We start from the raw sequence: 144179 nt of genomic DNA on the forward strand, positions 1-144179 counted from the left end.
GTGAAAGATAAAATCAATAGCAAAGATTGGGGATCCATTGTTCAGTCGGGTAATAATCTCCCCGGCGACACTTTGACCACCCTCGTAAAGTAGTTGGGTTAGTGGATCAGGAGTTCTTTCTTTCTCCTTTCTTTCTAGGGAATCACAAACTCCTCCTTCTCCAAACTTTGCTGTGGGAACTCCCTGCGTGTCGTGGTGATTAGGTGAGCAGAGTGGGCGTGCGTCTGGAGAGAATCGGAGTGGGTGAAGGCGAGAGGACGCAGCGGAGGAGCTGACGGAGCATTAATGAGATCCTGCCCGATCAGCGTCAAAGGGATGCGATTTTAAGTTACAGTTGTTCGGGATTCATCTTCGGATTAGTTAAACCGAAAGCTTGGACTGTGTTGCAACCAAACTTTAGTGGATTATTGCTGTGGTAACAATGGGCTCGAAGAGATCACGCGTAAAGACGCCGGGGACCGCAGCCTTTGTCGTCCGCTCGTCCCTCTGTATCATCGGGCTTTTGGCCACTTTCTCTCGGCCTGCGTGCGAGGCGTTCAACCTGGACGTGGAGAACCCGGCTGTTTATAGCGGACCTGACGGGAGCTACTTCGGATATGCCGTTGACTTTTATTTGTCTGAATCTGCCAGGTGAGTTTCTTACAAATAATAATAATAAACATGTGCAATAAAGTTAAAATATAGAGTTTTTTCTTCAACTGAACTCTGTGTTGCGCACAGTCAGTGACAAAACTTTCCATTCAGCTCTGTTGAAGCCTTTGCCTCTAATTTCCTGTCAAAGTAGCACAGCCAGGTTTATGAAACATAATTCAGATTTAGTTTAGGCTCCAAGTTTACAACTGCGCGCATATGGGCACATGTCCTGCGCGTACCCACACCCTCGCAGTGAATACAACTGACTGTAATTTAATATCTCCCGAGAAGCAGACTGGTGCCCTGATTGAATGACTCTGGGAATAAAACTAAAATAATTACAGTAAGGAGAGGAGAGGTCATGAGAAAAAAGATACGAACCTGGATGAGGAACAATTTATCTTAAAGTCTGTCAGAGACTATAATCTTATTATCCAACAGAGTGAAATTAGTTTTTGACCTTTTAATCTTAATTACATTCAGTAATCCGGTTCTCTGTGATGCTTCTTGCCTCAGAGGAGATGTGATCCCTGTGGCACTCGGCATGCAGTGACTGTCTCAGCATTCTTCCCGAAAGGGTTTTGGCATCAGTAATTTTTGGAATTTCAACTCTTGCATAAATGCCTGTGGTCATATCTAATACCCCAGTGGTCTGTGGATAGCATAAAATGGATGGGTTTGGGGGGACAAATTGTAATTTCAGTGGGTGTCTATGCATTTGAATCACTATCTTATATAGAGAAACCTTGAATGTTGTTTTGAGTTATTATTAACAAAAGTTTCACTCAGACATGCAGACTTGCTGAGTGCTGCTTAACCAGCCGGCATGCTGGGATTGGAGAAAGGACTTTGTGGCGTGTCTGCCGCCAGCATCAGCTTCGGTTTCTCTGTTTCTCCTCCCCAATTCTCAGGACGGTAGACCCTCAGACATGTGGGGAGACTCCACCTCCGCATCTCCCCTACTTATCTCTTTAAAATCCTCTTCCTATTGGTGCTAATTTTTCTTCCTGGGAAACAAGGGCTTTAGGAGGACGGTATGATTTAAGAGGTGACGGTTGTTTGCATAAAGCTTTCCCCTCTCCCTCATTCCACTCCTTACTCCCTCTTATGCTGATGTCATTCTGCAGGGCTTTTTAATTCATCCATCGCCCAGACATCCCCCCACTGTCTAGGCCCTCTCCTCATCACTTCCAACCCCAGATGCACCAGACATCCTTTTACCGATGACTTAATCTTAACTTTCTTGCAGTTGAATCATCACGGTTAAATGGAATGTATCATTGCTTTTACAACTTTTTGCATGTCAGCGGGTGTTTAGGCCTATAGCTCGCAGTAGTTTTATTCGTTTCCAGTGCTACGTTCAGAGAATGCAGCTGAAAGTAGAACAGAGGGATGACGTTCACTAATTTTCTTTACTAAAAGAAGTGAAGAAAGTCTCCAGTTTTTGAGTTCATGAAGAAAATATTTTATTGGCTATTTCTTCAACAAAAAGGAGAAAATCAAGAGAAATGTCGGAGAGCGGTATTTTGAAGACGTGGCAAACTGGCGACCTGGCAAGCATTTAAAAGTCCCTGTCTGCCTGTAAATGCTGATGACAAAATTACAATTCAAAGAATAAAAATTCTTGTTTGGTCTGGTTCAGTTCTGATCGAAATGGTTACTGACGTGCATCAGCAGGTTCCTCCAAACATTTCAACAGAATAAACCAACTTTATATTGCAGTGGATGCTCTTGTCTGACCTTTCTCCATAATTCAATTCAATTCCAAAATACTTTTTGGATTCCAAAGGGAAATTAAGTTAATTTTCTACCATTTTACACTCTAAATGTTATTGCAAGGACACTGTCTGTTATTCTACTCAAATTATGTCAATCTATCTTGGCTCAAAAACAATTACTTCAAGCCAAAGGTTGGGAAAAACATTAGAACTTCATTTGGTCTAGACACAAACAAAAAAGTCTTAATTGAAGCTAATTGTCATAGCTTCACATGGAAAATTTTATTTAGGAAAAAGTAACTTATTTATTCTAATGCTGTTGTGTGATGTTGGGTCCTGGCAGGCTACACATAAAAACTGCTTCAAAAGAAATCATTTTCTAAACTTTATGCTCACAAACAACACTTGCAGTCACTTCAGTGACCTGAACTGTTCTTGCCTCATTTTTTGTTGTTCCTTTACAATGTTTTAATTGTTTCATAATCCTGGAGCAAACAGTGTTTCTAATGATAAAATTGATTTTGTGGGTGAAGAGAAATATGTACTCTTGACCTGTTTACATTCATGGGATTCACCCCCATTTCCTGTATTTATGATCTTTGCAGCAACCATATTTCTGAGGGTTTTTTTTCTGTGTTACCAATAGACGGCCACACATCTGCTCATCATGTTCTTTCTAAAACTATCCTTTTTTTGGTCAAGAAAATAGTCTTTTCTATCATTATTGTGAGAGATTTCCAAATAGTGTTTATACAAACACATCATCCATATAATTTCAGTTAAATGTCTATTATAGAATTTTGTTGTAATAAATAACCATGATTTTACCTAAACTTTTACAAAACGAAGAGGGATACATTTTCTTCAATGAGATGTTATTTGTGGAAAACAATATAAAAACTATTTTCAAAATAGAAAAATGACAAAAGTATAAATAAAGTAATTCTGTTGTGTAAATTAAATGTAATTATTCTATAAATAGATTAAAAAAACAGCCAAAACCAGCTTTTGTTTTTATATCTATTAGTGACAAGCATTTATTGTGAAAAATTTCTTGAAAGAATTTAGATTTATTATTTCAACTATAAATTAAAATTGATGATGTTCGAAAACCCTATAAACGGACTGTACTGTCAGAGTTATTTATACTATTTCCTCTACTGTTGGAAATAGTATAAATATTTATACTACCTTAGAGCATCAATAAGTATGAAAATATGAGGACTACATGTAGAGCTTTGACTGCAGAAACACGCACTTGCCTAAAAAAGTCTGAAAAGAAGTTGTAAATACTTTTTTTGGTATTACAATAAATACTAAAACATATTATCATCAGAATTTAACAGCCCCTAATATCTATATTATAGTGTTTTAGTTGGTTCTTTACCATTTTAGCCAAAGTTATTAGGAGCCATTACTGTCTGAAGAGCCACATGTGGCCCCGGAGCCTCAGGTTGAAGACCCCGGGTATAAACAAAACATGAGTAATGTTCTAACACAGAAATTTCCAACAGCTCATTGCCCTGTAATTTTCCTGTCTGTGATATGTATTCACAAGTCAAACAAAAAAGTCTTAGAAGGCAGATTTAAGTCAGTGACTCATTCCTTTATCTGCAAACCACAGATATCTGCCACTTTTCATCCACAGTTTTTCCAAGGTTTACACATCAAACGTATCAGACGTGAAGTGAGTTGCTTTTATCTCATCTCTCACCAACACATCATCAACACCCACGCTTTGGAGAAGTGTGTAGTGGGGCAGTAGCTGTGAAGCCACAGTGGTCAGTTCAGGGTCGTATAAAAAGATTGTGTGTCAGGGCAGGTTTCTATAAACCCAGTTATGTTGATGAAATTATTGTGCCTTTTTAAAAACATTTTTAATTCAAGATGGTCTAGCAAAGTGGTTTTCAAAGTTTTTATAACCGCTCCCACCACTATAAATGCTAATCAACTCTGAGTACTCTGTCTTTTGAGTTATTTCTAATTGAAGCGGCAGTTAATGTGCTTGAAACAACTCTTCTAATGTTAATTAACTTTGTATTTTATCTAAGAAGGATTGTAAGTCTGGACAATATGGTTGAAAAGATGAGTTTTGATAATTCTTTGTTTTTGTTTTAAATATCTGACATACCTTTCCTCTTTTATCCAGTTTTCACTCTACGCCGTTGTTTTATTTTTAAGCAGTTAGGAGTCAAAGTGTCGGAATCTTAAACTGTTGCTGCGTCACCAAGTTGTTGCTAGGTAACCAAAGAGTGAGTGAGTTGCTAGGTAACCAAAGAATGAGTGAGTTAGTTGATTCCAGAAACCTTACTTGGCTGGCTGTGAGAGGCTGAGCAGCTAAAGACTTTCCTCTGCCTACATCTCCCAGAATGCCGTGCAGCTCTAGATCAGTGTTCATTGGATATTTTATATTGAACACTGAATATTCTATCAAACGTATTATGAATTGATATTGATTGTGTCTCTATTGCAATATACATTGATATTGATTCTTTATCTACCTTTAAAGGATTGATAACCAACTTTATTTGGTTATCAATCAAATACAATACCAAAGACAATAAGTAGCAATAATCGTACTTGTGCTGCAGTCTGAGATCTTTGCAATCAGCAAAATCTGTTTAAGAAACAAGAAGGATAGCAGATGTAGATGCGAAAAGAAGAATAAAACACTTCTCCCTCCATAAATACTCAATGACAAAGGGTTGCTTTCTCCAACTTTGATGCTAATTTTTGACAACAAGTTTATATATGTGGGTCTGCCATGCCCTTCAGCCTTAGTCATAAAATTGAATTTGGACACTGATAGTTGGCCCACCCTGGTGGAACGCCTGAGGATAGCCGCGGTGAACTGTGTGTTACAGCCCTGGTCAAATACACAAAGGGGTAAAGAGCAGCAAGATACTTTCTGTTGACTTCAAACATTTTTTATCTAAGAAAAACCAAAAGTCTTACCATAAGCATTCTCTCTATAATTGCTATTAAGGAATTGATAGTGAGTGACTGACCTGGTTTTGTACACATTCTTGATCCTCTGAACATCGGTCTGTTTTTTTATTATATCTAATTGTAATTTATTTAGTTCTATATTATTTTCAGAAAAGATTAGTGATATTGTGGATTTTTTTTCTGACCTATTTGGACCATGACTTATGAGAATATATAATCCCAACGTAGAACACCTATCAAACTCATGATGAGGTCTTGCAGATGACTCTGAGCAAAATACATTACAGTATTACAGTAATTTATTGTTTGTTAAAGTGTGTTTGAAACATCCTGTTGACAAATATGAAACAATAGATAATCAGTGCAAAATGATGTAGATCAGATCCATTTTCTGATTTAAAAAGTTGGATACAAACAACCAAAACCAGCTACCGTGGACTTTTTTTTGTCCTTTTGTACTTTTCCTATTGCTAATCTCTTTGTTTTGGTCATTTTATTCAAAGGTTTTTGGAGTGTAAAATGGAACGGTTTATTACTGGGTGTTTGCAAAATTTGTACCTGCCATTGAGAAATGTAGAGCGATCACTTAAAAAAAAAATCTTTTGTCAGATTTTTGGTACGGTAAGGAAATGTGGCTTCAAGAATACATTGTGTGACATCCACTAACAAGAGGTCACAGAGTTACTGCACAACATCATGGCTACAAATTCATTTGTTTACATTTATGGAAATGGAAGTGGGAAGGGAAAAATGGCAAAGTGTGGGTATTAAATGGTAGGAATTAGCCAAGGGGCAATTTGAAACTGAAGCAGATACCATGACTATTGTAAACAGAGCTCTGACTGACCACATTTGGAACTTCGAGAGGTTACCCTCTCAAATAGGATTAGAATTGAGCTAATATTGACTTTGGATCAAGGACTCCCTTGGCTGCTAAATCTGCTGCCATTTTTCTTTTCCTTGTCATTTTTAAAGCCTTTCCTTTTGCAAAATCAACTCCAACTTTGTTATTGCTTTTTCTGGTGTCTCTTTCTTTGGGTCTTTTTCTAAATCAAACCAGTGAATGTTTGAGCTGCAGGAGCACAGCTTGTATATTTGGATTGCCAAGCTTTCCTTCATCCAGGTCTTTGTTGCGTGTAGACAACAAGAGAGCCTTTGTCTGATGGCTGAAATTGTTTACTGTATTCTTTTGGAGGAGGTCTTGCAATGACTTTTTGTTCTTAATACATACTAGCCTTCTAATAAGCAGCCGAAATGCTCTTTATTGAACGTTATGTGCATCCATTGGTAATAGGCTGGTGGTTGGGAACATTTTGTGCGTTTTAATAATGCCTTAAGAGTTTCTATATTACAGTATGTGGGTTTTTTTTCCTCTTAAAAAGATGCCAGTTCAGTTGATGATGATGATGATGTGCTTAAAGGGCATCTGAACCTTCTGCTGCATTGCTTGGGGAATGCCCAGAGGACATCATGTCTACTGGGGAATGGATTTTGCCGTTGTTTGGGGTCGTCCTGACTCATGCTTTGCTGGATTAAATCTGTGTCTGCCTGTAGGGCTGGTTTGTTTTAACTCCGGCCTCCTGCGCTCACACAAATGACTCACATCACTGGTAATCTGATGAAGGGCTATCCTTTATATGGCAACCAGTATAGTGCATGACATCAGCGCATGTGTAGTCAGCAAAAGTTAAGAAAGAAGGCTTTTAAAAACGGCATGTGGTTTTTAGTTTCTCTGTGCAGTGCTTTGTAAAAGAGTTCAAACCCACTGAACTTTTCACATTTTGACTCTTTAGAGCAACAAACTTTAAGGAATTCTGGTGAGAAGTAAGAGAAAATGGTGGTTATTTAATGGCCTTTTGCAGCAATTGCGGCTTCAGTCATAACTTTTTCTCATTAGCTCAATTTCAGTCAGTTTATATGGAGTCCATCTGAAAACAGGAATTTTCAAGTGTTTCTGATTTCCAGTTGATTTTTAGTTGCTTTCATGGCTGGAAGATGAACCTTCAGTCCAGCCTCATTTCTGCTTTCAACTCCATTCGTCATTGCTACCTTCCACATTGCTTATGGAAAACCTCAAGAAAGACTTATAGTAGTGTTTTTAGCAGTTTTTGCCATGCACAACATATTCTACTTGATACTATGTGACTCTATTCAGCTGCTTTAGAATTACCTCCGTTGACCTCTTGGCTGTTGACCATGTCTTAGTAGGTTTGCATTTGGGACATACTCTTAAAGCTACCCATTAATAAATAGCTGCCTCTCCATTCAATGAGTACATCTTCTCATATTGATGCATTTTGGTAATATGTAAAAACTGCTTTGATTTTATTGATAAAATCAATAAAATATTTGTGTATTTAAGCACACAAATATCGTTCTAAAGGTTTTATTTATGTAGCTCTGTAGAGTCGGTTGTGGTCCTGTTTTGGCCCCCAGGCCTTGAGTTTGAAACATGTTCTCTACATTTACTTCAGAGGTATCAGAGTAAGAAAGGTGCTGAATACAACACTTTCCCAACTTCTATTTGTAATTCTTTTCAGAGCTACATATAATTTTTCTTCTACGTCACTACTCTGTGTTTTATGTTAAAATCCTAATGCAATGGATCAGGATCAAAGTTTGCAGTCATGTTGTGGCAAATTGCTCAAAAGTTCAAGAGGTGTGAATACTTCTGCAGGGAGCTGTGAGCGTGGGAAGGGCCTGAAGTTCTGGATTGGGTTGGACATTAGCTCTCAGACAGCTGCAACCCCCTTCATCACCATTTCTCCCTTTAGACAACAGCTTCTCTATCCTGAGGTGAGAGCATTGGACCTCCTGATGTGGCCATTGTGGAGAGGTGTGAACCACCAGGCAGTTAAACCGCCTGCAGGCAGGAGAACCTCGAGGAGGGGAGGATTGGGTGGTAATTGTTGCTGAGGGGGGTTGGAAACTTTGTCTTCCCTACAACTATAAGACATTCTGATGTTTTACAAAAGTAACAAGATGGCGTACATTTCTAACGTGCCACTTTGGAAATATGTTCGCAGCTGTGACTTGGCAGGAAGTGAGCTAATTGCTCCTCGATGAAAGATTCTGAGTGGGAAAAAAAATAAAGATGGCTAAATCTTTTTGGTGTAAACTTGCTAATTCATTTACCAGATTGGAGACTCCCCAACCTGCTGAGTTGTGTGAAAGTTTGAACAGTTATTTCAAATTTTGTGTGGAAGTCGTCAGATTGTTCCTGCGCGACAATAAACAGCAGGGTGTGCATGCCTTAGATAGCACTGCTAGTAATTTCCAGGCCACCTGTTGCTTAACTGCATTATCCTTCAGAGAATACTGAGGAAACTAGATTTCTTTTTTACTCTGATCTGGGTTCAGATCCTCCACACAGTGGACTGTTTATCTTATCAGCGTTGAATCAGCTTCTTTATATCCAAGTCCGTCCTTGGATATAGGAAGGTCTATACATTTTTGGACACATCTTGCCCCAGGCTTTCAAGGAGACATACAGATCTCTTTTATGTTGCTGTTGTGGCTCAAAATTCCAGCTCCATGTGACGGTGAATAAAAAATGTGGCTGCAGTTCAGCACAGTAGATGGTCTGTAGTCAGCACACGCCATCCCAGCAGACGCTGCTTCTCTCATCATCTCCGTGCTCCTGTACTTTAGCGTAGGAGTGTGTGTATGTGAGGGGATGACCGTCCATATGGCAGACTAAAGACTCGCACGGCTTCTGTCTGGCCTTGGCTCTGAGAGGAGGACACCGGACCACTCATATGGCTCCATGCTGTCTAGAATAAGTCATCCCGCACTTCTTGTGTTTCTTTTGTCAGTCATTCAGCTGATGTCAGTCTGAATTAGTCATGCTCTAAATAGTCAATAGCAGATATACTGTAGATGAGCTGATTATAGATTTGTGATCTAAGGTTTTTGTAACGCTTTGGTCTGATGTTACTTGATTTTAACATTAGATTAAAACTGGAAAAAAATTTGCAAAATTCTCATTTTGCACATTTTAAACTTCCATCTGGTGTCTCTACTGTTCCTAAAACAGTTGAAGTGATTAAGAAAACACCTAAACAGTTTTTTGTCAATAAGATAATGTCTTTTGGTGTCTGGAAAACGAGCCATTTAAAAATTTAAGTCATATTCCACTGCTTTGTGGAATGTGACCGCCTAGCAACCTCCACTATTTTCTCAGATTAGCTTAGTCGACATCACCAGCAGCAAAAAGCTGACTTCATGTGTATTTCCTGACTAACTGACACCTTTTGCAGTAACCATCTGATTCCAAAAAGTTGCCAATATTTCAAAAATAAATCCAATTTAAGAACAGATACGCAGAATTTGAAGTTAAATAAGATTCAAACTCACATGGGAATGGCACATTCACTGACCGGAAAAGATTTTTGAGTTATTATTGGTTAAATTGTTTGCTTATTTTTCTTTCAGCTGTTTCCTTTTTCAGAGGTCGCCGCAGAGAGTCATCCTCCTCCAGCTGACTGTCTTCTACTTCTTCCAACTGCCTCCATGTCCTCTCTAGCTGTGTCCATATATCTATTCTTTGTCTTTTTCCTGGCAGCTGCCTCTCGAACATCTCAGTCTGGCCTCTCTAACTTTGTCTCCCCGTCGCTCAACCTGTTCTGACCTCATTTTTAATCCTGTCCAACCTCAGCATCTTCAGACACTCCTGTCTTTATTTTCAGTGCCTCTGTCTCCAGTCCATACAAACTGGTCTTACTACTGTCTTGTACATCTTTCCTTAAACATTTTCTGCTAATCTTTTATCACAAATTGCTCCTGAAACTTTTATCCATCCTGTCTGGACTCTCTTCTTCACCTCTTCATTACACCGTCCTGTTCTCCTGGACAGTCGACCCTGTAAATACTTGAAGTCCTGCATCACACTGTTCCAGCTGGCTTTGTCTCATTCAGACATGCACTCTGTCTTTCTACAGCTGACTTTCATTCCTCCAACTCTCCAAGTTGTCTTCCACCTATTACTCATTTTTTTCTTAATATATTTCATAAATTGTGAAAAACCCAAAAGTTTGATCAATTTATTTTGATTTTGGGTTTATTTTTTTAATCTGGGTTTTTTTCTTCACCTATGCACTCCTTGGGTTTCCATTGGCCTCTCAGCTTCTGTTTATTTGGATTTTTATTTTAGGTCAACTATACAATTTAGTATTTTGACATTTTTATGAGAAAAATTAAAATGAGAAATTTTGAGCATCTTGCTTTGGTTTGCATTTTACAGATAATATTTAATAGAAATATTTAATCTTTCAAACATCAGCATCAAATTATTAATTGTGTAAATTGCTGTGTCTATTTTGAAGAAACAAAACCGCTGTCAACTAAACGTTTTTCTCATTAAGGCAACTTTTTTATTGTAACATAAACACAATTTTTTGGTAAAATTGCATTGTTTTTCTGCTCTAATATTCCTTCATGCAACTCACAGAAGAGATGATTGAAATAAAAGCCACTTTTTCAATATTTTCTGTCATTTGTCATCTTGTTTTTAGAAAAAAAGTGAAAAAAATAGATTGTTATATCTAGTATAACAATTGGTATATTGGGAACATATGAATATTATACTATCTAATATGTACTGTAGATATATTAGATACAAAATACTTTATTTAAAAAATTAAAGGAAAAAACTAACTTTAAATAACAGGACAACAGAAAATACTTTCTCCTGTGGAACAGAATCAGTCTTTTATCTACAGTAAAAAAAAATAAGCATCTAAAAATAAGCCAGAAACTGCTGGTTGCAGAACTGATGTCTGCTCAAAGAAAGAAGTAGGAATTTCGATTCACTGCATTTCTCCACTTGATGACTCAAGAGCAAGAACCTGGCCCGGATCAGGTCTCTGCACTTCCCTTGTTTTTACTGATATGGCGCCACTCCATTTGTTAAGTAAGTGTTGATAGCTTAGTGTAAGTCCCATGAGTTGCAGTCCACATTTTATTAAGGTGATGGTGAGTTTTGAAGGCCACAAGTGCTTTCACCACCCACCCGCTTCCTTCACATATGTGCCACAGCATTTGTTAAACCTTGTTTATGGCTGCAGATGGTGACTCCAGCCGACACTGGAAGGCCTAACAAATGTGATTTAGATTCTTTCCCCCCTTATTTCTCCCTTAAAGCTGTTATAATAGTGTTGAAGTGACATCAGCCTTTGCAGCTGGGTGGAAGACAATTAAATGTGGAATGGAAAGGGGGTGCTGGTCTCGAATAGGAGGGTGTATGGAATTTGCCTGTTGACAACCTCAGCCTGTAACCTCATCATAAACCGTATTAGCCATGGCTGCACACAATAATGTCACATCAGCGAGTTCCAGCACTTTGCATCAGCCTTAATTTTGCAACCCCACATAAAATAGTGGTTACAGTCTGGCAATTACAGTGTGGGAAGACTTTTATTTTTTGTAGAATATCACCAGATTGCTTGACCCTTTAATGAGACAGCTGCAGTCAAGTTGTTTACACATTCCTGAGTTGCATTCAGAATTATTTACAGTAGCTTAATGAATGCTTAATTGTTAGTTGGGTGGTGGAGATCATTAGCGGCCTCTGGGTGACAGCTGATAAAATGGATAAAGCTGCAAATTCTTTTCATCTTTAGCTGCTTTGCTACCAGAACATTGCTCGGATATCTAGACTCTCTAAAAGGGTAATTAGTTGGAGTTGGAGACTAAATTGAAATTAAAATCCTTGCATGAGAGTAAACAGAGTAGCTTATCTCCATAGTTTGCAATGCATTCCTCTAAACAAATGCATGCTGAGCTACGTCTGCCTGAATGGGCTTCTTTTGTCCAACCTTCCCATCAGCACTGCAGGATCAACTCGAGTGAGTAGAGCTTGTCCCCACAGCTAATTGAATAATTTTACATGCCAATCTCAAGACCCTTTCTCCCACAAAGGAAATTATAATGCAGAATGCCAGGGGTTTATGAAATGCTAGTAAAACAAAAGCCAAAGTTTAAGCTCACAGCAATCAGAAAAGGTATGCTGGGTGGGAGTACGTTTGAAAAAGCTAGATCCTCTCCAGATAAGGGCCCATTAAGTGCTAATTCAACCTCATTTGCAGAACTTTCAGATTGATATCAGTCTGTGTTTGTTTGTGTGTGAGAACGAGGTGGTATTTCTATTTTTTACATCTGCATGTATGCAGCAAAGGAAGTAAAATAAGCCTTCATTAACTCCAAACTTTCTGGTTGATGCATGATACACTTTTTGGTATTTTGATGTTTTTCCATGTTTTCCTTATCTAATTTAACACAAAATGTTTTGACTTGTAATATCCATAGTTGTGCTGTTTGCTCTGGCAAGCCCTCTAAAATTAGCCTGAAATAGAGTTAGTGTGATTGTATGTTTTCCGTAAATAGATTTGGCTGGTTTGTAGATGACAGGTGTAAATACTTGTTCTGAAATTTCAGTAAGAAAATTTAAAGATGGTTTAAAATATATTCCACTACTGTATGGTTTACAATCTTTTAAGAAATAAAAATAATGTGCTGTACATTTGTGTTCAAATGATAGATATGATGTAGAACGCGTGTCAAACTCAAGGGCCTGGGGCCAAATCTGGCTCGCCGCTGCTTTTTATGTGGCCCTCTAGGCTACAAATTATGTCAAAAAGTCCTTTCAATTTTTCACAAATCTGCAAAACTCACTCAAAATCAACAAATCTCCAAAATTTTTCTGATTTTATTGCAAATGTTCTCAAATTGGTCAGATATTGAGTTTAAGTGGATGCTGCATCAGTCTTACTTGATGTCAAGTTATAGTCCGTGATTGATATGAGTAATAAAAAGTCACATTTAACATCATATATTAGCGTGAATATCATAAATATTCCTTATAGACAATCCTAAATTGTTTGCAAGGTCAGTGTAAAATTACAGATTTTTTGATTGCAAACAATCACAAAACCTTGGAGGAACAGCTATTTGTTGATATTTTAACAGTTTAATTGGTTTTGTCAATATATTCTGGCACAACCAGCCCTTTAAATACATTCAGATTTTTGATACAGCCCAAACTGAAAATGAGTTTGACACCCCTGTTGTAGAAATACCAACTGCAACAATTACAGCTGCTAGCTTGTTGGGGTGTGTCGTCACCAGCTTTGCACATCTAGTATTACATTTTCCCCATTTTCATTGAACAGATTGCATTATTAGACAATATCCCAGTCTCATGTATTTCAGAGATTATGAAAGGTTTTCTTCCTGGATTGTTCTGTATTTATCGATCTTTTGTGTCTGGTTTGTGTTTTGCTAGGGTTGCAATCACGATACTCTTGGCTTGGATTGAACATAATATTAATTATGCTGTTTTCTAGCAGCACATTGAGCAGCTGTATTTAGACTTGAATCTAAGTAATGAATCATGTTAATATTTGCTAATTAAGTGACTTTTAAAGATGGATTGCTCTGGATTTTATTTAATGACATTAGAGAAAGTTTAAGGATGTTCCATTCTCCTTTAGCATCATATTTATGCACTACTCTTTGTTGGTTTGTCACATAAAGTAAATCCAAAAATACACTGAAGTGTGTAGCTTTAATAAAATGTGAAAAGAGCTTGCTGTAATTCAGAGCTGTGCAACTCTACTGGGATACATATGCTTGGATTAGTGATTATAAATAAAGTAATTTGTTTCTTTTTTCTCGCTCAGTACAAAAATAGGATTTCCTGCTTCACATGTTCCTCTGTCATTGTTCTGTAGTTTCTGTTTTTCCCCCAAGGATTGTCTCTTCAAAACTATTAAGTTAGAAATGCTTTGAGAGTTTGGCCCTCTGGCTTCCTTGTTGGAGTATTCTTATAATCTTATACAATTGTTTTGTAATGGTTTAAGTGGGATTAATATTGGTGAATTTATAAGGGTATGGGAATTGAGCAGAGTTTTCATGCTGTTTCAATCATTGTGCCTTACAGATGAGTGTTGCCCTTGGGGAGAGAATGCTAAGTTTAGCCAAAAAGTAAACATTTGTATACTATTGGAGGATCCAGAGCAGGAATGGGTGGGCTCTTCCTGTTTTTAAGCACCCTAGACATTGTCTGGTCCCAATGGTCCTTTCGCTCTGCTACCCACATGGAAACAACTGTAACTGTGTCTGGTACTTGTTGGGTCAAGTGTATTTGTGATGAGGTCAGGGCTGAAGTATCCACTTAAGACATATTATCTGTACTTCTTTGTTCACTTTTATCCTTGCACAAATCTTGACTGAATCCATTAACATGTCATCACTAACTTTTCTTAATCTCTCTTACCTCTGAAGTCCGTCCAGGATAGTTGTTACTCCTGGGCTCACCTCTAAGTCCCACTATTCCTTCAGTATGTTGTAGTGGTTGGTTCCCCTATTCTTTCGGTAGAACTGACAGGATACAGTCGTTTAGCATCCCAGCTGTAGAAACAAGAGTGTGACTCCACTTAGCGTGTCTGCTCTCTTGTTTTCCTATTGAATCATGCCCCCCAGGAGAATGTGTGACCATGCAAGTGTTTCTCCTTGTGCATTTGACAACGTATGAGGGACGTTAATGTGAGCGTCACATGTGCACATGTGATAGCAACAGTTTCCATCGCATTGACCGGGTGGGATATGCAAAAACAGAGCTGCAAACTGTTAAAATGTTCTGCATGTGGGGGCAAAAAACGCCAGGAAAAAACGCCAATCTGTGAGTAGTAAAATGTGCAAGCTGTTTTCAGTGGATATGCCTAACGGGGTGACTGGAAATAGACACCAGACTGAGAGCAGCAGAGCTGAATAATGGCTTAATGTCACATTTGTAATGGTTGGGATTTGTTAGTTTTAACGTTTAAACCAAGAAAAAGAGAAAAACTTCCAATGTGCTTCTCTCCCTCACAGTGCAAGTGTGGTTATTGGAGCCCCGAAGGCCAACACAAGCCAGACTAACGTTACTGAGGGAGGCTCTGTGTTCTACTGTCCGTGGAGCGTTGGCCAATCAAACTGTCACACCATTGAGTTCGATCCAGAAGGTAAGATTTATGACTGCTACACATGTAACAACCACTTTTAATGTACAGTCGTTCAGCAGGAGAGTTTTATACATGAGGATGTAATGAAACTCATCTGGTTCTTCTTAGGCTATAAAATGATTCAAGTCTGACCTCAAGTTTACAAAAGGACACAATAGTTTCCCCTTTGTCAATGTGTAACAAACAAAGATGAAGTTGAAATAGAAAAGCTGTGTGTGTGTGATAAAGTAAGCACACCCTTCAGCGACGCAGCTTTTAAGACGGCAATAACTATTTCTCTACAACTTTGGCTCAATTTGACATGTTTGTTGGGAAATCTTGTCCCACTCTTTAGTTCAAAGTTTTTCAGATAATCATTCTTGCACAACTCTCTAAAGATCCCAACAAAACACTTAAATCTGGGTGTCATCTGAGCTTTGACTGGACCACTGCAACATCTTGATTCTTATCCTTTTCCGCCATTCTGCGGTGGTTTTTCTGCTGCAGTTTGCCACATATGGTCGACTCAGGAGTTCTTGGTCTCTCAGTGGTAGATTGACACCTAGCCAAACACCTCCACTTGTAGTCCAAAGGGACATTTTTCCAGGAGTGTTGTGGTTTATTCATTTGTGAGTTTGCAAACCGTTAAAATGCCAAATTGTTTTTTTGTCCTAGGGCAAGCTATTCCATGTGGAGTACCGATGTACTAATTAGAGCCCTGACCAGCTAATACCAATCTTTGTATGTTCCAACTTTTCTTTCAAAAGCTACAAATAAAAGCAAGATACTTTTTTCTCTGTGCATTTTTGCTTCATTTTGTAGTTTCAATGTCCCATTTTTAGTGTAGTTACTGTAGACTTAATAGACTTAGCTTAAATGTGAAATTTCTGAAAAGCTGCCCAAATTTCCTAATCAAACATAATTTTTCTCAGACAGAATTTGACTTGTTAAAAGGATAAAGTGAAAAATATTTGCTACAATACATTCAGATCTATGCTATCTGTAAAGGTGTTCGTGTTCAAAGCTAGCACTGTCCAGGGATGCTGCCATCCCAGCAAAACAGCTGCTGTAAAGTTGATTTTTTATTCAAGAATTTTAATTTTTGACCTTACTTTTGTTTAATGAATAAGGAAGGAAATATTTTTAATCTGTGGTGTGCTTTTGTTTACTTGAGTTTAGATATAAATAATCTCCAGATCACTGTTCTTGTTTCCTGGTATACAAAACCCTTGGTTGTAGTATTTGAGAAGATTCATTGTTAAGAAATATATTTTAAAATTGCATAGAAATTTCACTTCTTTGGAAAATGAACACTGGAGATTATCTGATCCTTTCTGACATTTCTCTTCACTCTTTTGGTCATCAGATCATTTCCTCTGTATGTCAGTCTTTCACTCCACTAAGCTTTGTTGTCTTTATTTGTTCCTAATGTCTGATTGTCTTGTGTTTATGGTGTTTGTAGCATCTGCAAACACTACAATCGGGTGTTGACAAGTGTTTTCTGTGCAATACTTCCTCCTTCCTTCAGGTCATGTTTGTGTCGTCTTGCGCGATGATCTAAACTGAGATAAGCAACCAGTAAACAAACAGAACAAAGAAAGAAATATCCTGTTTGTAAGACAGGTGAAGCTGGCAGACATCACAAAGGAGGTTCCCGTTCAGTCAAAATTAGGTTAAGTGGTTAGGCACAACTTGAGGAAGTCCAGGAGGTTGTCGAATGACTGGATTCATGTTTCACTTTGTTGACAGAGTCTCCATCAGCCTCTTTTTGCACAACTTGGCAAAACAAAGAAAGCATGAAACCCCTAAAATGGCAGCTGCTGCATCAAACTCGGGCTGTTTTCTTAGAAATATTATTCACTTAGCATAAAGTATTATAGGGAGTAAAATTCCTCTATTTCATAGGCTGAAAAAAATATTTAACTGAATGCTCCAGGACTTTTCCAGTTTTCCTTGCATGTGCATTCATGGGTCCTGGCCAAAGACTACAGGGAGTGATGTCATGCTCAAGCAGGGGAGCCTCAGAGTCAAGGTCGGCCCCCTGGGCTGTCGGAGTGTCCTTCATATTTTCAAAAGACTTTGAAGGAGCAGATTACACTCCCAGAGCCAGCTCTAACATCTGGATCATTGCATGAACTGTCGTACAGCGTTCAGTACATGGATATCTGCATGGAAATGTGTCTATGACAAACAGCTGTTACACTTATGACATCCTCTGCTGCTACTCATTCATTGCAGCTGTCACTGCACTGTCTTTGGTAGCAATGGCTTTGAACATTGAGCAATTTTGTGGCCAGTTTCTTTATTTTTAATTTCCAATTTTTGTAAAGCTTTGACTTGCCAATTCCACATTTTGCCAGTTCTGGGTTCTATTTAAAGTAAAAAGAAACAGGAACGTTTTCAAAACATATTTTAGGATTTCTGCCATGAAGCGGCATGAGTTTGAAAATGGCCAAAAATACAAAATAATTGTGAGTTTCATCTTATTAGCAATTAACCTGGTTAGCGAGGTTAGCATGACTAAAACAGGAATCTTACAGAGTTTGAACTCTTGCGTTCACCCTGGGATTCCCAAGAGGCTGCAGATATTTCCAAATCTAGCATGTTTAATGATGCTCCAAAGAATAAATAAGAAAAACTTTGTCTTCCTGTTATTTGGTTAAAGTCTTGCTCTCTCTCACAACTTGAAATAACCACATGTGTTGGCATGTACTGACATATCATATATAACTTATGTGCTTCCTCTGACTTACAATTTGACCTCACTGACATTAAAAATAGCCGACTTTGAATTTTTCTCCCACAAGTATCAACTTCTTTATTGAAGTGTGATGTTTTCACTTACATGTGTTGAGTTCACTCATGCATAAACACAAGAGCTTACCACATATTTTTTTAATCCACTTTCGAGGTCAAATATCTTAGTTCACTTGAAAATGAGGCAAAACTAACTTTCAAATAACTTTTTAGCAAGATATAGGGGCTTATTTAAGGTAAATAATTCTTTAATATTGATTTTAAAAGTACAAGTTTCACTGGCAGATTATGTTACTTATAAGATGAAACAATCTGCCAGTGGAGCGAGTACTTTTTAAAATCAATATTAAGAAATTACTGATTTAAAACAAGCTCCTACATCTTGCTAAAAAGTTACTTGAAAGTTAGTTTTGCTTTATTTAATGTGAGCTAATAAATTTGAACTAGAAAGTAGACAAAAATACTTGGTGAGATTTTGTGTTTTTGCAATACAAGAAAGAAATTTGACTCAGTAAGCTGATAATCGGCCAATTTCTCAATGCATTTCTGCAATTAGTTTTAAAATGTGTCTCCCTTGTCTGTCTTGTGTCTTTAAAAAATATATTGCTGGAGGTTCCCGTCTACCTTAGTGTGTTTGAGCTCTGACCTACAGGCAATAGAGTCTCTTAATTAGCCCAACTAATTGGGTCAAAGTGGTCCGAAGCTCCCACCCATTCACTTCCTCTTCCGTGGAGATAAGAGCCTGTCCGTGAATCTGTGAGAAGAGGGGACTGAGGGCAGAAGAGAGGTGGTTGGAGGGTAAATGCAGGATTGGAGGGTGGGGATGGAGGGAGAAACCAGAGCCCGCTTGCTCTGCTCCATCCACCTCCCCTTCTGTTGGTACTCCCACAGGGCCAGCTGATGTGTTGAGTGAATTTGACCATTTTTCTTCCACCTCACTGACAAACACAGAAATACACACCCTTACCATGAGAGGCTCTAACTCCCCTAATGGCTCTATTCACTCACAAACAGCTCAAAGTGGAGTATGAATGTATAGACGCGCTCCAGACCCCCCTGAGTCCTGCGCCGGTCCTGGGAGAGACTGGGCCTGGCACCATGTCACATCAGCACACTACATTAACCAGCCTCACATAAACAATGAAGGAGATGTTCTGATTAGATGACAATGGTTTGTGTCCAGGCGTAGGTCGATCTGAGGATATTATACTAAGATAAGTTTGCGTAAAACCAACAGAGATCCAACAATTATTACTTAAAAAAATGATAAAAGTTAAACATTGCTACAGCCTTTAGTTTACAGATAATCACATTCAAGGTTTCTTGAAGTTGGAAATATTTCCAAAGAGCCGAATTTGATTTACTTGTAAGTGAAGGAAAAGTGGAGTGGCCTTATCAGCCAGCTGCCTGGCAGTGCAAAGCAACAGGTGAGGGAGGGGGAAAAGCTGCATAACACCTGATAGACTCGGTTTGATTGGGGAAAATGGCAACATTTGTAATATTTTCAGCTGGTGTGTGGTTCGCTTTCACGCTGCACCGTCAAATGATTCAAACTTTTGAAAAACCTGTTCCCCTCCTCACCTGTGGTGGCGCTGCGCCAAGAACCACTGAAGGAAATGATGCAAAAATCTCAGAAGAAGACACTGAACGCGACTTCCTTCTTCGCAAAATGTAAACAAAAATGGAGCAGCGTTGGATTGTGGCGGTTGTAGGATTTCTCTTTTGTCTTTGGTAAAAGACCACAACTTATTTCTCTTGCTGGTTCTAGACACACGCATTTGTTTTGCTTGTAGTTACCCAGAGCGTCTGCTTTCTCCGGTCCGCTTGGCGTTCACTTGCCAGAGTTCACTTCAACCGAACCGAAATCTAGGTTTCTAGGAGGGCCAGAGTTCGCTTTTTTGGTTCCTGTCAGAGTTCGGACTTTCCAGGCAAACGAACTAGAGTTTGATTGAAGCGGACTGAACAGGCCTGGTGTAAATGAACCCGTAGTCTTTCCTTTGTTCAATGGTTGCGTTTCAAACTGTAGGAATGGTACAGTAGAAAATGTTTGCAGTTTTGAAACCATAAATATTTAAAAGCTTGGTCCTCATTCAGTCAGCCGATTGGCAGTGCTCAGCAATAAACTCTCCTCTGAATCTCCTTCATTATTCTCTCGGAGGGATTCATATGATTCTTGTCAGCTGTCTTCAGTTTGACCACTGAACAAGCACATTGATTTGTTAGTCGTTAAAATGACACTGACTGAGGTTGCCATGCGAGAGCTTCACTGACCTTCAGAGTTTATGTCGTTTTCCCCCGTTGTGGGTAAAGCAGCTCTGAACTCTGAGGCTTGGGCTGGCTGCCATCAGTCCACGGAGGAGGAGGAAAACCCGGAGACAGGGAGGGATTATACAGAAAAATGTATCCTGGTTATTAAAAAGCATTTTTAATAATTTGATCAAGGCAACGGGAGCACACCCTGTAAGCAGTGGAGAAAATTTTGATGTGTAGACATTGAGACTTGGGTGAGAAGGTGTAAGAAAAATGAAAAGGGAAACGGAGACATCGCTGAAAATGAAAACAGATAGTAGCAGAGTGAAGTGTGTCTGAACAGAGATGAATGGTAAGTTGCTTCAAGGAAGCCAGGCCAGAGTGTGTATGTTTTCTTTGGACCTCTGACTCAAGGCTGTTTCCACCAAGAGATGGAGCAGACCTTCATCTTCAGCTCTGGGCTGCCTCTTTGGCTGAAAGGAAAGATTAAACGCAGACATGCGTAGACCTTTCTCTCATCACATCCACATTCCCACTAGATTCTGCTGTGCTCTTCTGCAGATGTGTGATTGATTGTACAGTGGTATGATCCATGTGGAGGGTTTTAGTCCTCCTTTCCTAATCAGTTTGTTTGCATTTTCAGCTTTATTGCTGCACAGATGTAGCATCTGTGTTCAAATGAAGCCATGTTTAAACCCGACTCCTGAGACCATCTGTCATATCACCTGCTGCTGTCAAAGTGGGAGACGGGATCAGTCTTGCTGGCCAGGTGGCCAAACAGAGCAGAGGGTCAGCAGGGTCATGACAGGCCGGTCCAATCTGGACCTGGTCTCGCTCCTCAGCCGTGACGTTTTGGCAGACGTCACCTTCTCTAATTCTCATACAGTTGTGCTAATCTTTGCATGGAAAAGAAAATGTAACTGGAATCAAACTTCCAGCTGTCTGCCAATTGCGCAGATGTTTTCAGGAGTCTCTGTGAGGAAGGGGAAGGGATAATTAGGAAAGCTGGGGTCCAGTTGAATGAATGCATGTTTTATCAACCGGCTGTAACTCAGAGTCTTTTTCTTTACATCCGTTTCCCCAGGAGATCGCAGTACCCGGATCAATGACACACTTCAGCAGGTTGATTTCAAATCCCACCAGTGGTTTGGCGCCACAGTGCGTTCTCATGGTGACACAATTTTGGTAAGGTGATCCCCCCTTTTTGTGAAGTATTAATGGTTTTGATTTTGCTACACACTGGTTATTATTAAAATTAAGATCGACTTCCCTGTTTTCCCTAATTTATTCTTCCCCATTCAGTTTGAAGGAACTTTTAAAAATGCATGAAATATAATTAAATTCAATAGCAAATCAAACAAATAAGAGTACAATTATTTTTGGGGGGTGATTTATGATAATAACCTTGATGAGTTTTTAATATTTTTTTCACTTATTATGACCTGTAATGCCGCTTATCGTCGCGTCTAACGCCTGCCATGTCTGTCTGTATCTTTCCTAACTGTAATCCAGGCTTGCGCCCCTCTTTACTACTGGCGGACTGAAAAGGATGAACCCCATTCTGATGCCACAGGAACCTGCTACCTCTCAGTTCAGAACTTCACCAAATTTGTGGAGTATGCTCCCTGTCGGACAGGTAACCGTCACTTCACTTTTAATCCATCATTGGAATTTGTTTATTTTAGATTTGGGTGAATGTATTTATAATTTTTGTGGAATGTTACCTGGAACCAGACCTTTGGGCAAAATAAAAATAAACATTTTCCCTTCCTTGTTGTAGAACTTAGCGATCGGGGAGGACAAGGTTACTGTCAGGGAGGATTCAGTGCTGACTTTACAAAGGTAATAGCTATATTAGTTTTTAACATCTCTTCTCGTTTCTGCTTTGCTCACTCATGTAACACATACTGTCTTTTCAGGATGGCAGAGTGGTTCTGGGAGGACCTGGCAGCTACTACTGGCAGGGTATGCAGAGATAACATCAGTTATGTTGTACAGTTATCAAAAATCAAAGTAGAGAAGATTAGTTTTTTCATAGTTTTCCTCGTTTCTCCACCTTAGGCCAGGTGATCTCTGCAGCTAAGAAAGACATCATCAAAGCCTACTATCCAGGCTATTTTATGCAGGCAGTAGAGGGTCAAGTTCAGACCAAACAGATTCAGGCTTCACATGATGACAGCTACCAAGGTAGGTGGTGTTCAATAAGTTTTGGTTTAATATTAATTTCTGCTGTGAAAGTTCACCCTGTCTTGTATGTTTTCCAGGTTACTCTGTTGCTGTTGGGGAATTTAGTGGTGATCAGGTGGAAGGTAAATCAAGCTAACACACATACCCAGGGTTTTGTGGAGTGTCATATTAAATTAACACTACAAATATGGTACAATAATATTTTATGTGATTGCTGAGTGAGTATTATAAATCTGCAGTTACTTTCTCTGCTGATTGTTACTTTGCTTTTTTCCTAATAATCTTGGGTTTTTTCTCCTGTAGATTTTGTTACTGGTATTCCAAAGGGGCATCTCCTTTATGGTTTGGTAAGAAAACAAAAGCATACTTTATTGAAATTTTTGAAGTGATAGCACATCAGGGGTGAAGAATTGGGGAAAACTAAAAGACTTAAACACACATTGCAAATTCCATAAAGCAAATTCCAGGAACTGTATTTGACCCAGTAAAAATGTTCGCCATGTGTGTTTTCTGTGTTGCAGGTGTCCATTTTGAACGGTTCAGATCTGACCACCTTGGGAAACTTCACTGGTGAGCAGGTAAGATGAAAAAGTTTAATTAATTCAGAAAAAAATAATTTCTTTAACAAAATCTGATTTACAATACTTTGTAGAAGTAATGTAGTGATTGTAATGCTATGAAATGTTAAGGTTTAGACTATTTTTTTCAATAACCAACTAAGTTTGGGAATAAAATGGCATTGACCTTCTTAAACAGACATAATTAAGCTGAGTAAGTAGGTCCGATGTGAACTTTCATTCACTGTAAAGACCCAGTCTGACTTTATGTTGTTTTTGGGCTCAGAATTACAGCATACAGTAGTAAAACTGAGCAGGAAAGACTCCCATAAACTCTCAACCTGTAAAATCCATCAGGCTTTTGCATTTTCTTTAGGTGTTCTTTTGTTAAACTAGTGGAAAAAACAGGTCTGGAGCTTATAGTGTGCGTTTTGGATACATTTTGTTACATTAGGTTTTGAGATTTACTCTGGTTCAACCCTTTTTTTCGCCCATAGATGGGCTCATATTTTGGCTATGCACTGGCAACGACTGACATCAACAGTGATGGGTGAGTAAACCAGTCTAGACTGGAAACTTCCTAACTGCTGAAGTGATTTTTTTAGTGCTTTGAGTTTTTATAGTCTGTCTTGTTTTCACGTTTGCAGGATGGTTGATCTGTTGGTGGGAGCGCCTATGTTCATGGTCCGAACCTCTGGTGGTCGTCTGGAAGAGATGGGTCGGGTCTACATTTACCTGCAACGCAGCCCGTTACACCTGGAGATCACCAAACCGAGCCTGACAGGCAAAGAGGTGTTTGGGAGATTTGGCAGCACCATCGCCCCACTGGGAGACTTGAACCAGGATGGTTTCAACGGTAAGAGCGGAACTATAAATGACAGCTCAGGCGAAGATACCGCACAGTACCACGAAAAAATATCAACAGATTTTTCCTGTTTTTGTTTTGCATTGTCACACAAACCTTATTTGCATTATTAAAGATATTTTATAGCCAAAATAAATTCAAAAAGCAGTTTTCAAATTGTGTTTATTAGGAAAATAAGCAAGTGTGAAATGTGAAAAAACAATCACTCTACTATAGCGCTTTCAAACAATGAGGTGGGTGACCTTAAACTCAACTTCCTGTGGGTTATGCAGTCAGCATTCACCAATACAATAGCTTAAATATTGAAGGATGTTACAGATTTGAAGATTTTTTGCTACGAGATGCCATTACAATAAATGTAGTTGTGGAAAAACACGTATAACAAGTCAGTGAGACCATGTTTGGATTTGTCTTTGCAAAGTGTGTGCAGATGTGACAAGTAGCAAACAGGCAAACAATAGAAAAAATATGTTGTTTAATGTAATTATTGAGCAACAATGACTCATGACTACTTAAACACCTGGACTTCTAATAAAAAACAAATCTGGAGACATTAGTTTCTTTAATTGGCATTTTCCAAGTTTATTGTGCTTTGAATGACAATCAGCATTCTTTGGTTTTGGATTTCTCTACATAATATAATTTCAAGGTTTCCCCCAGAAAACTTGCTAAGCCCGGTGATCATTCATCCAGCGACTCGTCGTAATTTTGAGTTAAAAAATGTTTAAAGGTGACAGAAAATTTGAAAATATCACTTGATAATTATGTGTTATTGGAAGATTGGAAGATTAATACCTGAACACCAACTATAAATTCTTAAAATATGAAACATTTTAAAAAGATTTTAGAAATAAGAAATGCTTAGCCTGGTGGGGGCACAAGTAAAGCCTGGTGGCCCGCCAGGCTTATAATGCACAGGGGGAAACCCTGAATTTGATCAGAACATCTCTGACAAACAATAAGGTCTGACCAAAGTTTTCTCTGAAAGTGTTTTTTTTAATATTCTCCCAAAGTGTGAGTGAACGTAGCATCTGAAGTTGCAAAATATAAACCCAACGTAACATGAAGTCATTAAATCCATTCATTTGCTATTCCATTGTAACTAATTATATGCAATGTAATAAAAAACACTTTCTTTGGAATCTTCCATAGATTGTTATGAAAAAATAAATAAAGTTGGAAAGAAATTGGATGAAGTTGGCTCAATAATATTAGGTATATGACATCAACTGGAGTATTTTAACAGCTTTAAGCAGAAATCTGTTACCGTCTGGTTGTTTTTACGATATAGTTTATTCAACGACAGCAGAGTCCCCAATGAGCCTTTCAGCTTTCCTCACAATCTTCTGCAGGGTTTGTCTTTTCTACCTCCCTGCAAGTGGAGTTCCTTGTTGACATGCTGCATGTTGACTCATGCCACATTCAGGAAAAAACAGCGACTGTGTAGATCATCATGTGGACGGGAACACTGAATGCTCCTACAATGATCTTTTATTTCCTCACATGAGCTGAGTCGGATATTACGCCCACTGCATATTATGGGAAATGGAGGGTCAAGACCATGAAATGTCACGGCTGATTCATTCATGCTCTGTCATTGTTCACTTGTTTTTTCTAAAAAGTTAGAATTACATGGCAAAGTTAGTGTTTTTATCGTTCGAACTCTTGGTTCAAAATTGCAATTCGTATTGGCAGTTAAGGAGAGTTAAGATTTGTCCTGTGCTTTGACCTTTGTGACAGATGTGGCTGTAAGTTGTCCATTCGGAGGTGATGATCGCCGGGGACTGGTCTACATCTATAACGGATACTCTGAAGGGCTCAGGGAAAAGCCTTCGCAGGTGATTGCAGGCCAGTGGGCTGCTGGTGCTTTTCCTGCTAGCTTTGGGTTTTCCCTCAGAGGAGCTCATGACCTGGACATGAATGGATACCCTGGTAAGGTGTTTATTTATTTGGAAGGACTTAAATAACCTTTTAATCGAGGGTTTGATTTTTATGCCTACTCTTCTGTTTTTCCAGATCTCATTGTTGGAGCTTTTGGTGTAAATAAGGCAGTTCTCTATAGGTATGCCTTCTAACTTTTATCCTTTATCTTACTTGCATAATTGCTTAAATGGTAAACATTACCTGAGAGATTCATTAACTTTCATTGTGTCTACTCAACATGTAAAGACTGCAAGTAGGGAATGTGCTAATCTACCTGTTTACTGCTGCAACGTAGAGCTGAATATTTTCTGACTAGATTGAAAGCGATAAAAGTTCTTTGTTTTCAGTTGTACTAAAAGTTACGTTAAAAGTCCATTAAATTTGCCAACTTCGGATTAAAAGTGTAATTATTTACCGAATGACACTTCATGACAACAGTCATAACCATTCATGAGGACTCCTTCATGTTTATAACTGGTATTATATCATGTTTATGACAGTATTATGTTAGAAAAACGTGTTACCGAAAATGAGTAAGAGAAAATACTTGTATTTATTTTCTTTTGCATTCTCTAAACTGTCCCTCCTTTTTTTCTTATCTTTCAGCTGAAACCTGATAATTATCGATATTTACTTTGAGTTTTTTAACCTGTACATTTTAAAACAGGCAAAAAATGCCAGAGTCTGAAAAAGTGTTGAGTTTTGACCTGAAAAGTCTTTAGAAACACTGAATATCCTCTTCTGTTTTTATTGCTTTTCGAAGGTCGCGGCCAATTGTCAGCACCGTCGCCTCCCTTATAGTTTCCCCAACGATGATCAACCCTGAGGAGAAGAGCTGTGTGATCACCAATGGAAACTCCAGCATCCTTGTTTCCTGGTGAGTGTTAAACTTGTCCTGAGCTGAGATTTTTTTTTTATCCTTTGACTTTGTCAGATTTTGTTTGACCTGAATGTTCTGGGGAGAAAGAAAGAAAAGAAAAATAAGATGATGGTTGCCATTTCCCCATACACAAACACTGCTATCCTGCCAGGCTGTTCTGATAAGCAATATCCTTCATGTCAGCTGACACGGTGCTGGTGTGCGCTGAAGGCGGACTTTATTTGACCTATTTTCAGAATGTCTTCGTATCTCAGCCCTTTGCTGTTGGGAAGTGGAGAAATAACATGCTGAATGGGAGCTTTGTAAGCCGTTTTTGGCCTCCTCCTAATGTGAGCAGTTCAGCTCCAGCAACGGGGAGAGGAAACAGATGACGGGTCCTCGCTGCTCAGCATGGTTGACGCCGCATTCGTGTGTCTGCCTTTTCACCCTCCCCAATTCCCCTTTCTCCACATCCTGATTCATAAAGGAAACTCTTGTATACACATATGTCTTGATTATGCTATGTTGCCTGGTGATGAGGAGTTTTGGTGGGGGTGAAAGGAGAGCAAAGGGGATAATGGGAAGGGGAGGGGCTAGGAGGTTTCTGCAGTTGGTTTGAATGAGATATTGTTTGGTGGTGGAACACAGCTGGGAAACATCAGGACACGTAGACTCCTGTGAGCTTGCATTCAGTTGTGCAGACACAGGAGCACATAAGTGAAGTTATTGCTACTCCCTAAAAGAAGGCTTTGTATTTCCTTCGTCTTATCCTCTCGTTTTTCATCTTCATTTCAACAAGATTCCCTTTTTTTTCTTGACCTGCAGAACCTCCTTAAAATGTTTCCACATTTTGTCGTGTGATGGCCAAACTTTTCATTGGGTTTTGCTGGGGATTTTATGGTATAGATGAGGAGCGTCAAGCTCTTTTTCATTTTGGGCCATATCAAAAATCTGAATGTTCTTAAAGGGCCGGTTGTGCCAAAATGTATTGATAAAACCCATCGAACTGTTAAAATATTAATAAAGAGCTGTTTGTTTCTGCATTCAAAAAGTGTTTCTTTAGATTTAATAATATTCAACTTCGTTCCACACTGATCAGTCTCTCCAGCATTATGTGATTGTTTTTGTTTTTTCATTCAAAATCACAGATTTTGTGGTGCTAATTTAGAAATGTGTGCAAGGAATTTTTATGATATTTGCGCTAATGTGTGATGTTAAATGCGACTTTTTATTAATCGCTGTATCGATCACAGACTATATGTAACTTGACATCAAGTAAAGCTGAGGCAGCACTCACTTAAACCCAATGTTTTTGATTAATTTTGAGAAAAAATTGCAGTAAAATCAGAAAATATGTGGGGATCTGTTAATTTTGTGTGAATTTTGCAGATTGATGAAAAATTGGAGTAAATTATGGGTGTAACTTGGAGTCCAGAGGGCCACATAAAAAGCTACGGTGGACCGGATTTCGCCTTGAGTTTGACTCTTGTGTGTTAGAATGACCCGATCAAAGACCAAATCTTGACTCATTTGAGAGTCTGTGGCAAAACTTGGAGGATGATGTTCACAGACTGAGCTTTTAAAGATGTTCACAGTTGGTATAGATGTACACCAAAATGCATGTTCACTCAGGAAAGATGGGTTACAAATGCATGCCACACTTTTCTGATCTTGGTTTGTTTGTAAAACACTCCCACTTTGTGTTGGTCTATCACATAAAATCCCAATAAAACAAGCTGAAGTTTGTGTATGCGACGTGACAAAATGTGGAAAAGTTGAAGGCGTACATTTTTCAGTGCACTGCTTTCCAGGTCAAACTGCTGCTCTTTCTTTCACTTGTGTGTGGTTATCTGTTGAAGGCGGGGGGTCGGGTGCAGACTTGGACAGCAGCAGAAGCATGTTGCGAAGCTGATGTCATGGGAGAGGGCTGCAGGCTTATACAGACGGCCACTGACTGGTCAGCACTGAAACCCGAGTCTTTTCACAATTTCACCCTTCTTAACTCTGCTATTGCTTTCTGTGTCGGCTGTCGGGTTGGTGGAAACGGAGACCCGATGCTTTATCAGCCCAGCTGGCGAGTGTGGTCACATGCCAGCTCTGTCTCCAAACATTTAAATCTTTCTCACGTTAGTCGTTGCATTCCCAGTATTCCACACGCCTTGTGATTTGAACCTGGAAAGAAGTTGACACAAGAGAGATGGAAACCGTGAGGAAAATTAGATAGCAACTTAGGGAAAGTTATTTGTCTTGTGCAAACTGTGTATTTAACCCTAATCGTTTTCATTAGTACATTTGCCTTTGTTATTAAATTTTTGACTTTTTTTTTGTGTCTAAAACAGCGTCAATCTGAGTTACTGCATATCTGCTGAAGGGAAACACCTACCGGCCAATCTAGGTGAGCCAATTTTCCACATCTGTACTTAATTATGAGCACGTATTCTGTCAACTAGTCACCAATATTAGCGTCTGAGATACATAGCAGTGACACGAAGTTTTGACAGGATCTATAGATCTCTGGATTGCTTTTCTGGCAGTGTTTAATAACCAACTCTTTTCTGCATTCAAACTCTTTCCTTATCATTAGTTATTATCTCTAATTAAGTTGTTCTCTAAGCACAGATGCTCTCCCTGCCTCTCTGTTTAGGTTACATCAGCTACATTGCATTCGCCTCAGAGAATTTACGGCGGGCTTTTTCAGACCTGTCATTAGGTGACTCAGGAGCATTCATCATTCAATGAATGCTCATTAGTGTGCTCTCTGGGTTTCAGACTTTCAGGTGGAGGTGCAGCTCGACAGCCAGAAGCACAAGCAGAAAGGTGCTGTGAAGAGGGCTCTGTTCGTGGATTCCCAGCAGCCTTTGCTCCAGAAACGTGTCAGGGTTCGCCATGGGGATCGTGTGTGTGACCAAACAAGAATCTACCTAAGAGTATGTCCTTGTAGTTTTGTAAAGAGTTTTGTGGGAACTCTTTATTCAAGTTTACAAAATTCAAAACAGAAACACATTTTTTTTCTTTTGTTGGAGTTTCTATAACTTTCAGTAACCAATATACTTTAAAGACAGAGGTATACTTTAACCATGTTCCATCTCTGGTTGAAAAACATCCATTTTCAGTCATTTTATTTGTCACATACACATTTTTTAGTCTGTTTCCACTCAGTTACACTGGGTGACGTCACATTTTCAAAGTAATGGTGCGTTCGCACCAAACGCGTTTCACATGTCAAACGTGTCCAACACTTCAAGTTCGACGTTGGTGCATTTTGAAGTCAGACGCTTGACATTTCGCTCTAGATGCGCGTCAGAATCGCTCTAGGCCGGTGTTGGCATACATGTCCCTCAAACTCTTCCACCGTCTCCTGCATATTTCATCTAAATAAATATGTTTATTTAACGTGACTCAATGTTTTTGCTGGATGGATTTGGATAGCTCAAATGCCACAAAATGTTTTCAAATAGTAAAAGTTATAACTTACCCGACATTCCAACTTCCTCGCTGATCCTCTCCCAAGCAGGGTCCTTTCTGTTCCTGTCTCTGTAGTCATAACTTGATTGATTGTCGATTATAGGACGAGAGCAAACAGCGACAATTAGTTTATCCTCCATAGTTTTTCTTTTTCTAAGATCACGTCGGAAAATGCTCCACTATGCCACAAAGCGGAGTCTCTCTGATTGGTTAACGCTCTGCATGAAGCAGCAAAAACTCGCATCAAATGCTGGAAATGCTTCAAATCGTGCAGTGCTAGACGCGCAAAGAGCACCACGACTTGCCTCCACGTAGACTTTGAATGGAAACCAGACGCGCCTCGCCCTCAAAACGCGTTTGGTGTTAACGCTCCATTATAGTTCTAATTTTCTTGGCCATCGGCAACAGAAGTATAATATATTTTTGGTCAACATTGGAAACATCAGCTGGCTTAATAGAGCAAATAGAACAGAGCATTTGAAGGGATTTCCCTTTTAACAATTTTCTCAATATCTTTCTTAACATCTTTCCAGTGCTCAAAAATGATTGAAAAATCCCAGAAAATATGTGTACGATTACTTATTTTGTCATATTTTCTCCAGCATAAAGTTAGAGAGGAAATAAAAAGTATTGTATGTTGACTTTCCAGTGCTGGCTATTGATTCCTTCGTGGCTACTTTTGCAGAGTTTAACCCACAATTAGTTTTCTATCATTGTATTAGATTCTAATTCCCCGTTTTTTTTACATTGTTGGTCAGTGTCAAGGATCAAGAGAAAGTCTAGTTTTATTCGTAGTCCATAAAATAATCTCATTAAAGGAGACATTGTAATAAAATATTATATGCCATTTGGAATTTTGCTAATTCTTTTTGCAAAATTAATTTGTAAAAATCTTTTGAAGGGAGTTCAGTTTTTACTCTTGAAGTTTTGTGGAGGATTTTTTTTGAGTTAAACTTTAGCACTGATTCGGATGGTCAGTGGAAACTGCTAAATTAGCAAACCTAGTCTTGAACAGATTTTCTTCATTCCTACAGTGCGGGTGTTTATGTAAACTCTGTGTTCCATGTGTTTTCTTTACTTGTAGGATGAGAAGGAATTCAGGGATAAACTCTCCTCCATTTTTGTGGCCTTGAACTTCAGCTTGGACCCAGAAGCTGCCTCTGACTCCCATGGCCTGCGGCCCATCCTCAACTACCAGACCACCAGCGTTATAGAGCAGAAGGTACGTAGGCGTCATTTCACATAGTTTTATCTTCTAGCAATATGGTTAAAAAACAACATTGTTGGTCTATAAATCTTTTAAAATTAGTTCATCTGAGAAGTGCTCTCTAATAATTTGGGTTTGTTTCAGAGAATGCTTAGGAAGGTGAGAAGATTTACCACACAGATTAATCATTCTTTTTATCAGTGACCAACTATTTACCAACTCTAAAGGCCTGGATAAAAGAGATCATTTGTTCAAAGGGTTGAAGATTTTGCTGATTTTTGTCTTAACTTTTTTTCCGATTCTGACAAGTTTAAGGACGCCCTGATTATCAGGATTGGCTTTAAAGATATTCTAGCTGTGTGTGGTGAGTTAAGAGTAATCTGGTCTGCTTGGAAGGAGGTTTCAGATCTAAAACTGGGGAAACTCAACATGTCTGATTGTCTTGGCCCAGTATTCCAGCGTGTGTGGTGTTTCCTGAAGAAAAATGAGAACGCAGCCTGTTGAATTTGATGTTTAGCTAATCAGAAAGCGAGGTAATGAAAATATGGAGAGAAATCCGTATTACACAGAAGACAAAACAACTCGTCAAGGAAAGTCCAGTGGGGGTTGTAGAAGTCTTTATATTATTTTTTTCTGTTAAATATACTCCACAAATCATTGCAATTGCTTCTTCCCAGTCAGGCATGTTCGTTTACTCTGAACTCGTTTTCACATCGTTTACTCTGATGTGAAAACTGAACTAGATTTCACATCTAAAATCTGAATTTTTGTTTAATCGTCTCGTGTGAGGTCTCAGGTTTTGAAAATCGACCGATAATTTTGAAATCTGTGTAAACCAACTTTGTTCCAGGACTGTGTCATAATTGGTTATTTAGTTTCTGGTTCTAAAAGCGAACCAGTTTGGGTTTTTAACAATTTAGGTGAAAGTTTTTAACAATTTGACTGTGGATCCTTCCAGCCATTTTGGAATATGCACCATATGTGATTTCAGTTTTGACGGTAGGAGGATGTAGGAAAAATCAATCATCATACTTTGAACTCTTTTGTTTATGTCTTTTTTTCTGGATTGCAGCATTTGTCTGACTTTTTCCTGTTGGTCTCTTTCACTTATGTCTCTTCCAGATATCAAAGCAATTTGTCCTCTAACAGATGTGGTCTGTTGTTGAACTAAAACCTCAAGACAAGCTTGAGCTGTAACACCAATTTTGAACCTCTGGAGAAAAAAAACAACAAATTTTTAAAGCGTAAACCTGATCCGAGAATGGATGTGTGTAAAAGGGAGTAGTGTAAGACTGCCAACATATTTCATTAATCTTGTCTTGTATTGTGTCAGTTGAGGTCTGCGTAAACAGCGAAGAGTGACCGTTGCACCGCAGCCTTGGATTAGATCAGACGCCCGATGCGCTATTGATTTCTGCATATGCTCTGAGAATGTGTGGCGGGCCTTGTAACATTTCGCTTCGCTGTGCCAAGTTCTTTTCAAGCTGGAGGGGGAATGAGAGATGGCTGATCTTCTTGGAGGAGTTTCTCTTGCATCCTAACATACTCCACATGTCTCTCTGAAGAGTTATGGCTTTAGGGGAGATTATTAATTTACATCTTTTGTTAAAATAGTTTTGTTTTTTTTTCTTTGGTTGTGGCGGTTGGGGGCGGGAGGTAATCTGGAAGTGATTTAAATTGTGTATCAATGCCTTTGCTGTTCTTGAAATAACATCATCTGATTGAGTGAATATGAATGATTCATGCTGCCAAGTTGGTGGTCTGATTTTTCTCTGTGATGATATTCCTGCTGATGTTGCTGCTGAAGTTAATTGATGGGACGGTAAGAAGTGCATCTGTGCATCCTTAAATTCACGTAAAAATATGCTCATCATAGGTCTTAAATTTGTTGTGGCAGGGCTATTTAATTTCGCAAATACAGGTCACTAGTAATATACACTTGCTAGCTAGCAAGGTTATATTAAATATTAGCTGCTAATTACATACATATTTATGTAAATTTATGTATAGAAAATACATTAATTATAGGTCTTCAATTTGTTGTGGCAGGGCCATTTATTCTATGTATACAGGCTTCTAGCAACATACCCTCGCTAGCTAGCAAGCATATATTAGCGGCTAGTTATATATGCTACATAGTTAGATTATATATCTTGTACGTTTGTTGCAATATAAGTCTTAAATTTCCTTCTAATGGTCCTAAAAAGTTCATAAGATGTCTTAAATCTGAGTTGGTGAACCCGTGATAAGCCTGCCTTCCTCTGACAGGAACAGACTAGTCAAGGGTGAACATGTGGCCAAGTTAGCATAGTGGTTACCATGGTGACCATAATTAGAACCCCCGCCGGATTGCATAATAACAAGAAGGGCACTTTGCTGTCTGTAATTTCTTGTTCATTTCTATTTATTATCCTCATCGTCACAAACATCATCACACTGTCAGTCGCAGCGGGATGCATTTTTAGCTTCACCCTGCCGCGGCCTCGCCACACGTTCAGCGGTCGCTCAATCACTCTGCGGCGTTTCTGCTCCTTTCTTGTCTTCCCCTCGGCTGTAATCTCTGAAGCCTCACCGCTGTTTTCATGTCAACAAAGATATCTTGTGTCTCAGAGTCCTCTGAGCCGGAGGATCCCCACCTCCTCTCTATATGATCATATGCGGCGGTTGGCAGGGTGGTGTAGCGTGTGGCGAAAGCGCGGTTCTCCACATGGAGCTGTGATGTGGGAGAGCTGGCAGCTGTGCGCTTAGGATCGTCTCCTGTCTGTGCTCCAAGTTGCTACCTGCTCGTTGTTTCCACGTGTGTTTAACGCATTGTGGCAGGTGATTCACGGGACGGTCTTAGGTGGAGTCCAGGTGTTCTTTGGTTGGTGGATGGCAGATCGGTGGAATGTGTTAGTCATGCTGCGTGTTGTGGCACAGATCCTGTTTACTGATGAGTAGGGAACTTACTGACGTTATATTATTATATTATATTAAAGCATTTTTTGTCACTTTGTTTATCTTTCAGGCTCAGATTCTGTTGGACTGCGGAGAGGACAACATTTGCGTTCCTGATTTGAAGCTGGCAGTCCACAGGTAAGTCCACTCACATCCTCAAATGAAAGTTTCATACCATATGTATTTCAGAAAATCAATTATAACAGAGCAATTTGCAAACATATTCAAACTGAGTTAGTGATATCGACATAAAGGCATATATTTTTAAATCATATTTTTTTAATTACTGATATTTATTGCCACACAGAAATAAAGTAAACCTAACAATCCTGACAATATGGATAGTCTTAATTTAAAAAAAATGTATTAATTGGAATTTATTGTGACAAAGATAAATCAAAATCATATCTTAAGAAAATTTATCACAATAAGTAATAAACAATACAGAAAATTCCCATTCCCAATTAAAACCCATTGTAAGAATTTGTTACTTTACAACCACAAGCATCAGTGTGTTTCAGTGTATAATTGTGTCACGGCTTGCGTTAACATTCAGTCCTTTGACTAGGCCATTCTAACAGATGAATATGCTTGGATGTTAACAGTTCTTATCGTAACTCTATAGCAGACAAATTTTTGTGGTTGTTGTCCTGCTTGAACGTTAATCTCCATCCCATTCTCAACTCTTAGCAACCTTTAACAGTTTTCTTCCAGTATCTAACTCCATTAATTATTTCATCAACTCTGACATCTTCCCTTTGCCTTCTCAAGAAAAGCGTTTTGGTTGCGAGATGCTTCCACTTTTGTATTATGCTAATCGGATGATGTAGTAGATTTTGCTCTCATCTGACCAGAACATCTTCCACATGTTTGCTGTCTCCTATGGCCTTTGGCAAACCGCAGAGCAGAACTCTTATTGCTTCTTCTTTTTTTTTAACCACAAAAGCAATTTTTGTGGAGGAAAAATTGTCCTGTCAACAGATTGTCTCTCCTAACCTCAGCTTTTTTGATTCATGGTCTTCCTGCCTTACTTGTCAGTTTAGGAAGATTTCCGTGTCTTGATAGGATTGCCTATTGTTACGTTTCTGATTTTTTGATGATGGATTGAACAGTCCTCTGATATGTTTAAAGCTTGGTAAATTGTTTAATAATTTAACCATATGTTGAACTTATCCACAACCACATCCCTGACCTCCATACTAAAAGTGAAAGGTTCCACAGGATTACATTTGTATAAGATTTTGAAAATCGTTTTTCTTTCCCCCTCTGAGATTTTTGTTGTAACGTGACAGAAGGTGAAAAAGTTCAACGGCTGAGAATACCGTTTTACAGTAACTATACTCTATAAACTGTGAACAAGTTTCTCATTCTTTGAACTCTTCACGTATGCAAATCAGACCTTGATCATAAATACAGCTGGTTTTTGTTTCGTTTAACAAGCCAGAAAGTGAGTTTTAATGGCCGTAACATTGTACAGTGGTGTCACGACATTCCATAAAAACAAAAAGCACTGCTTTTCTCCTTATAGCAAAGGTAAAGAAGTGTGTTTGGATAGCTGTTTACAAGAGAGCAACCAAAAAATCTGTTTGCATTTTTCTCAAAAATAACTGCCTCCTCGATGATCCCTTCCCTGCTCTGTCATTTTGATCTCACATTCCTATATTTATCTCCCATCTGCATTCATTTTTCCCCCTTAGACGTATGGCTGGATGTAATAATCCATTGGCGAGTGTGATTAGTGCTATCAAAATAGTCTCTTGTTGTTTCTGTCCTCTCTGTAGTGAATGATAGAAACCTAATGGTAGTCAGAGCAGCTGACAGAGTGACATTGGAAAGCATTTACCATTCCCTGGGATGTTGTTTTTATTTGCTCTGTAGGAAAATTACCTAACCTGTTAGGGGGAATCTGTCGCTGAAGCTTTTGGGGTTTTTGGGGTTTTTATTCGTTTGGTTTTTAAAGTGTGATGCCAGTTGGTTGGACTCAGACTACGGTTGACGCTCAGGCTATTATGAGATCAGATGTTTTATTTACGAGAGCAGGCTGTAATTAGAAAGGTTTGTGCTCCCCGCTCAAACTCGCACTGCTATAAACAATGGTGAATGCTAGAGGGTGCAGGCGAAAGGCAGGAATGGCAGCTGATTTCTGTTGTGCTGCATGAATGACTTTATTACTACAACATTAAAAAATAATTGACTGTAGAGGGGTTCATGGGAGGAATTTATTTGACGCTCACAAAGCTTCGAATCTCATCTACAACCAACAAACTTTAAAAACATGTGACTTTTTGAAACTCTTATTATTTACGCTAACCTATTTCTTCAGCAAGTTGTGTAATTGAACACGTCAATCATTTCTTTTCTTCTCTTGGGCCCTCAGCGACAGGAAGGAAGTCTACCTTGGTGATGACAACTCGCTGACCTTAACTTTCAACGCCAGGAACGAAGGAGAGGGAGGGGCGTACGAGGCAGAGCTGTATGTGGCATTGCCCCCGGAGGCAGATTACAGCGGCATTGCCCGTAATAATGAGGTGAGGAAAACGCCTAAAAAAACCCCTGTAGATCCTCAAACCTTTTTGTGCTAATGGTTTGAAAGTGTCCTCTTTGTTTCTTCAGAGCCTCACCCAACTCACCTGCAGCTACGACACCGAGAACCAGACCCGATACCTCAGCTGTGATCTGGGAAACCCAATGAAGGCCGGTACCAATGTAAGAACTCTGCTTTTTCTTTTACCACATGGTAAAACATAGTGCACCCTCTTTCAATTCTAGGATTAGGTATAGTATGTTTTACGGACAGAGGTGGGTAGAGTACCCAAAAATTTTACTCAAAGTACGAGCAGCACAACTTTAATATATTTTTACTCAAGTAAAAGTAAAAAAGTAACCGTCCAAGAAATTACTCAAGTAAGAATACAAAAGTATTTGGTAAAACGTCTACTCAAGTACTGAGTAACTGATCAAATTAGCGACCATTTAATATTAAAAAATTACATAATTAGATGGGCCAAAATGTAAAATTTAGTGGACCAAAATGACAATAATTCATATAAGTAACAAAAAATAATAAAGTTAGGCAAAATAAATTGTTTCCAAATCAATTTCTCTCAATAAAATACTTGTGAATCTTTAGTCTGTGTTTTTCATTCTGTGTGTAGAGAATCCAGAAATTTTACTCAAGTACGAGTAGCGTAAAATTTATGAAAAAATTTTATTTTTTCATAATAAAATTACTCAAGTAAAAGTAGAAAGTACAGCACAGCAAAAATACTTCTAGAAGTATTTTTTTTTAAAGTTACTCAGGTAGATGTAATTGAGTAAATGTAACTATTTACTACCCAACTCTGATTACAGATGCACCAATCAACTTTTTTCACTTCTTCCGAAATCTAAGGCTTAGTATCGGCCAGAACCAATCCGATACAGAAAAAGTTCTGAATTGACTTAAAATGTTTCTTTTTCTATGCACAGACATAACAAATTTACTTCATAACTCTGCATGAATACAGCACACTTAAAAACACCGATATCTTCACAAGCCTGGTCAGTCGTGCAAAAACAACTTTTAATTTGTTCAGTCAGTGTAAGTTGGAGTAGAACAGCCAATGCAGAATAAATAATAAAGAAACCGACAAAAACAAAAGGTTGACTACCTTCGTCAAACATAAACAAAGAAATAAACTGCAACAAACCTTCTTTCAAGTGATTCATAATGTACAATTAGAAATGCTAAAGATAATGTGAAATAAATAAAGCATGACATTGCTTCCTGTCTTTGCATCATGTTAACATATTTATGTATACTCAGTACCAACAAACTGACTAAACTCCTGCTTTTATCAGTTATTGATCAGGTAATCACCTGCATTTGTTTTACAGCATTTGGCCGAATCTATGTTGCGGTTTTTATTGTGACTGGAACAAAATGTTGCACTTTTTTAAAGGTGTGTTTCATATGGTAGTACATCACAAATGACTGATTCTTGCATAATGCACTGTTTTGGATGGGCGGCGAATGGAACGGAAAAAGTTTTCCTGTGTCCGGAAATGTTGTGACAGGAAGTGGAGAATACATCTGTAACCCAAACTGCCTGCTGGGAAAAGGTGTTGTTAACAGCCCGTCACGTATTTAACGGGACAGCACAGCAATTACCAGGGTAGTGACAATATGACCAAGTTTGGGAAGGATCTTCAGGTTTATTACTAATTTATTCAGTGGAGACATTTTGTTCTTTTTAATCTTTTAGATTTTGGTTGAAAGATGGTTGATTAAGATATCTTTATAATTCCTAACCAGGGACTTGAGAAGCGATGGGCCACTTCCTTCTGAAAGTAAAGGTTTTCTGAGAATTATTTGTGCAGAGCTTAATCTGAAACATATTTAGCGTTTTTTGCTGAGGAAGTAAGTCTTTACTATGTTTTGATTCTGCTTGTGAATTCTGATCCTTATATTTAAAATTTTACGTTCGCAGCTTTGGGCGGGTCTGCGATTTACGGTGCCTCGTCTGAAGGACACACACAAAACTGTCCAGTTTTACCTCCAGATACGCAGGTACACTATGAGCATACTGTGTTTCTATAATACTTTCAGATTCAGAGTTAACAGTACAATCCTAATAGCTAACCTAAATGTTCTTTTTTTATTTTATTTTCACAGTAAAAATGAAAATAACTCCCAAAGTGAGGTTGTTTACTACAACCCCGAGGTGGTGGTCCAGGCTGATGTCATTCTGCAGGGGTGAGTTCAACTTTAGAGATCCTCTCATTTGAAGTTCATTCAGTCTCCAGTTCCTCCCTGCACATGCTCTCATCACCCTCCTTCTCTTTTCAAGTGTGTCTCGGCCAGATAAGGTCTTCTTTCCCCCGGCCAACTGGAAAGTGCCCAAAAGCTACGGGGTGGAACAGGACGTTGGGCCGGCTGTGGAACACATTTATGAGGTAATCAGCCAAGCTCTTATCTGTGCACACTCAGCGGGAACAGGATAGATTGGGTTTGAAACTAGATTTTATTGTTCATTCCGGAAAAGAAAAGGAACCATGATTGTGCTGCACCATCAAATTAATGGAGATCCATATCAGATATGAATTCTTTAGCAATCAATTGTGATCTTTTTAGGAGTCGTCATAGTACACATTCACTCGTAGTTGTCACAACATTTATCAGCTTCACTGAACTCTATTGCCTCACTTCATACACTATCCAGCCAGTGTAAGTGCAGAACACCTCCAACAGATTTTAAATTTTACAATAGGAGACCCTGTTTAGTTAAAATAAAATATATATTGGTAGCTACTTAATGGAGGGCTTTTATGTATTTTCCAGCAACATAGTGACGTTTTATAGCACAATCAGGCAATTATGTTACCTTCAGTTGTTATGGAAATGCTCTATATATATATCAAAAACAACATTGCAATATAGCTGTATTTGACACCTGGAAATTGGCCTCTGTCTCTTTAAGAATCTCCTACCTTTTTGCATTGCAATGCTTCATCTTTACTGCAAAAACAAAAAATTTGCAAATTTTGTTCTAGTTTCTAGTGTAAATATCTTAGTACACTTGAAATAAGATAAAAGTAACCGACAAGTAACTTTTCAGCAAGAAATGGGAACTTATTTTAATAATTCTGTAATTTTGATGAAAAAGTACTAGTTACACTAGTTATATTATTTGACTTCTAACTACTACTTTTCATCAATATTAAGGAATTACTTACTTAAAACTCGCTGAAAAGTTACTTGTAAGTTAGTTTTGCCTTATTTCAGGTGTACTAAACTATTTGCTCTAGGAACTAAACTAAAATAAAGCGAGAGAAGGACATGGATAAAATAGTTGTAGTGACAGAAATCTAAGGAAACTGAAGATGCTAATGAAGCTTAGTCTAGTACCTGACACGGTTCAGGAAGGAAAGAAGCAATATTAGATCTGGAAACTCAAAAAAGAGATTATTTATTATCAATACCAAGAGATTACAGTAAGGGTTGTACATGATGTGTGTATTGATTACCCTTATTATTGTTGTATAATGCTATTAACTAATTTTTGGTGAAAATGAAAACTTGTGTCTCTGGCTGAGACATAAGTCCTTTAATCCTTGAAGCTGAATGCTTCAATAAGAAATCTTAATGAATGCTATACATGTATGATATATGTATAATTCATCTTAAAACTCTTTTCAAAGTGTATGTTTAAAATAAAATGCAGGGTTTACCCCAGTATATTATAAGCCTGGTGGGCCACCAGGCTTTACTTGTGCCCCCACCAGGCTAAGCATTGCTTATTTTTTCAAGTTTTTTTTAATGTTCGCATTTTTTAAGACTTTATAGTTGGTGTTCAGGTATTAATCTTCCAATCTTTTAATAACACATAATCATCAAGTGATATTTTCAAATTCCTGTGAACTTCAAGCATTTTTAACGCAAAAAGACGACAGGTCGCTGGATGAATGACTGCCCTAGCACCCACCCACTGGGCTTAGCAAGTTTTCTGGGGAAAACTTGAAATGAAATAGTTTTTTACTCTCAAAGCTCATATTTCCTTGATTTTTTAAAATAATTTTTTTCCAGCTCGTCAACAACGGCCCCAGTCGGATCAGCGGCACCCTGCTGGAGCTGCGCTGCCCTCTCCGCATCCAGGGTCACGATCTCCTTTACCCTCTCGAGTTCTACACAGAAGGTCCCATCAACTGCACCGCGGACAAAAACTTGAACCACCGTAATCTCAAAGTGAGCATCTCGCATGCGTGCACACACCTCTCTGGGCCCAATGGGGCTAAATTAGAGATCCTTCTGCACCCAGATTCCCAATGTTTTGCCCACATCCACCTCTTCCTCCCAGCTTCCCAGCTCCACCCATGACACTTACCCCACCGCTGCTTTGAAGTTGGAGCCCTTCCCTTCGCTCACAGAGATCCACCTCACTCATCTTCAGCATGCACCAACACCCCCTTTCCAAATAGTAGCCTTTGGGATTCTGTGGGAAAAACATTTCCATGCAGTTGTTTTTGTTTACATTTGAAGTATGACAGATGTTGAGCAGGCCTGGGAGGGTGTCATTCATCTTAGCTGTGACCTCATGTTTTTTTTTTTCCTTGTTGAATTGGTATGGCGAATTTCCATGGAAATCCTTGAGAGGGGAGTCCTCACATGCTTCTGATTAATGGTGAAAAAACCTCAGGGTTGTGCTAACATTAGACAATATATTGACAGAGAAAGTAGCATACTCCTTTATTGGTGCCTGTAGATTTACTGTGATAATCAGAGCTGCGTGTTTGCGTCTTTCTTCAGCTCCAGCGCTCATCGACAGAGTCTCCTGTTCTGGCACTGAAGGCTGATGAGCATCATGTTGAGAGGAGGGACGTCCACAAGAACTCGCTTGCTCATCTGACCAACCTGGTGAGACACTCGTTGTTTTTATAGATGAAAATCCCAAAGAAATTTCAAATGAGTTTGAGGATTTTCTGCAATTTGTGTTCAAATTCGAAATAAATCCGTATTTTAAATCACTCTCCAGTTGTTACACACAATTGTGTTAACGTTATTAGGCCTGAGATCATTAATCGGCTTAATCTTGATGAAGATTGTCAGCTAATTTAGTAAGTATACAAACAATAATCAAACAGTAATCAAAAAAAATACTATTTTGCTGAAAGAGCAACACCCTCAGTGCACAAATTATACCAAACTATACAAAAATATGTGAATTTTGCATTTAAGATTAAAAAAAAAAAAACAACTTCTTTGGTTGTAAACATATTCTATCCAGAACTCCTCAAGAGCAGTTTTAACTTCAACTGGGTTGAATCCTGTAAACAAAATAATCTTCTACGTACCTTTTGCTATCCAATTATTAATAGGTTAATGTAAAAAATAATCAACAAATCAGACATACGCTGTATTGATATGAAGTCGAGCAGAAATGTTAGAAGTATTTTAGTAGCTCCAAATGAATCATTTGCTGCAATGGTCAAGCTTTAAGGAAGGCTATGTTGCTACAGTTTAGTTAAAAAAAAATTCTTATTCTGAAAAGGAATTCAATTATTATCTGATGTTTGTATATGGCATGTTTGGTGTGTATAATGTTGACACTGTTTTTAAGGGCTTTAAAAGTGATTATTGTTATTTGCTTTATAATCCTTTACATCAAAAATAAACAAACAATTCAATGCATCATTAAAAGCCCAAAACTAATATAACATTCATGTTGATAAGTGGATGCAAACCCCTGACTGGCTTTGTCTCTCTCTGGGGACTGGATAATCAAATTATGATGCCATTAAAAAGGAGGGGTCAGAGGGCACATATTGGTCCCGTTGTGGCAATTAAGATTAAAGACCCGTTAGTAGTTAGCTGGGCAGTGAAACGCTGTGCAGACATGGACATGGGGTGGGATTTTTGCCTCAGATGCACCACTTCCCTCAGCCTCCTCTCCCTTTATTGGCTCTGGGTTTTCTGATCCCGCTAGACACTGGTCCTATTGATCCATCGAGCTGCTGGCCACTGCCTTATCTGTGGACAGGGACCGCTCTTTGTCTTCCCACCAGGCTCTTCTGACTGTGTTTGTTTATAAAGCATGTTCAGTGACACTTGAATATGAAGCGGCCCTCTCTTCAGTTTTCTCTGAGCAGTCGTGTCTGTGGAGGTTATGAAACACAAAGGACTGATTATAACTGACCTCATAATAAACGGCTTTTAAAAATCAGTTTGACACGGTTTAAAATCTGTTGTTTTGATGGTCTTGGACAACACTGGTTCTGAATGTTTGGTGATGATTGGCTCATTAGTTAATACTAATATCCAGTTTTTTAAGTCTTAAAAACAAATGCAATCTGTAGAAATGCAGTCAGTCTGACTTGTTATTGGGTTGATATCTGTGCTGCAGTTGCGTGAACCAGTTTCCATTTAAATTCAGCAACATATTCAAAGTTAATGAAATATTTGGTGATTAAGATGCAGAAGGGGAACATAGTGAAAATTACAACTTGACATCGACATTACAAGTTCTCTTAATACAGTGAAGAAGACCTATGCAATACCTGGTATTAGAGAGATGAATTTTGGTGTATGTTTTGGATTATTGTCCTGCTGGGACGTCCAGTTGTGTCCAATTTCCATCCAATCCAAACATGTGGATATTGTTATACTTATCAATTTGTACATCCAGTACCTGTGACATGATGCTGTCGGCACCATGCCTGATAATTGATACAGTCTTCTTAGATTTGAAAGCCTCGCCTTGCCTCCTCTAAAATTATTGTCAATTCTGAAAGTTTCAAAAGTGTGTGATAGACTTCTGTATTAAAACAGAGTCTATTTTAAAGATTACGGTTGAAGACCGACTACTTGTTAAAGACCAACTTCTGTTTTGTCTTTCGTTAATTGGTTGTACTTAGGGGTTCACCGATTGCAGTTTTTGGGTCGATCGCCGATTACCAACCTGCAGATTCCGATTTTAGCCAATACCAATTTTTTTCAATGTTTTTGTCTGAAATTTTGCTCAATATAGCAAGAGCTGAATTGGCAACAGTAGGGTCACTATTGTTAACTGTAAATGTGCAGACATGACCTAGTGGGCCAGTCTGTCAAACATCTTTAATAGCAGAAAAGAAAAGGACAGTGGTTGATTTTTAGACCTTTGCCGATGTAGATAAGATCAGTGGATAAGATCTGTTTCACATGTAAAAATTAGTCAATCACTGATCTCGCAAATTAAGGAAATTGGCACAGCTAAATCGGTGTTAGCCTTGTAAAACAATTTCCAAACAGAACTTTAAATCAGCTTTCTAAATTCCTCTCCAATCAGTCACTAGAGCCATTAATGGGCTATTTTAATACACCCAGAGTGCAGGTTATCTCTGTCTGCTAGCTGTCAAGATAATGAGTAAAATAACAAAGGGATATTTCCTGAAACTTGGTGAACAGAAGAGGCAAAGGAAGTGTCTCAACAAACTGATTTGGATCCAGAGATAGGGCGGTGGAGGGCCGTGTTTTCAGGGTGTCACTTTGTTTCTGCATACAGCAGGACTGATGTCAGTTCAAAATCTTTTTCTGTTACATTACAGTGACACCAGAAACCTCTCGTGGATTATCCCATCGTGAGGAATTTGTGAAATGTAGCTTCAAGACGACCTTAATTGTTCCTGTATTTTCTCAGACCTGTGTGGCCCCCGTGTGGCCCCAGGCATGCAGCAGTTCCACCAGGAGGAAGTGAACTGATCTGTTCCCTGTCTGTTTCAATACTCATTAAGTCTGTCTAAGACTCAGACTAAAGGAACTGGGCGGTTGCACTCTTCTTCTCTTGGGTTTTCCCTCCTTGGTGTAATAAGTAAACTAATGCTTTCCTGCAGGAAACCCAATGAAACCCACAAGAGCGGGGGTGGTCTTGCTTTAGCACTGGCACTAAAGGACAGTGTGTGCATGTTGTAAAATGTTAAAGCTGCATTATTGCGAGCTAATAAAGATGTGTATTCTACAGTCTTGAGAAAAATGGGCCGGGTTTAGTGGTTGGGCAATAATGTGGCAAGTTGTGCATGCTGCATTTTTACAGTCTCATGACATTCCTTCAGTCTAATTCGAAGCAGGCGTGGAATTGGGATAATAACATTGGGCTCTTTGTTACGTTTATGTGTCCTGAAGCATTATGACCGTGATTGTTTTAGTTTTGCCATATAAAATCTCACCTGCATTTACTTTAGCTTGTTATGTTGTGGGATACTTTTGTGGAGATTATGTTTTTACTACAACATTCTCTTCTTTTTTTTTTTTTTTTCATAGTCTTGCTCTAATGCGGATTGCTGGACGCTCCAGTGCAACGTTGGTCTGCTGGAGAAGGGAACCACTGCGATCCTGAAAATGCGCTCGCGCGTCTGGGCCGAGACCTTCACTGAGGTTAGTGGGAGAACAACCTTGCCATTCAAGCTGCCTTCTTCATACATGAACATGTGTTTCCACCAGAGGAAAGAGCTACAAAATACTTCCCCCTAGTGCTTGTGTATTTTCTCATGTCAGGCTTTGGCAGGGTCTAAGAAGCAAAAAAAGTGAAAACCTCAAAGCAGAACTCAATAACACATTTTGTTTGTGCACACTTGGCCTTTGTAATGGTTCTGGATCAGCTGCCACTCTGAGTGGAATCACATATTTGCCTCAGGAAACAAAACTGTTGCTTTGTGGAACTCCAGATTGCTGTAAAAACAGTTTCCTTTTGTTATTCTTGGTTATTGTGACTGTTCTACAGTCATGTATTCATCACCCACTTCACACATTAACATGGAAGATGTGTGATGTATTGGAAAATCAGTGTCTCTTAGATAGATGGAGTACTGAAGAGGTTTTATTTCCCCATGGTCTGTGTCACCACCTTGTGTAGATTTTATGTACTTCATGTATTTTCAATATTTTTAAAATATTTTTTATACTTTTCAGAAAGCTTACAAGCAATACGTAATGGAGTGTCTGGGCAGATTCAACGTAAAGAAGATGCCATATGCAATCCTCCCCAAGCACTATCCAAGTGGTCAGAAAAAGGTACTTGTTGTCTTTTAACGGGTTGTTGTTTGTAGCTGGATTATTTTAAGCTGAGAAACGGTCTCATCATCCACAGGTGGTGACCCCAGTGGTTTGGAACAAGCCAGATATTGAGAACTCGGTCCCTCTGTGGATCATCGTCTTGGCCATCCTGGCCGGTTTACTGCTGCTGGCTCTTCTTATCTACGTCCTTTACAGGGTGAGTGGATTAGTTAAGTTAAAAGAGTTTAAAAGGTCACTGCTGCTATTAAGAGAGAGTTTATTTCATCATGTATGCAGTCTCCCTTTGATTTGTGTTTGGGCTTGTAATACATAGTTATATTAAAATAACCATGAGGTTTTTAACTTGGTTCAGTTCAGCGGGCTCTTAATTATTTTTTAATTATTCGTTAAAACGAGAACGTTTTCATATTTTAACGAGTTTTGCATCTTGCTATAGGTTTTTTCAATTATACTAGATACTGGCCCTGAATTTATTTCCAAGCTCTAACATTTAAACGCTTCTGTAAACATTTGATAAATCTGAGTGGGTGTAATAACAAAGTCAAAGTGAATGGAAGCAGCTGAAAATCCCACTTTTCCATGTATATCCAGATTCTATGACGTGTCAGAAAATTTCTTTGAATGTTCCCACTTTATCTACGTCTTTCGTGTCTAAAATAAGGTCACATTTAAAGAACCCGTGTATAAGCTGATCAGGCTTGTGCTTATATTTAATTCCTGCATATTTTTTGTTCTCTCTGCAGCTTGGCTTCTTCAAGCGTTCTTTACCTTACGGCACAGCCATGGAAAAAGCTCAACTCAAACCACAGGCTGCCTCTGAGGCCTAACTGATCGACTGAGTTACCAGAACCATCATATCTGGCCAAATGATTGCAAAGGAGAGAATCACAACGGAACATGTGGCGTGGATCAGAGAGACTACTGGAACTCCGCTGTGCTGCACTAGAGGAAGACAAAAACCCGAGGATCTACAAGCCAAATGAATGTTTTTTTTTTAATTTATGTCTTTGTTTTTAACCCTGTTGGGATTGTCGTCAAATAGAACTGATCTCTGTGCCTAAAAACAAATTTTAGATCATTCAGCAAAAAGAAGCACACAGGTTACCATATCCTGTTCATGCAGGAACAAGTTGGGTTTACTTTTATAGACGCCTGTGATGAAGACGTCTGTTTATCTGCTTCATATTGGTGCTAATGATTGAACACGTTTGCCATCTCTAACAGGAAACAACCGAAGATTGTTTTTTCAGCTTTCAGGTTAAAAACTGATTTGCAACATATATGGTATCCTGTTTAAGAGCTAAAATGAATTGTTTGACCCTGTTTTATGCCTGTGTGAGCTGTTGCCATTTTCCAGCCCGCCGCCACTATGCAACCCCTGAACAGGAAAAGCGGGTATTAAAAATGCTTTAGATGGATCATTTCTGGAAATGATCACTTTCTGTCTCAGATTGGTGGAAAGTGTTTTTTTATTTTTATTTTTTGCACTCACAGGAAATCTACTGATGTTTTTTTTTTTTCAAATACACCAAAGACTGACTGAGCTTCCTTTGAGATTTGACTTTGACTCCTACTGATCACTTCGTCCAAATCCTGTGCGTGTTGTTCTCAGTGTTACCGCAGCGCCGTTAGCAAGCTGGGATGGGACTGGGACCACCACAGACCTGTTGAACCTCATGTTGAAGCAGCGTGGCGCTTCCTGTCAGAAAGTGGTGCTCTCCTGTCTTTTCTGGTGCTTAAAGGGGGGGGGGGGGAAGCACACAGAGTTGTCGGCAGTGGTAGCATGATGAAAACGGACAGAGACAGGACAGACAGCAATGATGTAGCCTTGACAGGAGGCTGAAGAACGATGGATCCTTTTTCAGCTTACAGTGTGATGCTGAATGAGATACTGTATTTTATTTAGTTTTATTTTTTTGGTGAGTAAAATGAATGAGACGCAGCTGACATCATCCCACTACCAAAAAGGCTGCAGGGACTGAACAATAAGTCATTGTATTTGTTTCTTTTTATGCAGGTGCATCGGAATAAATGAAAATATCAGCAAAAAAAAGCATTTATTTCAGTAATTTGGCTCAAAAGGTGATAGAGAATTTTAAGAGTTCTTGTTCTGTTTTTCCTTCCACTTAACTTTCCATTAATACGTGTACATGCAACACTGAACACTGGAGAGTGTTTGTGTATGATGTGGCCACAACATAACATATTCCTCCAATAATAATCTATTTTATTTATTAGTCTCGTGATTTTCAGATTTTAATGAGTTAGAAGCCACAATCATCAAAATGAACAGAATAAAGTGCTATAAAATGCATTTGTCTATCAATATTTGTAACAAGTAAATTAATTGAGTGATATTCAAATTTATTAAGATGCACCTCTACTCAAGTTTATGTGCCTTAATGTAAATACTTCATGTCTGTGGGTTAGCGTTAGGGTTACTTGCGTGTGACTCCGTGTGTTCATGGATTTGTGTGAATGATATATTTAAATTCTTTTGTTTTGAGTGTGTCTGGTTTTTACCTTTCCTACCGCCTAGTCCTTTGTAGCCTGAGATAATTGAGGTCAGAGTTTTTCGTTAATATTAAACCCAACAGCAAAAATACCTCAAACAAAGGGATAACAACTAGGCACTGGGAACTACACAATGGTTGGAAGTGCAATATTTATATTCACTCTTTTTAAAGTGTCACTGCTTGTATTTGATGTCCGTTTTAAACCAGAAATTGAAGGTGTAGACTAAATCTCCTGTTGGTTTCTGTTTTTTTTTTTTTTTTTACTTGCTTTCTCACTGCGAGCAGAGTGGAATCTAAAAAATACTTTCCCCAACTTCAGATATGCTCATCCTCACTTCACTGGACTGCTCTGAACTGCCTTCACCTTCTCACAGGTTTTTATTACACAGATTGATGCTGAAACAAAGCCACAAAGCATGTTCAATAGTTACAGGCTCTGCTTTTGCGGCTGTTCAAACAACCATTTTAGTTAACATGTGTTGTGCACATTTTTCTCCACTGGCTTCCTAAAACATCCTATCAGAGGATGATTTATGTCCACCTGGACGAGAAACTCCCCATTTAGTTATGGATTTAAATCCTTCATCTGATATTTATGATATTATAAATATTATGAAATTTCTTCCCTTAAATTTGCCAATGACCGGAACATTCTACTTTTTCTTCCATTGTTACATCAGGAGAAGGCACTGGTAATTATTTTCTCTTTTTTTAATGTCTTCATCCACTTTTTCTCTCCAGAACTTTCTAAAAGAAGTTGTACATATTTGTGACAAGAAGAGTTTTGACTGATTGAGAAATTTCTCTCCCCATATTGGGGAGATTTTTTTGTGCCAGGTGGAAGGTCTGTTTTCACCTGCTTTGGTTTGTACTTTAAATAATAAAAAAAATCTCCCTTTTTACCAATTTTTTTGTGTCGTCATTGACTATGCATAACTTGGAAAATAATTTATTTAGAAAACGACATCATATGAAAGCATGTTAATGTCAGTTTGTGGCGTTGTTGCCAAAAATGTATAATAGAATATATTACTTTAAAAATGAAAACAGAAGTGCTCAGAAAAGTCAAAGGTAGTATTTGTGGCACAAATGTTTAACGTGTGTTGTATAACTGCAGCTTACAATGTGTCATATAAAAAAATTTAAAATTTACAGCAGATATAGAGCAGCATTTTTACATTTTTGTACAAAGCCTTTTGGGCGGATGTAAGGCTTGCTTGGTAAAAACATTCCCAGCTGTCCTGTTGTTCAGCACTGAGGTCATTCCTCTGCATGCTGCACATTTTCACTTCCTGCTACGAACTGCAGAAAGATCCATCCTGCTCAGGCGACTGTAAAAGTTCAGAAAATCCTTGCAATTCAGTTTCTGATTTTGATATAAAGTTCCAGTATTTCTCCATCCAAAGGCAGACGTCCTAGCATTCGATTGTTCTCGATAGCTGGGTGAGCTTCCGCTGGTTGTCGATCACCTTCAGGTTTTGAATGTAGTGTCGGATGTTGCTGGGAGAGCGGAGAGGGAAGGCATGGTCGGAATCTGGGCGAGAGAGAGGAAATCTCGAATAGTCACAGCAGCATGTTAAAAATGTAAACCCAGAAAAAATAGGCTTTAAAACTAAACGTAACTTTTTTTTATAAAAAAATGTTTTTTATTTATTTGAGACACGATCTGTGAATTTTTTTTTAGCTCCTCTGCCTTTTCACTGCTGTCTCCAGAAATACAAAGCTCCTGGTCAGAAACAACCAATCAGACCTAGGAGGAGGGTCTTAGCGCTGTCAATCAGCCTCATCCACACCTTGCCAACCATGAATGCTCATGCTAGATAGCATGGCCACCAATGACAGCAAATATTGGTGGCCACAAAGCATAGATAAACAGTTTTTCTGCCTTCATCCACTTTAAGCTGTTCTTCCATCCTTAGCAAATTGAGTAGCAAGTACAGGAGCATTATTAACATTCAAAGACAGAGGAACTTGATTTTTTTTAACCGTTTATCTGTCTCTTACTATGCTGTCATGACATGGTGACCGTTTTAACAAATATGTATAAAAAAATCCATATTGTTTATAAAAGTTACATACTGTGACTTCAAGTCATGACTACAAAAACAACATAGCTTACACGTAGATAATCGAGTAGCAGGCCCATCCAGAAACATGCGATCAGCCAGGCCCCTCTGTGGCGATGAAGGCACTGCAGAACAGCAAGAGAATAAAACAAAGAGAATAAAACAAAGTGAATCCCTCCAGTGCAGCTGAAACATGCATATGTCCTGCCTCAGAATGGTGTATTGTTGTTTACACGACGGCGTCCATGGTTCACTTACCATAAGGTTGGCTTCTGCAACCTCGTACAATTTTAACTGTCTTGGCAAGCATTCGCTAGGACAAGAAAGAGATTAAACATTTCAGTCCCCACAGTTTTACAAATATGTTCCATTGAATACAATTAAGCCAAAAAGTGAGCAAAAAAAAATTTCTGTACCATTTTCTCAAAATTCACCAGTTTGTCAACATAGTTTGGGTTGCCCTCATGGATGAATGTCATGTCTGTGCAAAAACAAAAAACCCAGAGGAGATTTGGTATTTTAAAAATTCAGAGAAAGATGTCTTCTGATTTATGAAGCTGACTATTGGTGCTTCTTTACCTTTCAGCAGCAGAGGCATGAAGGGAATGTACGGAGCACTGAGTTTGGCCACAGCCAGGCGATAGGCCCTGTGGTTGCGTGAAGGATCCTAACAAAACCAGACAAAGGATAAACACCAGAATGTCCTGCACACTCACTCACTAATCTAAACAATGCAACAAAATAAGTGATATGAGAGTTTGTGGTGAGAATTACCATCAGTCGCTCATAAGCACAGTAGATTCTTTTAGTTTTGCTCGGTATTCTCTGCAAGGTAAAGTAAAAAGTTACGTAAAGTATTAGAAAAATATGATATTATATTATGTCTGCTCACCTCCCAGGTCTTGTAAAGCCTCTGGACAGCACTGTTGCTCAGACCAAACATCACAGCGAAAAATGAGTTGAGATTCCTCTGTTCTTTTAACCTGAAGATGAATATGTTTAGAAAACCATGTTGTTTTTAAAATGTGTGAAATACTGCTGTAAGGAGTTTAGCAATTACACAAAAACATTGTGGGAACTGCTCTTTAAGAGCAACCAGAGGTTGATGTCAGCTCTCTGTGGTAACACCTGATTAATTTACAAAACCAAATTCAGAAAAGTGGAAAAAAGCTGTAATTTCCTGAGTTTTCTTTGATAAAAATTAATGTTTTGAAATGGGAGGGATTTGATTCTGGCAACAGACATAAAATTGGGGATGTTTTTAACTTTCGTTTAGCAAAGACAGAAAATAATATATACAAACGAACTACTTACAGCTAAAATTGTTTATCCTTCCTAGACAACCTCCTAATGTTTCTCAAAACAGGGCAAGTTCATGTAATAAACAAGAAAAATGTTTCCATGTTTCCTGTTCAACATGCGAGATATGGTTCTATTGTCCATCGTTTTCAACTTCTGAGATTAAGAACGCATTCACCATCTCCACCCAACTGGCGCGCACCTTACAAAGAATCAAGTGCACCCATCCCTTTCGCTGCTCAAGGTCAGCAGCCAACTCTTAAGGTAACCTGGCACACCTGTGCTCACATAACGATCTCTCTTCAGACAAAGAGCCTCAACTGAAAGCTTCCTCAAAGACACCACTGGTAGGAAATGGACACCTTTCACAGTTTACATGATTTAGAAGACCAAAATATATTTATTGTTTGATGCAATGTTTTTATTAGTTCCACTGTTTGGAACATAATTTGTTCATTTATTCATTCACAGTTAACTTAAAAGTAAATGATTGAATCATTACTTGAGAAAGTTAATGTGTTTAAATTAAAATTTACTTACTACTATCTGTAATTAACGTCTCTCCTATCTGTTGTAGGTTTTCAACCTACTCATGCTGCCTGATCATATGCTGCTGATGAGATTAAAGAAAAGATGAATAAAAGATGTCATTCAGATGAGTTGTTACTAGGAAGAATAGTGCTAACTGCTGACTGGAGGAAAAAAGCCTTTTTCACATCTAGGCAAAAGCTGAGGTGGCTTAAGAGAGCAAAAAACTTGACAACTGCGATGTATTGTTTAAAAGATGATCTTAAGGAATATTTAGTACAGTAAATAAAAACAATGACATGTTGGTGCTGCACAAAGTTTAAAAGTAAGTAAAACTGCTCTCCCATTGTATCTTGTCTTGCGTTTTGTTGTATTGAAAAATTATTATCCCACTTGTGGATGTTGATGCTCTTATTTTTAGAGTCGGTGTTATACAATCAGCCAATATCTGACTCTAAAAACAGATGCATTAACATCCATAAGCTGTTAATGTGCTTTTATTTTATAGTAATCATTTAAAACTCAGAGCTGGGGCGGGCCATGGTGGCGTAGGGGATAGAGCGACCCATGTTTGGAGGCCTCGAGTCGTCGACGCGGTTCCACTCCCGGACCCGGCAACATTTGCCACATGTCTCCTTCCCCCTTTCCTGTCAGCCTACTTTCAAAAAAATAAGGGACACTAGAGCCCACAAAAAAGACCCCCTGGCAGGGTATAAAAAACAAAAAAAAACCTCAGAGCTGGGCAAAAAAAATAAAAATAAACATTTGTGAACCCAGTTTTATGTTTATCTAAGCAGAGCAAAATCCAGAGGATTTTGTATTATGCCAAGTCCTATCACATTTTGAAAGTATGTGCATCTCTGTAAACATTTTTAATGGCTTGGTAAAATGTAAAACATAAGAGACAGGAGTAATTAAGTGAAGTAATTCTATTGAAACAAACTGATGAATTGACCATTAAGCTTTAAAGAAAAAAATCAAATCAGCTTTCTTGTCTTCTTACACTGAGGCGATTTTGATGAACTTCTTGAGCAGAATGGCCCGTTTCACCAGGTCCTCACAGAGGCACAGCTCAGTCACCACCCAGTGCTGGACCACATTAAAGTGCCGCACAAACCGCTCCAGGTTGGCTGTGGTGGCACCTGGGAATTTATGGCGACCAAATATGTAGTAGACGAGCTCCACCTGCAGAAACGGGGACAACGCATCAACACCACGTAAAAAATAAAACAGCCTTGAAGTGACAGGCAGAAAAGCTCTCAGGTTTAGAGTAAAGGATGTGATGACACAGATTGTTTTACTTGTTATTGCAACCAACTGGAACGCTCCATGGGTGGTAAACAATCTTTTCCTCTTTGTTCTTCAGTAAATGGTTTATATTCTCTTGCGAAATGTGATATTTTGTCCAAAAATGTGCAACGTTACCTCATGCATGGCAGTAAACAGTTCCCAGTCATAGTTAGTCAGTTCTGTGGCAATGTCTTTGGAACTCATCTGCTCAATGAGGTCAGTCGTTGCCTGTTCTGGGCCCTGCTGATCCTTCAGTGGCCTCTGTACGAACAGAGGAGCATAACTGTTCAACTTTTCTACTTCAAGAAAATGTATGAAATATGCAGAAGACAAACATTCCTCACCAGTTGTTCCACTTCGCTGCTTGTACAGATGAACAGTCTCTCATTGAGGCCTAGAGCAGTGTAGACTGCAGTTGCATCCAGCTTTAATTGCGCTCGTTCTGCAAGAAAAATTACACATACATCAGTATTTCACCATTTATTATTTATGCAAGGTGTGTATATGTAACACAGTTTTATTTTAACTATAGATGTGAAGTTTGTCAAAATGTATTTCTTTGAATTTATTTTGTTTAGTTAAGTTGTTTCTCCAAACATTTGCTGGTGTTTTAAATTCTGTTAAGCTGCTCTTGACAGTTGGTGGTTACTATAGAAACCTGTAACTGACAGCTCCTCCCCCTTTTTTCTGTTGCCGTCGGTAACTGTGGTATGTACTAGAATCAGCTCTGTGTTTTCTTTACAAAGTATCATATTTTAACACATATTTTAGACAAATTTTACAGTGTTTCATGAGTAATTTTGCTATGTTTTGTATATGTTATTATTAATGTTGTCCATTTTAGCTACATTTAACTTTACAACTGCTAACTGTTGCCAACTGCTCATTGGGAGCTATTGCTGTGTCGTTATTGTATTTAATGTTTTGGGGCAGAAGCTGCTGGACTGATGTTAACCACCAACTTGATTTTCTCTTTTCTTACAATAAATCCAGTGAACTTAAATGCGTCTGTGACTGGACCTGTGTCACCTCAGGTCCAGTCAACCTACTGGAGCTGAGACGAATATAGAAGGTATACATATATAAAGTTTCTACAACTATTGGAAAATTGTAAAAGTGAGGCCCACCTCCACTGGAGTTCATTTTGACCAGAACATGATCTCCATCTGATTTGACTATTGCTGACATCACTTCCTGAACAGATGAGCTTATGGGGAGCATCAAGGAGAGAGCTTTGCTGTCTGCCTTGTAAATCTCATATAACACTGAAGGGAGAGGAAAAACAAAATAAAATGTCAACATTTTCTCATTTAATGCTTACACTGCAAAAACACAAAATCTTAGTAGGTATTTTTGGTCTAGTTTTAAATGCAAATATCTTATTACACATGAAACAAGACAAAACTAACTTACAAGTGGCACCTCTGCAATATATCAGAACCTGTTTTAAGTCAATAATTAATATTGATAAGTATTTCATTTACAACTTGGCATTTTCCCCATGTTTAAAATTAAATAATCTTCCAGTACGTTTGATCAATAAGAAGCAATTATTGACTTAAAACAACCTCTTATATTTTGATGACAAGTAACTTGTAAGTTAGTTTACTTATTTCCAGTGGACTAAGATATTTTCACTAGACACTAGACCAAAAATACTTGGTAAAATTTAGTTTTTGCAGTGCAACTTGAATCAGCTAAACTTTCTCTATGCAACCTAAAGTGCATTAGAGAGAAATACACATAAGTAAAAGTAGACTGTTACCTAAACAAATCATAAATAAATGAGGGATGCATGAGAAAACAGATAAAAACAAGATTATTATAAGGTAATAATGGCTTTTTCAAATATGTATATTATAACTTTTTGCATTATTTTTTTATTCAAAAATATGTTAATTCTTATCTAAGGCATCTTCTCAACATGCCAGCATATTTGGTAAAAAGTGTGATGGTTTCACAATTTCAGAATTCTGGTACAAATAAAAGCAAAATTGTTGAATTTCTTCAACCTATAAACCCCTTCACATTATTGGCACCCCTGATAAAGACTAACAGTTATGGAGACCTGAATACTTAAAGACACTCTGCTACAGTTCTCAAACAGGTGATTCACAACATGAGTGATTAAAAAATATAAACTTGGTTTTTGTGCAGATTTGTTTGTCACTGTTTAAGCTTTCTTAACTGCTCTGCCTGTAGCTTTGGACAGATTTAGGTGAGTATTCTCTTGTAGCTATTTCATAACTTATGAAGATCAACATATCTCTAACTTAATAGAAATGCAATAAAATATCTTGTGCCAATATATTTGAAGAAGGCACTGAGCCACTAGGTGTCACTGTTCTTGTGCATTTAAAGTAGAAACGTAAACATAATGAGTGTTTGCCGCTGCACTGGTGATAAAGGATGTTTGTTGTTGGAACGTGTTTGTTTGCACATATGAACTGGAATATTAATTTCTGCATATCTGATAGGTAAAAAACTATTGGAAGAAGGACATTTGGACTATTTTGTCAAAATAAAAGGATGCAATCAGAGTGCATAAATAATAATCTCTAACATAGCAGAACTAAAGAGAAAAAGGATTTTTTTTTTTTGGTTTGCCTTATTTAATGCAAATCAGTAATGAGTATGGACATTTTGAAATCTTATTTTAAAAACTTTAAGCAATACAAATAAAACAGTCGATGTACTTCGATGTATAAATGTGTTACATTCTCGCTGATTTACTAATTAATTGGTTTGTCTGATTTAAGATCCAGAGCGTTGCGCACCTTTATCCTGTGCTTTGATTGGCTGCAGCCTCCCAACTGGCTCCTCACAGCTTGAAAACCAATCAAACTGGTGATTCTGCCGAATGCAACAAAATGACTCAGTGATCAGTGAGAGAAGAGATATTTTGAAATTAAAGTGTATTAATGAGTGTGTTAGAAGTGCTTTTCTAGTCATACTGGCCACTCAAAGCACTAGACAACAAAAGCATCGATTATAAATAAAAACTCACCCTGCTCAGCGACTGATAGCCGTTCTCCATCCTGTCAATTCATAACAAAGATAAAAATGGTGTCCCATAGTATTATTTAGTGTTCATGAATTAATTTCTTGCAAAAATAGCAGGAACTAAGTGAAAAATATTTACACTTTTGTTCTTCTTCTTTCCCTAAACTGTTCCTTCAGGATGCTGGACAAACGATAATCAGCTGCAACCTCCTTTTTCAGTTTCTGCTTGAGCCAAGAAGAAAAACAAGCAAAAGAATTACTCAAGTGTTATCTCATTAATAAAACTGATTATTTGTTCTTTTTGTATTTAATGACGACCAGTTAATCCGAGTCTGATTTCTCACCTCCAGAAAGTCCCCAACTTCTGGGTCTTCTTTCAGCAGAAGGCCATACAGCGCCACCCACTGGGCAATCAGCTTCACTACCTTCTGTTTGGTGTTGAAGATGTAAGCAGTCTTCTCCTGATCTGAGCCTTTGGACAACTCTGCCTGGTAAGTGCAAAGATGGTTAAGGGTCTAACACAATCAGTAGACATTATAATTTTCTGCAGCACTCTCCAAAGTGTGAGTAAACTGAAAACATTGGTCAGGATATTGATGCTGCAAAGCTAAGCACAGCTGGCTGGACGGCATGAAGACTTTATGTGTGAGCAGGAAGTCGCTCACGCAGGGATCTGAGGGGAGACAAACATCACGATCAATAGTCAGCTGTATCTGATCATCTGGAAAATTAGAAAAGCATGGGGATGTGGTTTAATCTCACCTATAGGATCATTTCCATTGGAATCCAGCTTCAGTGTGTCCAGTAGATGTTCCAGGATTTTTTCAGGTGTTCCTGACATAACTGTGTATCTGTAACAAAAAGGAAAGGAAGAAAACTTCTTCAATGCCTTGCACTGCTTCATTGCGCTACCTTGGGCTTAACCAGGGTCTTTTATTTATTTAAAATATTTTTTTCCAATTCATGTAGTAGGGAACATTGCTTTTTCATAAAAGCACTGACAAAAAAAATCTTGTTAGATCTTTGGTGTGTATATTTGGATAGATGACATCACAAAAGGCACATAAGCTTTCATTAGAGAACATTATGGTGGATCAGCAGCTTTTGACATATAGTACTCTGACAACATTTACCTCAAGTCAGGATAAAAATTACTATTAGACAAATTGTTAATGGCTGGGCTGAAAGAACAAGACAGTATTTTCAGATGTATAAATGAAGCACGAATGAATACAGTCCTAGCATTTGTGTTAGGGAAGAAATATTTGAGTGTGACTCACCTGCTGTTGGCTGCTGCTCCCCCTTGACCATTGCCGTCTGCGCTCTTCTCCAACACAAGGACGGTCTTCCCATGCTCCTCCAGTCGCACCGTGTTAGCCTCCACATCCTGGAGAACGGAGCAGAAAATTGCAGTTTTGTTGGTGACATGTTGCAGGTAATGGAGCTCTCATGTAAAGTTAGGAGGATGTCAGACAAACCTTAAGGATTCGAATGAAATCCTGTTTGTCAACACGGAGGAAGTGGCAGTTGTCCTCTCTCAGGATGATGGTGGCGGCACGCGGCGCATCGTTCAGCAAAGCTAGCTGCCCAAAGTCCTCGCCCTCATGCAGCGTGGTCACGATGCCCTGTTTGAACACAAGTCACATGAGCGTGACAAATCTTTCAGTAAGTGAAAAACAGCTCAGATCTGAGTGAAGCTATGAGCCGTGTTCAGGGTTACCTTTCCATGTGTGATCACGTTCACTGAGCCTTTCCAGATGATGTACCAGGAGGTTCCTTTATCCCCCTGACTGAACACTGCATCACAATAAAACACAGTCAGCACCAACATTGTTCACCTGCACACATCTTTGTCAATAAATTACTATGACAACCCCGCTTACATTGCACCTTTCGTATTATATGCTGCATTAACTCTCATAATCATGAGCAAGGAGGCACGGTAGAGAGCAAAAAACAACAAAAAAAAGTTAATTATCTGCTCGCCTTTAGTGTAGAGAAAAATGAATAAAGGCCTAAAGAGGCTGAATGCTTAAAATTGTATAAAGTGAAGGAGTACAGGCATGAATCCTGTTATGGTGTCATATGTGTATTAATAATATTAATATTATTAAAATACATTAATATTCAGATGAATGCTGTTTAGCAAGATGCAGAGGAACTCAATATCTTATTTGACCAGATTGTTAAAGGCGACCTACTATGCTTCCTTGAACAGATTAAGATAGGTCTTATCTTAATTAAATTTTTTTGCACAAAATCATTCTTAGATAATGAGATTTTAGTCTGCTGAGTTCACTAGCAGAGTCCTTTCAGAATAAGCTATTTTATTGTGCCATCACACTTTAAATCCAAATAAGCTGACACTGGCCACGCCCCCCAGCTCAATGTTTACACCTGCATGTTAACATGGCTGCAACATGTGCAATTATACAACCGTACGTCTTTGAAAAGCAGAAGTAGAGCCTCCTGCACAACCAAGCAGCAAGCAACAAGTGGTTTCTGGATGGTTAGTCAACAGCAAAATAATTGTCCTTTCCAGAAGCCATTGTACAGCATAGAGGTAAAACCAGCTGACCAAACGTCCTGGCCCTCAGCGAGGGCTGCAAGGTAATGGCCTGTATATAATTGCTATCCTTTGTGGACCAGAGAAAATGCACAATAAATTCTAACTTCAAAACCCATTTCTTGTTTTTAAAAATAAGAAATGGTTATAAATTTGTTATGAATTGTTATAAATTTGTATATAACAATTCCACCCTAATAACAAATTTAAAAGAGTCAAATGACCAAATAAAAAAACTTTCACACCCATGATAAACAAAACAGAAAGGCTCCACCTATGTTGATTTAGCTTGCTAATCTGAAATGAAGTGCAAACACATAATCCCATGTAAGTCATCAGTTATTAACTATCCAGTTTCCCTCTGTAAGAACTAAGAGCCGGTCTGAGCGATAATATCAGTAATGAATCACTTACAGACTGTTCCAGACTTGACGTGGGATTCAAACACCAGCACTGCGGCCAGCTCCTTCCGCACCTACAGACACAACACAGTAAAGACAGGAAGCCTAGCATTAGACTATACAGAAGTGGATTATTAACTAAATAAAAGCAGAAACATAAGGGATGTGTTGAAGCTAGGAAGAAAGGACTGACTGAAGATGAGAGATGAGCAGCGGCTTTCACATGGAGCAGCTCCTCATAGATGACCTCGATGTCCTCGGCGCTCCTCTGACTGGGACTGCACAACCAACAAATAATCAACATGAGCATGGCATCTATCTGTCCTGGTTCTTTACACTGGCACAGGAACCTCAGACATATTTTAAGCAAATCATGCGACTACTGATTTATACTAGGGATACAAACAACTGATTACCTTACGATTAATTGTTCACTAACGGTTTATCAGAGTGAAATTAGCTCCAATTGTGTAACTAGTAACATCCATTAGACCTTCTTTTAGTGTTGTAATTTGGCCGACATTCAGTAGAGGGCATCGTTGATCATCTTTAATAAACAAAGCCAGTTGACAGAAAGATGGTGGAAACATAACAGAGCAAGAAAGAGAAATGGTCCAAACTGTTGTGGGATGCAAAATGTACTTTATGCGGTTCTGTTTAGAAATTAAGCTTTTAAGTTATCACCTTAATAGTACTCGTTGTACTACTAAGGTGAGGAGGATGTGATGACAGAAAAGCGGAGGGGAAAACAAAGAAAATATTTCTTCATGTGCAATCACAGATGAACATCTCTCCGTTCATTGGGAATTACATGTTTCACATATTTTATTCTTATATTTTTCTGTTGAGCAACTTCAGAAGTTTCTGTTTTATTATATCTTATACATATGTTTAATTTTAATAATGTGAGAAAACCAAAATCTTTTGTTTATTCAGTAATATGCAGCTGACACAAAATAATCTTAAAATGTAATGATGTTTTTTTAAATTCAGTATATTATGAAAAATGTAGCTCTTATGTTATGAAAAGACAGTCGACACAGGTTTTTACTAGGGTTGTTAAGAAAATGGCTGCTTATTGATTGATAAGATCAATTGGCTTTAGATTTACTCATTAATTAACAACTTGCATCCCCAATAAATACACAACAAACTGTCCAGCAGCTTTACATGCTGACCATTTGCGTAGAATCATGGTGAGCAGCGCATCGGGGCCCAGCTGAGACAGCAGGGACAGAGCTTCATGCAGCTCGTCCTCCAAGTCCTTCTCGTTGGAGACATGGTTCAGGCCAAACTCCGAGTCCTGGAACCGGTAGAACTGTGTGTCCTTGTCAAGGAAGTTCGGATCCTGTTTCACTGGAAACATTCACAAAAAGGGAAAAGACGGCAGGATTTAAAAATTCGTTCACTTCAAATACAGAAAAACCGTGCCTGTAAAAGAATTCACCTCTTTGGATGTTTCACCCATTTAACTGAATTCCCAAATAAGTCATGTTGAATAAGATTAGAAAAATATATTTAAAAAATCATTTAATTTCAACAAAATAATTACAAATAAAAATATGTAACATAAATTAAATGTGTGGAGACTCCATGGTCAAGTGGCAGATGAGACCAAAGTGGAGTAACATCACCAACACCAACCCATTGTGAAGCATGGTGGTGGCAGCATCATCCTGGAGGCAGTTTGGTTCTATCTGCAAGGGAACTACGACTTCAGAGAACACTTATTTATCAGCAAGATGACCCAAAGCATTTAGCTAAAGCTACGCAGAAATGGTTTGAAGAAAACAAGGTGGATGTTCTGAAAGGGCCCAGTCAAAGCTCAGACCTCAGTCACATAGACGACTTGTGGCTAGGTTGAAATGGGACGTTCACAGTCAATTCCCATGCAACCTGGCAGCTGTATCAGTTTTCAGTTTGACATTAAAGTTGTTTTTGTCACAAAAGCCACATTTTGTTGATTATAATTGATTTATAAATAAAATAATAAAAAGGGTAAAGCATCCAAGGAGCTGAGTACTATTTACAGGCACTGCAATTTCCCCGTCAGACGTTTTGACCTTGCGGTAAATTTAGTTTTCAGGTAAGAGCTTCATAAAAATCCAGATACATGGAAATAAGTAGAAATTGTTTCTGAGTTCCTGTTAGCTCCTGATGAAGCACTTCTGTCCTGATTAGAGTGTTCTCCATCAGAATAACAGAGCATCATCTCAGAAGCATGAACAGCGAGAAAACCCTTGACCCAGCAGAAAACACTGCCAGACCGATGCCACGATATTCATGGTCACTGAATTTCAAGCTATTCAAACCCTTCTGGAAAATGTTTGAGTATGCTTCTGCTGCAGAGATTATCATCAGCATAAATGAAAGACATTAAATATGGGAGAATCATCAGACATCCATCATTGGTATGCATCTTCAATTACGCAAAGATCCAATAATTTCATGAATATTAATACAATATGTCTTGAGATCAGCTGTTTCATTGTTGTTTTATTCATGTTTGTTAAAATTGTTATGTTTTGACAGTATGGTATGAGACAAATAACATCTAAAAAATCAACTCCTCTGAGTATCCATCTGCAAAAATGCACCTCTCCATGTCAGAAACAACCAATCAGAGCCAGGAGTAATGACTTAGTGCTGTCAAATAGGCTTGTGTATGTGCTGCTAAAAGGCACAAAAATAACTTACTGCCAGGAGAACAGCTTATCCGATGTCATTAGTGGATATGCTAACTAGCCTTAGCATTCGTAGCTAATGCTAAGGCCATGTTGTGGTGAACCAGCTGTAGTGTAGAAGAGCAATGAGTTACATGTACACCAGAGTGATTGACAGCACTAAGACCGTCGTCCTGGATCTCTGGTTGTTTCTGACTGAGTGGTGTATTTCTGTAATTAGCACTGGGAGCATTGGGAGAAGGCAGAGGATCCTTTTTTTCACATTTTATCTGTTTTGTACTGTAACAACATGACAACATTTTTCCATTTCATTTTTCTAAGTAAAAGATACAGACTGCAGCTTTAAATTACACATAACTGGACTATATTTGTTTTTTACAAATTAAATGACTTCTAAAGGCAATCAAGATTTTTATCAAAATGTGAAGTTTTCCAAGGCAGAGTAAGGGAATTTTCAACATTGAAGCTGGATTTAACGTCCTCACCATGAACGAGGATTCCCTCGTCCACCAAGACCTGCCACATTCCAACAGCCTGACTTCTTGACTGCAGGCATTCGTTCTGTTTCATCAGCCAGTCAACCAACTCCTTCCCTGAGCAGCACTGCCTGGTGGGGAAATGATGCAGATTATAACACATGTAACCCGTATTAGCTGAAGGTAATAACACTGTGAGCTGAAGTACCTGTGTGTTTTCAGGTGATGCTTCCTGTCTCGGATCAGGCCAGGGTTCTTCTCGATCATAACGCTGTACACCGACCTCGCAGCCTTTACGACACGATCTGAAAGAAACTGAATAGAAATGAGGAAATAAGGTGAAGTGATTTTAATTTTGATGGATTTTACTGGAGGTCTTAGACAAAGCAATATGTTTAATTGTGAAGAGGAAGAAATATAATTTATAGTTTACATTTTTTGCAAGCATTCAGAGTCTGAAAAGTGTGGTAAACATTCACTCTCCCTGAGTTCATACGTTGTAGAGCCGTCTTTTGGAGAATGTCTGTAAAACCTTTGCACAATCAGAGAGTTAAGTTTTTGGTGATTACTTTTTTTTTTTACAATAAAGCTTCTTCTATTAACTATTTTCAAATCTTGCCAAGAATTCTCATTTGGATTAATTTATCTGCATTATTCTATATCGCATGTGTCAAACTCAAGGTCCGTGGGCCAAATCCGGTCCTCCATATGTTTTTACGAGGCCTTCTAGACTCTAGAAATAGAACTTTTGAGATAATAGTGTACTTAAATCTTATTTTATCAATTAAATCAGCAGCTTTATCTGTATTGTGTCAAATTATATTAATGTGAAAATATGTTTAATATTATTACAGTATAATAATATATATATATATATATATATATATATATATTACAGTTTGTTATGGGTACTTTTATTAAGATTTTCTGCCACAACTGGCATTTTGAGGACATTCTTGTTACTGATGTGGCCCAAAATGAAAACAGTTTTTCATGCCTGTTTTATATCATTGAATATGATAAACCTTCACCCTAGTTCTTCTCGGTTTAAGCTCCATCCATCCTTCTATTAACTTTGTGACCAGCTAATGAGAAGCATACCAGCAGTATCATACTGACTCCATCACATTCAGGGTCACCAGAGAAACCTGATACACATCTACTGACCCCCTAAACAGCTTATCGCGAATGTTTGTGTGACTTTCTTTCAGTGATGGCTTTCTTTTCGCTGCTCTTCTAGATTTGTATGACTAATAGTTGTCATGTCAATAGGTGATGTCATCTGAGTTGTGAATCTCTAGATTTATCTTGGATTTTGTGTCTAAAAATGCAAGGCAGGGTATTAAGGTGTTTGCATTTGCAAGAATTTGTAACAAAAACAGTTAATTTCACTGAAACAGACGATTTCTGCAACATTATCAAATATATAATTATCCAGAAAATGCTCTGACAAATGTTAGTTTACAAGAGAAAAGGGGGGACGCACTTTTCATCACAGTAATCCCCCCTACTTAAACCCACCCCCAGTGTGGAAATCATGTGTGATGGCGTGTACATCAACATCGTGAGTGGAGATTTCTGTAGGTGTTGAAGTGTGACTTAATGTGTGTGAGTGTGGGTTGCATGAGGGTGAGAACGCGTTAAAAATGGCTCTGCGAAACTCTCCCACACCCCACTGAGTTCCCAGCCTGTGCAGCTCGTTCTGTAGCTGGTACACAGCAACAACAAACTTTCGCCTTCTCACCACCCTCTACGTTTTTTTTCTTTTCTTTGAGCCAAAACTTTCCATTGAAAGTCTGAAGCAGAAGCACAGAGGTGGGTTTCCGTCACTTTAGAGGGCTTACAACAGCTTCCTGTACACTGATAGTGTAACAGCAGCCTACTTAACACTAATCCCACCTGAACTTACTTTCTAGTAAACCAGGTCAGTTTTCTGGCCTAATCTAATACCTGCCATTATGTGGACTTATTCTGACCTGAAATGTCCCCACATTTTCTGCGCGCAGACAGATTTAGGTCACCACAATGTGATTAACACAAGTGTCCACATGCAACTCAATGAGCTCTGGCTTAAAACATTAAACGACTAGAGATTGGGGCCCAAAGTCTGTCAGCCACTCATGCACACAAAAATCTTATGTAATAAAAAAGGGCTTGGTTTATGGCTTTGTAATACCCGGTAATTCAGGATGCTTCAAGTTCATTGCATGACCTACATTTTATGACTGAGCGTGGTGGGACCTTTGCTCCTCCCAGTCTTGTTTGCCTACAGACACCTCCTGCACGTCTTGTGATTACAAGAGTGGCTCAGACGCTTGCATGTTTGCATTCTGGATTTTCTTCAGGAGGCTGTTGTTTGCCCAAGGTGGTGGACTTGAGATCCGCAGAGCTCCACATTGACTGTGTGCTATTTTATTTAATATTATTCGGTAAGTGGAGTTTAGAGAGAACTATGATTTATAGAGACAGAAAGACTACAGCACACTGTTAAGCATGTACAATGTTCTGAAAACATTTTGTTTTCTCTTTTGTGTCACAGTTTTATGTTTCAGACTGAACTAAAGGGTTTGACAAACAAACTATCCTGCCCTCAAAAAAGTAATTGTCCTGTAAACTTAATAAGCTGGGCCGCCATCAGCGACTGCTGTCAATCGTTTGTGTTAACTAGGAATAAGTTTTACAGACCTGTAGAGAAATTAAAGTTAAAACACAACAGCCCGTTAAGTCAAACAGAATGGTGATTGAATTAAAGTCCAGATTTTGACTAAGTCACTCCTAACCTTCAGTTTGTTTTGTGAGTCACATATAAGTGGACTTGGAAGTGTTTTTCAGATTATTGTTCTCTGCTGCATAACCAAAGTGCACTTGAGCTAAGAGTCACAAACTGGAGGGTGGAAGTTCTCCTTCAACTGAAGAGCAGAATTCATGGTTCAATCTGAGGTTGAAACAATCCGATTAATCGCAATGAATCGATAGTGAAATAATTGTCAACTAATTAAGTAATCAATTATTAACTAGAGTATACAGATGAAACATGCAAATTTGCTAAAAAGAGAAAGATATCAAGAGCAGAATTAAGCCAAAAGTGTATAAAATTATATACATTTTGTATTTAAGATAAAAAAAAAAAAACTTTCTTCATTTGTAAATATAGTCAACCCAGAACTCCTCAAGACATAGTTTTAGTTTCACTTGGTTCAATTTCTGTAAAAACTCATATTAAGCACCTGTTGTTATGCAATTATTTATCAGTTAATTAAAAGATTAACCCTACACTGTTAAGTCAAGCAGAAATGACTGAAATACTTTCAGATGTTGATGTTAAAAGTATTTTCTTTAGCTGAAGATGCATTTCTTTGCTTCAAAAGATCAATCATCCACTAAAGAAATGCAGTGATATTACATTTTAGGCAATAGAATATTTATTTTATTCTTTAATTTTTTAAAGGAATTGTATAATTTACACTTTTTAATGTATTTTAAATAATGCATAAAAAAGTTTAAGTGGTTAAATGAAAATCTGCTGAATGTAGCAATTTTTTTCAATTGACTAATCGTCAAAATTATCCACCATGTTTGACTGTCAGAATTATATATATATTTTTAATGAATTATGTTAGTTTTTTGTCAGATGTAACCAAAATGTGTCACTTTTCTTTAGTCAGTCCACAAAATAAATTCAGTCAGTCTTTGGGAATGTCGAGATGTGTTATTGGCAGAAATGAGACCGTTTGTTTTCTCAGTTGTGTTTTTTGTCTTAGAATATTCCTTTGGATGCCATTGTTGCCCAGGTGACCTTAACTGAGGCGAGTAAGGCCTGCAGCGCTTTAGATTTTTCTATAAGTTAAAAACAGCATTTTCTATTCATTCCCATCAGCTGTGTTTGATATGAAAAAGTGTTTGATCATGTGAGTCGTCTAAGGTTGACGAACATGGTTTTTACACCACTGTAAGCCTCAGACGCAACATGGGGGTAGTTAGTGTGAGCAGAGGCGTCTGTGAAACCTCCCTGGAGTAAGGCTGTCTGGAGGTCACCAGTGTTCCCAGTGTTCCCAGGGGCCCGTTTTCCCCCTGAGACTCCTAGAGTCACATTCTCAGGCATGTCAGAACCAAAACGTATGTCCCTTATGAGACGACTTTCCATTACCTACGCAAGTTCTTTAAAAATAATCACTTCCAAAGCCATATGTCACAGAGAGGTCTACCCCCTCACTGCTAAACCTGACAATTATGTAAACATGCAGAGTGCAGAACTATTTTTCATTTTATGCAACATATTTGAACTCTCTCAGCTGCTGTTTTTATTTGTGGCCTTGGGTTTACACACTGGTGATCTAGTCATGTCATATACAGCTATAACCCTGTAGGTAATTGCTCTAAGTGAATCTAACTGTATAGCAAATATACTGTAAATCTCACATGCTGACCTGCCAAAAGGTGTGTAAAACAAAGAGCAGTTAAATATACTGTCAGTCTGTGTGCAGCAATAATTCAAACATACAGCCTATATACAAGTTCTCGAGGGAGCAAATGTATGAATCTTAGACCAAGGAATACCTTACAAAGGTATTCACACATGCAAACTTTTCATATTTTTCCCACAAACTTCAGTATATTATATGTATCAATAGGATACAAAGTTTTACATTTTTTTAGACAGCTAAAATGTGCAAAGGTTGGCATGCAATCACACTTAGCACCTAACACTACTCACCATCCCTGAACACACTGTCCCCACATCATGTAGCATTATAGTATTGTATTTATAGAGGACCTATTATGCAAAATTCACATTTTGCAAATTTTGGTATTCAATTTGGGTCTGAACTGCTTTTAAAAGCAGCCCAAGTAAGGCACCCAGCAATAAGTTAATGTTTTTTGGTGCCTGGAAAATGAGCTGTTTCAAAAACCTTTGGTATGTAAAGTCACAAATCAACAGGCTCTGTCCTTCACATATCCACCAAAGCTCAGCCCATCATCTGGCAACCCAAGCAGAGCTCCAGCATGTTTCATTGGCTGGTTTTACGAGTGTATGCGCTGTACAATAGGGGTTGAACCAATTAGTCGACTAGTCGACTCTAGGACGTCTCGCGAGTTTTTACATTTCATGTCGACTAGTCGCAGTCATGTGATTGCCGGTGGTGACAGCCTGTGCTGATCTGACAGCACAGTATACGTCACAAGACACAAGAAAAATAAGTTAATACATTAGTTTAAATGATATTTAGATGGATGCATATTTGTGGTTTTACAGTGTTTTTAAAAGGAGATGGAGTTGCAGCTGCAGTCCACTACAAAACACGAGCCGTCTAAAACTCGCCCCCTTCCCGCTAAGGATGTCACTTAGCTGGCTCGCGAGTGTCTTTGTCACGAAAAAATTTAAAATATTTAAATATTATCTATATTATCTATCATGACTATTATCATGATGTAGTCGACCTTAAAAAATATGTAGTCGTTCAACCCCTACTGTACAATGGCTGCTGGAAAACACCAGGTTTTTTTTTTTTTTACTCATCACCCTAAAAACCACTTGCTACATTCTTGTTGGTTGTGCAGGAGGTTCCACTTCTGCTTTTCAAAGGGGTATGGTTGTATAATTGCACATCTGTTTGCAGCCATTTTTATGTGCGACTGTAAATGTTGAGTTGGGGATCGTGGCCAGCAACTTATTTGGATTTAGAGTGACAAGCCCTAAAACGACTCATTCTGAAAGTAGATCACAACAGGCAGAACTGACCACAATAAAATCTCATTATCTAAGAATGATTTTGTGGAAAAAAAAATTGCATAGCCCAACTTAAGCTGTTCAAGGAAGCATAATAGGCCACTTTTAAAGAACAATACTCAACTTCATACTGCAGTGCATCGAAACATTTAGTCAGCCCTGTATGGCAGAGCTGACGCTCGAGTACAAGAAGAAGATTATTGTAATCTGTTCTGTATTTCACATGTGTTTTCTGTTCAGTATTGCCTTCAAAAACTCACTTCTAATCTTGAAAAAAAGATGATACTTTAAACTGCGAAAACCCCCCAAAAACATGCAGTGTAGTTTTATGCTTTGTTGTTATGGGTGGAACGATTAAGAGCGTACAGAGTTTTCCACTCTGTCTCCTCTGTAGGCGAGACGTTTCTTTGTGTCTTTCTCTCTGTGTGACCTTAGTGGGATGTGCTGGGTGAGAAGCAGCACAAGCAGAACACTGCGTGAGCTGACGAGCCGCGTAGCACAGCTCCATGGACTGACTCTGACGCCTCTCTCTTTCTGAGAAAAAGACAAAACAGTTCTTCCGAAGGACACACATTCATCTTGTCATACACCAGAAGGCTGGGGATAGTGCTGGTCATAAATATTGGAGTTTCGATTATTTATCTGAATTGTTCTGTCAGGGTGGAATGATAACAAAGAACTTTAACAGGTTTTTAAAAAAATCAACAATAATTGAGTCCACAGGTTTGAGTTTATTGTGGAGTTTCTCTGATCCACACAGGGTGTAAGAGGTAAATATAAACATATACCACCATAAAAATTTGAAGAAATTTAACTTTAAGAAATTGGAGAGAAGCTGCTCCCTTTTTGGAGCCAATAACCACCTTCTGGCGTAAGTCTGACTGACTACATGACCACTCTGCTTTAACCCTGCTGGTTTTCAGACCCAGGTTTTAAGTATTTCCCATACATTTAAATAAGTTTGAGGCTAGAGTCACTCAAGAATCCTAGTATGAGGTTACTTTATTATTAAATTAATTTAGTGTATTGCACCAGTTTCATTAGCAGAAAAAACAGCCTAAACCATGCTACCTAAATGCTCAAACTTTGTCTCGTCTGACATAAAACTTTTGTAAAAGTTTTGGCTTATGCACATGGGCAAAAGCAACTTTTAGCTGGGTTTGAGCTTCTTTCTTGATGGCACCCTCTCAGTCCGCATTAGCTTCTTCTACATGAGAATGGCTTTAGCCAGCTGTTCCCCAATCATTGCCGGTCATATTTGTCTTCATTTGCAGATCCTGCATGGTTTCTCCATGTTTTTTGGAACCACCTAAATAGTGGTACAAGCTGGACCAAGTCGGCTTCTGCGCAAAAGTGATTTGAGTGACTGCAGAAAGCATTTGTTGATTTGTTTTTGGATTCCTCCTTGACCAACAACATCTCAATCACCATTTTTAATCTGCAAGGAGGTTGTAGTGAGAAGGCAAAAAAACTATAGGTCAATAAATGTGGAGGAAAAGCGCATACAGCGTCAACTAGACTGGGCAACCAGTAACGCACAAGTACACCAAGAGATTTCGATAATCAGGAACTACCGCCAATTTGGCTAGACGTGAACCAGGCATTACCCAGGTAGAGTGACACTTGACAATGGAGAAGAGGCTACTGGTTTCAGAGACAATTCACTCATAATGATTGTAATAGAGTGGTTTATTGCCTCTAGTGTTAAGATATACAGACGTACCTGTTACAGGGATAGTTCATAGTAGGCCAGCTGATTAATGTAAGATGTTTGGGACTGAAGTTAAAACAAAGAAAGGAGTTGGAGTTGTTGTGTTCTGTGTTTAAAGCACGTATCCACATTTTCCCTGCTTTATTATTTCTGAGACTTTAACAAAGAAAATCACAGTGAAGTTAAAATACTGATGCATTTTATTTTGGTTTGCACTTTAATGATCCTTAGGTTTTGGTTTTGAAGTTCCCAACAAATTTCCTACATCTAAGATCAACGATACCCAATAGCAAGCATGTTGAAAATTAGTGGGTGACTTCTGGATATTTTCAAGCATAAGTTTTAATACCTACTCTGGTATTCTGATTTATAAGCATCATTATTTTATTAAAAACAATCAATCTTGTCCAGTGTGACCATAATGCATGATTTTAATACATGGGGTTAGCATTTGGAGCTTAGCAACCAAACTGGCAGCTCATTGTTTCTTTCAGAAAAAAAGTACTGTTTTTGATTAACCTAGATTTGAAAGATACACTTTACTTCTCCAGTCAAACAGGACCCACTGAATCTAACCAGAACTCACATCACACACATCAGTGCTTTTAAAGTTCCTCTTCTTGGCACAACACTGAAAAAGTCGAGATAAAACAGCCCAGGGGGTCTGGACTGGATCGAGTAGGACTCAGGATCAGTTATCCATGAGCCTTTAAAGTGCCCTTTAGACTCGTTATGGCTCTCCGGCTAGGAATGTGTTTCTTAAGACTTGCTTGAGTGGTAGTGCAGGATATTGGAACAACAAAAGGACCCGTTCAGCACTTTTAGAGGATGCACGCGCCACTGGTCTACATGTTACTAGAGATCAGCAGAGGCAATGCCAAGTGCTTGTCAGTGAGTGATGATGAAGAGATTTACAATTTTTGAAGTTTGGGAGGGTTTTATAATGGATATATAAACAACAGTAATTCAGTAATTAGTATGAAAGTATAAAAAAATCACAGGTTCAAGTTTTTCTTTTTGCTACTCCAACCATTTAGCCCTAATTTGAGAAACTGCCTTGTGATAAGAGTTTTTCTTCAGCCACACAAAGAATAAAGTACTGCAGACCTGTCCCTCCCCCACCTGTTACTGTGAACTGCCAGTCAGCTGACTGAAAATTTTCCTGCATTTTTCACTTGCTCATGAGAAAAACAAATTTGACTGTTTGCAAATATTGCTGAATCTATTTCCAATGGAGTGAATTAGTTTTTACTGGCTATATGGAGTAAAGAATAACACTCTGCCCCTTCCCCACCTGTTGCTGTGCACTGCCAATTAGCTGACCGAAAGGAAGCTTCTATACAGAAAAATCTGTCTGTTGGATTATTCCTGCTTGGGAAAATAACATAATAATGTGAAAACTAAAGATGCTATAAAGATGTTATACTCATAAATCTAACCTTACCCCTAACACTAGAGTGTTATAATGGCTATCATATTTATTTATTTTAAATAAAAGATTTTTTCCTCTTAATTTTTTGCTTTAATATTGTGATATGGAGAAACCTTGGTATTTTTTAAATGAAGATTAATATACTATGAGAATCTCAACCTGGTCCAAGCCTAAGAACCAATTTACCTGTAATCAAATGTTGTTTAGATAAAATTGTTTTTCTAATAATTCGTTCTGGTTTTATCAGTCTCTACGTTTTCTAAGAGATTGAGTTTCAAATCACTCATCTCTTCTGAAATCACGACTCTCCCACTGTTCTTCGGGAGTTTAAAAACACACACTGGAACATTCAATTACTCTTGGCTGTGGGGAGGATATGTACTGAAGAATGTTTGGCATACACACCTGCTTCATAGTGTCCTTTGGATCCAGGGCCTCTGGCAGTGGAGTCTAGGAGAAAACAGAAAGAGAGGCTTTATTCTCACTTCCTCTGATCTACAGAACGCTTCAAACCTCTGAAATAAAACACTTGAACTTCTGCAGACTACCGGCAGCATTCTGCTCCGACTAGCTGGACTAGTTGTTGATGATAATCTTGCATTAAATAAACAGCTATTACCAGGCTGGAGTGCTCAGATAGTGGCAATACTGCCGTTATTGTCATAGAGATGAAGGTCAACACAAATATTACCTACATTTGTTTCCCTTCTCTGAGACTGTGTGATGGAGACAATTTGTCTCCATCACAGAATAGGTAGGTGTCAAGTGGGTATAATCAGTGGGTGGAGAGAGGAATATGCACAGTCTGTTTCCTCACATGATGCTGCTTTGCTTTCAAATACAAACAATTATTTCTTTTAGCAACAGGATTTTATTGTTGCTTACTTACATATGTTTTTTTCTGGATATTAATTTACTTTTTCCACTCTCTGAGTTTACATAACACTCTGCAAGGTTATAGCTGCACTTTGATCTAACTGGGACTTCCTCCTTGCTGCCTGGTTTTATGTTTTTATAACCATTTCGTTATTACTGCTGTGCACCTGTGTTCCCACGGTAATTGTTTTCAATAAATCTAATTTTACAGCCTCATAAAAGCTCATCTTGAGCAGAAATGAATTAGTCATTTCACATCTCCCAAAATGTCCATTAAATCCTTCACATGTCATTGTTTGTGATGTACCACAGGGGTCAGTGTTGGACCTAAAGTTATTTATTTTGTGAACAAACATGTACAGTCTTTAATAATCTATGTTTTTTAAAACATTTTCTCAAACAGCACTAATATTTTTACATGGTAAAACATAGATTTTCTTCCATTCTTTGTTTTTTCTAATATAGAAGTGGGTTATAAATTAAACAGTGCAATAAATCTGATTTTATAAACTTGCTTGCAGGATTATTGCTATTATAACTTTTTGATTGGTACTATAGTTTACAAAAAAACTTCAACTATGATATTTTCACAAGACACAGTGATTTATTGAGGTTTTAATCATAGGGAATACAAAAGTTTAACATTTTAAGGTAATAATGATTATGATGCATATATCAGTTTTTGTGTGAATGTGAATTGACTTGTACATGTGTAATAGAGGATTGTGTTATATTTATACATTTTTGATAAATGAATTGAATAATTAGAACTAAAAAAGAGATTCTGATACCTTTTGAGTAAATTATATGCATAACTGTGATCATGTGTTGTTTTTATATATATATATATATTTGATGTAACGGAGCATCTTGAATCAGTGGACTGAAGTTTTATGAAAAGATTTTTTAGAAAGTAATTACATGGCATCGCTGACAGTGACATATTCAGTAGCTGGTGACATTCATCCGGAAGTTGTGATAAGATCTTCACGTCACTGATAAACATCACTGTCGCTATTCCTTCTGCAGCCAGACTTTGTGGCGTGTTTTGTCTGGTCTGCAGTTCGGCCACATGATCAAGGCATGAATGACAAAATATTTTCCCTTATTCAAGAAGGAAAAAGTCTGAATTTGGGTGAGCAAGCGACTTCTATACAGTTTTTAAAGCAGAGCTTATAACCATAACTTCTGAATATGCTAATTTTCAGGCAGTACACGAGTTTCATCAGTGGAGACTCAAACAAAAACAAATGTAATCAGAACTACAACCAACAATGTGGAGGAACCAGTTGCCTTTCAGGACTCCAGGAAGACACATGCAGAAAAGACAGGCGATGCTGATCTGCTTTTTATCTGCGTTAAAAGTAGGAGTTGCAGAAAAACAAGGGTCAGCTGTTGGTTTTAATTAAGATAATTAGCTCAGTTCTTACAGTCATTGTGTTTAATTGGATCAGCAATTGAAAAGTGAACTGAAAAGAGCAAATCATTAATTATATCAAATTGAAATGTACAACACAGTTACCACGTAAAAGCCCTCAGGCACTGCCAGAATAGTTAACACAATGTGCTCGTAAAAAGATAATCATCTGTTCCAAGTAAAAAAAAGTGTCTTTTAGAACTAGAACAGGTCTTTCAACTAAAATTGCCCTCTCAAGTAACATCTACTGCAGGGGTGTCAAACTCCAGTCCTCAAGGGCCGCTGTCCTGCATCTTTTACATGTGCCTCTGCTGCACCACACCTGAATAGAATAATTAGGTCATTAGCAAGGCTCTGGAGAACTGATCTACACAAGGAGGAGGTAATTAAGCCATTTCATTTCAGTGGTTTGTACCTGTGGCACATCTAAAAACTGCAGGACACCGGCCCTTGAGGACTGGAGTTTGACATCTGTGATCTACTGTGTCTTTTTTTGGATATTGAGCAATTTATTATATATGAAATTATCTGGACAATTAGAAAATCAGTGGTTTAGATGTCAGGATTAAACTGAAAAGGCCAGAGAAGGAGGTTGGGTGATTAAGTTGGTAAAGCAGGTGCACAATGTTCAGAGGCTTTAACGCCGTTGTCCTGGGTTCAATTCCCAGATGGTCATTTGCTGCATGTCTACCCTTTTCCTGTCAACTTACACTTCAAAATATCTTTTTTTTTTAAATCTGATTTTGTGTGTTTCTTTGAAACTGATGGGGCTGATGAAAACAAACCCAGACTGGAGATTTAAAGTTGTTTCTACTTCAGCGACTTGTAAATTTAGAACCGGAGGCTTTCAACCCTGCTCTGTGTCTTCCTGTGACCTGGAAACAAAGCCTTCCACTTTGCACATTCTTCTCCACACCCCTCTGTAAACCTAGCAGAGGAGCTGCGGGGAAGGTGAACAATAAACAATACACTATTAATAACTTGAGTTTAATAAGAAAAACTGTGTGCCTTCCCATGTCCCTTTTCTGGGGTTGCACACACAATAGAGACTTTTTGCTTTGGTCTACTTGGAGTCATTCCTCAGATTTCTGTGAAGTGACACTTTGCACATAAAAGAGTAATACTAGCACAGCTTTGTAGCACTCCAACACTTTAAAAAAAAATCTGCACTGAAGTTGTTACTTTTGTACATGGTTGTAGAAAATAATTTGAATCAGAAATAGAAACCACATACAGTAGATCGAGCATAAAGATGTGGTTTCCAAACCTTCTGGCTTTCAAAATAAGAGTAGAAAAGAGTCACAGCTCTGTCTATTGCCAGGCCATCAAAAGAGGTAATAGAGAGTAACTTAAACAGAGGCTTAAGATTTCTGCTGCTACGCACTGCTAGTCAGCTGCACCTTCCGTCTCTTATAAGAAAGAAAGATTTGTCTTTGAAAAACAAAACAAAAACATGATGCAGGGACTCCAATTTCCACCCATCAATCTGATTAAGGTGCCATGGGACTTAAGCAATTCTATTAGAGTTGTAAAAATAAATGTTGTATTAGTTTAACAGTATGTACAATTGTAGATGTACTAGTTTAAATAATTAAATCATGTTTATTTAAATGATCTGAAACCTTGATGTTTTCATTCAAACTTAACATTTTCTGGGAACTCACACTGGTCCATAAACAACCAACAGCAGTAATTAGTTTATTGTTTTTATCCGTTCAAAAGTGCAGTTTAAAAAATTTTTTTTATACCTTTTATTAGATAAATATGCTTTTAGTATGATTTTTTTTGTTATTTAGTTTGGCTCCTAAAAAGATGCTCAGGCCTCATTTATTGATTTGTGACTCTAAGTTTGGGAACCACTGATAGGTATTAACACACGACTCCTGTGGTAGTTTCAGGGTGAAGGGACTGTGTTTTCATGCTTTTTGTATTACAGATCAGGCTTATTTTCTTACAATAAAATAATTGCCCTTCTGATCAATTGTATGTAATAAAACCAATTATTCTATTGCCAAGGCCCAACAATACTGCAGTTGTAAAGTTTAAATTGGTTCAGTTGCGGCATGAGTCAGTTACTGGAAATAAAGTTAATCAAGGTTTCAAAGTTATTGTTCAAAATGCTGAAATTAATTACAGCTAACAAGTCACTTGATAAAATTTAAGATAGAAAAAAGTGTTAATATTCTTTTAAAAAAGGGACGTGAAACTAGATGTATTGGGTGATTATTTAGCAATTTGCTATCAGAATAAGATGTGTTTTACAATACATTATCATAAGGATATAAATATGTTACATTACAATTACTGCTGTGGGAATTATTGGAAATGTTATACATTTTTGTTTCAATTACATGCATAAGTATTATGGTACCATTCTACTTCAAGTTATCATACTATAAAAATACCAATATTTGCCCATGCCAGTTAAGACTGAACTATCAGAATAATTAAAGGTCATATTTGAAACCAGTTGAGCGTATAAATCATGATTTAATGCATTAAAATAAATACAACTGAAGATAGGTTTCTGTTTTTCTGCCAACATAGAGAAATATAAATGAACATAAAGCATCTCTTTGTCACCAGCTAAGCACATTTTGAGTAGAAAAATCACAATTCTCTGTAGTAACCGAGGCTAGGAATACTAATGTGCACCCAATGCAGCAAAAACAATTGTCTAAAATGTCATCAAAATACTCGACATGGACTTCAAAGTAAATATAAGTGCTCGTTTTAGATGAGTTTTAGGTATTAGTCAGAAGTAGATAACCCTCAGTTCTTGCATCATGTGATATAAATGCTGGAATTTGCCAGAAAATCTTGATTATCGTTTTCTGGAGGTTAAGAGCTTCACCAGTATTGAATAAAAACTATTTAAAAAGACCCTGTAGTAGTGTAGTCATTTATGTCTATAAAAAATGTAGTTTTTTAAAGCACAGATTATGATTGTCTTTACATAACTTTAAAAACCGACAGATATTTCTCGGCAGTAAACATACCCAGCTGATGCCCCGTATGGCCGGTTTCTCCACTGAGTAGCGGTGAGGGAACACTTGGTAATTATGAGTCCGAAACAGATGCATCTTGTGTCAGATCAAAACAACCGAAGAACAAGTTTCCCAGTCGGAGGAACCTCGCACGTCCTCGGCATGTCCACGCAGTATTCACGGCACACAGCTGACCACAGCCCGCTCATTTCTGCACAGCAGCCGCTCAGCGCCGCAGAGACGCTGTCCGCGCATTTTGAGTCAGAAATCCCGACCAGAAATCCTGCCGTCCCAACGCATCCAGAACTCAGAGCTTTCAGGACGTGCCTGCCTCGGTCAGGAAGGGCTGCGTAATGTTCAGCCATCCCGAGCGGCACAGGCGCACTTCGTGGCAGACGTGCGTGTGCGCGCGCTTTTTGGACCGACGGCTACCTCAGAGAGGCGGCCTCCCTCTGGCAGCTTTACAACCTCATTAACAGCGTTGGATTTATCTGCTCTGACATATTTGGAGTGGATGCGGGCAGGTGCATACCGTCCTTTAGAATACAACACACGAGTGCATCTTGGTAAATTAAAATACGTTCAACAAGTTTATTTCATCATTTCGACGAGTGGCAATAATAGGTTGACATATGAATTATGTATGTGAAGCCTTTATTTAGTTAATATTGACCAACCCAAACTAACAAAAGTAAACATATGACATTGGACGATTATTAAATGAATTATAATACAGAAACCTTATAAAGCTGCTGCTGACTTGACAGCAAAAGTGCATAGAATGCCCCAAAAATATACTAAAGTATGTGTAGCACTACTTAAGCATATTTTTATTTGAGTAAATGTAGCCGTCCAAGAAGTTACTTAATATGAGTGAAAAAGTATTTGGTAAAAAGGCTACTCAGATCGTACCATCAGTCATTTGATATTTTAAAATAATGTTGTTTACAAAATAGAATAAGATAAAAGAAACAATATATATAACTTATAAAATGTTAACAAAAACTGCAGGTGTGTGTCTGTGTCTATTGAATTTTTGGTTAAAACAAATCTTATTCATCATTTATTGAAACTATTCACTGTGGTAGAGTGGCAGATATTTTGCTCAAGTAATACTTCACAATAAAACCCCTCAAGTAAAAGTAAAAAGAACTACACAGTAAAAATACTCCTAAATGTATTTTTGGTTACTTCAGTAGCTTTTTGTAAATGTAACTAAGTAAATGTAACTAGTTACTGCCCAACTCTCTTTGACAGTTATCCCTAAGACATTCACTGACACTTTTCAGAGGATAAGGCGCCAAAGGTAATAATAGCGTTTTTTTGCTAAGGAATTTATGGGCAACTGCCCAGGGCAGCAACAGAAGGGGGTTGGAGCAGGAAACGTATTCAGTTGTGCCATGAAGTATTTTTCAGTTGCATTTTTGCATGTACAATCTTTAAGGAGCTGACACACATTTTGAGTAGGCACTCATTGTTTGATGCTGAAAAAAGCAAAATTACTCATGTGCATCGGAGGAGACTGTTTGTGTTTCTGGCTTTTCAAGGAGCGCTGTTTCAAAACGTTGTAATTCAAAGTTGAGTGGGAGGAAAAAGTAATAAAAGAAAAAGTTAAATGTGCTTAAAATTCAACCCTGTTGCTGTAACATTAAAATTATAAACATGCCACTTTGTATTTTAAGTCTGTCTCACGTGAATTAAATTGCTCATAGTATCCATAGGGAAGCCATAGGGCTCTGCAGTCACTTCTGACCAGCTAACCAAAGTACACCAAACTCATAGCTGTTCCTATTCTTTAACAGTCAGTCATCACTAAGAATAAACTGAAGCACTCTGTTCTCTGCAGGTATGGTAAGGTTTAGTTTGTTCAGATCAGAAGCAAGCTGCAGAACTGTGTGCACGCATACTTATCAGGTCAACCAGCTGTCGGACTCAGCCGGGCCTGAACAGGCGCAGATAAACTGCAGAACAGCGTTTAAAGTTTTGTATCCACTCCTCAGTCTCACTGTTTGTCTTTAGCGCAGGTGTTACACTGTGACATTCACATCCCTGGTTTATAAGATCATAATATTCATAGTAAAACTTCAGCTGCATTATTAAGAATTAATTTTGGAGGGTATTAACTTTAAGACAAACATCAAGCATGTTTGAAATGCTTAGCAAAGGTTGCATTCTGACTTTACTTTGGTCAGAAATGCTATATATACATTTATTAAGGATTCATTCAAACTGTTATGCTATAACAGTGCTATACTGTAAACCATAGGCATGGAGAGTTTTTATGAAATGAACATCCTAGCTAGTTGTCAGAGACAAGAGTAGATTCCTAGAACAAATTTGAAAACGTTTCTCATTATTTGTGCGGGGGCATAAGTTGGTAAGGAGGTCCTTGGTTCAAATTTCAGATTAGCATGTCCTCCAAGTACAACTTTCTTCAAAAACATGATTGTAATTAGTCTATCTATTGCTCTGAAGTATAAGTTTCCATTTGCATGGTTGTTTGTGTATCTCTGTCCATGGTGTATCCCACCCATTTACCACTTAGTTACCGGCAGAGACAGGAGCCAGTATCACAATTTGTTGTTATACCAGTGTGTATCAAATTACTTACTTCACCAATCTCTGGTGTGCGCCGCCTTGGCGGTGAACAGATGGACTTAACCAGGTTTTCCATGGAAATCAACTGGACAACTTGACCAATATCTGGAAAGCAGAAAAGCAAAGTAATATTTTTTAAATAATTATTTCAATAATTCAGTTAAAACAGTAAAGTTTATGTATATGTTAAATATAGAGAACATTTCAAACACTTATTGCTGTTAGTTCTGATGATCATGGCTCTAACAGAAGCCAAAACGATCAAATCAGGTGTCTCTTATATTTCTCTTGAGAAGACTCCACAGATCCTACATGGCTTTTAGATCAGTCAGTCAATCAAATGTGCCTGATGATGCCTTTATCACTGAACAAGGTATTGGTACTTCTGGCAGTGAGGATGGATGCCAAGTGATGGAAGATTAAATCAGCATTTTCATGAAGCCTGTCAGCAGAGGGAAACAAAGTGCTCTGAAACGTCCTGATACATGGATTTGCTGACTTTGTACTCGATGAAACATTGCTTCCCAAATCACTGTCGACTGCTGAAGCTCTGATTTTTTGCCTCTCTGCACTTGATGAAAAGCAAAATATATTGCATCTTAAAGTGGACTTTGTACAACTGAGCAACCATCCAGCCCTTTATAGCACGAGAAATACCCTTTGGACATTTAGTCTGCATCTGAAGTGAATCAATTTAAGGAATTTAATAGTTTTAGCCCAAGGTATGCACTGTAGCTGACTCCAGCTCATACCTTATAAAGTAATGTCTTTTATAGTGCATACCTTGATATTCTACCCTTTACTTAAGGTTATAGTTATGCCTGTTTCTTTTGCACTGTTTTTATCCTTCCACTCAATTTTCAATTAAAGTGCTTGCATATAGTAGTATGTACGAAACCAGCTACTTTAGCAATAATTTGTGGCTTGCCCTACTTGTGGAGATTTTGAATATTTTTTAGACAACTGCTAAGTCAGCAGTCTTCTTAATGATTGTGTAATCCAACATAACAGAACAAATTGTTGTAAACTTTTAAACATAACCATCAACACAAATAGATTGTCACTAATTAGTCTTAATGAGTTTCACTTGTTAAACTGAAGTATTCAAATAAATAAACTTGCCCTTTTTTTGATGACATTCGATTGCACTGTGATGTACCAGCTTACGTCTACAAATTTGTAAAAGAAAGAAGCACTTTCTGTAATTTTATTTTCCTTGCACTGGATCATAGTCAACTCTGTCTTGCAGGCTGTTATGCAAGAATTGTTTAAATCCCTGCCATTGTTCCAGAGCGGGGCTGCCCTTCCTGTGCTGACCTCAGAGGCAGTTCAGTTTGCCAAGGTTTTCCACAAGGCGCTCAGTCACAAGAACATCCATTCTGTCCTGCTTTTCTGTGCGTGGGTCTGTGCTTTTCCCTCCTGGATAGATGTAGGAGGGCAGCATATTCAAACAGCCTCTATTGTTTATGTTATTAAAAACCACAGCACCTGTTGCTCACCTCAGCACTTTTTTCTTTCTTTCTAGAAGCATTAATCCATTAGCTTGTGGTGGGTGAAGGATAGATTTGAAAGCGTGCAGAAATCATTTAGATTTTTTTTTACAGCAATTTTTTTATTTATTTCAAGACTAAATGCATTAAAATCCACAATGAGGCATGACTATAAACATTAACATGTAAGAAAAGGTATCCTCTTACAATGTTTAAACCTTTGAGGAGTCATTAATATGCCATAGCAGCTTACCCAATATGTAGAAATCAAATAGAAAAGTGTTTACATAGTTGAAAATGTCTGATCTGTGACTAAACCTGTCTATCCCTCTTAAATGTCTTGCAGGAACTCTGTGATGTCACATTATGTAAGCTAATGAAAAGGGATTTCTTCTTCTGCTGGTGACAGCGTCTGAGTTGAAACGAAAGACATATTAGAATCATTTGATTGTGCCAAACTGTCTGGAGTTTAGTCTGATTTCCATGCAGCTCATACCTTATAAAGTAATGTCTGCTTTAAGTGACTCGAACAGAACAGATCCGAATCTAAAAGAAGTTCCATGTAGGAAAGTAATCTGTTTGATGATGATAATATTAGAACAGAAAAAAACTAAACTTCCCTTGAAGCTGAATGATTTCTGGGTTTGGAGTTGGTATAAAATCTTATTAATTATGAAGCAGCAAAAATAAAATTGTGGCTTTTGACCTACTAAGCTGTTTAGTGATAAAAAGTTTGTAATGCTTTGCTTCTCAGAAAACTTTTTCTAAATAAATGGCGCCCTCTATTGAGAACTCCGATGTTTTGCAGTTTGCGTAGAAAAAAAGAAAATTTAAAGATCATCTGTACGTAAGTAGAATAATAAATATTTTTGCATTGGTGTTAAATTACACATGTGTGTTTAATATATAGCATGTTATTTGCTTTTATGTTTTATTCACACTTAAATATGTCAGATGATCAATCAAATTGTGATACTTGTAAATTTGACTGTTGCCTCTTCGTCAGATCCTCCTGTGTTTGGTGTCATTTCTACATAAATCTTAATTTACTGCTTTGATTTTTGAAACAAGATTTTATGTGAAAGTGAACGGCAGGTGTTTTGGGGAAGATGTGCGTCTACAATTTATGTTCTATCAATTTCTGCTTATCAGAGGTCAGAATCTATCTATAAATGTCTGATCTATTAGGTCACTCTGTTGGTATGGACATGCTTTGTACTAACAGGTACTGATGTGGCCCTTTGGAAAAGGTTATGTGCATGAAGGAGTTATTATGAAAGTGTCTTAACATTAGATGGAAAACAAAGTTAGCTTGCTTAATGCCAACACTTTCTGTACTGACATCAAATCTCTTGATAAAGTTGAACTGTTTCACTTTTGTCAGCTTAATGATAGATAAGAGAAAGAAGAGAAAATCCTGATCCACACATAACTTCTTTTTTAGAGGTTGTCATACATCCCCAGGAGTCCCAAAGCTTTGGAAATGGCTTTGCAATCATTTCTGACAGATCTCAGTTTCCTGCCTGTTCATTATTTTTTGTTTCAATTGGATTTGATGTTTTGCTCTCTGAGATTTTTTTTTGCCCACCTCCTGTTGTCAGACATGTTCTATTGAAGTGACTTCCTGATTCTACAGGTTTTGCAATCTAAATGCAGTTATTTTCTAAAAATGTGGGGGAGATTTATAAAGGGGTTTATTTGAAAACTTATATTTGAAAACTAATCTTCTGCGGTTAAAACGTGATAATCTGAAGCATTTATTTGTGGTTAAACAAAGCAACAAAAAAAAAGAAATTTGTGAGGTCTTGAATACTTTTAAAAAATTCTGTATGTATTAATAGTATTGATTGAATTAGATTTCAGATTCATATGTTGGATATTTATAGTTGTGTTCTTTAATTAAGCACATAGTTTTGTCTGCTATCTCAGTCAATGTCTATTTCTCTCTTTCTCTTTCCATTTATTTTTGTGAGCCTGTGTTTCTATTTAAATCCTTCGGGAATGGGAGTGGGATTTCCTGCAACGCATCTACGCCCATGGAATGTACTTTGCCAACTATCTTTGTTGAGCACACACACACACACACACACACACACCCCTACACACACACACACACACACCCCTACACATGTACACTAACACACACATGCATGCAGTGACACATGTCCACCTTTTTCCTTCCTTTCTCCTGCCACTTAGCAGCGACAAGGAAATACAGATTTGATCTGTTTGACCTGGTGGTCAAATAAGGACTGATGCAGAATGTGAAGCCGATATGAGGGAAGAAATTAAAATAAATGGAGTAAATAATTCTGCATGTAACAACAGTTCACAAACCCACCCATGTGCTTCAATGGTTTTTTTACAGTGCCTTGCTGATGACCATAAGCATAGTTAAATTAAATAGCAGCATCAAAAACTTTACAACTTTGAAAGTATGATTGGTTTAATTCTAAATTTTGGAGCAGCTGTGAAAAAACTTTTATGCACATGGCAAATATGGCTTCAAAACCCTCACATACAAGTGTTACGTAAGATTTACCGTATTTTGAATAAAGCACATTTCTTGCACAAAGATCAGAATTATTTCTAAAATATTACAGTAAACAGATAATCTGTCAGTTACATCACTCTCACTCATGATCAGAAACTTACCACATTCATCCACCTGTAAGGCTCGTCAGTACACTTGTTCTCTGCTTTCCTTTTTTCCAGCCGTTCCTTGTTTCATCCGTCTGGGGATGATTTCCCCGTCTGGGTCGTCTGTGTGAGTCGTGGGGAGTGTTAGTGGACACGGTTTCCTGTATCTTTCTGATTGGCCATGAAGCGAGCGACGGAGGGCATGAGCTGAATGCAACACGGACCCACAGCAGTGAGCGTGTGAACAGCTTACTGTCTGAAAATAAGCAACGTTTCTTTTTTCTCTTTCATTTACATGGTATACCCTTTACAGCTACAACAGAATTGTGTGGTTTCCTTCAGTGATGTCTGCAGAAGAGCTGCAAAAAACCACAGGAAGACTTTGAACTTTAACCTGGCAACACAGATTTCAGCTCTATGCCCTTCATCTCAGACAAACAATAATATTCCTTCTAAAATTCAAAGGTTCTTTACACTTTTTCACGTGCAGCTGAGGCCATATTTTCAACTAAATATTTGCTCTTAAGGTGCATAAATATTCCCATATTTCTATTTTTTTGGGTTGACCATTTGTAGTAATGCAATATCTGTAATCTGTAACATACTGATCAGCATTTACACCACTTTAAATTAAGAAAAATAATGTGCACCCTATTTCAATTATGGCTTTTCATATTAGGGAATGATAAAAAAAAAATCACCTGATTCCTGAAGAACTTGTCAAATCTCAAATTCCACTGTGTCAATTTATAATAAATAAGTGTTAACATAATGGAAAGGCAGAAGGTAAACACTGTGTACACATGAATAGCTAATTGAACCGTCTTTAAAAGTTGAAGTCATTTTCTGTGAGACGTCATCTGTGCCCAACACAAGCAGGATTTCTCAGTCATTTCAAGATTTAGTAATATTTTCCATGACCCAGTTTGAACTTATCTTCTCGGAGCCTGTCAGACAGATGGCTTCACATCCGAAACTAGAATACAAAGAAGACCACAGTGAATCGTAACCTGGTCTTGTGGCTGAAAAATGATCTAAATTCCACCACCATGCTTTAAAGAGGAGTTTTGTACTAATATGTTGCATTTTATTTCCACCAAACATAAAAATGTGCCTTCTTTAGTCTGATCTGTCTAAATGACACCCCCTTCTGGCAATCCTTTCATACAAGCCATTCTTATTTAATATGTTTCTAATTGTATTGTTATGAACTTTAACATGTGAAATGCTAAACTGAGACGTAGCTCCAGGTTTTATCGTTTCTCTGATCATTATCTGCTCTGACCTTAAATCCGTGGGATTCTCTACTATTGGGAGACTTAACAACCGTCTTAAATATTTTCCATGTGTCAATATATGTTCTTACTAAAAGATTATGGACTTCAAATTGATTTAAAAGATCTTTAAACATTCCTAGATTGGTAGGTTGTAAAAATGTATTCTGTAACATGTTTGTTGATGTCTTTTTGTCTTGGCATGGCAGTGTGCCCTGCAACTGCTTCAGTGTAGTTGCAGGGCACACTTTGTAAGGATTAAGTAATGACATGCATTTTATTATGCCACACTAGACTACTATTTTAATTGTTAATCTTTGGAAGCAGATAGGACCAGATTGTCCACATAAAAAACAAAGATTTTCCAAAAATTCAATTTGATCAGTTTGCTCTCAAGCACAATATTCTAGGAAGCTTTATAATCAGAACAGAAATTACCCAAAATATTAAAATTGTTCTTGGCTGGTGTGTGTCTTAAGCTGTCTTTATCAAAGGTTTGGAGTTTGTTGTTCACACATTTGATGTGCATGGAGTCCAGGTTTAGAGAAAAGAAAAGAAAATCTCAATTAGTCGACAATATAGTCTCAGAAGTGAGACAACGAACCAAGACAAGCATAAATTGAGGGACGCTTAAATTAAATCTGAAATGCCACAAAAAGTAAATTGCGTCATCTAACTTGGTTTCTCAAACTTTTACTTCTCTCCACTAGGGGCGCCATGACGCTGTGTTTGCTAGTTCTTCCGAACAAAGATGTTGAAAACATAAGAGATGGGTGTCTCACAATATTCCAGTGGTTCATATGTTGTAAAAGATTGTACTTACTGACCATGGCAATTTAATTCTGCGCGAATATTTTTGCGCTTTGTAATTGACTTAATAAGCAGTTTTTTTTCTTGCGGTTTGTTTACTTCTAACACAAACCGTGTGTGTGTGTGTAGGGCGGGCTGTCAGGCAAATGAACGGTGTGTTTTAAAACCCCACGGTGACAGACGCCGTTGTTCTCCTGGCTGCGGGCCGAGGGGGATTTCTATCTTGTCGCTTCCCTGTTGCTGAGGATATTACATAATATGGCGGTAAGCTGTTGATGTAGGTCAGAGCCAAAAACCGGATCGGTCCGACTTGTTTTTAACTAAAAATAACTTTTTATCCCGCTCGACGGTCCAGGTCTGTTGGTAGCATTAGCTTCATTTTACAATGGGGATCAGTAGGATATACATTAGCATAGGCTATGCTAGCTTCGGTACTCTGGTTGGATTTTCAGCCTTCCTTGTCTGGAATATCGCCTATAAACAGCCGTGGACAGCGGCCATGGGAGGCCTGTCAGGTACGTAAATGCTCCATAGTTATCATTCAAACCAACTATTATTTGTTCACGTATTTGTTTTTAGTACCTCCCCTTTAAGGCTGTATTTATCCTGACTGCGGCCTTCTGAACTTAAAATGCTGCCATATCAGTCACTAATCAACGTTTAGAGATAAACTGTAGTTTGTTTAAATGCCTGTAGATTACATGTTTTTACTAGACATTTATTTTTCAATATTCAAAGCTTTTATTTGGGGGTTAATTTGGCTATTTAAGTAAAACCGTTTCATTTCCATACAATTGAATCATGTTGTATAATTTAGTGAAATACTCTGTACAATTTATTTTAATTGATGGTGAATAGAAAACGTTGTGTTGCACATTGTTTCCATTTATTTTGGTTTTGTTTTATGTTTGGGAACCAAAATGTTGTTCTGTGTCAAATATCGCCTATATTTGTGCATGATAACCTAAATTAAATGGGATTAACTTTTACAATTTAATATTTAAGTAAATCTCTTAAAGTGTACCTGCCAGTTGTCTGAGAGTAATTTTGTGTTTAAGAAGTAGTTCAGATTTTTAAAAAATATATCTCCTAAGTTTATTGCAATGGCTGCATTTGCATAGTCCTCATCAGTAGTTTTTAATCCATTTTAAGTAAAATTTAAGATGTTTTGCATTTGGTATCCAACAAAAGGATACACATGACAAATAAAACTCCAGTAAAACTGCTAAAATGCCACATTTGCCATCAAATGTTCTTCTAATTGAAGCTTTTATTTATTTGCATATTTCAGTTTATTTTGATATTGTATAAAAAGGCTTGTGGTTAAATAAAAAATGTGTAGCATGTGCTAATTTTTGTATTCGATTAATTGTCAGAATAATTTATAGATTAGTCAATTACTAAAATAACTATTTCCACACTTAACAGTGTTAAGTGTGGAAATAGGAGTTCTGCATCAGTCTCTGTTCCAAGCAGCTGGAGAAAACTCTTAGGAACTTCCTCTGGTATATTTTTAAAAGGACTTTAAGTTGGAATTTTTTAAATATTTGGTATACCGGGACACAGCTGACCAACCCATTCCTTGTTGAAAACTATGAGAAGTTTTTAATGATTGCAGTTTTTGAGTTTTGAACACTTTGCTACCAATTGGTTGCAGTTGTATCTAAATAATGTAACCAGTGTGTGTGTGTATGTTTGTCTCTTCTGACAGGAGTTTTAGCATTCTGGGTTCTAGTCACACACATCATGTACCTGCAGGACTACTGGCGCACCTGGCTCAAGGGCCTCAAATTCTTCATTGCTGTCGGTGGGCTCTTCTCAGTTCTGGCTGTCGCTGCCGCCTTTACCTTTCTAAGTCTGGCCATCACACAGAAACAATGTAATTCTCTTCTTTTGGCATCAAATAACACTTAAAACGTCCAGTAACATTTCAGTTATAAAAGTGTGGATTCTTCAGCAAACCCTAAGCTTGGTGTCATTTCTGCCCCACAGCTCTGACCGACCCGCGGACCCTCTACCTTTCCTGCGTTTGGAGCTTCCTGACGCTCAAATGGTCTTTCCTGTTGGCCTTGTACTCTTACAGATACCGCCAGGAGTTTGCCGACATCAGCATCCTCAGCGATTTTTAGCCAGGAGGCTTTTTATAGACTTCGGTGAAGGTTGAAGGATTTAGGAATGCCAGCAGGAGCTGGACTTTGAGCTTTTGAACAACAGGAGGAAAAGCAGACGTGGCTGATTTGGAAGTCGTATGACTTTTACCACACGGAGATGCACTTGTTGCTCTCGCATAACAAGCTCTTTCCTTCGTCTTGTAACCTGTTTTACTACCTAACCACGAGTTACAGCTAAAGTTGAATGCTTGTTCGGACTGGAGCAGTGCACTGCTGGGAATGTAGGGAGTGTTTTTTCCCCTGAGATTTTATTTCTTGATTTGTTTTGTTATAAAACAACTTGTGTGAATGGAAATCACCACCGTTATGGTGTCGTAATACATCGTAACGGTTGTATTAACACACAGAAATTAACACACAGAAATTCTCAGAACCAAAACGAAATGCTCAAAATGAAACCACATGTTTGGTAGGTTGATGTTGGCTTTTGAAGATGCGTCTAAGAGAATGGCATTCCAAAAGTTTATCTACCACTGATCTCATGACAGCAGATGTTTAGACGTTGGTGCCACTGAAGTTGAATTAGTTTCCATACCAAAAAAAAAAAAATACTGATACAGGTTTTAGTTTTTTTTCTCTTTAAAAGTAGCAGTTGCACATGTGATAATTTAAAGTAGGGAAAATAGGTGTTAAATATGTCAATGTTTTTCTCCATGAATACATTTTTAAAGATGCTATTGACATGAAATTCAAACAGATGTTGGGTGATGCACACAAATAAATAAAAACATAATAATTTTATAAATTATTAAATCTTATCTATCTTATCTTATATGGAATAAAGTGGAATGGCAGAGGTAATAAGCATTGAAGTAGCTTGATGAATTTTCTGTTTAGTTCTTTGTCGAAAAGGCTTTTTAGTAATGGCATCTTCCAGACATTCACACCAGAAAATTCGTTGCGCTTATGGGATTTTTGTTAAAGTTCTTCTGGTTACTTTATTTTCTATCTATAAAAACAACAGGGTTCCCATGACTCTGTGTATGTGAGAGGTTGTCCTGTTTAAAAATCCACCCCTCATTTCATCTTCAGATTCTTATCAAGGATGTCTATTTATCCTTCCTTCAATTAAAGGGAGTCTGCCTGTGTAATGTTAGGGATAGGAATTCATCATACTGTTTACTCACATCATGAAATGATCAATCGTTTATTCAGTGATAATAATAATGATGCACTCTGATGGAAATCCTGAAATAATTGACAGCAGGTTGTTACTGTTGTATCTTCTCTCCTTTGTTAGCTCCAAGAGATCGGCCGTAAAAGCTGCTTCTATGTTTTAAAATATGATTTAATGCTTCTGCTGGATATGTTTTAGCAGCACTGTGGCATTACTGAATGAAACTAGATGATAATGGGAACAATATTCGTGTTTGCAAATATGTCTAATAGATTTATAGCTGAAAACGGCGATGAATTTTCAGTTTTTGTCATCACGGCTACAAAATATTGTGATTAGTATTTTAATCTCACCAGACTATTTTATTGTAGTATTTTATAGACTTGTCCGAATACTCTGTAAACCTTTAAACGGGTTTCAAAATGCTTTTTCTTCAGTAGTGGCGTCTTGTGCAGAGAGTGGTTGAGTGAATAACTTATTGTTTTCGTGGAGAAAATCCCTCCTGGTTTTTCTGACATGCTGTGTGTCTCCTAAATGACTTCTCTCAACTTATTTTTAAGGTGAAATTATTGTCTTTCCACTTCCAGATTATGCTCCTAGTGGCACACATTGAAACATTCAGAAGTTTAGACATATTGCACTTAATTTTCCTTCTATTTCCAGTGCTTACCTGTCATTCCACTTTGTGAATTTCATATCAATACGTCTATTCGAAATAGATTTACTGAGAAAAACATCCTCAATACTTGTTTTCCCTGTTGCATATTAAATGTTCATTTTGATTGCAGGTTATTGGTGCACTTAGCAGCTACTTGCTTAGTTTTGAGCTGTCACTACTTCAGTCTAAAACGAAAGACATGATCATGCGTTTGTGGAGTCTTGTTGCAACAACTACACCAAGAAACAAACATTACACCACAAGACACTTGCATGCAAGAAGAAGGCATTTTGGCAGCATAGTTCCCTTCTCTGTTGTCATTGAGTTCCTTAAATGAGTTATTTTCTATATTTATGTTCTCAAATCTTGCGAGGGGTTGTGTAACTTTTCCCTGACGAAACTATCCCATACACTTCGTAGTACATTTTATTTTTAGTAACAAGTCTAAGCTGCAGCCTCTCCACTTCTTGTTTCTGTCCAACATTTAGAGCTCCTGCAGTACTTTCTTGATCACCTTTCAGTGAACATGAGCATTAATATTTAGCAGTGCTGTTGTCTGGTGTGACATCCTTTCAGCTCCCCTGCATCATTTAAGAAAAAAAAAACTTCTTTAAGTTCAGATGCTCTAATTTAAAGCTTTATCACAAAACTATCAATGCGATTGGATTACTAAAGCTATCAATATGGAATGAAAAATTATTATTCTGATGTAAAAAGTGCTTTTTCTGTTTGTTCCACAAGAGGGAGACGTAACACTTTCTGATACTCTTAACATTCCTGTTTTGGAAAAAAACACATGGATTTGATACAGAGTTGCACTTTAGTAAATGACATTAATGCCCTTGTTTTGCACACAGGTTGTCATTTCTGTCTCAACCCCGGAATGTTGTAATAAACCAAGTAACATTCAATTTCCTATTGGTTTGATTTCACTAATCAAGCTAAGGTCTTTTTTTTCTTCTTTTGTTTCATTGTTTCTCTTGTCTACATTTTAATTATGAAACATGTACAGTATTTGTCAGTGGTTGCATGTGAGAATACTACAAGTACAAACCAAACACATTAAAAATGCATTTATTGTTATTTCTGTCACCTCAAGTCTTCAATAATAAAGCAGAGATACAGCAGCAGTCTGAATCAGCTTACGTTTATAACTGTATATGAAATGTGATATCTGTAACTCCAGATAGCTGCTTATATGAGAAGCAAATTCAAGCAAAAATATTTTATGCATATAGTTTAAACCTGATGTTTAAATACACAGAATAAAAATACAAATTTTCTCACTGTCTCAAATTATATTACACTAAACTTCTTTTGTTTTAGGTCTACTAAAATGACCAAAATTGTTCCTAGTAGCTAAATGCGTCAATAACAAATATCTCAAAGATTTCTTTATTCATTTCTACAGAATTATCCTTTTAAGCAAGTGAAATCCCGGATGATGATGTCATGGCTAAGGAACCGTCTGATAGGTTAACATATTTTTAACTAATTCGGAAGCACACCTGGAAAATAATACTTTATTGGAAAGTCAAGTGAAATCAGATTTCAGGAAGAGGATTGCTTCATAATTGGGATCAATTTCCAGATGTTTAACATGCAGTGGTCTCTGGTTTTCAAAAATCAACATCCTGTGGCCAAGGCAGAAGGCAACTGGACTTATTTTGTTTCTTGAAGATTTTTCACCTCCCTCCAAAAGGTTTCTTAAATTTGAACTTTCCAGTTTAGTTGCCTTCTACGTAACCACTTAGGATTGTCATTTTAGCACATGATCATGATTGGACCTAAAATAGGAACCTCAAACTCTTGTCACTAATTGTTGGTGATTAGCACCTTGTACATGCGTGCCTTGTCCAATTCCACTGAACCAAATAGCTACATTTTCTGTCCAGCTCTACAGAGTCCTGCAAATGATCGAGTTATTTGATTCAGTTGTGTCTAAGCAGATACTTAACTAAAATTTTGCAAACCTTGATCTTCATTGTAGCTGTTCAGGATTGTTGTCCTAGAAGGAGAATTTGGACCATTAGTAACTTTTACCATTTCCCATTTTCCCATTAATTCTGTACAACTTTCCTGTCTCTGTTGAAGAAAATTGACAGTTCGTCATGGAATCTTGCAGACTTTGATGAGAGATTTGACAGGAAGACTTATCAGGAAACTGAAAACACTCTTCCAGGACAGGAATCCAGTCTTGCTACACAGTACTACATTTCTTCCTTTCACACAAACTCCACGTCTGACAAGCTTTGTAGGAGATCAAACAGCAGAGAGCCCAACGGCATCAATCAATGCAAAGCTTAGATATGTGTGATAGACTTTTATGAAGGAAAAAAATAGAAAAATCAGAAAACAGGAGCTCTGCAAAGACTTGTTTGTGATTGCCAGATGCTTTGTGCAAATGTAGCCGCTGTCATCCGACTCATCTGTTGTACATGTACTCTGCGTTGTGTGTATAGGCAAAGGGAACCAGCAGACGAGGACACCAGGGTGTATTGCAGCGGTAGGGCAGATTTATTCTGTTTAAAACAAAAAATGCATCAGCACTCCAGTTCTTGGGCTCTGGCTTTCCCACACACACCTCTCCCCAGCGCAGCTTGGCGCGAACTCAGGGCTGTGGTAAAACCAACCAAAATTCTCTGACATTCACAAATAATAAAGTAAAATGTCAAAACAATTAAAATAAGACCCAAACAAAAATAATCTGCCCACTAGTTACAATATTTTATAATTCAAACTGAAAATATACAAAATACATTAATCTAACATTCAGGAAACATTTTGAAACAACTCACATACCTGTTTAAAACAAAAAAATGCATCAGCACTCCAGTTCTTGGGCTCTGGCTTTCCCACACACACCTTAACAAATCAAAAGAACAAAAATAACCACATTGGCACGGTAAACTCAATAAATGTCCTTAACGTGGGAATTAAGTGCCCAGTACAGTGCTGCGCTAAACATAAAACAGTTGGGAAACAACATATAAAAACTTGCGAGTTTGGCAAAAATACTTTTAAGGACATTTTGAATACTTCAACAGACAAACAGAAGACAACTTTGTACGCTTACCTCTCCCCAGCGCAGCTTGGCGCGAACTGAGGAGGGCAGCGCGAACACACAGGATATGACAAGGAGACAGGAAACAAGAAAATAAAAGCTTCTCCGCCAAAATAAAATACAATTCAAAAACTAAGAAAAACAAATATACACAGGTAATGAGGATGGATTTGAGGTGAAATATAAACAGTTTTACACACTTGTTACATCCACCCCTCCTATATTTCACCAAAATCCAAGTCAGTCCAAATTTTGCAATCCTAATACAAGAAAAACTGACAAATTTGATAAATATTTAACACAGGGTTGCCATAACCAAGTACAGCATTCAGCTTGAGAGCCACCTACAAAACAGGTTTCGAAGGAACATACGGTTGATCAGGCCTCTGCCCTTCTCAGATCAATATGATGCCATTTACACCATATAATTCTGTGTCTACTTTAAACCCATAAACACAATACCGGATGTATATTTGAGGAAAACAATATTCCATTACAGTTATATTGCTGAACTGTCCATATAAAGACTCTAAACAAAGGAGTTCACTCAAAACCAAGTAAGAATGGATTGGGATTTTTGGCTCACAGAGTTTGCCAAATCCCTAAAATCAAAAGGTCTTTGAACCATGGATTCAATGAGTCTGTTCACCCTTTTGCTGACCCTGCCCACCCGAGTCCTAACGACTTGGTCAGTATTCTCTGGGGGATGACACATGTCCATGTTGGCGTCTGAATTTACAGGAAGAGCCTCTGTGTCCATAGAATGAACTTGACTCACTGCATGTAACTCTTCTTCTGCCAGATGACTATCAGCATGTTCACCTGAGAGTTCCAACACACTGTGAGGCGTTACAAGACTCTGGTTGGATAAGCCTGGTTCTGACACCTCTCGATCCAGAGAAACATCGCTGTCACAGTTCGTCGATTTACTCATCTCCCATGCATTATCTCTATCATCCAAACTTCTCTCTTCCGAAGCATCAAAGGAGTCCGACAGGCCTTGCGCCTCCTCTGCCCCGACAACAGCGATCTCATCCTGGGGTGTTCCCACGGGTAGAAAGCTGATGTCCAGTATCAGATTTCTGTGCACAATTTTGTTGTTACCTTGTTTGTCCTCCAACTTGTATGTGTGAGTTTGGAGATTCCTGTCAACAACTGTGTAGACTTTAGCACTCCACTTGTCAGATAACTTTTTCTTCCCTCTTTCACCCTTGTTTGCTAACAGGACCCTGGCTCCAATGTTCAAATGGGTACCTTTCACTTTTCTGTTGTACCCTTCTGCCTGTTTATCTTGTTCTTCCACAGCATGTGCTTGAGCTATCCTAGCTGCTTCATACAGATGTGACATGAGTGTTTCGGCATAGTTCTTATAATCAGTAGTCGCCGGATCACACAACACCTGTTTGAAGATCACATCCACAGGGAGCCTCGGAACCCGACCAAACATGAGTTGGAATGGGGCAAATCCTGTAGTCTCATGAACTGTTGCATTATATGCAAAAGTCAATGTTTGTATTTGTTCAGGCCATTTGTTCTTCTCTCTGAGTGGCAATGATCTAAGCATGCTGCCAAGTGTGCGGTTGAACCTCTCGGTGCCCCCGTTCCCCATGGGATGGTATGCAGTGGTATGGGACTTTGATACTCCCGCCAGTCGAAGCAATTCAGCAATGAGCTCACTTTCAAAGTTTGCTCCCTGATCTGAGTGGATCCGTTCAGGAAATCCATACACACAAAATACGCGGTCCCACAACCTTTTAGCAACCTGCTTTGCTGTTTGATTGGTGCATGGAAATGCGTGGGCTAGCTTTGTGAAGTGGTCAGTCAGGACAAGCACGTCCACTGAGTTTTGCTTTTTATCCTCCGCACTCCAGAAGTCCAAACACACCAACTCCATTGGAGCAAAGGTTCTTATGCTTTTAAGAGGGGCTCTAGCAGAAGGTTCTGGTGTTTTGGCAAGAATGCACCTCTGGCAACATTTGACATACTCCTTCACATCAGTATCCATCTTCGGCCAAAAAAATCTCTGCCTTGCCAGGTGAAGAGTCCGTGCCTGCCCCTGATGTCCAGCCAGATCATGAATGCCTTGCAAGGCTCTGTCCTTGAGGCAATCAGGAAGAACAAACTGATGTCTTTTCTGTTTGCTGAGGGGATCTCGAGTGACTCTATAAAGGATCCCATTTTTGATCTTGAGCCTCTCCCACTGTTTAATGAACACCATAGCTCTTATGCTGAGTCCTGCTCTTTCACGTCTGGATGGACGCCTCTCTCGGATAATGAATGGCAAGATTTTGGAAACATCCGAGTCAAGCTTTTGGGCATGTTGTAATTCATCCAAAGTGAACACAGGGAGCGAATCTTGCCCTGGTATGCCCAAATCTTGGACAGACTGAATTAGTGCTACTGCACGGGTCTCAGTAACCAAATCCCACTGGTCATGCATCTCCAGAAGAGCCTTGACTGCGTCACACTGGTAAGGTTGCGAACTACAATGAAGTTCTGGTTCACCACAAGATGCTATCTTCACTTTTTGGCTCTGGACCTTTAGGTGAAAAGCATCTTGGACCCCATCTTGGCTAATACTATCAGCTTCAATAAGGAGGCGAGAATAGCCCTCAGTGATGATCCTATGACTGACAGTTGTTGCAAATGGATCCCTACTGAGTGCGTCAGCCACTGTGTTCTTGGACCCAGGTATGTGTTTCAGATCAAAAGAGAAGGGTGCCAGCTTCGCAACCCAACGCTGCTCACAAGCATCAAGTCTTGGCTTTGTCATGATGTAGGTGAGCGGATTGTTATCAGTCCACACCGTGAATGTTTGACCTCTTAACCAATGACTGAACTTCTCACATATACTCCATTTCAAAGCCAAGAATTCAAGCCTGTGTGCCGGGTATTTCTTTTGGGAGTTACTCAGTGTCTTGCTGGCAAATGCAATGGGGCGAGCCTTCTCTTCTCCAGCTGGTACTTGAGACAAGACAGCTCCAAGTCCGTCCAGTGAAGCATCAATAGACAAAATCAGAGGCTGTGAAAAATCTGGGTGTGCAAGAACAACACAATTCAACAACTTTTCTTTAAGACTCAAAAAGGCTGTTTCACACTCCTCTGTCCAGTCAGATGGTCTCAGTTTTCTGTAAGAACCCGCATTTGTCGTTGTTTTGGTTTTGCCCTTCCTCTTCTGTCCAGCAGTTAGAGCAAACAGTGGCTTGGCCACAGATGAGCAGCTTGGAATGAAATGTTGGTAATAAAATACCATACCAAGGAAGGACTTTATCCTCTTGACTGAAGGCGTGCATCCATCATCCTCCATCAGGTCAGCCTTTGTCATCCTTGTAATGACTTCCACTTTTCCATGGTCGACAGACACTCCATGGCCATCTATGATGTGCCCCAGAAATTTCACTGATGATCTCATAAAGTGACATTTCTTGGGGCTCAACTTGAGATTGTGCAGGCGAAGGCGTTGGAACACAACCTCTAACCTCTCCAGAGACTCTTTTTCACTCGAAGCAAAAACAAGGAGATCGTCCAGGTAGCACAACAAACTGCTAAAGTTCAGATCTCCAAATATGCTGAGCATCATTCTCATGAAAGAAGCAGGGCTGTTACACAGGCCTTGAGGCATTCTATTATATTCGTACAACCCCATAGGAGTTGTGAATGCTGTGTATTTCTTGTCCTCCTCCGCCATAGGAATGTTGTAAAATCCTGACGTCAAATCCATAGTGCTGAAGTAAGTGTTGCCTCCAAGAGCAGCTAAGCAGTCGGATTGGTGTGGAAGTGGGTGCGCGTCTTTGAATGTCCTTGCATTTAACCACCTGAAGTCTGTGCATATCCTCAGACTGCCATCCTTCTTCCAGACCAGCACAAGAGGAGAGGCGTATTCACTCACAGATTTCTTTATTATCTCCTGTTCCTCCATGTCAGATAAAACCTGGCGCAGTTTGAGATAATGAGCTGGTGGGATTCGGCGGTATGGAAGACGAAATGGTCTATCGTCAACAAGCCGGATGCGATGTACAAAACCTTCTGCCTTGCCACAATCTAGAGCATGCTTAGAAAAAACATCATTATATTTCTCAAGCAGCTCAACCAACTTGGTTTTCCCTGCATCATCAGTGTGGCATAAATCAATATTGAGGTCACCGAGCCCAACCTGCTGCAATCGCAGTTTCAGATCTGCGGGCCTTTCTTTGACATGTCCCTTCTCTGGAGCAGTGGTTTCAACCTGGTTGATGCCTTGAAAAACCTCAAAATCTTCAACCGCCAGGCAAGGGGACACGTCTGCCAACTTGCTGTTTCTTTTCAGCCTGATGGGCTTGTCTGATAGGTTGGCGACTTTTAAAGGGACCCACCTATCTCCCCATAAAGGAGTGATAATGCGAGCAACCATGATGTTGCGTGGCATCGACTTAGATGAGGTTGGTTCAGTGATTACAGTACTCCCTGGAGACATGGGAATGTTATGTGGCAGCTTACCCCACACCAGATGTTCAGTCCTTGCCAGTAGGGTAACAGACTGTTGTAATTTAACTGTGCCAATCTTCTCTGGGAGTTCTTCACCTCTCCACCGAGAAGTGCTTGCCATCATGTTGAGAAACTGTTCACATTCTGGGAGAAGACTGGGACTGGACACTAAACGCCAATAATCATCGGTTATTTTCAGCTGATGCATGAGAAATCTTATGACATTTGTGCCAATGATTAAATCGTCCCTTTGGCCTGGCACTACTAACACAGGGACAACACATGTCTCGCCATACAGTTTCATTTCCACCTCATACATACAGCGGGGCTTGCTGAGTGTCCCTCCACAACCAATGAGAACAATTTCTTCAGAGAGGGGAACAGGTTCCGAAAGTGAGTTCTGATTCAGCATCATTTGTTCCACCTTCTCACTCAGTGTGCAGGCCATGGAACCAGAGTCAAGCATCCCCTGTAGCTGAAACTTGTTATTTAGAGTCACAGGTGTATAAAACAGTTCATCAAATGGCTCAACTCGTTGTGTGTTCTGAGCTATCACCCTAGCACCAGCTGGTGCTGCGGCACATGCCTTTTCATATTGCTGTTCAATGTCATTATTATTGAGGGTTTTTTCTTTTGAGCCCACACCACCCCTCATCCCATGCAGGCCAGCTAGTTTAAATGCTGGGGATCTTGTGGCTGGAGACCACGCTCACCTCTGATAGATAAGCGGTTGGGACAGTTTCGCTTAATATGATTTGGTTCAAAGCATGCTAAACACAAGCGTTTCTCTTTGCAGTGTGAGATGGTAGAATGATCCCAAGACTGACAAACCCTGCATGCTTTGTGATGCACTTGACTGGGTGAGTTCTGTCTGCCTGCAATCTGACTGTTCTGTGAGAGAGTACGCTCAAGGAGACTGATTAAAGTTTTCATGCAGCTGTCATTACCATGTGACGGGGCTGCTGCACCAGTCTCTTGGTGTGATGGAATGTCTCTTAAGTGACAGGGTGGTGGTGATAATTGGTCAGAAACAGGAGCTTGAGCATGAACTGTAGCTAGTTTAGGATATCTTGACCTGGAGAATACCTGCTCTCTGGTTTCGATTTGGTAACGATCAATGTGCTCCTGAATTTCACTGGCTGTCCATTTATCTGGTGCTTTGAACTTCAAAATGGCAGCAAGTGCTGGGTCTGGGCAATGTTTCACAAACATCATAGTTGCTTCTTGGCAAGGGTTATCCACATGCCGTCCTAATCTCTTCAAGCCCTCTTCTGCTGCATCAACTGCCTTGTTCAAGCGTACCCAGTAATCTAGAGGTGTTTCTCTTGCTAGTGGCACAGTGTTATAAAAATCGGCCATAGGCATACATGAATAGGGCACATCACTGAAATGTTGTCTGAGAATGCTGTAGACAATATCTGGTTTTTCCTGAGGCTTTAGTGAAGGACTGCTTCGCAGCGTTATCCTCACAATATCTTTAGCTCTTCCCATCAACTTAGAGAGAATCTCCGAGTACTGTTCATTGGTGGGTGTGCCTCGTTTTCTGAAATAGATTTTCATTAATTCTTCCCACTCGTCAACAGTGTTTTTGTCAGATCCATCTCCCCTGAAAATGGGAGGTTCTTTGACATCTGGCTGTAGTACTAGCTTTGCCCCAGTCAAGTTGAGGTAAGTGGGATCACCTTGTGATTGGCCCACACTGCCCTGAGATTGCAGACCCATAACACTCCCTTCCCCACATTCACCTTTAAGACGGTCCATTATGGACTGTCCAACTTGCTGTGCAATGCTTGTAATAAGGTCACTTAGTGGTGGGTCAGCACTAACTGAATTGTCCGAGACCGCACCATCATGCACAATGCTAGAAGATACATTCTCAACTACGCGTGTAGAACAAAAGGCTGGAGAGCCTGCATCATTGGTGTTTCGAACTGGGGTAAAAGGCAAAGCCTCGATCATTCTCCCTCTCCCCACAGAGAAGTTAACACCACTCAATGAACATTTATCCTTGTCTGCCTTATTTTTAACATAAGTCATTTTCAGTTTTTTTTTTTTTTTTTTTTTTTTTTTTACAGTTCTTTACATAAAACCAAATATATACACAATATCTGTTTTTGTTGCTGGAACACTATTCCACGTTTGACTCTGTCACACTATTCAGTCTGTATAGACGGGTTAATGTAACAAGCAACCTCAGGTGACCAGCTGACGTTGATCCACTCTTCACGAACCACAATGAACTTGTCCGAAGCAGTGTGGATCCGGGTCACGGCACCACTGTAGCCGCTGTCATCCGACTCATCTGTTGTACATGTACTCTGCGTTGTGTGTATAGGCAAAGGGAACCAGCAGACGAGGACACCAGGGTGTATTGCAGCGGTAGGGCAGATTTATTCTGTTTAAAACAAAAAATGCATCAGCACTCCAGTTCTTGGGCTCTGGCTTTCCCACACACACCTCTCCCCAGCGCAGCTTGGCGCGAACTCAGGGCTGTGGTAAAACCAACCAAAATTCTCTGACATTCACAAATAATAAAGTAAAATGTCAAAACAATTAAAATAAGACCCAAACAAAAATAATCTGCCCACTAGTTACAATATTTTATAATTCAAACTGAAAATATACAAAATACATTAATCTAACATTCAGGAAACATTTTGAAACAACTCACATACCTGTTTAAAACAAAAAATGCATCAGCACTCCAGTTCTTGGGCTCTGGCTTTCCCACACACACCTTAACAAATCAAAAGAACAAAAATAACCACATTGGCACGGTAAACTCAATAAATGTCCTTAACGTGGGAATTAAGTGCCCAGTACAGTGCTGCGCTAAACATAAAACAGTTGGGAAACAACATATAAAAACTTGCGAGTTTGGCAAAAATACTTTTAAGGACATTTTGAATACTTCAACAGACAAACAGAAGACAACTTTGTACGCTTACCTCTCCCCAGCGCAGCTTGGCGCGAACTGAGGAGGGCAGCGCGAACACACAGGATATGACAAGGAGACAGGAAACAAGAAAATAAAAGCTTCTCCGCCAAAATAAAATACAATTCAAAAACTAAGAAAAACAAATATACACAGGTAATGAGGATGGATTTGAGGTGAAATATAAACAGTTTTACACACTTGTTACACAAAGACTGAAAGTTTATTTACCTATCTTCCTGTATGGAGCGAGATTTACAGAAACCCAACTGTGTGATATCATCAATGGGTCAGAAGAGGCACAATCCAGGTTCATGTTTCTCTGATGGCATCATATAGCAGATAGCCACTGCCTTGCATAAAATCTTGTACCATTCTTTTATGATTTATTTCAGTTTGGCTACTTTCCAAGCATGTGTTTGCCCTTCTGACAAATCTCTCCCTCCTGTCAAAGCTTTATATTCCTCCATCTCTCCCCTCATCCCATATTTCTTCATGGGCATTGGTCCCCAGATAGTTCCTGGTTAATCAGGGTGATTTATCTGCAGCAGTTTTGTGTGATGACAGTGATAAGTTGCCCAGGAAGCATATAGCTGCTCTCAGTCCCACTTTTTCCACTTTCCATGGATATGGCTGTGACATAGTACTTTCTATGTTGAGGTACATTTGCTCGACTTTATGGTGGAAATTTTGTCTTAGGCTGGTCAGTACGGTGGCCGACAGGTGCAAATGCGGAGCAAAAGAGAAACATGCAAACAAAAAAAAAAACACGCGCACAAATTAAATGCGGCAAGCAAAAAGAGAGACGCAAACACCCCCGAATGAAATGCAGCAAACAAAAAGAGAGACGCAAACACCCCCGAATGAAATGCAGCAAACAAAAAGTGTTGAAAACGGAAGTGCTCCAGACCACTAGGGGGAGTCAAAGACAATAGTATTTATTTCTATGGGACCAGATGCAAGATTCTTCTTCTTCTTCTTCTTCTTGGTATTTATTGGCGGTTGGCAACAAACTTACAGTAGCATTACCGCCACTTACCAGTATGGAGTGTGGTTCGAGATGGTCTATAAACTTTCACTTTCTACCTTTTCCCTCCATTAACTCCTGATTAAACATACCCCCACACATACACACCTGCTTATATTATCCAACTTGCTTATAGCTTTATATACCCCTCTTTGATATTCTTTACACACTCACACCCAACTTGCTCTACTCATATCCTATGAAATAGCTTTGTTTTTTTAAGATACCGAATAATTATTTGAATATGTCTACTCCCGAAATCTCTCCTCAAAAATTCTATTAAATTAAACCTTTCTTTAATACCTACACACTCTCTCAGCATGCATCTTCTCTCTTCTTCATACTTACAACACTCTAAAATAACATGCTCTATTGTTTCAGACTTCTCACAATAATCACACTTTCCAGATGCAAGATTCAGAGAGATACCTTTACTTTCTTTCAAATTTCTTTCTCTGAATCTTGCATCTGGTCCCATAGAAATGAATACTATTTTCTTTGACTCCCCCTAGTGGTCTGGAGCACTTCCGTTTTCAACACTTTTTGTTTGCTGCATTTCATTCGGGGGTGTTTGCGTCTCTCTTTTTGTTTGCTGCATTTCATTCGGGGGTGTTTGCGTCTCTCTTTTTGCTTGCCGCATTTAATTTGTGCGCGTGTTTTTTTTGTTTTGTTTGCATGTTTCTCTTTTGCTGCGCATTTGCACCTGTCGGCCACCGTAGGTCAGAGAACCAAACATGAGCCACTTAAAAATCTTATTGCTGCAGATGGGAAGATGGGCAGAATGACTAAGGCTAATTTATGTTTGTGCATGTTGTTGAGTTTATAGTTATCTATTTGTTAGATAATACATATGAATTTTGTCAGATGTATGTCTTATCTTTTAGGGTGCTTCTCAGTGCATGTTGTAACTTTTATTTACTTTCAGGCATATTGAGTTTCTGATTTTAGTGACGTTATTCTTTAAGAAACATAGTGCACTTATAGTCAAAGCCGTCCCAGTTTTATTGGACTTGACATAGCCATAGCCCTAAAGTTTATTTTATTTTTTTAAATAGATGGTGGTTGAAACAATTTTTTCTGTTCCTCTTCATTTTCCTGAAATCTATGACACAGGCATAGCGGAAAGAAAATGTTATTTCTGTGAAGTCCTTTTTCAGAAATCAGATGCTTGCTTGATGCATCCAGTGTATTCTCCTCTATTTCCCAGCTTGTGAATTCTGTGACGATCACTCTTTTCTATTTGGCTATACCAGGAAAAAATGGGAACTATACTGGCCAAAACACTGAGACTCTTTTGACACCTAAACTTTAATAACATATTGTAAAAGTTTTTCTTTAAGCTGGTTATGCTTTAAACTGGAGCTGCTCCAACAGCTTCAACTCTTTTTATAAACACTCAGGGAACATTATGTAGGCCAGTCAAGTTCATGCTCATTTTGCATATTGCAACAGGAAGGGGGCACCTCAAATTGTGAGCATGAATAGGTCCAAAAAAATCTTTATATTTGGCAGCATTAGGAGCTTCTTCCATGGATAGTAAGTGGCAGATAAGGACAGATAATTTGTGATAATTACCATAGTAAATTGTCTGACAGTTAGCATTATTGGTTTACATTGAAATAATCAACAAAGTTTTTTGATTGTCCATCAAATGCAGAATTTGATCCACTCAGTAAAACGGAGATATTTTCGAACACCAAGTATTAAAGATGGCCGTGTTTTAGACTTCAAGTCATTTAAAGTTGTGTCAAAAAGCCTTTTGAACATGTTTTTGAATTTGCTAACTTTCAGCCAAATGTTTGCAATCTTCAGAATGGTCTGGATTTTCTATTTGACTTGCAAAAAACTTTTTGATCTTCCAACTTTGTAGCAGTGGGTCTGCTTATATTCAGCAGATGTGCTAAGAAGGAACGTCTTGCAGATCTTCACATTAAGAACTTTAATCATACTGCACTATGAACTCTAAGCACCACATTTTAAATCTAATTAAGGCATCTTACAATATTCTGCTGCCTGGTAAAATCACAGTAAAGTGAATGTTTAGTGTTTGATGTTTAATTAGTCTGTAAAATACCTTAATTAAGGGCACATGTCAAACTGGTTTTTATTTACTACTACTTCTACTGCTGCTTCTAATTATAATAATAAAAAATAATGCTAATAATATTTATTTGCATGAACATGTTGCCTTTTTAATCTTTATATTAAAGAATCATGTCAGTTGTACATAAAGTCTGTTTGACTTTAGATATGTGAACCAACTATTTTTCCCCCAGGCTGATTGAGGAAAACATGAAGTTGCTTTTTTTACGTACTTTAATTAGGAGAAGGATCATAAATAGATACTTTGTAGTTTTTCTACACAAGCTGACAGATTCACTTATTAGCATTCATTCATCATTGATCCTTAAAGACTAACTTTGGCTTCACAGAGACTATTTGAGCACTGATTACTCTTGAGGAGATGAAGAGGAATGCTAATATTGAATGTCATTTTGTAATTTATGAAAATGAATAATTGCCATGTTGAACTTGTATGGTTGATTAAGCATCTTTTCACTATTAGTTATTTAAATTAAATGTCTGTTTTTGTTTGTGCCAAGGCTTTTCAATCCAGAGAAAGAGGCTGATGGATATTTTTTATGAGACTCCAGCAACAAGCAGATGATGATGGGTGCTCTGCGGCTTCGACTGCTCACCTTTCAGAATAACAGTGGGGGAAACCTGCTGAATGTGCAGAGCTCCGGTAATTAACCGAGAATGTGCATGGGCACAGCTGTGAGGTACAGCCAGCCAAGCACTCTGACCGAGTCCCTCTGGAGGTGAGACGTTGTGAGAGGCTAACCAGGAGTGAAACAACCACTACATAGGGTCAGCAATTTCTTAGCTTTGCTGGCCTGTAAGCTCTTTTTAGGACCACAGTCAATATATTGAAACAAAATTTCTACTCTCACCTATGGATAACATTACTATTTAACCTAATATACAGTATATATATAATATTTCACTATGGTGAGAAAAGACGACACATAGGCAGTGGGGGAAGGTTCACCTTCAGGCTATGAGGCAGCCATCATGCTCCATGCAACTAAGTTTTTATTTCAGTTTTATCAATGCAACTTGAATATGAAATAAAGTATGAAACTATTTGCAGTTTTATGTTCAGAAGTTGTTTTTTAAACTGTTGCATTGTAAAAATATAGACATTTAAAAGCAGTTCAAGCAGTTATTGCTCATTCCATTCACAAATCTGAGTGATATGGAAAGAAAACAAAACATTGTTCATTGTTGAGGTTGACAATGTGAAAAAGTTGAAGGCGTATTAGTACTTTTCAAAAGGCACTGTAGCTATCTACAGAGTGAAAAATAAAAACTCCTCAAAGCTCCTCACAGACATGTTCCTTTAGTTACTAGTGAGATAATTCTGCAGTTTTATTGTAAAGGAGTTCTCTTATTTGCTGCTCTTTTTACAGTTAAATTAAAAATTAACATTTAATATCTGAAAACATTCTCAATTCTTCCGTTTTAAACCGGCACATTTTACCATTTATGATTGTTTTTAGACCATTTCATTTTATCACCATTTCACATTTCATTTACTCTGCTTAGTAAGTGTTAAAAAACTGAAATCTATGGGCTGTAGCAACAGACTTTACACTCCTTATTGTTGCCACAGCTGCACAGATAAAAACAGCAAGAAAGAAAAATATGTGAGCCAACTAACTTTATCTGTGACATGTTGCTTAAAGGCCTGTGGCGTCTCGCCTGGCAGCAGCCTGTCAGTGCTGCTGGCATGCCTGTGATGCATGAATGGATTTATAAAGCTATTAAGAAATTATCCTAAGGTATTCTGGCACACATCTGCTCCTCGACTCCCCTTTGTCTTTACAGCAAATTGACACTAAGAGTGATTACAAGGCTTCTATGGCCATCAGCTTTAATTTAGATCCCTGGAAAGGTTTCTCATCACTGAATGGAAGGGAATCAGTGCCTGTGGGTTATTTGCCTCCCATTTTTTGTTGCATTTTTTGTTTAGCTTGAGTTGATGTTTTTTTATATGAGAGGTTTATTCTGATGAACTGAAAAATTATGAGAACTGATGTAATTCTCTCAAACATCCCTCTTTTTGAAACTTGATTATAAGCAAAACCATTTACAGCATAATTACAGGACAATTACACACAAACATAGTGTCTACTTGCAAGTGCTGCTTCGATAAAACCTTGTACTCTCTGGATAAAGTAAGTGCTTATAAGATCCGAAAAGAAATATATACTTTGCTTGGCACAATGGGATTTTTACCAACACTGCTTTTGTCAGTTCTGAAATGCTGATGTTTAAATACATGCAAAACATCTAATTTTTCTATTAGTGCTTTTGACAAACGGTGCTTCCTTTGCACTGCACTCATTTTCCCTGGAGATGTAAAAGATTTCTGAAACATTCCTCAACTATTTTGGTCCATATTGGTAGGTTACCATCAAAATGTAATCATTAAGAGATGAACATGCACAATAATTCTCAATTAGTAACAAAGGACTCCAACTGTGCCAAGAAAATACCCTACACACCATTACGCGACAAACATTTAACATGGCAGAGTGGATCCATGTTTTTATGTTGTTTATACCAAATTGCAGCTGAAATTGTGACCCATTAAACCAGATACCATTTTTCAAATCTGTGACTATCTAACTTTGATGAGCCTGTCTGAACTGTAGCCTGAGTTTATTTGTGTATTTGTTTATTTTTGTAGGATCCCTATTAGTTTCCACCAAAGTCTTTGCTAATCTTTCTGGGGTCCAACTGAGAAAACAAAACTATAACACATCTAACCATTCTGACATTAACATATAATATGAACAATATTAGTCAGACATCACATTTTATAAGCTACACACATGAACCTAGATTTAAAATAATATTTAAATACTCTTTTTTTAAAAAGTGTGCTTTTTAGATCTCTTATACTTTTAGGTAATTTATTCCAATACTGAATTTTTTTGCTAGACGACTGTTTTTTGTAACAAGTTTGTCTTGGCATTTTTTTCCCTAAACTACAGCTGATCACTAATAAGATAAACCTGGGAGATTTCTGTCTGTATCAGCAGGTTCTGAAATGGTCACATAACTTTATGATCTTCTATCTTTCTCATTTTCATGCTTAGTTTTTACTTCAGCGACTTGTCTACATTATTTCTAAATGCCTTAATAAATTGCTGCCTTGTGATTTGTGTTAACAAGCAACTGAGCAAATGTACCAAATAAAGTGTCTGGTAAGCATATTTTAATCCTTTTTTTGATCAATCATGTTTGCAAAATGCTGTTTTTTTCCTTGCATTTGTTTGACCCTCTTGACATTTTATTGTATAATTAGCTTTTATTTCTAAAGTTGAAGGAACAAAGCCTCAAAAGTTAGATAATGATTCCAGAGAATTACAAAGGACTTCCAACTAAATCCATTCTTAAATAAAATACTTTAATTATAGTTGAACTTATGTCTTCTTTAATTGCAAGTTCAGATAAAAAATAATTTTACTTTCTTAAGACATTCATTGACAGTGACAGTTTAATTAACAGGATTTGGTTAAGAAACTGGAGACCAGGAGATTTTTTTAAATAAAGTGTATTTATGCGCCCAGTGGTTTCACACTATTCAGACAAATTATATGGTCTTAAAGGCTTTCTCTTCTTTCACTCACATTGTGATGTTGTATGAAAAAATATTTAGTTGTCAGTTTGGCAATTAAAATAAAACCTCAAAGACCCAAGATCGTCAAGTCATTTAAAGGATGAAGGATAATGAAAAAGCCACAGCTGAACACCTCTGGAAATCCAAGTAATGGAGGTCTGACATTGATCAAGCATCAGTTGTTAGTATTTTGCACAAGCCTACACATACAGGGAGGGTCCTATATCCCCTTTAATTAGCAGACCAGTTTACAACAAGGGAACCATAAATCTTGATTGTGCAGCATCAGCAAAATGCTTCTGGACACGGTATGTTTACAGATTTGCTGAAAGCGAATCTGATCACTGATAGCTGGTATTAATTAATGCTGCACATTGTCTCACTCCCATAGTTCAGCAGCAATTAGATCCACCAACAAAGGAACTCTCTCGCATGATTAATTAGGGCATAAAATTATTTAGTTTCTTTCTGCTATTAAGGGTTGTTTAATTATTTATGGACGACTTAAACCACAACCTTTTGTCTGATGGAAAACGCGGCTCAACCTGCTTCCAAATTTTGCTCCTCATTTTAGGAACTTGCAGACGCAATGAGTTCTTTTGTTACATTTGAACTTTTAACATTTTTTCCTTAATTTATTGCGTTTCAGTAGTACTCACACTCCCTGGAAAACTGCACAATTTGCCAACTATTGTGTTTTATTGGAGTATAAAATAAAAGATGAACTCAAAGTTGGTCAAATTTGTAGAACCATATTTCACTGTTTTTGACCAGATTTGCACATTTAGTTACTAAACTTTGACTTATTCATTTTTTGCAAAAAAAAAGCCCAAACTCAGATTTAATGGAGAGTTTATGTGAAAATCTATTTTCAAGTTTTACCACCAGATTCCTCATTGGGTTTATGTCTGAGAACTGACTGGGAGTTTTTAACATATGCATTTGTTTAAATATTCCAAACCCAGTTTCCAGTTTTTACCTGTTTCTAACAAGTTGTCTACCGTGACTGCTTGTATTTACCTCCATAAAATACCAGAAAAACAAATGCACATAAATGTTTCACACTTCTTTGCACTAATAATTTGGAGTTTATTGCAGATTTTTCTCAAAAAGTGTCCAACACATTCTTACTTGTACTAAACAGCTGCCTCAGCTTTAATTGTTGACAGATTATAATCCACAATCTGTACAGCGAGTAATAAAAAGTTGCATTTACCATCATTAATAAGCACAAATATCTCAAATATTTAAAATTAGTACCACAAACATTTTGAGTTTTATTGCAAGAAAATCACAAAACAAATCACAAAATCCTGGAGGGACTGAAAAGATGTTCAGTGTTATTTTGTTATCATGTAATTTAGTGTTAAGAATTCATTGATATTTTAACAGTTTGTGGGTTTTATCAATACATTCTGGCACAACCGGCCCTTTAAGAGCTTTCATGATCTTGATTTGGCCCAAAACGAAAATGAGTTTGACAAAATGAGACGATGTGTGGTGTTATTGTGCCTTTACTTCATTTAACATAATGAGTCACTCATTAAACAAGAGACTCTTCTCAGTTAAAAATAAAAAGCAACCAAAGAACAAAAGGAAGAGTAATAACTTTATGCCCGGCTCCTCACTGAGCTGCTAAGTGTCGGTGCAGACATTAGACAAGACAATGAAAAACAACGCAGTGTGGTGCAACTCTAGGAAAACTCATTAGAAAACTACAGCATGAGAAAACGCAACATGATGCTTTTCAGTGTCATTATGAGGGTTGCAACTGTTATTACACTATCATAATTTTGTAGCTTGTGCACAGCTACCTCATATATTTTGAGAAGTGCATGATCGTCTCAGGAGCTGGTAGTCAGACTTCCCATTTAGATTGATAGAGCATCTGTGTGAAGCGGACAATAAAACTACAGCTACGATGAATTTTCACACCATAATATTGTGGGGCTTGATGAAGTTACCTGAATCAGCATTTTACCAGCTTTTTATGCTCAACCACTCATATCTACAAATTTCTGAGTCCATTAACAGATAAACACTGGTGAAAGTGCAAACTTTCAGCATGCATTATAAATCTGAATCATTAACACAAACACGTTCTCATCAGCTTTCCAGTGAGCTGCTGCTAACAGAGCTGCACACAGTCTGGAAATAAAGGATGCAGGCTGAATAGAAGAAGGAATGGCCTTGAAATCTCTGGCAGTTTTGTTTTTCCCTCAGTCTGTGTAACGTCTCTTGGGGACATCTGTTTGTCCCTGATGCAGAAACACAAGAGTCTGAAGCCCAAAGGAGGATTCTTCAGCTTTTATCTCAGTAAATAGACAGGCTAAGCTGGCAACACCCAGGGGTTCGGGCGCACTTTTGTTTACCTGTCTGCTCCATCAGGGGAATCCAAACCCAGTGGTCTTTTAATTAAAATAAATCAAATTAATACTGAAGGCTTTAGTTGGACAATGCAACAAAACAGTAAACAAAAACATTTTTCTGAGCGATAGTGATGCATCTTTAATTACCTGTTTTATGTGTTGAAAACGTAGAGTTACTTGAACATATTCCCTGGCTGCTGCTGCGAAGCTCGTTCCCATTGTGTGTTGGACTCTGCCCACTGTCACTGATCCTGTTTCTGGTGTTCATGGGCCAACTTCAGTTTTACTTTCTTCTATAATAACAGGATAGAGATCACGACTGACAGGATGCCAGAAAAAAGCTGCTGAAAAGAGAATCCCTCAGATTCTGGAGGCTAATTCACATTTTCTGTTTTTGTACTCCACAACCAATTGCTGATCAGTGTTTTTCTTTGTGTCTGGGCTAATAATCGAAATGAGTGATGTCATAGTCTTCAATGGTCTCTACTGATATGCTGCTTTGTGGCTGTATGCACAGCAAATTGTGATGCACTGCATTTTGACACCTTTCTGTCTGAAGTAGCATGAACTTTTTCAACAATCTGAGTTACATCTGTTGGATCACCCAGGCTTGCCTTCACGCCCCTCATGCATCAATTATGTTTTTCTTTTCTTTCACCTTTTTTGAATAGAGATGGATCACAAATTGTTCCACAAAAGCTGCAGTGTTAGAGGTGTTCTGATCCAGTTGCCTTCATATTGCAATTAGATTCTTATCAAAGTCTCAAATCTTCACACTTGCACATCATTCCTGTTTCTAACATAACGACTTTACACCAAATAATCCTTGTTTTTGCCCTTTTTGGTGGTCATAATGTTATGCCTGGTGTGAGAAATTTCTGGGTTTCTCTCTTAAACCTGCTGTGTCCCTAAAGATAATGGATGGATTTATACATTTTAATTAAATTTTGACAGCAAGAACATTGGTATATTTCTTTCTTGCTTTAAAATGCGCTGAAATCTGCATATAGTCACCTTCCTAAAATAATGGCCTAAGTCATTTTTACCCCAAAAGCGATATTGGCAAAACATGACATAGGCCATTGTTTTAGACCTAAGCCTAAAAGTGACAATATTTCACTTTGCTCCATTTAATCCTATTTAACATGTTTATTCACACATTTAGATTAATTTCCCACTATTCAAAGACATTGGGAGTGTTTCAGAATGTATATGTTACTAATGAAACATTTATACAACTTTTTTATTTTTTAACGTTACTGACAGCAACTGCAGACCCACAGCACTTTGTACAAACTATTTAGTAATTTATATAGTGTTAAATTCTGTCACAGGCTTTAGACTGAAACTTATAAACATATTTTGAGTTTAAACTTTGTGTAATTATCATTCTTTTGTAATTACCTACTATGACCACATGATGGCACTGTGGTTTAATCCGAAAACCTACAAATTCACTTGTCTTGGCAGAGCTAGAAACTTTAAAGAATTCCCCTAAGTATACCATGAAAGACAAAGTTGTGAAGGCTGCAGCCGACCGATTAAAGAAAGTATGACTTTAAAAGAGCTGCTGTTGTGATCTTGTTTCTTGTGATCCATAAATATTGAGCAAAAGGAAAAGCGATGCTTGAGTGGGGACTGCGGCACCTCGGTAGCTCAGCAGATGAATGAAGATGCAAATGCGGGGAGGGAAAATTTAAAGCCTTTAGTGACACTAAGCACACCCCAGAGGCCACATTGCAGAAAGCTCTGCCTCAGCACATCAAGGACGAAGCCCAACCGTCTGCGCGTCCCCTTGGCACGCATTACATCCAGTTCATCTACATTTCCAGCCAGACAACCTCTTGACTCCATATGCTAAACTGAGCCAATGACAAGGGACAGATGTGTCCTCCTCAGAGAATCCAGTTTCATAAGCTGCTGCTCTACAAACTATTAAATACCCAAACGAAACCTCCAGGATGGAGAAAAAATGCATTCTATTTTACATGAGAATGGATATGTCTGGAAAGCGTAACCTGGCTTTGCCTTGGCTGTAAATGTCAATTTCATGTCAGATTCTTTCTCTATTCATCCATGTGATTGCTTTATCCCTTTGCATAAGAATAGATCGCTGGCCTATTCTTCTGATTTCGATAAATGGGAAGCATCTTAAAGGACAGGCTAGGAGACAGTCAGGAAACTCTTTATAGAATATGAAGCTGTGCAATAGACTGTAAATTCATGCAGTTACACTGTGACATTTCTTATTATCTTTACCAGAAATGAAAAAGAACACCTTAAATATACAATCTTCTCAAAATCTCACTGAATCAAATAAATCAAATACTCTGCTTTGAAAATCTACCTAAGTCCATACTTTGAGTTATTTCCATTTGGTCTCATTTTAATCACACTTTTATTAAATGCCACTCAATCAAGAGTTTGCAGAGCAACTTGTCATCACAATTACAACAGGTCTTTTTTTGGTGTATCTATTACAGCTTGGTGCCTCTGGAGACTGAAATATTTGCACAGTCGTCTCAGTAAAATATGATCTCAGTCAGAATTAATAGAAAGTAACTGTTAACATTAATTTTCAAGTCCTGCTCAGATTCTTATTGGCTTTAAGTTTAGACGTTCGGCCATTTTAACATGTAAACATGCTTTAATCCAAACCAAGTGTAGTTCTGGCTGTATGTTTAGTGTTGCTGTCCTTCTGAGAGGTTAAACCCCATTTCTGTCTCAATTCGTTTGCAGCCTCTGACAGGTTTTCTGCCAGATATTTTGCTCCATGCATCTTCCTACTCTGATCGGCTCCTGTGTTGAAGAAAAGCACTCCTGTAGCAATGTTATACCACCACATTTTACAGTTGGGAAGGTGTTTTTGGAGCTTAGGGGTGTTTTCACAACTAATAGTCTGGTAGATTTGATTTGATTGAGGACCAAAATTGAAACATTTGTTACATTTTCAGCTGGTGCGGTTCTCTTTCACACTGCACTGAGTCAAACGATCCAAGCTCACTGTAAAAACTGTTCACCTTCTCACTTGTGGTGGCGCTGCACCAAGAACCACTGAAGGAAACAACATAAAAACCTCCAATGAAGAAATGAGCGTAACTTCCTTCACAAAATGTGAACAAAAATGGAGTAGTGTCAGATTTTAGCAGTTGCAGGATTTCTCTTTCGTCTGACCACGAGGCATTTTTCTCACTAGCGGTAGACTCACACATTAGTTCAGGTCGTGTTTACGCAGAATGCCGTCCGCGAGTTTGAATGCATTATTTACTTAAGCTGAACCAACATCTAGGTTTTTAGTCAGGTCTGAGTTTGATTGCACTTCCCCAAATAACCTGAATTTTCAAGGAAAACAATCTACAAGTGGACTAAACAGGAAGCATTCAAGGCAGCAGCCCTGTTTAGTCTGCTGTAATAAAACTGTAGTTTGTTCGCCAAGGGGAAACTGGCAAAGGAGCGAAAAAGTTGCTCAAAGGGTTCGGTAAATTTGACACAGTGCAGTGTGAAAGCAAACCACACGTGCTGAAAATGTAACAAATGTTGCAACTTTGATCTTCAGAAAACTGAATCTACTGGACTATCAGGTGTGAAAACTAAAGAGTTAATTTTGGTTTCTTATATGCAGAGCGTTTTATTAAGAGTCATACTTTATACTGGTCTATCACACGTTTGTTAACATAATAAACTGTGAAAACATTCGACCGGTGTGAATAAACTGCAGGACACCAAAAGAAAAAATAAGATGACTTTTGTACATAATGAAACAAAACACAAAAAAACTCTCATTCATATAATCTGCTAATAAGTTAAAACATTTTTTAAACCATTACTTTATGTGCAACAGGGTTCGCAAGCTTTCCATTCCCACAGTTTGCCTCAATGACCCTAAAGAGTTTGTTTTCATTTTTTCTTTTAGCCAGCTGAAAGAAGCTTCCTGATGGATCCTTGCAAAATAGTGTCACAACCGTGATGGCCCCTTGTGGCATGTTGTTTCTCTGAGTCAGTCAGGCATACAGAAGTACAGCTTTCCTCTCCACTGCTTACAGAAATGCGGTTGAGCCCACAGCAGGTGAACCTGCCAGAGTCAGCACCTGCAGCATCCTAACAGCCAGCGGGGGAAAACTGAAGGACAGAGAAAGTTTAGTCATATGTAGCTGTCCTCTGCTGCCAGGGGAGCTTTGCGATGAATGTGAAACAGAATGATGTCTGAAGACACCAGAGTTTAATGTTTTACACAGCAGAAATATGAACAATTTTGTTCTATAAATACAATAATTATTCATTAAGATGTGTGCCAAAAATAGATTTCCATAAGAATCTTTAATCTCATTTACTATGATTCAGAGTTGGTATAAAATGTTCCTAAGACTATTTTAAAAATTAAAACTATCCACCTGCTGTCGGCCTCTATTTTGTAAAAACACAGGGCATTCTGACGTCATCATGCAGACGTTACTGGAACTTACACATGCATGAAAAACATCAACACCAGGAGAAAACTAAAAGAGAAAGAGAGAGAGACAGAGAGAGAGAGTTAACTGGGCCCACCTAATGTCAAAGGCAAACATTTGGACTCATTTAGTGTTTTGACTGATGTCCCATGAAAACCGGGGTTGACACGAGCTTCACCGTGTGCAACGCTTACAAAATTTAGTGTAAGCATTTCAGGAACACAGCAAAATGCTTGGAGCCAAAATAAGCGTATTTTGCTCTGAGCGGTTTGTTGTGTGATTGGTCAGAAGTTTGAAGCCATGTTTTATGCAAAAATGCACTTGGACAGCAATGTTAATATTTCACTGCAACTTTATGTAACCCCTTGAGGAATTGCATACATTTGTGAGAAACTCCTGGATGGAAACTGCAATGTCATTGTCCATGGAGGAGGCTGTCTGCTGAAAGGTGTGGCGCTCTCTCTGTAACCTATAATGTCTCCATTTGTCATTCTGCTTTGCAAATCAACCAGGGGTACATCATGTGGATACTTCATATGCCTATACATTGAAGAAGAAATCTCTATAAATAATCATTTTGAACCAAATCATGGCACCAAAATCAGAGTCAGAATGAATTGTGAGATAGTAAAACATTCCCACTCCTATTATTCATGACGTTGTCACTATAAATCATTCTAAATCCAGCTGTTCTTTAAAGGCTGCAGGTGTTAGAGAGCATTGGTGACCAAACAGCATCATTAATATTTCAAAGATTATGGCACAACTCCAGCCTGTCCATGTAAGCTGACAGGCTGGCCTGGTAAATATTTAGGAGCTGCAGAGATCCACAGCTCAGGTGGGATAAAATGTTAACCGGATAAATTAGTCACACATTACAAAATGTGTGACTGATTCAGTAAATCTTGACTTTATTCTCTTGAAAGGAAACTGTATGAAGTTTACTGCAACCCATGCTGACACAGAAAAGACATGAAAGAATGCACTCTTGCTGGATGGGATGAAATAAAAATTGGCTCAGTGTAGGATGCTATTTGTGCGAGAAAACTAACACTCCGCATAATCCTGAATGCACCATCCTTATGTTGAGCCATGATGGTGGCAGCATCCTGATGAGGGGCTGTTTTTCCTCAGCATGGACAAACACACTGGGCAGAGTTGATTAGAAGATGGATGGGATGAATAAGAATAAAATCCTGGGAGAAAACCTGGGAGGTCGGTGCAGCAGGACAGCAGCAGCACTTCAGTGGAATGGTTCAGATCAAAGCATGTTCATTTGTTAGAATGGCCCAGTCAAAGTCCACACCTAAAACTAAGTGGACACAGATGCATGGTATGTTTTTGCAGATTTCTGTTTGTAAAAAGTTTGAAAATCATGTTATTCCTTCCTTCATTCCTGCCATGTGTTGGTCTCACAAATCAAAAATCACAAAAATAGGCTGAAGTTTGGGGAAAAGTTTAAACAAAATAAGTACTTCAATAATTACTATAACTCAAAGGCATGTCCTTTTGGACTTTCAGAGCTTTGCTCATACAGTTGTTGGCACTATAATTTGTTTAAATGTTGATTCATGGACTAATAGACCATAATTGCTGCTCAGTGCCAGTGTTAATCCAAGCTGTCGCCCTCCTGAAGCACATTAGGCTAGATTTGTGTAATGAAGTAATTAGCTCAATTATGATGAAGAAAGTGGGGACGGTGTTAGAAACTGGGAACAAGAAGAAAGAAAGTAGTCGAGTGCCATGAGTGTTTTTCATCATGGTATTATGAAACTGTCTGGGTGAAGTAGTTGAGAATGATCCTGTTGAGAGCAAATGATTTTCTGAATTAAAGTCCACAGATTTCAACAAAACCCATAAAAATTTGTTTTCCCTTCAGTTGGCTCCCCGGTGTTGTGGGTCCCATTTTGTCACCCAATCTTGGATATCAACTTATTTATATATTCTCTTTTTGCATTTAAAAAAAGGTAGTCCTCTAATTTAGTTTTGGCTTCCTTCAGCCAGCAAACGCTGCCATCACAAACAAGAGTTCTCCATTGTCTGCTGGTATTGTCATTGTTATTAGTCCTTTGGATTGCCTGTGGAGGTATCGGCGAGCTCAGGGGGAAATGGACGCCAGGCCGGATAATTAGTTGTTCTTCGATGCCAGACGGGCACAGTGCCGTCACGTAGAGGGGAAATTGAAAGTGGCATCCCTATCAGAGTAAAACCGGAATAACCTTTGGTGTGAAGGCTGGGTTCCAGTGCATCTGTCACATCACAATGCAGATAGCCCCTGGCAAGACAATACTGCCTACTGGTTAAAAAAAAACATGCAGAGTGGATAATTATTTTTCTGAAGAGGAACCATTCTCACTGTATTTGTTGATATGAACAACTATGATTGGAGGAAATCTGTAAATCTTACATAACATGGACATAAACATGAAGATTTTGTGTATTTATTTGCAGACACTCAACCAGAAACATTTTATTGTTCTGGAAACATCCTAAAATGATCAATCTGATTCCCGAGAAACAAGAACAAGGATGAGGAGGAAACCTGCACAGGTGACCAAGCTGAGCAGGATGCCATACAAAACAGGCAGAGCCACATCCAGAATCCCCCTCGGATACACGGGGACCGGCGCTCGCTTCATGATCAGATCCAGGTCACGCCACGACACGTCCTCAACTGAAACACAGCACAAACAAGCCAAACATGCTTAAGATTATGAGAACTATGGGAATGCTTTTTTTGGACAACTTTTCACCTACAGTAATCTCTCAGGAGAGTAAATAAAGGGAGAGGTGATAATTACATTTTTGAGTCTGTTAATGTCTTGGGAAATATACTTTGTAAAGTGAGAGTGTTGATGTTGGGGAGTAATGAGTTGGAAGCATGCCCACAGCCACCACATCTAATTCAGCATCTCATCTAAACACTTAATAGATTCAGGGTTCAGTGAAACATCATTCAGACAATCTCTAGAGCTATTAACCAAAATCTCCCCTTTGGCATCAATAGAATGAGAAATTCCTGCTTAAACATTTGCAAGGGTCTATTTTTATCTGCATAATAGTCCATCTTTAAATCTGTGAAAGAAATAATATTACTCTTTATCCTTCGGCCTTCCTGATTGTGCCCGTGTTGATCTGGCTTTGTGGGCAGGTCGGTTAGAGAGTTGGCATGTTTTTGGTAGTCCTCAACGTAACGCTTCAAGTTTAAGATTTTATCCTGGTTGATGTTCTTCCCCACTTCTGTGAAACCAAAAGTACAAAAACGCGGTCACATTACACAGTAGAGCATTTGACCTTTCACCTACAAGGATGGCTTTTCTTCATTTCTCATCAAACCATCCTTGGAGGAGCACAGGTCTACTGAAAATAACCTCTTATTGATCATCCCGGTGGCATCCTGAGAAGCCTTAATGTCAGCCTGATACTCTGAGATGCTGTTCACACCACTTTTCTCCCTCCTGCTCTCTACTACGATACAGCTTTTCCCATCAGCCTGTCGTGAATGCTAAGGCTAGCTAGCATGGCCACAGATGGCGGTGGAGTTGTTTTCCGCCATTAGCACATTTAGCAGAGCATTAACAATGTTGATTGACAGCAATAAGACCCGCCTCCTGCCTCTGATTGGTTGTTTTTGACTGGACTTGTGCATTTCTTCAGGTGGCAATAGCAGCAAAGAGAGGAGTCAGAGGAGATTTATCTTTTCACAGATTATCTGTTTCACATTTTACTGTCACAATAAGGTTTTCATGTCTTTTTGCTTTACTTAAGTAGATTTAATCAAGGATATTTTTTAACTTTTGCTCCACTATGTTTTACATTACATCTGTGCATTTTCTACTCCACCAACTTTCTATAATGTTTTGTGTAATGTTAGATTCGCGTCACATTGCTTTTAAAAAAAATTTGTTTATTCATTTGAAAGTAATCAATGACTTATTCGAATTAACCTGTTCAGAAAATCAACTTTTGGGTCCAAGTTTTAAAAGTAGCATCAGGAACTTAAAATATTGTTCTCTATTGATCCATTAAAAGGTGGAATATAAAGTATTTTTTAATTGGCGTTGAAGACAAATTGAAGTTGAAATGTTTGTGGAAAGGATACCTAATGTCTCATTTTTCAAGCATATCTTTAGCTAGAATGTGTTTGCTGCAGTTAAAATAACGCATTAATTTTGTTTGCATTAAATAAAAACTTTCAAAGGTATAATCATTCTTGCAGATAATCCCTGAAATTTTCTAACACAGATTTACAAGTATAGGGTAACAGAAAGTTCAAACAATAAAAATATGCATAATCTGCAATTCTGTTCCTTAAAATGGCACAACAGCATGGACATATGAAATAAAATGTACAAACAGTCAGCACACTTAAAGATATTTTAGACTGTCACATGAGGGAATACATACATACTTATACTTAAGTGCAGTGTTTGAGTACTTTTTCCTCCATGGGTAATCCTACAGTTTACAAAACAAACCTTTCAAGTGAATAAATCTGAGGAGATTTCTTCAAAACTGCAGTCAAGTGATCAATGATTGCTACATGCTGCATCACGCTGATTCCCACCCTTCCGTATTCCTGTCTTATAACTTGTCTTTGCATATTTTCCTGGTATTATTTTTTGCAACTCCAAAAGCTGCTGATGAAAGGAACAGATGGTTTGTTGTCGGGCTCGTGTCAGCTCCACTGAGTCCCCTGTCAGATCATTTACACCCCTCCTTCCCATTGCTACTCAGCTGTGGAGTTGCGTGCAAACCGGACGGCAGCACATGCCAGAGACTGGCAGCGTGCAAACTATCCCAGTCTTTAAGTTCCAATTAAATCAAACCTCGAAGTGATGAAGCAATTGTTCGCTCTTACTAACATCTTGGGGAGGCCATCTTGACAGCAATAAATCAGTTTTGAAACTATGCAGACATGTAGCAGAATGAGGCTTTGTTCTAGTTTCCTTTTGTCAGAGGACATGTTGTGCTTTTGGGATTTGCTGCTATCAATGGTAATGCACATAAAAAGTGAGAAGCTTTAATTTGACAACTAACTAATTAGTAGGATCACACAAATTCCTGTTTATGAAAGAAAACACAATTAAGTGTTGCAAGGGGTAAGCTTTGTGTAAGAGTTCATTTAAAGCTGGGGATATGTTACATGATTTTTTTAAAATTTTGGTCAGTTTTACATCCGATTCCCAGGCCTGTCAGTCTACAGTAGTTGTGGTTGGTTGGCAGAGCAATTCTGTCAGTTTTGAGACTCGGGAAGTTTGATAGGGGAACCAACAAGACCTCAGTTACAGCCAAACAAACTCGCGTCAGATCTGAATGTAGTCAGGTTTTATCAGATTCATCGTGATAAATTGATTATGAAATAATTGTCAGTTAACTTAGTAACGAAGTAATCAGAAACTGGAGTACACAGATCCTAAAACACAACATAGCAAAAACAACACTCAGAGCAGTAATTAAGTCAAAACTGAACATAAATATATTATTTGCTGTAAACCATTAAAGGTACATGAAATGTTATTGCATTTTAGGCAATAAAATATATAATTTCTTATCTGGTCCTTTAATTTCTTGCTAAAAAAGGGAATTGAATTATTTAATTATTTCATCCATCTTTTAATATTTTCATAATATTGCAAAACCATATATATCTATGTGGTTAAATGAAAAATCCCCATAATGTGGCAATTTTTTCATCTAATTAGTCAATCATCAAAATAATTGATTGAATAATCGATTACTAAACTAATCGTTAGTTCAGAATCCGAATGCACGACAAAACTTAATTTCAGGTCATTCCATCCAAAGTGGTCTGGGACAATAAATTGAACTATAAAAATTGAGCTTTTATATGCTAATTTATTTGTAACTACACAACATTATGAACATAAAAGCACAGCAACACTTTGCATTGTAAAAACTATCAACTGATTAATTACAATGATGTGATTAAAAAAGACAAACAAAACAGAAACAACAGAGAAAAACCTGAATATTCAAGAATGAAGCAATGAAGTATACCAGACAATTACAAATATCTCATATAAAAGTAATGGAACTTAACTTAACAAGTCGATGTGTGAATAAACCATTTCCCACACAGAATAACACAATTTACTAATTTTTTTTGTGTATTTGCAAACATTATGTTGTGGTGTATTAAGATAAAAATAGTAAAAATGTGTCAATTGTAGCCAACAAGGATAGTCATTCTAACACCTAAACAAACTCATATCCTTAATTACATGTCAAGCTTTCAACATGAGCACAATAAAAAAAATACAGTCAACAGTAGATAAATCATATTGACTCGAAGAACTTGAGATATTGTAAACTGCATTTAATTTTTTTTATGTAGCAGAGATAGAGATTGTCTGTGAATATCTTCCATTACTGCTAGTTACTGGAAGGTTGGTTCAGTCAAATCGTCTCTCTCCTTTCTTGCTCTCTGAGAGTTTAATGATCTCAGTTTGCTTTAGTTGTTCAAAATCTTGTAGTCTGTCAACTTTTAGCAGGTCCAGTTAAGATCTCCAGTCTTGTGAAACATCTGTTAGCATAATCAGTCTTTTCCAAATCTGTGAAGACTGAGTGTGTACTGTGTCCCCTGAGTAACTTACCTAGGGCAATGTCTGTTCTGCCGATGTGCTGCAAGGCACGAGAAAGCCTGTCGTAGTAAATCTTTTCACCAAACTTCAGCAGCCAGTTTGACAAGGATGTCCTGCATTGACTCTTTTCATCTGCTAAACACAAAACACCAGGCAATTAGAGAAACATGACACTGAGCACCAGGAAGCTGCAACAAGCACTCAAAACTGAGCTGGACATGTTAGAAAGAGCTGATTTCCCCCCCCTCACATCAAACATATTTTTATTTTGGTATCAAAAAAATTATATGTGCACAATTTTGTAGTTATTCAGCACTGTATTCAGTCTTTCAAGTACAATATTAACATAGCCTCTAAATAATCTTGTTTATATTTTTTGCTGTACTCTTATTTTGTTAAAAAATGCATTAAAAATTGATCATTTATGTTGCATAAAACAAAAGATGAATGTTTCTTTCTTCAATAAAAAATGTGAAATAAGTATTACAAAGTATTACAGAAAAGTAATGTTTTGTAATAAAAATATAAAAAATAATTTATTTAAAAAAATACAATTTACTGCAATAAGATTCCCCCGCTAGTCTAGAATAACAAATCAGTAACATTGTGTATCTACTGTATATGCATGGTTCTACTCAGTATATTTTATCCCTCTCACTGTTTTACTTCGACATTTTCCCATATAAACTTTTTGGATGACCCATTATGTAACTCCACATGGGAACAGTATTCCACCACCTGATAAAAAGAACCTTTAAGAGGTTTTAAGAGGGGTCAAAGGTCTCAAATGACCTGTGAACCAACCTGCAGCAAGGGAGGCGTCTCTCTTGGCTCGAAGTCTAGAATTCAGTCGATTATTTTCTGGAGAGAGACGTTCAACGCGCTGAAAAATGTCCTCCGCTGGGCGAGACAGGGCAACCAGGAGCTTTTCACACTCTCTGGAGGTTAGCATCTCCACTAAACGCTCCACCTGATGAACTCCAATGTCTGCTGCCACTGATAGTCCCAAAAATAAGGAATAATGGCAGCAGCATGGACAAAAACAAAAGCATATAGCAACAACTTCTGCTTTAGCTCCTGAAAGGTGAAGTTGTGATTGTCTTGTGTATTAAACTGTCATATTAACATGAAGAGTCAGCATTTAACAGCAGCGTCTGAACTCCACAACTCTAAATCTGTGAAAGTTTTTTTTTCCTGCTCTGTTTCTCTCACCTGTGTCTTCCTGTGCTGAGCTCTGGGACAGAAGGAGAAAAAAGAAACACAATTTATAGACCTTCATGTCAGCTGTTCAGTGTTAGTCTGTGCTCCTTCATCAGTTTGTACAAACAAGCTTAAATTGTTTTAAAGATAAACATATGTCTCAGAAGCTAATCACCAAGGATACTGTTGCTCTACTAAATAATCACCCATTGTTGGTAGTGTTTTTACTGACATATTTGGATATTAAAAGTGACATTTAACATAAAAAAACAAGTTATATAAATAACAAAATGAACTGAAGAAAGTTTAAAATTTTGTGTCAAGTGTTATTGAAATTTTCAGTTCTTATTGAGGAATAAATTAAGGCATTCCCACATTCATTCCCAAATAACTTCTGTGTTTTATATCAGAGGCACATAATTATAACACTGTTACTTCACAATAGGAGAAATTTGTTCTGTTTGTACCTCAGGCAGGAAGTTTATAGAGGAAGTTGTTACAGATTATGAGTCTCATTAAGTGTTTATAGAGGTCTAAAGAGAATTAGAAATCAGCCTGAATGGAAAATTTCCTAGAAGTGGAGGAAATCCGACACAACTTGCCACATTTCTTGGACTTCCCACACATACAAGTTCAGCCTGAATGCAGACAGCTAGCTATTAAGTGACATCTCCGGGGACCCTTAAGTCATCATGGAAGCAAGGTCTTGCTACTGTTAAAGATGATCTATTGTGCTTCCTTTTAAACAAGTTACAGTAGGTCTATGGGTTGTTCAAAACATGTTTAGTACATTTTCTTTGCACAGATATTTTCAGATAATGAGATTTCATCTCCTCAGTTCTACTTTTTCTTTTTATTGCTTCTTTCAGAATTAGCTGTTTTATGACACTGTCACTTTTATCTAAATAAGCTTCTGCTGGCCACGCCCCCTACTCAATGTTTACATTCACTAATATTTTATACATGTGAAACTAGTCTCTTTTTTTTTTAGCATTTCATTGGTTTAAACTTGTCAACATAATGAACTTTGGTTTGGTGGAATTTATCAGTCTTTGCTACAGTTCAGTCCTTCTAGTACTCTAATATTTGAGACATATTTTTATTCAGCTCTAAGTGTTAGTTTGTAGTTGTAGTTCTCTGTGTGTCTTAGTTCCAGCTAATATTAAAAACCAGCGGTTTCTATTTGGTTCTGTGTTGCTTTGCTGGTCTCTTTAGACCTTTTGAGTTGAATCTGGATCATTTTTTATGTTGGGTTGTGTCTCTGGTTTGTTTATATTTCTGTTTCCTCACAGCTGCACCCTGTTTCTAATTTACCACCTGTTCCTTGTTCAGTAATCAATTCCTCTTGTTTAAATCTGATGGTCAGCTCAGTTTCTTTCCTCTGCCTGTGTGGTAGTAGTTTGGATTCACCCACTGACTTTAGTTTAGCTTTTTGTTTTTCTTTAAGCAACTTGTTAATTTTTGCCTGCCTGGCTCCTTCCTGCATTTTGAGCCCTGAATTTCACTTGACAGTCAGAAACGTTATTCTTGACCTGTCTGGTGTTTCCTTGACGTTCATGATGCTGTTTGTTCAATAATGTTCTCTAACAATCCTCTGGCATTTTTATAGATGAGCTGTAGCTTTACTGGGATTAAATTACACACTGCAGGGTTTATCACTAAGGTGATTTCTGAAGGGAATTGGTTGAACTTGACTATATTTAGGCCTAGCATCACAGTAATAGAACCTGAAAATAAATGTACAACACAGTTCCGATTTTTACAGCATTTTGGAAACCATGTCCTTCCACACAGTTGTGCACGTCATGATCTTTCACATAAATTCCTCAAAAAAGCTTGTAGTTGTAGTAAAAAATCTGAAGCTTTGAAAACATTTTTTATTTATTATACTGACATCCACTTTTTTTTCAAAAGATTATTTTTTTGACCCAAGTGACCTTGTATTGAGAGACAGGAAACAGGGTGGAGAAAGATGCAGAAACTGGCCTGATACTGACAATCAAACCCAAGACAAAACATCAAGGGTTTTAGCCTCTGCACATGGTACAGATACTTACACAGTTTCAATACATTAACTATTTTATTTTTATTGTAAGATTTATGCTGCAGGTAGCAATAAACCCTTAAGATAAGTTATTTTAAAGCATTGCAAATGTGTATGAGAACAAAAGAAATGGTTCATATGAATTCCTGTATGTGTACAGACATTGATAAACAAGGACTATGAGTATTTTACACTTTTATGATTTTTGCATATTAAAAAAACATCAGTGGTTGTCATAAACCAAACAGAACCCTGCAGAGAGACAGCCTGTTCACAGCCTTGTGGCTGTAGAGCTCTGTTGCTAAAGTCAATTGAACTTAAAAGCTCTACCCAGATCAGGCCCGGTTAGACCCTGGAGATATATGCTCCATACAGTTTGAAAGTCCATACTACTAGTCTATTCATGGTATCTGTGGCTCACACTTTACAAAGAGTGAACACGGCTGCAACTGTGAGTTGCAGAGAAGTAAGAAAAGAAAAAAAGCAAACACTTTCATGTCTGTTTTGCCTTCCATTGCAGAACTTCAGAGTATTGTGCTGGAAGTCGTGGAGATGCATCTATTTAGCAGGGAGAAAATGTTTAATGGCATCATTGTGAGGGCTATGGCGAGGGCATGTTTTAAATTGTTAATAAGCTTCATCTGCCAAGAAGTAAAGCTTGTTTGTGTGGGCTGGAGTCTTAAATTCTCCATGTGGGCTAATGAAAAAAAAAATCTGCTCAGGGGCTGAGAAACACAGAAGCTAAGGAGTGGGTGGTATAATGGCTCTGCAATGATTTGAGATGATGCACTATTAGAGGAAAAAAAAGAAACACAGGGCAGGAGGTCAAGAATTTTATTCATGTTACATTACAGTTTCCAGCAGATAATCCAAGGTTTACATATGTAGCATGAAATAAAGCAGGATGAAAATTAAAATATTTGATTACTGATAAAGTACAGGAACAAACTAATTGACTTGTGTGCTGGTATCCATCTTGCAATCTAGTCGGCTCCTGAAGTCATGCGTCCATGTCTTTTACACTTCACACCACTGAAATCTGGTTAAATACAGATACAGACTCCGGTGGAATGAAGGATAGAACACATGGAATATTCCTGCAGTGTCTGAAATAAAAAAAGACAAAATCACACAGTCAGAATATCTTTTCTCACACTCTGTTTCTCACATTTCCCTAAGGTAATGAAACACAATCAGTATTTTTTATTTAGTTTTTTTGCAGCAACAGCAGGTCTTAAGTCATATTAAGATAAGACTTTAAGCTTTATTTTCTGAGTTAAGCTTTAGGATAGAGGCCAACCCTGAAACCTGGTGCAGTCTCAAGCCGTGACTCCATGATTTATGAGGAAGCCTCTGAGGTTGAGGAGGTGGCAGTGACTGCCCCAGGAGTTGAATGTCGACCTCTCCCTTTTTGTTCATGAGTTTTAAGTTAAACCTGAGCGAGACCGGGCCTGCCCTGCGCCTTGACTCCAGGGTTTCCATGCTGCAGGTAAGATCAGTGGCTCTGACAGGTTATCACAAGCCTGAGCTGAATTCTGGTTTAGTCATCAGCAATATGAACCCACATCAGCCCCTCTCGAGCTTCCCTTGCTATCAGCCCACCCAAGATTTGTGTTCCCGGAGTGAAAAAACATTTATTTTCTGTTCGAATCACCTGCAACTTTCCAGTAGTCACCTTTCGATATGTGATTTACTTACTTCTTCTGACCCAAAATTTACCTCTTATTCTGCAAATCATTTATTATAAGATCAAATTTATCTAATTTTATATATCTAAATAGTCGACCTAGATGAAGACGTAATACTCACCTTTTATGTTCTGTAGCTCCCACTGGTTTGCAAACAACGATGAAGCTCAACTCAGACTTCATGGAGGTTGAAGGTACTTCTGACAAGCTTTTCACTGACTTTTTTCTCTACCTCATTCAGGTGGTGTTTTAGACAACAGCACCAACCAATAAGATGCAAGTGCTTGAGAAGGACAGCCCCGCTTTTTTTTTCGTCTTTGTGAAAAACCTGCCACACCTTATCACGCGGAATGATCTTATTACCAGGAAACGTGAATGTAATAGTTTAAAACTATAAAAAAATGCAGGTTATATTCTTAAAACAAATCCGGTCAAAAATAGATTTACTCTGAGCACAACAGAGTTACCGTCTTAAGTAGTTCAAAGACAATGAAAAAGAGTTTCATGTAATATTTATCTAATAAGGGCCTTGTGTTCATTATTTGATGAGTCTCTGCTGTAATTTGTTCTTTTTTATCCTCCCCTCGAGAGCGAACCGCATTCTCCATTAGACCAAATTGCTTTCATGAGCTCCTTAAACAAGTTCCTTTAAAAGAAATGTATTTCACAACTGTGGCAAGAAAGAAAGTGCGTGTGCTGTTTGTTTAACATTTATATCTGTATGCATAGGATATAATCCCCGTCTTATTAAAATAACTCAGATGAGACAGCGTTTTGTTTCATCTTGTGAAGACTCTGATTTGTTCTTTGAACTGCATCCAAACATCTTACTTGAGTTTGAAATGCAAGTAAATATCCGGCTTTTGAACTTTTGCGCGAAACGGTGTAATGCCCGACATCCTGCGCCGTGAAAGGAGGGACATTTTGAATAGCATTACTCTCCTTCACAATGGCAGGGTCGCGGTTGGGGAGGGGTCGGTGGCGAACAGCAGTGCTGACACATTCCTGAGGGCTGCATTGAGCCTCACCTGACGAAGTATTCCTCTCGTGGGAACATTCGTTTAGCCCCAATCTTCTTTATGTGTGATTTTATTGACAAGGACACCAGGATCTTTGACTTATGAGCTGTGGTTCCTCAGAGACAGGTTGTGTTTTACCTCAGTGTTTGGTGTGGACCAGATTGCTCAGGACAGTGAGACTTGTTCAGGGTAATCTTTAGGACCACTTGAAGGTAACAGGTGAAAAATGAGACTGTAAAAACATACTGCTTAGAACAGCTTCGGATCTGGGTAACCAAAGAATCTGAAAAAGAGTTTTTGAGATTGGTTTGTACACCGCTGGTTGAATTGCAAGGTGGCCTACAGTATGTGTTATGAATATGTTGTTTTGTTTAACCCCTTTCTAAAATCTTTTCACTGAGATTTTACCACATTAGCAGCTTTTACTAAGTAGAGCAAATTATTTTTTAAAGTCTGAAAACTGGATGTTGTTAAAAGCTCTAAAGATCAAAAGTTGGTTGTTGGTACAACTTTTTGTTGGAACAAAATTTGATATCAGCCACACCCATGCTGTTAGTGAGTTCTGCTGTCAGATTTTTCATGGTGGATTGAAAAATAAAAGGCTTCTGTTTTTGTATAGATGATTTTTAAAACAATATTTAAGTCATGCACATTATTTTATTGATCAAACAAGTCTCTGTTTTCCCCAATATGCAAAGTGTTTTTCACACTTTGCAGGGATGTTTGAAGTAAAATTGAGTCTGTATTGGCTGCTGACTTTATCAATTAGTTGGTCATTGAAACTCAGAATATCTGCGTAAGTTAAATGCTCACAAACACCTAAATTACTGGTGGCATTTTCCAGTACTAAAATCCCTGAAGGCAACATGCACAGAGAGCAATAGCTCCGTTGCAACATGTCACAGTGAGGAATGTGAGCTTCAACACACTAATCAGACATACAGAAAGCTTCTGCTATGGTACATCCATTTGTGTCAGAGTAACAAATGTCTTTACTGTGACCACAGCTGCACAAATCTGCATTTTATGACAAACTGCAGAGTAGCGGTGTCTTAGTGAGGAAAACGCCTCTCCTTGTTATTAATTTATCTCATACAACTTTTGGCAAACTAAACATTAAAGCCAAATTTAAATGTAATTATAATTGAATTTGTACTTTTCCAAAATAACCTCCATATGCTTTTTAAAAATATTTGTTGATATAGATGAACCCACAGATGCCTAAAATCAAAGCATGAGTTGAAATTTTCTTGGTAAAACTGATGCATAATGTATCATATTGAGGTGACATGTATTCAAAACTATGATTGGTAATGTCATGCATAAATGTAAGAGATGCCTGCTGTTTATTCATGTAGAAAGAATCAAGCTAAATTATGAATACGTTTCATATTGTAACAACAAAAAACATCTCAAAATAACAAAATGAAGGAGTTTTTACATGCTTTATTTTTCTTCAAAGGCTTCTGTCTTTGGGAAAATTTTAATACTTTGTTGGAGGTTTAGGGATGCTGGTCAGGAATCTGCCCAGAGGTGGTTTTTCTTCCTCGACATCCCCCTCCCTTTATCTCCTTTTCTGACGCCTCATTGGCCATTTCTCTTCTGATGTGCCTGGCTAGGAATGCGCCTACCTTCTAATGCAGTTTTGTGTTGAAGCAAATTGACAATGAGGAGCGCCATCATCGTTTTGCAGCATAAATATTTCATTCCCTATTTGGATGCAGATCCGAAGTGTCTCACACGGAATACAAATGGGCTGTCAGAATGGGTTGAATTTAACTCAGCCTCTGTGCGAATATGATTTGTGTGAGCTCAAGACAAATATGGTGCAAATTTGATTAGGTCTTATTGGAAATCACTGTAAGACAACTGAATAAAGAATAAATAATGATTTTTTTATTAAAGGCAGTAATATTAACTGTTATAGACAGCTGCAAGATTTAAGTTTACTAAAGTTTGAACAATACTTTATTTGAAAAGGCTGTTAATTATTAATGTCAGCCTTACTCAAAATGGACAAAAAAAGCTAAAGACAATTTAGTTAAGTATAAAACTAGGCTTCTGTATTTACTTTGATGATTTATTGGGAATTCTTTATTTGTGAGACAAAGTACAAGCAAACTTTATTTAAAAAATGGAAAAAAAATTGTTTTTTTTTAACACTAGCAGCCTGATAATGCTGCTAGTCACACACACTTCAATAACACAGAAGTTTTGCTTTGCTAGGATTAAGCATGCAGATGTTAAATACAATGCAAATACAAAAACACATCAACAATACCCTAATAATAACATTTCTAGCATTTCCAGTCTTTCATTCAACAGAAGAAATTATTATTCACTAATATAAAAAATACATGACAGCCGTTGATCGTACCAGGAGTTGATGTCCCAGCAAATTCACCCCAAGGACCAGCATGCAAAAAACCCAAGACTTCAATGTCAGACTCTTATTCAGCATGTTTAACGTTCTTCACACTCTTAAGAGGAATAGACTGAACAATTGCAACTCCTGTGAAAAGGGTTTGATGAATAAAACATTTCCGCTTCAAAAAGATTATGTATTATGACTAAATTGGAATGCATATTGCAGTGCGTCATTCCAGTAGCCACTGGTCAGTTGGTGCCTTAACGTACGTGCATTGAACACATTATGCTGAAGAGCACTCAGACTAAACAGATGGACTGCAGTTGTAAATAGGTTAGAAAAGGTTAGTGCTACAACCTGCAGTGGCGGCCGGCAGCCTGACTCCAGAGGTGTAGGAACTGGGGTGCACTTTCTTTTTTAGACAGTTTAGACCTACCGTAAGTTGACCTGTATCAAATTTGGGTGAAACAAAACAAAAACTAGCATAATCCATCAACATAAATAAGTAATAAAAACTACAAAGTATGGGTGTGGAGGGTGAGGATTTGGATTTAAGTCTGGGAATCTTCCAAGCATTGAGCCAACTAAGAGCTGATCTCTATACAGAAATATTAAAGTCAAATATGAGGCCATCTTTCCGACAGCTGAAGCTTGACCCACACAAAGCCATTACAGCAAATACAGCAACTAATCTAAAGTGAAGTGTCTGAAAGGAAAAAAATCAAGGTGACTCAATGCTCCAGAGAAAGTCAAGGACTCAATGTGATTGAAACTTCGTGGAGATAGAGATGGAATTTAAGAGGAATTTTCTGTACAGAAAAAAAAAATTGCCAACCTCATGTTTGAACCAAAATTCCTTCACAATAATGAGAGAAACTGATAAAATCAAACAAGAAACAACTCATTATGTTTAAATGTGGCTCTGCAGGTTTTTGAGTAACAGGGTGTATTTGGTTTTTCCCATGACTGTATTCACCTGAACCAAGGCAAAACATACAAACATACAGCAAAAGGTGATGAACATTTCTTCCACTACTAAGAATGTTTAAAACTGAGGTGAATTGCCTATAACATGTATGATATTTTAAGCACAAGTTAACAAAAACCATATACATTTGGGACAAGAGTCACTGGATGTCATCTGGTTTCTACTCATGACTGGCTGTAAATTAAGATAGCATAAAACAGCACCTCATTTGCATAACAATACAAACCTTTTCACCCAAAATGAATCATTTGGGGCAGGAGCAAGCTGGATAATTCTTCTATTCTTGTGTGAGACAGGGGGTCTGTCAGTACCCTGTGTTTATGCACTTCTCTCACTGACACAGAATGCTCGGTAATAACAGTGGTGGGATGGCATCCCAGCAGGAGTCATTGAAAAAGCTCCCATTTTTCTGCAACATTGTGCCTCTGCCCGATGAGTTTGGGAGCTTGAATGGCTAGTCATTGCTGTTACTGCAACACATGAATCCACACGCATTGTATCTGGTTTTCTCTTTGTTGTAAGAAAACCTACAATGTCTGTAGCCAGTTAGATGTAAAATAAGGAATTGTTTCAGTTTGTGTTGCTACATTTATGATCACATAGTTTCTGGTTTCTCTCAGTGGGTAATACAAAAGCTTCTTGAACACTCCCAGGATTTCTCAAAACATATTACAACCATACCAGGAAACGGGTCTGGGCTTGTTTTCTGCTCAGAATACCTGTCTGGTATTTCACTAAGCCTCCTCTCCCAAAGAAACTATGGAAATTCCAGCAGGCTGAAGGTGTCGATTAGCCCTGCTTTTTTCTGAGTGGGAGCCTATACAGCTTCTGTGTGATGGGATGGGGACAGGTGTTGTTGAAAGGTCAACACTCCTTTGTTGACAAAGGTGAGACAGACATGACCATCCCCCTTTTGATTAGCTAGTCCATTAGTTAACCTGGTCACACAATAGAGCAGATATGGAGAACCTGGGTCAAATATCGGACTGTTGGAATGTCCCCCTAAAGGCCTGAAGGGCCGATGGTAGATTTAGGTTGTGTCTTTTTGCAAACTCACACTGCCTTGGAAATTTATTCAATTAACCACAATGCAACTACAAATTTCAATGGTATTTTATTAAAGAGAACAAATGCGTTTTCTTAAGAAGATATGACCTGCATTTATATTTAACCACACTTCTAAGTAAAATCCAATGCAACCTTAAGTAACTATAAGTAACTAGTTGCAATTTAGTCTCACTGGAAACTGAGCTGTTCTGTGAAGGACTTTAGAGGTTTGCTAGAGAACATTAGTAAAAAAGAAAAACATTAGGATGACAGAAAAACACAGATGACTTAATGGGGAACTTTAAAGAATAATTAACTTATAAAACAACACCTCAGGCTTTAAAAATCTCATGGATTCAGTTCAGTCTATCGTCTGTATGATAGTAAGAGGACATTAATAGCAGCTTGAGAAGCTAAGGTGAGGAAATCAGCAAGACAGCTATTAGTTTTGAACTCCACAAATCTGTTCTTAAAAAGAGAGGCTTTGTAAGGCCAGGAAGGAAAATATTAACCCCTTCAAGGTTCTTTGACAAGATGAAAAATGTTATATTTTTGGCTACTTTGTAAATAAGATCAGACAAAGAGGTTTAGTTTGTATGTGCAAATCTGATGGAACATATCCCAAAGCTGTAATTGCACTGAAAGGTTGTTCTACAACCTACTCACTCAAGGAGATGAATACAAATCTACTATACATTTTTCAGATTTGCATAAGTAAAAACGTGTCAATATACTTTACTACTGTTCTTCTTTTGTAGCAAAAAAATGCTTTTGTTTTAAATTTATTTTGTCTATAATTTTGTTTATTCTTACATTACACTACGTTCAATAAAGTCTAACTAAAAAAAAGTCATGCATGTTTGAATTTTGTGATTGTAATAAGACAGAAAATGGAAAAATTCAAAGCACTTAAATACTTTTGCAAGGTCCAGTGCAACTGCATTCTTATTCTAGGAACATGAGTTTTTAAAACATGTCCAATCTAGCAAGCATTTTAATAGAATAGAATAGAAGTACTTTATTCATCCCAGCAGGGAAATTACTTAACTAGTATCTTGAATTCAAGTGTGCCTCCAAAGTTTGTAATGATAAGTTTAGTAAATCTTCTTTTCTCTATGCGATTGATTTTTGTTGGCTTTTCTAACCCCTCAGTCCAGGGCTTGTGTAGCTTGACTCGGTTACTCAATGAACTTCCCAAGAGGTTTCTAAAGGCAAATTTAAATTTCTTGACCTCTAAAGGTAAAAGGTAATCCAGAGACATAAGAAATGAAACAAAAGGGAAGCAAGGTGTAATTGAGTGCACACTGTAACAAAGATCTTTCTGTAGAGGTTATTTCGTGATTTGCTGTGAACAGTATATAACGCTCTACACTATGAATACAAAAGTGGTTTGTTTCAGCTCAACAGAGACAAACATGGTTTTCACTTTAAACAGAGGTTAGATGAAAATGCTATGACTGATTTACTATAATAGATCAATATTATAAATAACTTTAAAAATAAAAATGACTTGTTTCTTCATATTAGAAAGAATATTGCAATATTTGTTCACATTTTTTTTTATGTCGAACAAGTATGAAAGAAAAACAATTGGGTCTAGAATATGAGGCTGATCAGAACTGTTAGTCTTTCTACAATTAATAATTTGGTTATCTTAGGATTTACTTTCCTTCAGTGTTTCATTAATATGATCATGAGTTGGGGGGAAAAAAACATTTTCTTACTCTGCTCCGTCAACATGGAAGAAAATATCTGGATCTCTTATTCCTCTGGAACATTTCAAATATCTTTAGGACAGAAAGAGAAATCTTCTTATGAAACTTGCCCTTCTTATAGCTCATATTTTATTGGCTTATTTAATTGAGTTAACTCTCTTAATTACTTGTTAGTGTTTAGAATTTTTTGTTTTATCCAAACAGATTTGTCTTGTAAATTAGATCTTGCAACCTGTATTAAGAAAGGTCCAAATAAAATAAATTTTTATTTGTTTTGGAGATAGAGCCTAAAAGATAATGGAAAATGTATTGAGATCAAATGCATGATGACAAATTTGAGAATATGTACACCAAATAAAGAATCGTTTCATCTGTCCATCTCTTGTCCTCTGCTTATCCAAGATCAGGTTTCACAACAGAAAATCCAGACATCTGTTTCCTCAGCAACATTCTCAGGTTCCTTCTTGAGGATCCCCATTTGTTTCCTGGACAGAAGACAAATGTGATCCCGCCCTGGAGTCTCCTTCGAGTGGGACATCCCCAGAAAACATCCAAAGGGCCCAGGAGGCATCCTGATCAGATGCCTGTACCACCTCAACAGCTTTCTTTCAATGCTTCTCTAAGCTTCCCACTATTAATGAATCTCCTTACTCTGACCTCAAGGCAAAGTCTGGCCATCCTACAGAGGAAGTTTGTTTGAGGACTCCAATTGCTTTGGTCATAGTAAAACTCTAGATGAGGGTTAGAATATAGACAGCACTCTTTCTTTTCTACAAAAAGCAATGCCCCAATTCATTTATCCGTGTCCTGCTTCATCCCACCATCATTTGTGGATAAGACATCAAGCTACTTAAACCCCTCTGCCTGAGGCTAAGACCTTTTCTGGTTGAAAACTACGACATAAGACTAACGGTAACTGATTCTGATCCAGGGTAATCTACACTCTGCTACGAACATCTTTGTATGTTGAAGGTTATGGACAGGAAAGGTCAAGAGAACCACAATATCTGAAAAAAGGAAAGCAAACGAGATGCTGAGGTTCCCCAGCTAGACATCAAAACCAAGATTGAAACATGAAGAAACTCTGGAGATCAAGTCCGACTGTCTTTCTTCCTCCCACATTTCTTTACTTAACTTTGATTGCATAGTTTTGATTTCAGATTTTGTTGGTATTTCCATATTTTGGTTGCAGTACATTAAATATAATTTGTCCTTTTCCACGATTATAATTTTGCACATTACAGTTAAACGTTCTGGATCGCATTTAAAATACTTTTTCAAAGGTAATAATGACCACTTTGTGTTCAACATGGTTCTGAGCTTGTGGTGAAACCTGTTTCTGTGCCACAGTTTTTGGCATTCACCCTGCTCTGATCAAAACTACAATGTTGTTAAGAAATTCTGCCCTTTGATCAAGTTGGCATACTCATCTGTGCCAACCAGAAACAATTTACACTTAACCAGCTTTTTGTTAAAGAGAGAGAAAAAAGGAGATAGATAAATAGTGTCCGCTTGTAGCTTCTGAATACATGATGGAATTACCACACAAATTATGTGAAATATGGAGGAGGTGTGAAGAACATTCTCAGTGTAAAGCTGTTTTCTTTGTTTTATTTTTTGCCATGGCAAAAACAGCAGACATTAAAAAACAGCCAACTGTTTACGTGAATTTCTATAGGTGTTGAAGGTCGTTTAGTGGAGAATCTTTACTCCATTGGTTTATTTTCACCTCTTGAGGCTGTTTTGTTTCTATCAAACTAAACCTCATTCTGGGGAAAAGTCTGTTTTTAATCTATAAAATTGTTTCAGATAAGTGAACTGTTAAAAACTATGCCTAGTTTAACTTTATTACTTAATTAGATCTGGACAAAGAGGAGCTCAGATGGATCTGTTTTGCTAAAGGTCAAAGAGCTACAGAATTATCTAACATTAGCCAAGGTGACTAAAAAAGTCACCTTGGCATTTTTGATGGCTGCTGTTTTTCTAATTTTTTGGCGACCTATTAAAATAGAGTGAATGCATTATCATTAAGTAGAAACAATCAATTTTAGTTGGTCATGCAAACACTATTAAGATGAAAAATATTTGAACTGTTTTAATTAAATTATGCAAAGCAAGTCAAATTAAAAGAATACATTAATGTAAAACTGAATTTATCTAATTTATGGATGTGTGCTGACACACTGATTTTATTTTTAACAGTTTTTCAAACTCTGTAAATGTGCAGTGACTCTTTCATTCTTTCACATTCTTTGTAAAGATATTACTATTTTTAATATGCTGGATGTTTCCTAGTACTTCAGATGTACAGTTGTGGCGAGGGCCTTTTCCTGATGCCTAGAAAATGTAGAATCTCACCACCAGAATCAACTTTTACACCCCAATCTTTAAAGTAAATGTTTACATTTATAGAATAGAATAGAATAGAATAGAATTCAACTTTATTGTCATCGCACTGTCACAAATACAAGCAACATACAGCATAAAGGTGGCAGAAACCAGTGCTGTGTGCGTCAGAAAAAATTACATTACTTTGACAAAAAGTATGTAAATAAAAGCAGCGGATCACATGATTAAGTGTGCAGTTAAATCAGTTTGTCCAGAGGGAATTGCAGTTTTGATTGGATTTAGCGAACAGTTTCGATTTTTCAGCTAACAACTGAAACCAGTTCATAGTTTCAGTGCCCACAAGCCCAGACAAGCTGTGAACATTCAAAGCTTGTGCATGTCATTCTCTTTGTCCTATACAGACACGTTTCTGAATGAATGTGGTAGAAATATGGTTATGTTGCACTCTTATGTTTGTTGTTTATCAATAAATTAAGAAATAGGAATCTTCATTTGTGATGTTGCAAGATGTGGTTTTGTTTGTAAAAAATAATAAAGGTTTAACTTTTAACATTATGATAAAATCTTCAATGAAATGTGCATTTTTCTTTTCATTCTAAGAAAAACTTTCTTAAAAAACATAAATTAGGCAACGTTGACCTGTGTCTAAGCAATGTAAAAATGGGATTAAAGAGTTGAACGTCTAATCCAAAGCCTTCAGTATCTGGAGATTAATCAAGTCCACTACTTTTAAACTTCCTTTGCAATCTCTGCTGTGATGATGGACTCTACATTCTTGAAGCCTTCTACATGCTGAATGGACTGAGGAGTCAAAGTGCTCCTCCAAGTCCTCCATGTGTTAACTACAAAAATACTCCATCAGAAACCATCAAAAAAAGCCAGGAGGAAGGTCTTGGTGTTCAATCATCCTTGTGTATGTGCTCCTCACAACCTCCCCCTTTCCCTCTGCTATGCTACAACTGGTTCACTAAAAGAGGGCCTGCCAAGAAAGCATAGGCTAGTTAGCATGACCGCTGATGACAGCAGGTAAACAGTTTTCTGTGTTTTTCCGCTGTTAGCACATTTAGCAGCATGTACATGATGATGATTGACAGTGCTAAGACGCTCCTCTTGGCTGGGATTGATTGTTTTTGACCGGGAGCGGGGTATTTCTTCACAAAGTTGCACAGGGAGGCAGTAGAGGAGCTCAATTTTTTCACATATTATACAGTTACAACATGGTAACAAATATGCGAAAAACATATTTTTTATATAAAACTCTGATACCATGGCAACTAATACATGTTGGTCTCCTAAATATTGCACCAAATCAGTCATTAATTGCAATATTGGTGAAATTAATCTTGCTATTACAATGGTGATATTCCAGTTCAGAAATTTATTGTTTATCTGTTAAATGTCATTCTAACTAAAGAATTTATAGAAACTTCATTTCTAAATTGGACACTTGGAAATTAGATGCTGGTGAAATCCCAGCTTCTTTTTCTCTGAATATAACATGAGCTGCAGAATGAGTTTCTGCTGTTTAAAAATAAGCACACTCTTGGGCTTTACATATTTATTTAGTAGCAAAGGTTGGAAAAAACCTCAGTGAAAAACTAAATTATGTATCAACGTCTAACACTGATTTGCCTCCTTAGGCCAAGCTCTCCAGATGAGATGTGGGCAACAGCGATGGCAGATGTATGACTCTGGAAGTTGCCATTTATCATGCTGAAGTGTGTGTGACGATGCTTGCTGCATTATATAAGGATAACAACAGAGTTCTGGTGTTTACCATTTGATTGAAAGCAAAGCTGTCGAGTCTGTGATAAATATTCATCCCATGGCCTTTTTAATTCAATTATTGTGAAGCCCAGAATTAATGGAAAAAATTCTGGTCAAGTCCAAGATGCATTGTTGAGTCATGGCATTTGGCTGTATAGTGAAGCAATCTCGGTAAAGGAGTGTTTCGGAGTCTGTTATGACCTGCAGCATGTCTGCTTAGATTTTCTCGGAATTAAATTATGTCGACTAACACATCATTGACAGATTCATTTACCAGTTATGCAATCAATAAAAGGATCCGTATGCTCTTAATTTTTTTTTTAAACCTTCCTTTAAAAATCTCCACCCATCTTTCCTGCCATCTCCCAGACAGGAATTTTCCAGTGGTGTTTCTGCAGGACTGGAATGCAGACAGGCTGAAGCTTGTTTCTGGCTCTCACAATCTCCAGAGAAAGTGCCTGTGCAAACGGGCTTAGACATAAGAAGAAAATTACCTGCAGAGCAAAACTTTCATCACAGTGTAGTTTGGGATAATCAAAGTTTAAGGAATTTAAAAAGTATTTAGACCACATGAATTAAAAATAAGGTCTTATTTATGATTCATAAACTTTAAAACAGGAGAAAGGCAAGAAAACAAGTGAATGATTTTCAACTCCTACAACATTTTATATTTTACCACATTATAATCACAAACTTTTACGTTGTATTGGGACTTTACGTTACACGCCAACGTTGACTAACACGTTATTGTGAAGTTGAAAGTAAAGGATACATGGTTTCTGTTGCATTTAGAGTTGAACATTTTGCACAATTTTCTTTCTAGAATAGCTCACACTCGTCAGTTTTCAAGTCTTTCCACAGACTCTCAATTGGATCTGGACTTTGAATGGACCATTCTCACGCATGAATATACGTGAGAGTCTAAGCAATTCAATTGGCTACAGCATGGTACTACCACCACAATGTTTCACAGCCCCTGATTGATGAGCCTAAACTTTAGGTCTTATTATAACTGTCTTCCAACAGTGGCTTATTCTTGCCACCAGATTTCTGAAAAGCACAGGTAGCAACTTCCTGGGTCCCCTCTAGGGCTTTTCTTGCCCAGCTGTTTAGTTTACGAGGACAGCTATGTTTTGATATATTTGCAGTTTTTCCTTTTCTGGATGATGGTTTGAACAGAGATCTGTGGGATCTCTGTGAGATCTCTCACAGATCTCTTTAAAAACTTGGGGTTAGCTGTTTTAAAGCCTTACTTTTCTTTTAACTTATCCCTGAATTTTCAGGTGTGTTACTTGGTCTTCATAAAGTTTTTTCCCCATATTTGAGGCCTTCGTAGAACAGCTCTGCTAACTGTAGTAAAATATTAGATGTAATCTATGTAAAAAAAATTAGGTATTAAGTTGTTTGTACTGGATTTTATTCTGCAGGGGTGTAAGAGCAAAGAAGCAAAAACTTTTAGAGCTCAAAATGATGCAGTACATTGTGTTGGCCTACCATAAAACATCCCAATAAAAGACATTTTTAAAATAAAAATGCTGCTAAAATAACATGACAGCATAGAGAAAACTTAAGTAATCATAAGTAGAGGACAGTAAATGTCTTTTATTTGTATGAATATCACAGCGCTAATCCTTAATTCACAAATATTCACTTTCTCAAGTTTACCAGCATGTCAAGCTGTTGTGGAATGAGGATCAGCAGAGTCAGAACGAGGTTTTAGCAGAAAGCTCAGATGCAGCTTTATGCATACTTCAGTCTGACTCACAAATGAAGCTTTAGCTTTCACCTCATCCACCAACTCCAATCCTGACAATCTGGAGGATCCAACTGAGGTCACTGCAAGAATTTGGCAGGGGAGAGGACGCCTTTATTTTTCCTTGAATGATGCTGACGCAGGGCAACATGAGCTGCAGCTTTGTAGAGCTGCTTGTCCTCTGTGATCAACTCTGGTTAAGACACTGGACCCAGCTGCCATTGAAACCTTATCCAGTTGTGATATTTTCTTTGAACTGGAAAGATAATACACTTTTCCCACCCTGAGTGTAGGTACAAGTTTGGACCTCTCTAGTCTTTCTGCTTCACAAATACTTTTCAAAGTGCATAAGTGCAACATATTTCCACAAAGGAAATGAGACGTCTGACAAAAGTGTAACTCCTTTTGGTGGTATATTGACTACTATTACCTGCTTTGATGGCAATTTAGATCAGCACAGAGCCTCCGATTAAGCAAAGGTTACTGTAGACTTGGTAAGTCAGATAAATAGACAGTCAAATTTATCTTAAAGTCCCCAGTTTAATAACAATAGAGCAGGGTGTGTTGGAGTAGAGCTCACCAGGCTATATTTCTTTGAACAAAGAGACAGGCAGCAGTCTTGAGCGCCATCTGCTGAGACATGTATAAATATTATTGAAAACTAAACCCTTAACCAGGTGTTTAGATGTGCTTCCTGGATGACATCCATAGTTTAGAACAACTAACGATAATCAAACATATTTTTTTTTTACATTTCTTTACAGCTTATGAGCAAAATATATAAAACTTTATGACTACAGTTGAGATTAGCATATTTTTGGTAAGCTCTTACAAAGTTATGAGTTATCAGTTAAAACATTTATCATATGAAAAAGACTTTCAGATAAAACTGACTCACCGATAAGATTCAATGATGTTCTAATAACCTAAAACATTCAAGATTGTATCCTCTTCATTTCTCTTTGAAGACTGTACGCACAACCACGAAATGTCTTAAGTAAATTTATTTTGTTCTGTTCGGTTTCTTTCCACAGGGACCATATTGCTTGCTAAGCTAATATCAGCATGCTTCCACTGTTTTGAAATGTCTTGTTGATAATTTGTTTAAGAACCTGTCTTCTTTCAGGCTCAGTTATTCACATAAAGACAATTTTACAGAAAGTTGCTAGAGTTCTTCTGTTTCTTACATTTGAATGTAGAAATTATTATTAAGTGGTGTTAATAGTGTTAACCTATAGCTGCATATAACTTGCCCTCAAAGCATGGTGTGTTATGGTTCACGGCTTTGAGAACTGCATTGGGTCATTCACAAAATGTTAAAGGGATAAAAAAAAGGCTTACATCTCATCAATTCTCTTTTTTAAAGGTACTTCTTAAATGACTTTGGAGAAATAAAAAGTGCAATGTTCTGTTCTGAAAGAGGAGTAAAAGCACTCTACACAGTTAAGTAAATGTACCATCCAGGACTCAATAGGCCATTGGAATAACAGCTTATGTTAAACCTGACATTTTGTGGAATTTGTCTTTCATCTCCCCCTATTTTAATGTCAGTAACTCTCCTGAAAATTTCTTACCAATATGTCTGAGGGCTTAATAGCTCTTTCATTTGATTGCAATTCATAGCAGGCTCACACTGTGTTCCAGAAGAAATGTGAAACGAGCCCCTTTTTAAAAGTTCTCACACAGTCTTCCATTTTTTTGACATTTAATTTAATTTTGCTTTTAACTCACCCTGATCCACACTTGACACAGACTGTGAACACAGTGTGGACCAACTGAACCAAAATTTCACAAAGGGCACTCATTACTAACATCAAACAAAGGATATTTCAGCCTTTTTCCTATTTCAGTTATGAGACAGTGAGTTGAAGAAATGACAAAACATTAATTCCAGTGAATTTACTATAAAATTATATAACCTAACATGTATAATTTTACTGAACATGGCACTTCATTGATTTTATTCACCTGTTTTACTTTGACTATGTTCACTTCTTATTTGACATAATACTGCGTCTATGTGACTTACCTTATAGTTATCAATCTGCAGAACAAGAGAGCTGGTTTCCTCCAAATATTTGATTGTTCTCTGCTCAAACAAACTTCCCTCAGATTGATTTATTGCCTCCTAGGCCTGTCAAGTTCTGCTCCTGTCAGTTAATAACAATTTTTTTGTGTAAAGTTGTTGCAGCAGGGACACATCTAAAACTTTCCTGCCTGGAGTTGGTCACTCTTACTCTAGGACTTTCTACTGAGCTTATTCTACTCAATAGTTTTTGTTATGAATACTTAAAATAACAGGTGACTCAGTTATAACCATGTAATCGTAAATGTCAAGGCAAATGATAAAAATTAGGGATAATCCAGTTATATGTAGCTATTGGATTGGGGCCAGATTAAGGCCTTTTTGTGTGACGGGTCTCATAGTCATGACACCAGTCATTAAACTTGACAAAATGTTTTAAAAAGGAGACTTTTTCTGTACTTTCTGCTCTTTCGGAGATTGTTCTGAGTGATATATGACAGTGACGAAACGTTGTGCAGTGGTGCGTGCCGCACTTACTGACTTTATGTAGTAGCTGTATTACCTAAAATAAAATAATTATTTACTTAGACAATGTTTTCTTTTAGCCCAAAGAAAGCCCCAACATGTTTTATTTATCTTCTATACACCAGAGGGAATCCACAGCTGTTCCAATGGAACCCTCCAGTGAACATTAAGGCATATTGTATTTTAATAAAAATACTTCATCTTATCAGAGGCTGAATTTATACTGTTACATTTACTGGAATAACTCTTTTTCACAAGCACTTTCAAGAGTAGCATTACAGCATAATTTTTACTTTTAGTTGAGTATTATTACTAAATATCTATTTATGTAAAATTTCAGGATACTCTAACTTCTGTGAGTAACTTTTTTTTAATGTAGTACAAACATACACCAGACACAGACCTGTAGTTTATGTTTAAGTGAGACCTCTTGTTTGTACACAATCTTTGTTGTGCTGTTATTTTCTATCTGCTGAGCCTGTTATGCCAGTTGGGGGTCAAGTGAATATAAGGTAAACACTATATATTGTTACTGGAAGCTCATTACCCTGTTCTAACCTATCACCCACACCCACATATATGTGGCTTCTGAAACTTACATTTTTTTTGGCGGGTGGGGGATGAGAAGAAACTTCATAGTTGGAACTTTTGAAACCTACAAATGGTTTGTGCAGTGTGAGAGTGGGCGAATCAAGTGATGGTATTTTCTCCAGCCGGGAGAGACACATAAAAAGAATGTCGGCAATATTATTTCAGAAACCGAGTTGACGTTATTGCAGTTTTATGTGTCATGGGAAATCATTGTGTCCTGGGCTGCAGAAAATGATTATTGAGAGCTAATAGCCTGCGATGTTTGATATAAGGGAAAGTACAGACAGAATCACTCATCGCACCTCAGGGAATAAATTAAGGGTGAGGGAGAGTGCGGATATGAGGCATCTCTGCAGAAAAAGAATCTTTATTACCACCTGCCTGGCTTTGTTTTTTGTCATTACTGGGACACAACAAAATTTCATGCTGTACAGCTGCTTGAGAACTCAATTCCCCGACTCCGGTGGAATGAGCACTGTCTGCGGACTGCGGTATTTACTGAAGCCAATACATACGGCAAATATTGACTTGTGAAATGTGGAGGGAAGCCATAGTGCCTGCAGACTCCTGGGACAAACTGCAGTATTACCTCATTTCTTTTGCCATATGTTTGACTTATCAAGTCTGCTGTCCTTTCATTATACACCTTGTGTTCTCTGGTGTATAGAGCTAAACAAGGTGAAAATCTGCTTTCAGCAAACTAGATCATACATAATTTACTTCTTTAACTCATACAGCTCAGTGGTCGCTGGTGTCAGGTCACAGAGCCTCCTACCTTCTCGTCCCCAAGGCAGGCAGAAGATATCTCTTTTACTGACCTTCTACAGGGCTGGGTACTGTTTATGTTGTAGAGAAAAGCTGTGTGGTCTCCAGAGGCCTACCTGCCTCTGGGTGTGCTTATCAGCAGGAGAAGCCATGGAGCTCTTCTCCTATATCCTGCCTTGAAGGGCAATTCAAGGGGTGTCTGCACAGGTAGGACTAACTAGAAAGTATGTGAAGTTACAAGATTACAGACAGAGAGAATACATTTAAATAAATTAACATGCAAAATGATCAAAAACTGAATAATTTATCATAATTTTACATGCTAAATTATGAAATTAGTTTTGTAATCAAGAAGCTCTGTACTGAAACATAACTAAGGTATGTTCAGGACTTCTTTGATTTAATTAGAAGCTAAACATGCCAGTTAGTTGTCATCCCACTCTTAGCTGTTTCTGTACAAACAGGAGCCTTATCATGTAAAGTAGAACCAGAACTATAATGTATTTTTAGTAGTACTCCAGTGTGCAGCTGCAGCAGCTATGTTTCTTTTTGCTTTGACCTTAGGAAAGCTTCAACATATGTAGCAGAATAAATGCGTTTTCTAAAACTGGATGATTTTATACTTGTAACATTTTACACTTTTAGCATTTGTAAGATGGTTTATAAGATATAAAGACGCAAAATAAAAGAAAAACAACATAATTTCTTAAACAAATAAGAGCTTCTGTAGGACAGATAAAACCCCAAGCATACTAATGGTTGTCTATTCACGTCAAACTATTTCATGTGGTTGTGAATATACACCCTTCATGTCTGTTGATGCAGTATACATTATACTGTATATTAACAACACGTTGCTGAAATTCTGTATTCTGCTTGAAAAAAACTTCACATGTTCATATAACTGTAATAAATTCAAGGAATAAAGGATCAAAAGAAGAGCTACATTCTGCAGTTGTTTAAATATATTAATTTTCAATTTCTTTCAGGTAATTGCTAGCCAAAGCGGGTCTGAGGCAAAAGTTAATGACTCCAAAAAGTGTTTTATAAACCTTTAAACCCTTTAAACCCAAGCCAGCAGATTTAGGCTTGGAGTCGTTTTTGAATTTCACTAACCTGTTACTTGAGATGAATGATTAACCTTTGGTCTGACCTAAATCCAACAGAGAATCTGGAGGGAGTTTAAGATTAGGGTGATGGGAAGGAGGCTTCCCAATCTCAGAATATGAGTTCATCAACAAAAACAGAACAGTAAAGTATCAGTGAAAACATACAAAAAGGTGGCATGATCAGAGAACATCACTTTATTTTCAGAGTTTGACGATTTGCTGTTGTCATTCATGCTGAAAGTAGTAGTGTGATCCAATACTGAAGGATTTCCATCGTCTGTGTTAAAGTGGGTGTCTTTCAAGAGTTGTGGTTGAAAACATCCAGCATCATTTCTTTTGAATGAAAATGCTTACTGTAGCTTTCTCCACTGACATTTGGCCCACCACTGTTGCTGCCCCCTGCATCATCTCACAGCGCTGAAGGTCTCACCAGAGCGGCAACGGAGCGATTAGTGATTAAGTTGGAAGGTCAGGTGGAATTGATTCTTTTCCCAGTGGTACTTCCTTGCAGCACTTAGACAGGGAGCCAAGAGCCAATTTGTTTTGGGAGCACAGGATTACTATTGAGACTCCCCCTTTTCCCTTCATTTCCCATATCACCCTCTTTGGGTTTTCATCTGCTCTTTTTGACCCCGTGGAGCTGCCCGATTGGACACATCCAGCTGCTGGCTGAAAGTCAGATGAGCAATGGTCGCATAGTGGGAGATCGAGGCAAGACCCATAGAGATTGACTTAATTTAGGTCAATTACTGCATGAGATGGCACACCATAACCCGGAATGATCTCCTCTAATGATTCATTAGTGCATTAATCATCCCTTTTAACTAATAAGAGGCCACAAACAAAAATTATTTGCCTTTGGTGTGGAACGCTTTCTCGCTTTGTGGACCACGCAGGAAAACTGTTGATGAATTTGTGACAGAAATAAATGCTCTTTTGTTTCTGTGTGCTGTATTCTAGGATGTGTGGTCTCTGTGCAGTATTCTAGACAGGAAACAAAGGCAGGCGTCATGCATTTCATGTCATGTTGACAATATTTGAGCAGCATGAGTCTCCGTTTGACAACTTGTTC

At 38.0% G+C, this 144179-nt stretch overlaps 4 protein-coding genes and 1 long non-coding RNA gene across 6 annotated transcripts; 2 read left to right on the plus strand and 3 right to left on the minus strand.

Annotated features, from left to right (window-relative positions):
* The first annotated feature begins 231 nt into the window (after positions 1-231).
* Positions 232-49229, plus strand: LOC102222515 (integrin alpha-5). Its single transcript, XM_023331342.1, has 30 exons — positions 232-630; positions 15171-15301; positions 21372-21472; positions 21800-21923; positions 22068-22129; positions 22207-22252; positions 22349-22474; positions 22552-22596; positions 22778-22821; positions 22996-23052; positions 23529-23581; positions 23679-23887; positions 25637-25828; positions 25913-25958; positions 26583-26696; positions 29018-29073; positions 29448-29605; positions 31228-31365; positions 34358-34425; positions 36665-36815; positions 36901-36993; positions 38757-38836; positions 38942-39022; positions 39117-39222; positions 40853-41011; positions 41573-41680; positions 45059-45172; positions 45707-45808; positions 45885-46007; positions 46555-49229. The coding sequence occupies exons 1-30, from the start codon at positions 422-424 to the stop codon at positions 46636-46638; spliced, it is 3180 nt and encodes a 1059-aa protein (XP_023187110.1). The 5' UTR covers positions 232-421; the 3' UTR covers positions 46639-49229.
* A 31-nt stretch (positions 49230-49260) lies between these two features.
* LOC102222768 (rap guanine nucleotide exchange factor 3-like) lies at positions 49261-83758 on the minus strand. 2 transcript variants are annotated; one of them, XM_023331356.1, is made up of 28 exons: positions 83535-83758; positions 79403-79494; positions 71917-71961; positions 62849-62955; positions 62650-62771; positions 60659-60836; positions 59674-59758; positions 59494-59554; positions 58234-58310; positions 57992-58138; positions 57794-57900; positions 57276-57364; positions 57108-57186; positions 56858-57008; positions 56653-56735; positions 56518-56548; positions 56288-56363; positions 54638-54775; positions 53855-53952; positions 53646-53771; positions 53224-53405; positions 51286-51376; positions 51168-51218; positions 50973-51060; positions 50810-50874; positions 50652-50706; positions 50447-50518; positions 49261-49861 (listed from the first exon to the last, which is right to left on the minus strand). In XM_023331356.1, exons 2-28 carry the CDS (start codon positions 79463-79465, stop codon positions 49743-49745), a joined length of 2586 nt encoding a protein of 861 aa, XP_023187124.1. In that variant the 5' UTR covers positions 79466-79494; positions 83535-83758; the 3' UTR covers positions 49261-49742. The 2 variants fall into 2 exon arrangements, with proteins under 2 accessions (XP_023187124.1, XP_023187119.1); XM_023331351.1 differs by lacking the exons at positions 79403-79494; positions 83535-83758 and adding an exon at positions 76804-77172.
* Positions 83759-85740: 1982 nt separating this feature from the next.
* On the plus strand, positions 85741-90682 carry slc48a1 (solute carrier family 48 member 1). Its single transcript, XM_005798916.2, has 3 exons — positions 85741-86118; positions 87315-87482; positions 87596-90682. Exons 1-3 carry the CDS (start codon positions 85989-85991, stop codon positions 87730-87732), a joined length of 435 nt encoding a protein of 144 aa, XP_005798973.1. The 5' UTR covers positions 85741-85988; the 3' UTR covers positions 87733-90682.
* A 25364-nt stretch (positions 90683-116046) lies between these two features.
* Positions 116047-121461, minus strand: LOC102223027. The gene is made up of 5 exons (XM_023330614.1): positions 121366-121461; positions 120958-121149; positions 120166-120285; positions 116645-116788; positions 116047-116222 (listed from the first exon to the last, which is right to left on the minus strand). The coding sequence occupies exons 1-5, from the start codon at positions 121430-121432 to the stop codon at positions 116047-116049; spliced, it is 699 nt and encodes a 232-aa protein (XP_023186382.1). The 5' UTR covers positions 121433-121461.
* A 2754-nt stretch (positions 121462-124215) lies between these two features.
* LOC111609581 lies at positions 124216-125311 on the minus strand. Its single transcript, XR_002753195.1, has 2 exons — positions 125207-125311; positions 124216-124503 (listed from the first exon to the last, which is right to left on the minus strand). It is a non-coding gene; the product is annotated as an uncharacterized LOC111609581 (long non-coding RNA).
* Positions 125312-144179: the final 18868 nt, after the last annotated feature.

The sequence above is a fragment of the Xiphophorus maculatus genome, chromosome 1 (genome assembly GCF_002775205.1).
Source record: "Xiphophorus maculatus strain JP 163 A chromosome 1, X_maculatus-5.0-male, whole genome shotgun sequence".
NCBI lineage: Eukaryota > Metazoa > Chordata > Actinopteri > Cyprinodontiformes > Poeciliidae > Xiphophorus > Xiphophorus maculatus.

Bases quoted from the DNA above. Each gene is read 5' to 3' on its own strand.
- LOC102223027 (XM_023330614.1), bottom strand. From the start codon at position 121,432: ATGAAGGTCTATAAATTGTGTTTCTTTTTTCTCCTTCTGTCCCAGAGC. The intron at 116,789-120,165 runs GTAAGTTACTCA...TTGGTTTCACAG, and splicing joins CAGAACAGACATTGCCCTAG to AAGTGGGGAAGAACATCAAC. The intron at 116,223-116,644 runs GTAATATTATTT...GCTGTGTTTCAG, and splicing joins GGAAGGCCGAAGGATAAAGA to TTGAGGACGTGTCGTGGCGT.
- slc48a1 (XM_005798916.2), top strand. From the start codon at position 85,989: ATGGGGATCAGTAGGATATACATTAGCATAGGCTATGCTAGCTTCGGT. The intron at 86,119-87,314 runs GTACGTAAATGC...CTCTTCTGACAG, and splicing joins GGCCATGGGAGGCCTGTCAG to GAGTTTTAGCATTCTGGGTT. The intron at 87,483-87,595 runs GTAATTCTCTTC...TCTGCCCCACAG, and splicing joins GGCCATCACACAGAAACAAT to CTCTGACCGACCCGCGGACC.
- LOC102222768 (XM_023331351.1), bottom strand. From the start codon at position 76,887: ATGCATCTGTTTCGGACTCATAATTACCAAGTGTTCCCTCACCGCTAC. The intron at 51,377-53,223 runs GTAAGAAGACAA...ATTCATCTTCAG, and splicing joins TTCATCAAAATCGCCTCAGT to GTTAAAAGAACAGAGGAATC. The intron at 51,219-51,285 runs GTGAGCAGACAT...TTTACCTTGCAG, and splicing joins GGCTTTACAAGACCTGGGAG to AGAATACCGAGCAAAACTAA.
- LOC102222515 (XM_023331342.1), top strand. From the start codon at position 422: ATGGGCTCGAAGAGATCACGCGTAAAGACGCCGGGGACCGCAGCCTTT. The intron at 26,697-29,017 runs GTGAGTGTTAAA...TGTCTAAAACAG, and splicing joins TCCAGCATCCTTGTTTCCTG to CGTCAATCTGAGTTACTGCA. The intron at 36,816-36,900 runs GTGAGGAAAACG...TTGTTTCTTCAG, and splicing joins GCATTGCCCGTAATAATGAG to AGCCTCACCCAACTCACCTG.